Source organism: Pseudophryne corroboree, chromosome 2 (assembly GCF_028390025.1).
Source record: "Pseudophryne corroboree isolate aPseCor3 chromosome 2, aPseCor3.hap2, whole genome shotgun sequence".
In the NCBI taxonomy this organism is placed as follows: domain Eukaryota; kingdom Metazoa; phylum Chordata; class Amphibia; order Anura; family Myobatrachidae; genus Pseudophryne; species Pseudophryne corroboree.
In genome coordinates, this window is record NC_086445.1 from 709,797,117 (window position 1) to 709,941,295 (window position 144,179).

The 144,179-nt window shown below is 45.3% G+C and overlaps 2 long non-coding RNA genes across 3 annotated transcripts; one reads left to right on the top strand and one right to left on the bottom strand.

The window, feature by feature from the left end:
- Window positions 1-2,128: 2,128 nt before the first annotated feature.
- LOC135051124 (uncharacterized) lies at window positions 2,129-74,964 on the top strand. Of its 2 annotated transcripts, XR_010242052.1 has the most exons (5): window positions 2,129-2,711; window positions 42,115-42,301; window positions 66,462-66,641; window positions 70,818-71,071; window positions 74,724-74,964. It is a non-coding gene; the product is annotated as an uncharacterized LOC135051124 (long non-coding RNA). The 2 variants fall into 2 exon arrangements; XR_010242053.1 differs by lacking the exon at window positions 42,115-42,301 and having other exon boundaries at window positions 2,133-2,711.
- On the bottom strand, window positions 66,087-82,994 carry LOC135051125 (uncharacterized). The gene is made up of 4 exons (XR_010242054.1): window positions 82,886-82,994; window positions 80,899-81,045; window positions 66,424-66,543; window positions 66,087-66,174 (listed from the first exon to the last, which is right to left on the bottom strand). It is a non-coding gene; the product is annotated as an uncharacterized LOC135051125 (long non-coding RNA).
- Window positions 82,995-144,179: the final 61,185 nt, after the last annotated feature.

The following is a 144,179-nucleotide window of genomic DNA, read 5'->3' on the forward strand; positions in this document are numbered from 1 at the left end:
AGTTACTGTCGACCAATAGTGGTCGACCTAGACATTGTCGACCTAGTTACTGTCGACTTTCAATACCACACCCACGCCCAGCACAGGGCTATTCCGCCCAGCATGTCAGTAAAGCCCCCCCCCCCCCCCCCCCCCACAGAAGTGCAAAGGCATCGAACAGCGGCGATGCTTGTGCACTTTAGGAGTAGCTCCCGGCCAGCGCAGCTTTAGCGTGCTGGCCGGGAGCTACTCGTCGCCCCCCCCCCCGCATGGTCCGGCCATGCCTGCGTTGGCATGACAGCGCCCATGAAACGGCGGCCAAACGCCTCTGTTCCGCCCCTCCCACCCAGCGACCGCCTCTGCCTGTCATTCGGCTGTCTTGCATGCGCCGGCACACTGCGGCGCCGGTACATGCGCAGTTCTGACCCGATCGCTGCGCTGCGATAAACTGCAGAGTGCGATCGGGTCAGAATGACCCCCATGGCTCTACCCTTCACCTGGACGATTAGACTACTACGCCTGAATGTTCAGGTAAGTTGAAAACATTATCCATAAGTTATGTACACTATGCATTTGGTTGTAGCCATAAGATTTGTATAATTCCCTAAATGATGTGATGTACTAGAACCACTCATATATATTATTATTCTGTAATCATTTTATGTCACTAAGTGAAGCTATTCACATTCGGCTGAAATACAGTATTATTTATGCAGAACAATGTAGTTTATTTATTTATGCTTCTGTAGCTGCTCTTTTTAATGTTTTTATGCAAAAAATGGCTCAGCTCAAAAGCAACCATTTAAAAAGACAACAATTCGGCATTATAACTGTGATTGTCCAGTGAAGGCTTCATAAATTATTATAAATCTCCCTTACTTTATTAAAGAAGAAAAAAAGGAATTATTTTTTAAATAAATGCACATTTTTAGCTTTTTTACACTGATGTGACTAGGAGTTATATTTAACAAGCAGCAGGGTTTTTACCAATTTTTAGTAGTTTAGCCTGCAGGATTTAAAATTGCAGTAATATTAAATGCAATGGGCTTATTTATCAAGACTTTGCTATTTTAAATCCTGCAGGTAAAACATTGACAATCATCAGCTTTGGAAATGCGCTGCTTAGTAATTGTCCTTGTCCTAGGTGATCTTCTCAGTGCACGTTAAGAATTGGGTTACCATCTTTTTATTTTAAGAGTCTCAGACAGAATGTGTGGTTGTGGACAACATTGCAGTAGATGGACTCATATTATTTGACAAATTTTAGGCCATTATCATAAGACTCCTCCACATATCCCTTTATGTCATCTGACCTATCTACATGCACCTTTTATATGCCACCTTCTCTGCCCCCTCATGCCCTATTTAATTTTGCATCAGACCCCCCCATGTTATATGGCATATGACCCAACATATGTCAGACAGAGCCCTCTCATGTGCAAACATATGTCAAACAGACCCCACTCATACCCTTTTATATACCATCAAAGCCCCCTCATGCCCTTGCACAAACATATACTACTGTAGATAGAGCTCACTCATATTCCAGAGCCCACTCATGCCCCTTTATATTCAAGCACCTTAATGCCCCTACCTATGACAGACAGAGCACCGTCATGCGTCATGCTACACATGCTATGCCTGAGCCTACTTATGACCTTTTTATGGCAGGATGGGTACCTGTTGCCATCCCATTAGTAGTTATCCTGCCCCTTTATCTGAATAGCATGCCATAATTCATGTTTACACTATTATATTACCTCACAGTGCATACCTTTCTCTGCATTCCTTACTGTACAATCAGTGAGGAGCAGGGACGTGCAGTCAGGGGAGGCAGTGCCTCCCTTGTCATCAATGATTCAAATAATACAAAGAAGATACTTATGACACATATTCTGTGCCACAAGTATCTGCTTTAGCCTTTGTATTATGTTAATAATTTTTTACCAACTAAAAAACAGTGTCAGTGTGTTTTGGAGGCACCGCTCGTGGTGCCTCCCGCTGTCAGTGATGAAGGTCTGGAAGCGGGGGGCGGGGCCAAGCATCGGACAGTCATAACCCATTGAGAAAAAAACCTGTAAGCGGCACCTCAAGAAGTGCCGCTTTGACAGGGGCGTGCTGACAGCCCTTATCATGCAAGCACGCCCCTGTCACTGATCTCATGTGATTGGCCGATTCCGGGGGCAGCGGGGCGGGGGGAGCACTAATAATTATTATTTACATTATTTTATTATGCGCCTGCCCGTCCCCCAGTAACGCACAGCTGCTGCCAAGTGCAGTCCGACCTGAGGGGGAGGAACGGCCGCGATTCCTTCTCCTCTCACATGCAACTGCCATACCTGAGCTGCGGTGACAGAAGAGGACCTCACTGGGTGCCGGGGTGTCTGTGCTGTACTCCCCCAGTGACCCAGAGCACAGAAGCAGCAGCAGCCTCTCAGCCTCCCTGGCTCTGAGTTCCCAGTTCCCCCAGTCTGCAGCAGGCGGCTGGGGATCAGAGACAGCGGGTAGGTGGGCGTCCGGCACTTAGCACCAGACTCCGGCCGCAGCACCAGTGCCGGATTTAAAGCAGGACGTGTAGGGATCAATGTGCTCGGTACTCTACTCCCATGCCTGGGGGCTCTGCTCCATACTCTTCTAGCCCAGCCCAGGCTGCTGGCTGACTGCAGCTTCGGCAGAATTAAGATGGTGGCTGAGGGCATGATCCTCCACATCACAACAGGGGGCACTGACAGGTAAGGCACTAGCTTTTGGCCCTCTACAGTATGTTTGTGTAAGTTGTAACTGTGTGTGCACACTTTGCCCTCCCATGCCTGTTACAATGACAGCGGCTGTGATGGGGTGCTGCAGCTGGCCTGGCACCCTGGCACTTCAAGATGGCACATGGCTTCACAGAGGCCACCCTCCCTTGTCCCACTGCCCCATGTACCCCGCAAATCATGCCTGCCATGTTTATCTCCGCGCTTCCCACTTCCGTGTAATTAAACTAGACCACAACTCCAGGGAGCCTGAGAGCCTGATCACCCGCACTGAGGACACCATCTGCAACAGCGGCCTGGGTGCCACAGGGTCCTCCAGGGTGCATGTACCTTACAGTGTCGACTCGGTGATCAGGCAGCCCACCCTTAGCAATTTGTCACGGAGCATCAGCAGCCCATAGATGGAGAGGCAGCAGTGGTGGTGTCTGAGAGTGCCGGCAATCCATGTATCCTGCAGCCCCCATCCCAGCTGCTGCTGCAGGGCCAGTCCTGTATACCCACACAGTGTTCTGCAGAGTGGGCATAATTGCCCTGTGCCCATTGCCCTATCACCTATGTCTACCAGCAGGGCCACACTGGTCATCTGGCAGTCTGGTCCAGTTAAGCAGCAGATACACCTCCTGGCGATGCGCTCTGTGGGTGCGGGTTTTGTACAATTTGGCTGTGTCATGACGTCACTTTGCACAGCAACATATTTGGTAACACACTGGGTTGAGGAGCTGAGGAGTTGTGAGTGACATTACAGCTCTCCTGGTGCTGCCTTCTCCTGCTCTCCCGTCTCCCACTATTCCTCTTCTCTACCTCTCCCACTATTCCTCCTCTCTACCTCTCCCATCTCCCACTATTCCTCCTCTCTACCTCTCCCATCTCCCACTATTCCTCCTCTCTACCTCTCCCATCTCCCACTATTCCTCCTCTCTACCTCTCCCATCTCCCAGTATTCCTCCTCTCTACCTCTCCCATCTCCCACTATTCTTTCTCTCTACCTCTCCCATCTCCCAGTATTCCTCCTCTCTCCCGTCTCCACTATTCCTCCTCTCTCCTGTCTCCTCTCTACCTCTCCCATCTCCCACTATTCCTCCTCTCTACTTCTCCCATCTCCCACTTTTCCTCCTCTCTACCTCTCCCATCTCCCGCTATTTCTCCTCTCTACCTCTCCCATCTCCCACTATTCCTCCTCTCTACCTCTCCCATCTCCCACTATTCCTCCTCTCTCCCGTCTCCACTATTCCTCCTCTCTCCTGTCTCCCGCTATTCCTCCTCTCTACCTCTCCCATCTCCCACTATTCCTCCTCTCTACCTCTCCCATCTCCCGCTATTTCTCTATCGTCCTAGTGGATGCTGGGGTTCCTGAAAGGACCATGGGGAATAGCGGCTCCGCAGGAGACAGGGCACAAAAAGTAAAGCTTTTCCAGATCAGGTGGTGTGCACTGGCTCCTCCCCCTATGACCCTCCTCCAGACTCCAGTTAGATTTTTGTGCCCGGCCAAGAAGGGTGCAATTCTAGGTGGCTCTCATAAAGAGCTGCTTAGAGAAAGTTTAGCTTAGGTTTTTTATTTTACAGTGATTCCTGCTGGCAACAGGATCACTGCAACGAGGGACAGAGGGGAGAAGAAGTGAACTCACCTGCGTGCAGGATGGATTGGCTTCTTGGCTACTGGACATCAGCTCCAGAGGGACGATCACAGGTACAGCCTGGATGGTCACCGGAGCCGCGCCGCCGCCCCCCTTGCAGATGCTGAAGTAAGAAGAGGTCCAGAATCGGCGGCTGAAGACTCCTGCAGTCTTCTAAAGGTAGCGCACAGCACTGCAGCTGTGCGCCATTTTCCTCTCAGCACACTTCACACGCAGTCACTGAGGGTGCAGGGCGCTGGGGGGGGGGGCGCCCTGGGAGGCAAATGAAAACCTATTAAAAGGCTAAAAATACCTCACATATAGCCCCCAGAGGCTATATGGAGATATTTAACCCCTGCCTGTATTCACAAAATAGCGGGAGACGAGCCCGCCGAAAAAGGGGCGGGGCCTATCTCCTCAGCACACGGCGCCATTTCCTCTCACAGTTCCGCTGGTCAGGACGGCTCCCAGGTCTCTCCCCTGCACTGCACTACAGAAACAGGGTAAAACAGAGAGGGGGGGCAAATTTAATGGCAATATCTTGATATATATAAAGCAGCTATAAGGGAGCACTTATTATAAGGCTATCCCTGTCATATATAGCGCTTTTTGGTGTGTGCTGGCAGACTCTCCCTCTGTCTCCCCAAAGGGCTAGTGGGTCCTGTCTTCGTTTAGAGCATTCCCTGTGTGTCTGCTGTGTGTCGGTACGTGTGTGTCGACATGTATGAGGACGATATTGGTGTGGAGGCGGAGCAATTGCCAAATATGGGGATGTCACCTCCTAGGGGGTCGACACCAGAATGGATGCCTTTATTTGTGGAATTACGGGATAGCGTCAACTCGCTTAAGCAGTCGTTTGACGACATGAGGCGGCCGGACAATCAATTAGTGCCTGTCCAGGCGCCTCAGACACCGTCAGGGGCTGTAAAACGCCCTTTGCCTCAGTCGGTCGACACAGACCCAGACACAGGCACTGATTCCAGTGGTGACGGTGACCAATCAACCGTATTTTCCAGTAGGGCCACACGTTATATGATTTTGGCAATGAAGGAGGCGTTACATTTAGCTGATACTACAGGTACCACTAAACAGGGTATTATGTGGGGTGTGAAAAAACTACCTATAGTTTTTCCTGAATCAGAAGAATTAAATGACGTGTGTGATGAAGCGTGGGTTGCCCCTGATAAAAAGCTGATAATTTCAAAGAAATTATTGGCATTATACCCTTTCCCGCCAGAGGTTAGGGAGCGCTGGGAAACACCTCCTAGGGTGGACAAGGCGCTAACACGCTTATCAAAACAAGTGGCGTTACCTTCTCCTGAGACGGCCGCACTTAAAGATCCATCAGATAGGAGGATGGAAAATATCCAAAAAAGTATATACACACATGCAGGTGTTATACTACGACCAGCTATAGCGTCTGCCTGGATGTGCAGTGCTGGGGTAGTTTGGTCAGAGTCCCTGATTGAAAATATTGATACCCTGGACAGGGACAATATTTTACTGTCGTTAGAACAAATAAAGGATGCATTTCTTTATATGCGTGATGCACAGAGGGATATCTGCACACTGGCATCAAGGGTAAGTGCTATGTCCATTTCGGCCAGAAGAGCTTTATGGATGCGACAGTGGACAGGCGATGCGGATTCAAAACGGCATATGGAAGTTTTGCCGTATAAAGGGGAGGAGTTATTTGGAGTCGGTCTATCAGATTTGGTGGCCACGGCTACAGCCGGGAAATCCACCTTTCTACCTCAAGTCACTCCCCAACAGAAAAAGGCACCGACTTTTCAACCGCAGCCCTTTCGTTCCTTTAAAAATAAGAGAGCAAAGGGCTATTCATATCTGCCACGAGGCAGAGGTCGAGGGAAGAAACAGCAACAGTCAGCTCCTTCCCAGGAACAGAAGCCCTCCCCGGCTTCTACAAAAGCCTCAGCATGACGCTGGGGCTTCTCAAGCGGACTCGGGGACGGTGGGAGGTCGTCTCAAAAATTACAGCGCGCAGTGGGCTCACTCGCAGGTAGATCCCTGGATCTTGCAGATAATATCTCAGGGGTACAGGTTGGAATTAGAGACAGATCCACCTCGCCGTTTCCTGAAGTCTGCTTTACCAACGTCCCCTTCCGAAAGGGAGACGGTTTTGGAAGCCATTCACAAGCTGTACTCTCAGCAGGTGATAGTCAAGGTACCTCTTCTACAACAAGGGAAGGGGTATTATTCCACTCTATTTGTGGTACCGAAGCCGGATGGCTCGGTAAGGCCTATTCTAAATCTGAAGTCCTTGAACCTGTACATAAAGAAGTTCAAGTTCAAGATGGAGTCACTCAGAGCAGTGATAGCGAACCTGGAAGAAGGGGACTTTATGGTATCCTTGGACATCAAGGATGCGTATCTCCACGTTCCAATTTACCCCTCACACCAGGGGTACCTCAGGTTCGTTGTACAAAACTGTCACTATCAGTTTCAGACGCTGCCGTTTGGTTTGTCCACGGCACCTCGGATCTTTACAAAGGTAATGGCCGAGATGATGATTCTTCTTCGAAGAAAAGGCGTATTAATTATCCCATACTTGGACGATCTCCTAATAAGGGCAAGGTCCAGAGAACAGCTAGAGATGGGATTAGCAATATCTCAAGAGGTGCTAAAGCAGCACGGATGGATTCTGAATATTCCAAAATCCCAATTAATGCCGACAACTCGTCTGCTGTTCCTAGGGATGATTCTGGACACGGTTCAGAAAAAGGTTTTTCTTCCCGAGGAAAAAGCCAAGGAGTTATCCGACCTGGTCAGGAATCTCCTAAAACCAGGAAAGGTGTCTGTACATCAATGCACAAGAGTCCTGGGAAAAATGGTGGCTTCTTACGAAGCAATTCCATTCGGCAGATTCCATGCAAGAATTTTCCAAAGGGATCTGTTGGACAAATGGTCAGGGTCGCATCTTCAGATGCACCTGCGGATAACCCTGTCTCCAAGGACAAGGGTATCTCTTCTGTGGTGGTTGCAGAGGGCTCATCTATTGGAGGGCCGCAGATTCGGCATACAGGATTGGATCCTGGTGACCACGGACGCCAGCCTGAGAGGCTGGGGAGCAGTCACACAAGGAAGAAACTTCCAGGGAGTGTGGTCGAGCCTGGAAAAGTCTCTTCACATAAACATTCTGGAACTAAGAGCAATCTACAATGCTCTAAGCCAGGCGGAACCTCTGCTTCAAGGAAGACCGGTGTTGATCCAGTCGGACAACATCACGGCAGTCGCCCATGTAAACAGACAGGGCGGCACAAGAAGCAGGAGTGCAATGGCAGAAGCTGCCAGGATCCTTCGCTGGGCGGAGAATCACGTGATAGCACTGTCAGCAGTGTTCATCCCGGGAGTGGACAACTGGGAAGCAGACTTCCTCAGCAGACACGATCTTCACCCGGGAGAGTGGGGACTTCATCCAGAAGTTTTCCACATGCTAATAAACCGTTGGGAAAGACCAATGGTGGACATGATGGCGTCTCGCCTCAACAAAAAACTGGACAGGTATTGCGCCAGGTCAAGAGATCCGCAGGCAATAGCTGTGGACGCGCTGGTAACACCTTGGGTGTACCAGTCGGTGTATGTGTTTCCTCCTCTGCCTCTCATACCAAAGGTATTGAGAATCATAAGGCAAAGCGGAGTAAGAACGATACTAGTGGCTCCGGATTGGCCAAGAAGGTCTTGGTACCCGGAACTTCAAGAGATGGTCACGGACGATCCGTGGCCTCTACCTCTAAGACAGGACCTGCTTCAGCAGGGACCGTGTCTATTCCAAGACTTACCGCGGCTGCGTTTGACGGCATGGCGGTTGAACGCCAGATCCTAAAAGGAAAAGGCATTCCAGAAGAAGTCATTCCTACCTTGATTAAGGCAAGAAAGGAAGTCACCGCGAAGCATTATCACCGCATTTGGCGGAAATATGTTGCGTGGTGCGAGGATCGGAGTGCTCCGACGGAGGAATTTCAACTGGGTCGTTTCCTACATTTCCTGCAATCAGGATTGTCTATGGGTCTCAAATTGGGATCTATTAAGGTTCAAATTTCGGCCCTGTCAATATTCTTCCAAAAAGAATTGGCCTCAGTTCCTGAGGTCCAGACTTTTGTCAAGGGAGTACTGCATATACAGCCTCCTGTGGTGCCTCCGGTGGCACCGTGGGATCTAAATGTAGTTTTAGATTTCCTCAAATCCCATTGGTTTGAACCACTAAAAGATGTGGATTTGAAATATCTCACATGGAAAGTGACTATGTTACTGGCCCTGGCGTCCGCCAGGAGAGTATCTGAACTGGCGGCTTTATCTTATAAAAGCCCTTATTTAATTTTCCATTCGGATAGGGCAGAGCTGCGGACGCGTCCGCATTTTCTCCCTAAGGTGGTATCAGCGTTTCACCTGAACCAGCCTATTGTAGTGCCTGCGGCTACAAGCGACTTGGAGGACTCCAAGTTGTTGGACGTTGTCAGAGCTTTAAAAATATACATTTCAAGGACGGCTGGAGTCAGAAAATCTGACTCGCTGTTTATACTGTATGCACCCAACAAGTTGGGTGCGCCTGCTTCTAAGCAGTCGATTGCTCGTTGGATTTGTAACACAATTCAACTTGCACATTCTGTGGCAGGCCTGCCACAGCCTAAATCTGTTAAGGCCCATTCCACAAGGAAGGTGGGCTCATCTTGGGCGGCTGCCCGAGGGGTCTCGGCATTACAACTCTGCCGAGCAGCTACGTGGTCAGGGGAGAACACGTTTGTAAAATTCTACAAATTTGATACCCTGGCAAAGGAGGACCTGGAGTTCTCTCATTCGGTGCTGCAGAGTCATCCGCACTCTCCCGCCCGTTTGGGAGCTTTGGTATAATCCCCATGGTCCTTTCAGGAACCCCAGCATCCACTAGGACGATAGAGAAAATAAGAATTTACTTACCGATAATTCTATTTCTCGGAGTCCGTAGTGGATGCTGGGCGCCCATCCCAAGTGCGGATTATCTGCAATACTTGTACATAGTTATTGTTAACTAATTCGGGTTATTGTTTAGGGAGCCATCTTTCAGAGGCTCCTCTGTTATCATACTGTTAACTGTGTTTAGATCACAAGTTGTACGGTGTGATTGGTGTGGCTGGTATGAGTCTTACCCGGGATTCAAAATCCTCCCTTATTGTGTACGCTCGTCCGGGCACAGTACCTAACTGGAGTCTGGAGGAGGGTCATAGGGGGAGGAGCCAGTGCACACCACCTGATCTGGAAAAGCTTTACTTTTTGTGCCCTGTCTCCTGCGGAGCAGCTATTCCCCATGGTCCTTTCAGGAACCCCAGCATCCACTACGGACTCCGAGAAATAGAATTATCGGTAAGTAAATTCTTATTTTCTCCTCTCTACCTCTCCCATCTCCCACTATTCCTCCTCTCTACCTCTCCCACTAGTCCTCCTCTCTACCTCTTCCATCTCCCACTATTCCTCCTCTCTACCTCTCCCATCTCCCACTATTCCTCCTCTCTATCTCTCCCACTATTCCTCCTCTACCACTACCATCTCCCACTATTCCTCCTCTCTACCTCTCCCACTATTCCTCCTCTCTACCACTACCATCTCCCACTATTCCTCCTCTCTACCTCTCCCATCTCCCGCTATTTCTCCTCTCTACCTCTCCCATCTCCCACTATTCCTCCTCTCTACCTCTCCCATCTCCCACTATTCCTCCTCTCTACTTCTCCCATCTCCCACTATTCCTCCTCTATACCTCTCCCATCTCCCACTATTCCTCCTCTCTACCTCTCCCACTAGTCCTCCTCTCTACCTCTTCCATCTCCCACTATTCCTCCTCTCTACCTCTCCCATCTCCCACTATTCCTCCTCTCTATCTCTCCCACTATTCCTCCTCTACCACTACCATCTCCCACTATTCCTCCTCTCTACCACTACCATCTCCCACTATTCCTCCTCTCTACCTCTCCCATCTCCCACTATTCCTCCTCTCTCCCGTCTCCACTATTCCTCCTCTCTCCTGTCTCCCGCTATTCCTCCTCTCTACCTCTCCCATCTCCCACTATTCCTCCTCTCTACCTCTCCCATCTCCCGCTATTTCTCCTCTCTACCTCTACTATCTCCCACTATTCCTCCTCTCTACTTCTCCCATCTCCCACTATTCCTCCTCTATACCTCTCCCATCTCCCACTATTCCTCCTCTCTACCTCTCCCACTAGTCCTCCTCTCTACCTCTTCCATCTCCCACTATTCCTCCTCTCTACCTCTCCCATCTCCCACTATTCCTCCTCTCTATCTCTCCCACTATTCCTCCTCTACCACTACCATCTCCCACTATTCCTCCTCTCTACCACTACCATCTCCCACTATTCCTCCTCTCTACCTCTCCCATCTCCCACTATTCCTCCTCTCTACCTCTCCCATCTCCCACTATTCCTCCTCTCTACCTCTCCCATCTCCCAGTATTCCTCCTCTCTCCTGTCTCCACTATTCCTCCTCTCTCCTGTCTCCCGCTATTCCTCCTCTCTACCTCTACCATCTCCCACTATTCCTCCTCTCTACTTCTCCCATCTCCCACTATTCCTCCTCTATACCTCTCCCATCTCCCACTATTCCTCCTCTCTACCTCTCCCACTAGTCCTCCTCTCTACCTCTTCCATCTCCCACTATTCCTCCTCTCTACCTCTCCCATCTCCCACTATTCCTCCTCTCTATCTCTCCCACTATTCCTCCTCTACCACTACCATCTCCCACTATTCCTCCTCTCTACCACTACCATCTCCCACTATTCCTCCTCTCTACCTCTCCCATCTCCCACTATTCCTCCTCTCTACCTCTCCCATCTCCCAGTATTTATCCTCTCTACCTCTCCCATCTCCCAGTATTCCTCCTCTCTACCTTTCCCATCTCCCAGTATTCCTCCTCTCTACCTCTCCCATCTCCCACTATTCCTCCTCTCTACCTCTCCCATCTCCCACTATTCCTCCTCTCTATCTCTCCCACTATTCCTCCTCTCTACCACTATCATCTCCCACTATTCCTCCTCTCTACCACTATCATCTCCCACTATTCCTCCTCTCTACCTCTCCTATCTCCCACTATTCCTCCTCTCTACCTCTCCCATCTCCCACTATTCTTCCTCTCTATCTCTCCTATCTCCCAGTATTCCTCCTCTCTATCTCTCCCACTATTCCTCCTCTCTACCACCATCATCTCCCACTATTCCTCCTCTCTACCTCTCCTATCTCCCACTATTACTCCTCTCTACCTCTCCCATCTCCCACTATTCCTCCCCTCTATCTCTCCCGCTATTCCTCCTCTCTACCACCATCATCTCCCACTATTCCTCCTCTCTACCTCTCCATCTCCCACTATTCCTCCTCTCTAGCTCTCCCACTATTCCTCCTCTCTACCACTATCATCTCCCACTATTCCTCCTCTCTACCTCTCCTATCTCCCACTATTCCTCCTCTCTATCTCTCCCATCTCCCACTATTCCTCCTCTCTATCTCTCCCATCTCCCACTATTCTTCCTCTCTATCTCTCCTATCTCCCAGTATTCCTCCTCTCTATCTCTCCCATTTCCCGCTATTCCTCCTCTCTACCACCATCATCTCCCACTATTCCTCCTCTCTATCTCTCCCACTATTCCTCCTCTCTACCACTATCATCTCCCACTATTCCTCCTCTCTACCTCTCCCATCTCCCACTATTCCTCCTCTCTATCTCTCCCACTATTCCTCCTCTCTACCACTATCATCTCCCACTATTCCTCCTCTCTACCTCTCCCATCTCCCACTATTCTTCCTCTCTACCTCTCCTATCTCCCAGTATTCCTCCTCTTTACCTCTCCCATCTCCCAGTATTCCTCCTCTCTACCTCTCCCATCTCCCACTATTCCTCCTCTCTCCCGTCTCCACTATTCCTTCTCTCTCCTGTCTTCCGCTATTCCTTCTCTCTACTTTAATTTTACATACCAGCACTTCTATTTACTAACATCAATGACTGATTTACCCCAAATATAAGTGGGATGTGCATTTGCTATACCATTTGGCATAACAACTTTAGGAGGACATTGTGTGTTTACAGCAGACATGTGGGACCATATCCCCACTCCCCTACCTTTCCGCACCAGCAACTGAGCTTCCCCAGCTGCAGTGCCTCACCAGCCACTGACCTCACCGCACGCCACTGGTGAGGAGTGAGGTGTGCTGGGGTCAATGGCTGGTGAGGTAGTGGCCAGTATCAGAGCCAGATTTACACACATATATGATTTGGTAGTGTGATTTACCACAAAGATGACTAGAACACCACAAAGATGGTATGAATAATATAAAGATGACACTCATAAGTTATAAATATCCTCCCTGTATTACTCGAATCATAGCCAGAGTTGTAGCATGTAGCCATGGCTCCCGGAGCAAGCACACGTCACGGTGCCCCCCCCCCCTTCCCCTATATATACACACAAACACATAGCTCCTGACAGGGAAAAAAGCATTGAACACCACGGGGAAAAAAAAACACAATAGCCTCCACAAAGAAAAGCACTCTGTACCAGTTACGCTTACACATGTAACTCAGGGCCGGATTAATGTCCACAAGGGCCTGGGGCTGAAAATGATCTAGAGCATATTGTGAAAAGTTGAGGAGGTGTTGCTGATGCTGTGTGGTTGTGGCCAGTGCCATGCTAACATGTACACTCCCTACACTATAAGCCCCAATAGCTCCCAAAATATGTAAAAGCAGAAAAACAGAATTACTTTGTGAGGAAATTGGAAATATTATTTTAATTCTTGTGATTTATGGCAACAATAAGTCCATCTGGGCAATTAATCATCATCATGCCTTCATGGTAATTGGCCTATTTTTATCCGGGGCCTGGAGCTGTAGCTCCATCTGCCCCATTGTTAATCTGGCCCTGCTGCCAGGTATACAGTGCTCTGCAGCGGCATTAGGGGTACAGTGCTCCGCATTGGCGCTGGGGTGACAGTGCTGGGCAGGGCGATCAGCTGCACACATACTTGCAACCCACAATCCTTTCCGCTGTCATTATCAGTCCTGTGGGGATGAAATGTGTTCTGTGCTCCCTCTTTTTGATATTATGGGGGGATCTACTCTCTGCTGCCGGCAGATACTGTGACCCTTTTCAGAAAGTCACAGAGTATGCATTTAAAGGTTTATTCTAGCAAGAACATTTAAAAGGCAATAAGCATGTAATTAATAATAATAATAAAAATTAAGCACAAAACAGTTAAAGCACAGAATATTGTACATAATGCAAAAAAAAAAAAAAAAAAAAACAACACCCCAAATAACCTCTACAATAAATATATGAATCACTTATACAGTATACATCACGTTAGGGGTAGTACAGGTTGAGTATCCCTTATCCAAAATGCTTGGGACCAGAGGTATTTTGGATATCGGATTTTTCCGTATTTTGGAATAATTGCATAGCATAATGAGATATCATAGTGATGGGACCTAAATCTAAGCACAGAATGCATTTATGTTTCATATACACCTTATACACACAGCCTGAAGGTCATTTTAGCCAATATTTTTTATAACTTTGTGCATTAAACAAAGTGTGTGTATATTCACACAATTCATTTATATTTCATATACACCTTTTACACACAGCCTGAAGGTCATTTAATACAATATTTTTAATAACTTTGTGTATTAAACAAAGTTTGTGTACATTGAGCCATCAAAAAACAAAGGTTTCACTATCTCACTCCAAAAAGTCTGTATTTCGGAATATTCCGTATTTCGGAATATTTGGATATGGGATACTCAACCTGTAGTACCATTTTAAATAATATAGTTAAAAGTTTGCTAAAGACTGTTCTTTGTTCTGCTGTTACAAAATCCTTATTTTGTATCTACCAAAGGCAAGCACTGTAATAATTTTTTCTTCTTTTTATTAGCAGCCTTTCAGTATTACAGTCATATGCAATCCTATTCAGGTTACATGCACATACTGTTCCTTTAAAATAGACATTGAAAAGGATTGCATATGAATATGCAGTATTTTGTATTATTGCATTATGTATAATATTCTGTGATTTAACTATTATTATGTTTTAATTACATGGGGGGGGGGGGGGTGTTTAGGGTGTTTAGGCACTAGTGTTGGATTAGGATTTGGCTGCAAGAGGGGAGGGTTAGGGGTAGGGTAAGGAGAAGGGTTAGCAGATTTAGTAAAATGTGTTGAGATTCTGAGCATCCGAATGCTGCTGTCAGTATTCTGAGTGCTGCAATTTAGACTGTCAGAATTTCATGCTCAACCCCTTTAAACACATACTCTGACAAAGGAGCCAGAACAAACATGACAACAGTTATTGTCAGCCATATCTAAAGTTTTGGTATACTCCTGATTCCTTGAGACAGGTCTTCCCTCCCCTTAGAGTGGAGTGGACTAGGCAGTGCTGTAACTAGACATTTTGGTGCCCTGTGCCAAAAAGAAAATTGATGCCCCCCTCTCCATACTTAAAATAGGGCAGTGTGCACCAAAGGCGTGCGTCAAAAATATAGGGACGTGGCCAGGGCCGGTGCTAGGGTGTTCGGCGCCCTCCTGCAAACTGTACATTTTGCGCCCTCCAACAGCCGCATCATAGTCATTGGCCCAAATTTATTAAGCCTTAAAAGGTGATAATGTGGAGACGGCTAAAGAACCAGCCAATCAGCTTCCTAATTGAGATGTTACAGGCTGTGTTTGAAAAATGAGAGTTAAGAGCTGGTTGTCTGGTACTTTATCACACTTTATCCATCTCCACATAATCACTTTTAAGGCTTAAAACATTTGGGCCTATTAAAATGTGAAAAGAGTGATTGGGTGATGGGGAGAGGGTGAGAGTCAGTGTGTGACAGAGAGAGGATGACAGGAGAGAGAAGTGACATGGAGGGGGTAGCGGCAGGGAGCAGTGGGAGATGGGCATAGAGTGACGCTGGGAGAGGCAATGGATGCCAGTGAGAGGCGGAAGGTGACAATGAGAGGTAGAGAGTGACCAGCAGAGGGTGAAAAGAGAGGGTGACAGGGAGAGGGTGAGAGTTAGTAGGTGACAGGAGAGAGAGGTGACAGGGAAATGGTGAGAATCAATGGGTAACAGGAGAGATAGGTGATGGGGAGGCAGTGACGTGCAGAGAGGTGAGGCAGGAGGGCAGAGCCTTTCCTGTCATACTAACGTATAAGACAAAGGTTTGACTATACAAAGTACATGAAAAATACAAATAAGATAAGAAATATCTTTGTGTATTATTCTAAGAATTTAGACAGTGCCTCCCCTGCTTACCTTATCTGCACATCTCTGATCAAAACTCACAAATTTCCAGCAGTATATATTGCTGCACCCGTGTATAATACCCTTGAGCTCATATATTCTGTGTAAACCTTGCTCTGGTACTCAGGGGTGTTTCTACAGAGGAGGGGGCCCGTGTGCACCTCCGGGTGGGCCCCCTCCTCTGAACGGCACTGTAAACTCTGGCATTGTGCTGGAGTCTACTTTCCCTCGTCAATGCTGCGCCCGCCACTGGACTCCGGTAAGGTAAGTATTTAAATGGGTGCAATGTGTGCGGTGTGGGCCCCCCTGGACTCAGGGGCCCATGTGCACCGCACACATTGCACCCATTATAGAAACGCCAATGCTGGTACTAGCTGAGCCATTTATCTCACCACACGTCCACGTACGGGTGTCAGATTACACACACGAATATCATACCAGCCCCCCTTCCCGCCCACACGAACAGGATACTACCCCCCCTCTACAGACACACGAATAGGATACTACCCCCCTCGCTCCCCAGACACACAAATAGGATACTACCCCCCCTCCCTCCCCAGACACATGAATAGGATATTACACCCCCCCGTCCCCAGACACACAAATAGGATACTACCCCCCTCCCTCCCCAGACACATGAATAGGATATTACACCCCCCCGTCCCCAGACACACAAATAGGATACTACCCCCCTCCCTCCCCAGACACATGAATAGGATATTACACCCCCCCGTCCCCAGACACACAAATAGGATACTACCCCCCTCCCTCCCCAGACACATGAATAGGATATTACACCCCCCCCGTCCCCAGACACACAAATAGGATACTACCCCCCTCCCTCCCCAGACACATGAGTAGGATATTACACCCCCCCGTCCCCAGACACACAAATAGGATACTACACCCCTCCCTCCCCAGACACATGAATAGGATATTACACCCCCCCGTCCCCAGACACACAAATAGGATACTACACCCCTCCCTCCCCAGACACATGAATAGGATATTACACCCCCCCGTCCCCAGACACACAAATAGGATCCTACACCCCTCCCTCCCCAGACACATGAATAGGATATTACACCCCCCCGTCCCCAGACACACAAATAGGATACTACCCCCCCTCCCTCCCCAGACACATGAATAGGATATTACACCCCCCCGTCCCCAGACACACAAATAGGATACTACACCCCTCCCTCCCCAGACACATGTATAGGATATTACACCCCCCCGTCCCCAGACACACAAATAGGATACTACACCCCTCCCTCCCCAGACACATGAATAGGATGTTACACGTCCCCAGACACACAAATAGGATACTACCACACCCCCCCCAGACACATGAATAGGATATTACACCCCCCCGTCCCCAGACACACAAATAGGATACTACCCCCCTCCCTCCCCAGACACATGAATAGGATATTACACCCCCCCCGTCCCCAGACACTCAAATAGGATACTACCCCCCCCCCCAGACACATGAATAGGATATTACACCCCCCCCCGTCCCCAGACACACAAATAGGATACTACCACCCCCCCCCCCCCAGACACATGAATAGGATATTACACCCCCCCGTCCCCAGACACACAAATAGGATACTACCCCCCTCCCTCCCCAGACACATGAATAGGATATTACACCCCCCTGTCCCCACACACACAATTAGGATACTACCCCCCCTCCCTCCCCAGACACATGAATAGGATATTACACCCCCCCGTCCCCAGACACACAAATAGGATACTACCCCCCCTCCCTCCCCAGACACATGAATAGGATATTACACCCCCCCGTCCCCAGACACACAAATAGGATACTACCCCCCCCCTCCCCAGACACATGAATAGGATATTACACCCCCCCGTCCCCAGACACACAAATAGGATACTACTACCACCCCCACCCCCCCCAGACACATGAATAGGTACCCCCCCTCTGTTTATCTGCAGCAGAAGTTACCTGTCTCAGCTCTTCTGTGGCTTGTTGCTAGAGATACGGGCTGCTACAGGCTGGCTGCTCCTTTTCTCATGATGACAGCTTGCCTTGCTCCTCCAGACAGTGCACACTGCACAGTCACTTGTACATCATGTGACTTCCTGTGTCCCCTCTCTGAATCCAGCACTGACGGGAGGGGAGAGAGGGGGGCGGTGCTGAAGACTGGCGAGTCTTCGGTGAAGCAGGGGAGAGAAGAGAGGAGTTTGGGGAGGCGACGTTGCTGCCTGTGTTCCAGCAGACATGAGCAGAGAGGAGGAGCAAGGAGGAGAGAGGGTGGGAGCCTGACTCACAGGAGGAGATCACGCTGAGTGGCAGAAGAGCTTCTGTTCACATTTGCGGCGCCGTTGCCTGTCACAGTGTGACAGGTGGTGCGGCAGCCAGCAGAAACACGGCGCATCAGCAAAGTAGCAGAGTGGGGAGAGCGCCTCTCCAGAGTGGCGCCTCCCTGCTTTGCAGACCTTGCTGAGCGGGTAGCGCCGGCTCTGGACGTGGCTTTACGGGGAAGGGGTGTGACCACAGAATAGTACCAATTCACATTGCACCACACAGTAACATACGTTAGTCACATTACACCATACAGTAGCGTCCGTCGGTCACATTACATGACACAGTAGCGTCCGTCAGTCACATTACACCACACAGTAGCATCCGTCAGTCACATTACCAAGAACAGTAGTGTCCATTAGTCACATTTCACGACACAGAGCGACCGTCAGTCACATTACACGACACAGTAGCGACCGTCAGTCACACCTACACGACACAGTAGCGACCGTCAGTCACATTATACAACACAGTAGCGACCGCCAGCCACATTACATGACACAGTAGTGACCGTCAGCCACATTACACGATACAATAGCTTGTCCCATCTGCACTGACAGTCAGCTGCTGGCTTCTGTTTCCTGCAAGTGTCCCTCTCCAGACCACACACTACTGGATGCGCTGGGGGGGGGGGGGGGCCCACAGGAAGCACACTGTCTCTCCATGCTACAGGCATGGATTCTGGGCAGGAGAAGTGAGTGGGCATGGCTTCAGCTGCCCACTCACGGGGACAAGATAGCTGCAGCTAAAGAGGGGGACTAGGGAGAGGGCACACACTATCTCCATGCTACAGGCATGGTTGCTGGTGCAGGAGGGAGTGGGCGGGGCTTAGGCTGCCCACTCACTAGGACAAGATAGTTACTGTAGCTGCAGCCAGAGAGGGGGACTAAGGAGAGAGTGCACCCTATCTCCATGCTACAGGCATGGTTGCAGTGCAGGAGGAGTGAGGGCGGGACTTCGGATGCCCACTCACGGGGACAAAATAGCTGAAGCCGAAGAGGGGGCGGAGCCTGTGGATGGACAGCTGCTGCACTGCCCGGCTAGGAGCTGGGCGGCGCACCTCACCGCGGGCAGCGCTCCAGCTAGTGGCAGTGGCTATGGAGTTGTATTTTACAATAGGCAGTAGTGAAGCGGCCCTGCGGGTTGTGCTGGTGGTCCTGCGCCCACAGTGCACATGCGCTATGTGCCAGGCACCGCTGGCACACACCAAGTTACGGCCCTGGGACTAGGCCAAGGAAGCAGGGGATGGATATGCCCTCCAGGCCAGTACAGTTTTTATTTTATTTTTGAAAATACATTTTATTGATTTTTCGCAAATACGATAACAAGTATACAGAAGAAACGGCTTGGTCCAACACAGGAAGTACATGGGAAGGGGATACCATGAAGATAAATCCACAGCTGTATATAATAACCCTTCTAATCAATTATCAGACACCGTGCCCAAAGCATGGCGAGCGCAGTGAGGGTACGTGGTACACTTCTATGGTGTCCATGTCGACGTACTGACAAAAAAACAACGAAAAATGCATGTCGGTATTTTTACCTGTCGGCATTTTACATGTCGGTATTTTGACCTTGTCGGTATTTTAAATGTCGCTATTTTGTCCATGTCGGGATTTTGACCTTGTCAGGATTTTGATCATTGGTCAATTGCTGTCGGGATTTCGACCGTCAGGATTTTGATTGGAGGTATTTCATACGGGCCACATGCTGCATTGCATGTCTGGTGGCCATAAGAGAGGTAGAAGAAGTGGCCCGGCCGACTGTGTGCTTGTGAGAGTGTGTGCAGTGTGATTGGCCAGGCAGCGTCTAGGGTGCACAGTGCATTTCCTTCCTGCATGTGCTGCCATTCTGCATCATGCTCTCCTCTTCGAGCCCAGTCCTTTCCCATACTGTATATGTGGCTCTGCCTCCTCCACTCCACCAATACACAGCATGGTGCATGTGACATCACAATTGGCCATTGCAGCTCCCAGTCGACTATGTGAGCCCTGTAGGATTAACTGCCTGCCTGGCCAAATATCCGACCAAGCTACTAGCTTGGGTACCACATCATGATTCCGGTCCCTATATAAGCTGGGAAGGAAACAGCAGGCAGAGGTCACCCAATACCACACACTTTGCTGACTGCCCCTGATCCCATGTCAACTTCTCCTCCTCCAACAGGTAAGTTTCTTTGTGTGATTCTATTTTTTAATCATTCTCTATCTGTTCATGCCAAAGTCAGCCTCTCATCCCTTTTCTTACCTATGCCAGCATTCTGCCTTTTTCCTCTCACTTGTCTCTTACCACCTGTCACCCTCTCCTTGTCACCTACTGCCTCTCCCTGTCACCCTCTGCCTTTGCTCATCATCTACTCCCTCCCATTGTCACCCTCTACCTCTCTCCAGTGTCACCAACTGTATCCCCCCAGCATCACCCTCAGCCTGTCACCTATTGACTGTCACCCACTACCTCTACCCAGCATCACCCTCAGCCTGTCACCTTTTGATTTGCCCACTGCCTCTCCTCATCATCACCCACTTCATGACACCCAATGTATTTCCCTAGTGTCACCCCTGCCTGTCACCCACTGCCTCTCCCCACCATCACCTTTGGCCTGTCACCCACTGCCTGTTCCCAGTATCATCTACTGCCTCTCCCTGTCACCCTCTGCCTTTGCTCATCATCTACTCCCATTGTCACCCTCTACCCCTCCCCAGTGTCACCCACTGCATCCCACCAGCATCACCCTCAGCCTGTCACCTATTGACTGTCACCCACTACCTCTACCCAGCATCACCCTCAGCCTGTCACCTATTGATTTACCCACTGCCTCTCCCCATCATCACCCACTTCATGACACCCACTGTCTTTCACTAGTGTCACCCCTTGCCTGTTAACCACTGCCTCTCCCCACCATCACCTTTGGCCTGTCACCCACTGCCTCTCCCCAGCGTCACCCACTGCATGTTACTCAGTGCCTCTCCCTAGTGTCACCCCTTCCCATCACCCACTGCCTCTCCTCAGCCTACTGCCTCTCCCTAGCATCACACCCTGCCTGTCACCCACTGCTTCTCCCATTTGGCGGAGGGCGCAATTTACAGTTTGCAGGGAGGCACCGATCACCGTAGAACCTGGTCGGCCCTGATTGTGAGAATCACATACTGTATTCCTTTGATTGCTTTATTTTCATACCATTGATACTCATTTGAGCATGTTCTTTAGCCTTTGATTATGGTTGTAGCTACTACAAATGTAAATTTTGAAACAGTTGAATCTTTTATGTATCTGTATTTCTCTTATGTCCTAGAGGATGCTGGGGGTCCACATTAGTACCATGGGGTATAGACGGGTCCCTTGGGAGCCATGGGCACTTTAAGAGTTTAATAGTGTGGGCTGGTTCCTCCCTCTATGCCCCTCCTACCAGACTCAGTTTATAAAATGTGCCCAGTGGAGCCGGTCACAGCTAGGGGAGCTCCTAGGGGCTTTTCTAGTTTTATTATTTTTTAAGAGCTGTTAGGTACCAGCCTCCCTGCTTCGTGGGACTTAGGGGGGGAGTAGGATCCAACCCTTGAGGTTAATGGCTCCTATCTCCACTGACAGGACACTGAGCTCCTGAGAGTGTCGATCGCAAGCACCCAAGGCGACCGCTTGCTCCCACAGCACTGCCGCCCCCCCTTAACAGAGCCAGAAGATGTGGTGGTGAGTATGAGATCCTGACCATTTGAATGGTGGCACAAGGGTGGGAGCGTAGCGCTGATTCTGCGCTCCAGAGGACTCAGAGGTACAGTTGTGCGGCGCTGTGAGGGGCGCCCTGGGCCAGCACAATACCCTAACACTGGTCATCTGAGCTAACAGGGGTTAATCCCACTGTTAGCAACAAGCACACCTCAGGCCAGTATAAAATAATAAATGCGGGAAGATGCGCCATTAAAGGGGGCGGGGCTTCTCTTCAGAGTGGATCCAGCACTCACCAGCACCATTTTCTCGCTGCAGATCACACTACAGAGAGGCTGACAGGGAGCGCTGCCCTCCATTTCACTCCAGTTATCCTCTGCGGTACCGGGGTGTTATAGAAAGGGGGGGGGGGGGGGGTGTTATTCACTGTTTAATCTATTAAGGTTACTCAGTCAGTACCAGGCATTTATCATAATAACTGCCCTACTGGGGCGCTGTGTGTGCTGGCTCCTTATACTCTGTGTCTCTCTGAAGGTACTTTGGGGGAAACTGTGTCTGACATTTTCCTGTGTGTGTGTGTGTGTGTGTGTGTATGTTATATATCTCACATTACCATGTCTAGGGACTCTGTATCTTGTGCTGCAGAGTGTGTGTCTATTTCATGTACTCAGGAATGCAATATACTGTCTCAGGTTTCTGAATCCGAACCCCCATGGGTGGCTTATATTAAGGGAATGATATCCCAGGTTTCATCTAGGATAGCTCATAATGAGACTGAAACACAGGTTTGAAAAGATCTGTAGAGGTAATGTCGTATTCTGCTCCCGCTACCTCATCCAAAACCCTTGGTATATATCCTAAAAAGCGTGCTCTTGCCCAAATAATGCAAGTCGACACGGATACCGATTCTGACACAGGAGACGGTGAGGGGGATATACTGAGGGGTGAGGCATCCCTTGCTAAGGGGGTGCAACTCATGATTGAGGCTATTAGGGACATTTTACACATTACTGATAAGGTACCTGAGCAAGTAGAGGAGGCTTACTTTACTGACAATAAGAAATCCTCCCTTATATTCCCTGCATCTAAGGAATTAAACGCATTGTTTGAAAAACCCTGGGAAAACCCAGAGAAAAAATTACAGATCCCTAAAAGGGTTCTCATTTCTTTTCCTTTACCTGAGGAGGATAGGAAAAAGTGGGAAAACCCACCGGTAGTAGACGCTTCTGTTTCTTGGTTGTCTAAGAAAGTGGTTTTGCCTGTCCCTGGATCCACCACTTTAAAAGAGCCGACTGCAAGATTGAGACTATACTCAAATCTTTATACACAGCAAATGGCGTAGCATTAAGACCCACTATTGCTTGTGCATGGATTTCTAAAGCCATAGTAAAGTGGTCAGGCACTTTACTAGAGGAGTTAGATTCTATGGATAGAAGTGACATTGAATTGTTTTTACGTTACATACAGAATTCTGCAGGTTTCATGGTGGAAGCCATGAAAGACCTTGGACATCTGAACGCGAGGGCTTCTTCCATTGCTGTCTCTGCACGCAGAGGACTCTGGCTGCGCCAATGGTCTGCGGATGCAGAATCCAAGAAGAGTGTGGAGAACCTACCCTTCATAGGTCAGGCTCTGTTTGGGGAAGCGTAAGATGCGTGGATCTCCACGGCAACTGCGGGTAAGTCAACTTTTCTTCCCTCTGCTATACCACCGACTAAGAAATCATATCCTACGTCTGCAATGCTGTCCTTTTGGACCGATAAAGTTAAAAAGTCCAAATCCCCTCAACTTTCTTTAGAGGTGGTCGGGGAAAATTTAGAAAACCTGCACCCGCAGGTTCCCAGGGTCAGAAACCTGATTCGGTTTCCTCAAAATCCTCGACATGACGGTGGACCTCCCAGCCTGGAGATTGGGCAGGTGGGAGCAAGACTAAGAAATTTAAGTCATGTTTGGGCGTCCTCATGCCTGGATCCCTGGGTACAAGGTATTGTTACCCAGGGGTACAGTCTGGAGTTTCAAGAACTCCCACCTCACAGATACTTCAAATCAGGCTTGCCAGCTTCGCTGACAGAAAGTGCTATCCTATAGGAGGCCATTCAAAAATTACTAAGGTCAAATGTCATTGTCCCAGTTCCACCTCACCTGCAACACAAGGGTTATTACTCAAACCTGTTTGTGGTACCGAAACCGGACAGTTGAACCCCTACTTGAGGGAATTAGAATTCAAGATGGAGTCTCTGAGAGTGGTGATCTCAGGTCCGGAGGAGGGGTAATTCCTGGTATCTCTGGATATCAAGGATGCCTGCCTTCACATCCTGATCTGGCCGCCTCACCAGGCTTATCTCAGATTTGCGCTGCTGTACTGTCACTATCAGTTCCAAGCGCTGCGTTTGGCCTCTCCACAGCACCAAGAGTGTTCACCAAGGTAATGGCGGAGATGATGCTACTCCTCCGCAAGCAGGGTGTGAACATAATTCCTTATCTGGATGATCTACTAATAAAAGCATCTTCCAGGGAAAAGCTTTTACAGAGTATTGCTCTCTCAGCTCAGTTGCTCCAGGATCATGGATGGATCCTGAACCTTCCAAAGTCGCACTTGGAGCCGACAAGGATAATCCTCGACACAGAAGTTCAGAGGTTGTTTCTGCCAGAAGAGAAGGCGTTGGTAATACAAACAATGGTCCCTGATGTCCTGAAGCCAGCCCGGGTATCGGTTCATCAGTGCATTCGCCTTCTGGGGATGATGGTTGCCTCCTACGAGGCTCTAGAGTACGGAAGATTTCATGCACGGTCTTTCCAACTGGATCTCCTGGACAAATGGTCAGGATCTCATCTTCACATGCACCAGAGAATACGTCTGTCACTGAAAGCCAGAATATCATTCCTCTAGTGGCTGCAAACTTCTCACCTACTAGAGGGCCGCAGGTTCGGGATTCAGAATTGGATCCTCCTAACCACGGATGCAAATCTCAGAGGTTGTGGAGCAATCACCCAAGGGGAAAACTTCGAAGGAAGGTGGTCAAGTCTGGAATCCATCCTTCCGATAAACATTCTGGAACGAAGGGCCGTGTACAATGGTCTTCTATAAGTGACACATCTTCTAAAAGATCAGGCCATTCAGCTTCAGTCGGACAATGTAACGATGGTGGCTTACATAAACCGACAAGGCGGAATGAAGAGCAGAGCGGCAATATCAGAGGTAACAAGGATCATCCTCTGGGTGGAAAGGCATGCAGTGGTGCTGTCAGCAATCTTCATTCCAGGAGTGGACAACTGGGAAGCGGACTTCCTCAGCAGACACGATCTCCATCTTGGAGAGTGGGGCCTCGACTCAGAGGTGTTTACAGAGGTAACAAGTCTTTGTTTACAGAGGTGACAAGTCTTTGGGGCGTACCTCAAATAGACATGATGGCCATACAGTCAGTGTATGTGATCCCTCCACTTCCACTCATCCCAAGGATTCTCAAAATAATCGAAAGAACAAGAGTTCAGGCGATCCTCATTGCTCCGGACTGGATAAGAAGGGCTTGGTACGCGGATCTTCTGGAGTTACTGCTGGAAGATCCGAGGCCTCTTCCTCTTCGAGAGGACCTTCTGCATCAGGAGCCGTTTGCTTATCACGGCTACGTTTGACGGCATGGAGGTTGAACGCCAGATGTTAGCTCGGAATGGCATTCCGAACAAAGTTATTCCTACAATGATACAGGCTAGGAAAGGAGTAACGTCAAGACATTACCATCGGATTTGGAAAAAGTATGTGTCTTGGTGTGAATCCAAGAAGTTTCCTACGGATGAGTTTCAACTCGGACGGTTTCTCCTCTTCCTGCAAGCAGGGGTGGATGTGGACCTGTGCCTGGGCTCCATAGAAGTCCAGATTTCGACCTTGTCCATTTTATTCCAGAAACAATTGGCTGCCCTCCCTGAGGTTCAGACTTTCTTGAAAGGGGTTCTGCACATCCAACCTCCCTTTGTGCCTCCTACGGCACCTTGGGATCTTAACATGGTACTGCAGTTCCTGCAATTGGATTGGTTCGAGCCTTTACAGGAGGCTGAGGTCAAGTTTCTTACTTGGAAGACTGTCACACTGTTGGCATTGGCATCTGCTAGACGTGTGTCAGAATTGGGGGCATTGTCCTACAAACATAGAAACATAGAAACATAGAATTTGTCGGCAGATAAGAACCACTTGGCCCATCTAGTCTGCCCCTTTTTTTTTTTTTTTTTTATATTATTTTTTTTTATCACTAACCTTATTTGATCCTTATTTCTTTGTAAGGATATCCTTATGTCTATCCCATGCATGTTTAAATTGCTCTACTGTCTTAGCCTCTACCACCTCTGATGGGAGGCTATTCCACTTGTCCACTACCCTTTCTGTGAAATAATTTTTCCGCAAATTTCCCCTGAACCTCCCCCCCTCCAGTCTCAGTGCATGTCCTCGTGTCCTATTGCTTCTCTTCATTTGGAGAATGTTTCCCTCCTGGACTTTGTTAAAACCCTTCATATATTTGAAAGTTTCTATCATGTCCCCCCTTTCTCTTCTCTGCTCCAAACTATACATATTGAGATTTCTTAGTCTTTCTGGGTATGTTTTGTGATGTAGGCCATGCACCATTTTAGTTGCCCTCCTTTGTACAGTTTCTAATGTATTAATATCCTTTTGAAGATATGGCCTCCAGAACTGAATACAGTATTCTAGATGAGGCCGTACCAATGACCTATACAGTGGCATTATTACTTCTTTCTTTCTGCTGCTGATTCCTCTCCCAATGCAGCCAAGCATCTGACTAGCCTTCCTCATTGCCTTGTTACATTGCTTACCTGCCTTTAAGTCATCTGAAATAGTGACTCCTAGATCCCTTTCCTCCTCAGTAGTTTCCAGTATAGTGCCATTAATACTGTATTTAGCTTTAGGATTTTTGAGACCCAAGTGCATGATTTTGCATTTTTTGGCATTAAACTGTAATTGCCAGACTCTTGACCATTCCTCTAGTCTACCTAGATCCTCAATCATTTGTTTTACCCCACCTGGTGTGTCTACCCTGTTGCATACCTTTGTGTCATCTGCAAAAAGGCATACTTTCCCTTTAATCCCATTTGCAATGTCACCAATAAAGATATTGAAAAGCACTGGTCCAAGTACAGATCCCTGGGGTACTCCACTGGTAACATTTCCCTCCTGTGAATGCACTCCATTTACCACAACTCTCTGTTTTCTATCCTTCAACCAAGATCTTATCCATTCAATAATCCTAATATCCAATCCCAAACTTTCAAGTTTATTTAGCAGTCTGCGATGTGGAACTGTGTCAAAAGCCTTACTAAAGTCAAGATAAGCTATATCCATGGCTCCACCTTTATCCATCACTTTAGTCACACAATCAAAAAAGTCAATAAGATTTGTTTGACATGATCTTCCCCCAGTGAATCCATGCTGTTTGGGATCCAGTAAATTGCCGGATTTGAGATGATCTACAACTCTTTCTTTTAAGAGTGTTTCCATCAATTTCCCTACTACTGATGTAAGACTCACTGGTCTGTAGTTGTTTGCCTCTTCCTTGCTTCCACTTTTGTGCAGTGGGACTACGTTTGCTCTTTTCCAGTCCCCTGGAATTTCTCCTGTAGCTAATGACTACTACTTGATTTTCCATGAAGATAGAGCTGAGCTCAGGATTCGTCAGCAATTTCTTCCAAAGGTTGTGTCGGCTTTTCATATCAATCAACCTATTGTGGTGCCAGTGGCTACTGACTCCTCAATTTCCTCAAAGTCCTTGGATGTTGTACGGGCTTTGAAGATTTATGTGAAGAGAACTTCTCGTCACAGAAAGTCGGACGCTCTGTTTGTCCTTTATGATCCCAACAAGGTTGGGTGGCCTGCTTCTAAGCAGACGATTTCTCACTGGATCAGGTTTACTATCCAGCATGCTTATTCTAGGGCAGGATTGCCGTGTCTAAAATCCATTAAGGCCCACTCTACTCGTAAAGTGGGTTCTTCCTAGGCGGCTGCTCGGGGCGTCTCGGCTTTACAGCTTTGCCGAGCGGCTACTTGGTCAGGGTTGAACACGTTTGCTAAGTTCTACAAGTTCAATACTTTGGCCTCTGAGGACTTAAAGTTTGGTCAATCGGTTCTGCAGGAGCCTCCGCGCTCTCCCTCCCATAGTGGGAGCTTTGGTATATCCCCATGGTATTAATGTGGACCCCAGCATCCTCTAGGACTTAAGAGAAAATAGGATTTTAATTACCTACCGGCAAATTCTTTTCTCGGAGTCCGTAGAATATGCTGAGCGCCTGTCCAGCGCTTCGTTTTCCTGCAGTTGTTACTTAGTTCAGTACTGCCTTGTTACTTGGTTGAGTACTGCATTGTTACTTGTTTAAGTACTGTTGTTCAGCCGTTGCTGACTTGTTTCAAGCTGGTTGCTTGATTTTCTGTTGTTATGTGTGAGCTGGTGTGAATCTCACCACTATCTATGTATTTCCTTCTCTCAAAGTATGTCCGTCTCCTCGGGCACAGTTTCTAGACTGAGTCTGGTAGGAGGGGCATAGAGGGAGGAGCCAGCCCACACTATTAAACTTTTAAAGTGCCCATAGCTCCCAAGGGACCCGTCTATACCCTGGTACTAATGTGGACCCCAGCATCCTCTACGGACTACGAGAAAAGGATTTACCGGTAGGTAGTTAAAATCCTATTATAATTCACTTGAAAGGGTGACATTTGTCTAGGTGCTACTGTAATTCTCATACAATATACAGATACAATAATTAGGACGTTACGTATACGTATCACTGATTGCTCTTTATTATCTATACCTTGGGTTATCAAGTTGGGAGTTATTTATCTTCCTTGATTGGCATATGTATGCTTAAAATTTGATCTAATTCTGGTATTCTTAAGTGTTTGATCTTGGCTATTTGACATTTATTATCTCATACGTCATACCCAACCAATTTGGTGTCATTATCATTGTGACCCCAGGCACGGGACATAGAAATTACATTTTGCATTTGATGTGTGTACCATATACTGTAATCAGAAGTGTATATTGTCAACCTGCCGGTTAACTGTTAGGTGAATGCTCATGTGCAACACCATTTTATCCCACTTATGTTTTCTGTCAGTTCCTTTGTGTCTGTATCTTCTGTGGGTTTATTATCCCTTCATTTTATTCATGTGATTTATTAAAAGTTACATTTTATTACTTATCAATGGGTTTGTGCCCCACGGCAAGTGAGTACATTTTCTTTTTTATGTGTTACTTACAAAGAAGAATCTGTGTAAAACTTAATCACAGCACAAACGTATTCCAAATAAAAAAAATGAAGAAGGTACATTTGCTAAGTCCTGGTGAGAAAGGGGTAGATGTACTAAGCTTTGAAAAGAGTGGAGAAGTGAGCCAGTGTAGAAGTTGCCCCTGGAAACCAATCAGCATTGAAGAAACATTTATAATTTGCATATTATAACATTATACAGAGCAGCTGATTGGTTGCCATGGGCAACTTCTCCACTGGCTCATTTCTCCACTCTTATCGCTGCTTAGTACATCTCCCCCAAAGCCTGGTTATCAACCAGATATCTGTGACTGAAAGTACCCAACATGAAGTTCACTTTCAGATTCATTGGTCCCTTCCAGATTCTCCAAGTAATTGTACGGTGGCTTACCATCTAAAACTTTCTGGCACACTCAGGATATCTAATGTGTTCCACATCGCTCTTCTCCAACCTCTAGTTATCAATCAGTTTCCAACAAGCCATTTGTGGGGTGTACAGTTTCCACCCCTAGGGGGGGGGTGTAATGTCTCAGTGCACTGGATCCCGGTGCTTACTTACTAGGGCCAGCAGTGCTGGTCTGCAATAGCTTCAGTAGGGCAGTGGGCGGGAGTTCCTCAGCACCACTGCACTTATTCTCCATTCCACTTCAGCCTCTGCCCAGCGGCAAGTGCTTCAGGGCTGCTCTCCCCTTTCTTCCAGGTGTGCGGTTGCCGCTCCCATAGGGATGTGTGCACTGCTCAGCACTGCACTTAAAGGGGCCAGGTGTGCCAAAAAGGTGACTCCATGGGGTTTATTTACTAATATTCGTGTTTTGACCGTTTTGAAGGGTGTTTGAACTCGAATGGTATCGGGTGCATTTTACTGCAACTTTTTGAATCCTGATACGGTCATTCACTAAGCTGCCGAGTTTTGCACAATCGTTTTTTTCGATGTCGATGTGATTCGTAATATCAGGCAGTGTTTTACGGGAGTGATGAGTAAAACACTGCCTGAAAAAAACACAAGGAAACCCGGCCGGATCTGTGAGATCCGTGCAGGGCTTCATTGTGTACCTTAAAAAGTTTATTAAAGTCTTTAAAATTCTGGAAAAAATTGCGTGGGGTCCCCCCTCCTAAGCATAACCAGCCTCGGGCTCTTTGAGCCGGTCCTGGTTGAAAAAATATGGGGGGGGGAATGACAGGGGATCCCCCATATTTAATCAACCAGCACCGGGCTCTGCGCCTGGTCCTGGTTCCAAAAATACGGGGGACAAAAAGCGTAAGGGTCCCCCGTATTTCTGAAACCAGCACCGGGCTCCACTAGCTGGGGAGATAATGCCACAGCCGGGGGACACTTTGATATTGGTCCCTGCGGCCGTGCCATTAAAACCCCAACTAGTCACCCCTGGCCGGGGTACCCTGGAGGAGTGGGGACCCCTTCAATCAAGGGGTCCCCACCTCCAGCCACCCAAGGGCCAGGGGTGAAGCCCGAGGCTGTCCCCCCCATCCAAGGGCGGCGGATGGGGGGCTGATAGCCAAGTGTGAAAGTGTGAATATTGTTTTTAGTAGCAGTACTACAAGTCCCAGCAAGCCTCCCCCGCAAGCTGGTACTTGGAGAACCACAAGTACCAGCATGCGGTGGAAAACCGGGCCCGCTGGTACCTGTAGTACTACTACTAAAAAAATACCCCAATAAAAACAGGACACACACACCGTGACAGTACAACTTTATTACATACATGCACACCAACATACACACATACTTACCTATGTTCCCACGAGGCTCGGTCCTCTTCTCCATGTAGAATCCTCGGGGTACCTGTGAAAAAAATTATACTCACATAATCCAGTGAAGAATCCGGCCTTTGAATAATCCACGTACTTGGCAAAAAAATAAAACGCAAACCCGACCACGCACTGAAAGGGATCCCATGTTTACACATGGGACCCCTTTCCCCGACTGCCAGGACCCCCCCTGACTCCTGTCAAAGAGGGTCCCTTCAGCCAATCAGGGAGCGCCACGTCGTGGCACCCTCCTGATTGGCTGTGTGCTACTGTAGTGTCTGTCAGGCAGCACACGGCAGTGATACAATGTAGCGCCTATGCGCTCCATTGTAGCCAATGGTGGGAACTTTGCGGTCAGCAGTGAGGTTACTTTCGGTCAACCGCTGACCGCAAAGTTCCCACCATTGGCTACAATGGAGCGCATAGGCGCTACATTGTATCACTGCCGTGTGCTGCCTGACAGACACTACAGGAGCACACAGCCAATCAGGAGGGTGCCACGACGTGGCGCTCCCTGATTGGCTGAAGGGACCCTCTTTGACAGGAGTCAGGGGGGGTCCTGGCAGTCGGGGAAAGGGGTCCCATGTGTAAACATGGGACCCCTTTCAGTGCGTGGTCGGGTTTGCGTTTTATTTTTTTGCCAAGTACGTGGATTATTCAAAGGCCGGATTCTTCACTGGATTATGTGAGTATAATTTTTTTCACAGTTACCCCGAGGATTCTACATTTAGAAGAGGACCGAGCCTCGTGGGAACATAGGTAAGTATGTGTGTATGTTGGTGTGCATGTATGTAATAAAGTTGTACTGTCACGGTGTGTGTGTCCTGTTTTTATTGGGGTATTTTTTTAGTAGTAGTACAACAGGTACCAGCGGGCCCGGTTTTCCACCGCATGCTGGTACTTGTGGTTCTCCAAGTACCAGCTTGCGGGGGAGGCTTGCTGGGACTTGTAGTACTGCTACTAAAAACAATATTCACACTTTCACACTTGGCTATCAGCCCCCCATCTGCCGCCCTTGGATGGGGGGGACAGCCTCGGGCTTCACCCCTGGCCCTTGGGTGGCTGGAGGGGGGGGACCCCTTGATTGAAGGGGTCCCCACTCCTCCAGGGTACCCCGGCCAGGGGTGACTAGTTGGGGTTTTAATGGCATGGCCGCAGGGACCAATATCAAAGTGTCCCCCGGCTGTGGCATTATCTCACCAGCTAGTGGAGCCCGGTGCTGGTTTCAGAAATACGGGGGACCCTTACGCTTTTTGTCCCCCGTATTTTTGGAACCAGGACCAGGCGCAGAGCCCGGTGCTGGTTGATTAAATATGGGGGAACCCCTGTCATTTCCCCCCCCCCCATATTTTTTCAACCAGGACCGGCTCAAAGAGCCCGAGGCTGGTTATGCTTAGGAGGGGGGACCCCACGCAATTTTTTTCCTGATTTTACACTAAACAGACCCTTTCCCATAGATAACCATGCACAGATCTCACTGATCCGTGCATGGTTATCCAAACTCGACTGGAAAAAGCAGGTCTATTTTTTTGCTGCTTTTTTTAACGAATCGAAAAAAAACAGACCCGCACTCAGAAACTAGCACCCAAATACGAATGAATAGTGAATGGCCGTATTCTATGAAATAACAGCCGCGTTTGACCGATGGTCTATTTATTCGTATTTCGGAAGGCTGTCATTCAAACCATTACGAATAGACCCGACACTGCTGAGATTGGTGCTTAGTAAATTCCCGGATTGGGACTTAGCCAAACTCAGATTTTTAGTAAATACTGGCCCATGTTGGTGCCATATTTGAATCTCTACCTTTAATAGAATGTCCCTGAGTGCACTCCTGTTCCAGAGTATAGGCTCTAAAATCTTACTCCAGCGATAACCTTATGCTATTGTGTTCTACGTGAATACTACATTCCAGATTCCTAGATAGTTGGAAGGATTACTCTTCCAACAACTAATCACATGCGAATAATAACCCTCCTTTATTTTGGCAAACAGCTAAATCAGTGTTGAGAGGTAACATTATATCCTATGTTGCTAAATTGAATAAGGCATGTGTTGGCTCATACCTTAAACTACATCATGCTCTCTCTTCTGGCTACTCAGACTACTGCCAATCCCCTAATTTAATTAATACACAGAAATGTACTATAGCAAGAATGCACTTTAACGAATACCTCCATAACAGAGGGAATAAATATTGATACAATGTCAGTTATTGTTACCACCGATTCAGGAATAAAACTGACACTAACATTCTAAATGGCACCAGACCTTCTGCAGTAGTTCACCCTCTTAAATGCCCAGATGGCTCTCTCACTTCCTCAAACAAACAAATTGTGAATATCATGAAAGACTTTTATGCTGCCTTATATTCCTCAGAACCCCTAGACTCTGCTAATATTGAGGCATCTTCTCCCAGACGAAATTCACTTTGGTCCAATATTACTTTTCCAAAAATTACAACTGAAATGGAGAGAGACTTGATTAGCCCTATCATGCCTGATGAAGTTTCAAAAACTGTTAAATCATTGAAACGGTAAAGCTCCCGGCCCGGATGGGTTTGGAGGAAGCTTTTACAAATGAATGCTTTCTTATATTCTGGATTCCTTGGTTAGTGCCTACAACCATATATTACAGTCTGGTTTAACCCCACTGTACTTCAACGCAGCATATATTAAGATCTTGCCTATACTTGGGCGAGATTGACTTTGCCTGGATCTTATAGGCCGATATCACTTTTAGATTTAGACTACAAGATTCTGGCAAACATTCTGGCTAACAGACTTAAGGTAGCCTTACCTATATTTATTCATCTGGATCAAACCGGATTTATTTCCGGAAGACATTTGGTCCTGAATGTGAGAAAAGTTATCTCGGCCATCCAACATCTTCAAAACTCCTTTCACTCTTCCCCTCCAGGCGTGATTATGTCTCTAGACGCAGAAAAGGCCTTCAACCTTGTCCTTTGGCCCCATTTATATGCTACTATGGATTTATACTCTACTTTGGCTCATTTCGGTTTCCACCCTGTATTCATATTTTATATTAAATTGTTGTACACTAATCCTGTCTCTTGGATTATATGTAATGGACAAGTTTCTGAATATTTTCCTTTATATAGAGGTACTCGGCAAGGAAGCCCCTTGTCGCCCCTTTTATTTGCCATTGCCATAGAACCACTTGCTATTTTGCTTCATAATTCATCTGCTTTTTAGGGAATAAAAATCTCGGCACTTGAACTAAATGTCTCCCTATTTGCAGACGATATGTTACGTTTTATTACTGATCCTTTAACTTTAATCCCCACTATCATGTCATTAATTGAAAAATTTGGTAAGCAGTTTGGATAAAAAATCAACATAGAAAATCTGAAATACTACCAATAGGCAAATATTCTATGGATCTTGCTTTTTCCCCAGTCTTTTCAAACTTAAAAATTAACACCTCTCAAATAAAGTATTTAGGGGTTTACATTACCAATAAAGTAGAAAATCTATATAAGGCCAACTTTTCCCCTAACATACAGAAGGTATCAACTTTAATTACATCTTTCTCTATTAGGTAGGGAAACAGCTGTAAATACGGTGATCTTTCCAAAAATATTTTAATGCTATCCAGATGCTACCCATTGCTCTAACCAATGAAGACCTGTTAACTATTAATTCCTCTATTTCAACTTTCTTATGGAAAGGACAACGCTCTAGGATTGCGATCCCTAAACTGATGCTACCCAAGTCACAGGTAGGGTCTCAGCATTCCAGATTTTAAATCCTATTCCATAACTGTGTTTTTTAGATATGCGGGGGAATGGCTGTTGGAAAAATCCACCTACACTGATGTCGCGCTAGATCAATCGGTTTTAGCTCCCTACTCCCCATCAGCACTGTTGCACCTTAAATCTTCAGCTATTCCCGAAAGAAATATACTCTAATATTATTTTTCATGATACCTATATTAATTGGGTAAGCTTAAACAAAAAATTAAAGAGAGATTTTCGATTCTTCCCTTACCCTACCCTTGGTGCAATCCTGACTTCTCTCCCTCCCTCTATAACCCTTCTTTTCAGATCTGGAGACATAAAGGAATAGCTCTTGTAAACAAAGTTTTTGATCATGGTGGTTGTGTTCTCTCTTTTTTTGACCTTCAGCAAAAATATTGACTCCCAAATAAACATTTTTAACTCTATCTTTAGGTGAGACATTATATGCAATCACTTCTAATCCCCTCCCCCTTGATTAAAGACCCACATATCATTCTCAAACTGTTGCAATTTAGAGCCACCAAGGTGTATAAACTAAAACATATAAACCCTTCCTTGATAGAATCGAAGGTGAATCTCCCCCTGTACTCACTGTGACTCTTTACAAACTGTATTACTGATATCCCCAATTTACCATGCTCTTCTGAGGTCATTCTTGAGAGATATTGTAAATACTCTAGACATTTGCAATTGCCTACCTTCAAGAATCCCATCTTTGGTTCATACATAGGGCCTACATTTCTCCCTCCTAGCGTAAATACATGATTTCAACTGATTCTGGGAAATGTAGAAAATGTTCTATATGTAATGCTAAGTATTTTCACTGTATTTGGGAATGCTCTAAGGTTCACAGATTTTGGTCAAAGATAGTTTGTTTTCTAAATACCATACTCAGTGTGTCTTTGATACCTTTACCTGAAGCCTGTCTTCTATTTTGCTTCGACAACTGGAATTTGGGACCTCATCTTAATTTACTGGATCAAGAAATCTGCCCCTAAACTCCAAGAACTGAAATCAAGACTTCTTCAATTCCTATATTTCGACATACGTTCCATGTTATTAAATGAAGCCATGTCCATGAAATCCTTCCACAATAAATGGGACTTATATGTACGCTCCCTGGACTCTCGCCTCACAATTACATGTTTCATTGGCTTTCAGGACTGGTCCAGAGCTTTGTCCTACCTTACTATATAAGACTAATGTAGAGTACCTCGCTCCATACATTGGATACTATTCTGTGGTCCTGTTATCTCTATACCGTGCTCGTTCCTCATTGGACACTCCAATACAGCTTTGGTAACAAAACTTGAGGATGACAATTTACATGTTTATGTTAGGATTGTAAGTGACATTTTGGTACCCTATTCTCCTTATTTTTGAGGACTGCTGTTTTATGCTTCTTGTAACTAACCTATTAATATAGTATACAGGTTCCCTAGATACATGCATCTCCCCCCCCCCTCTTCTTTGTAGCTTCCCTAACCCTCTTTATCCTTCATGTGTGTGTCTCGTCGATTGTTGTAATTTTCTTTGTTTTGCTCTTTTCTCTTATATTGTATCTCTTTCACTTGATACTTGAATATGTGTATTGTATTCACTCTTTGTATTCTATTTACTTGAAAATTCAATAAAAAGTATTTAAAAAAAAGGTATATAAAGTATCAATTGTTAGGCATTAATTTTTTAGTAGATCTTGGACTTCACACATCTCTTCTGTAGTGGGAAAGGCTCAGCAGCCTTGTCAGAAAACTTATTTTGGATGTTCACAGAGTAGACTTGGTATAGTCTTTGGCAGAACTGCTGGAACGTAGGAATAAGGGAAGGCGAATATAACTGTTTCTCATACAGTAGGCTGAGACTAGATTAGATGTGGTGGTAGTTGAGATAATGGATGAAATAGAATGACTGAACTTTGGGTTCTAGGCAGGTTACAGTCTTGGGCATATGAACAACTGGAACCAGTAGAAATATGGGCCTGGACTGAGATTAGCAAAGGTTCTTGGTTTGGGCTGGTACTGGCTATACTACTTAACTGGACTGGAACCAGCTTGGAAACAGGACCTGACTGGAACTAAAAAAGGTTCTCAGACCAGACTGGAACCGGCTTGGATAAAGGACCAGTCTAGAAACAGCAAAACTTCTTGGACCGGACTGGAACCAGCTTGGATACAGGACTCGGCTGGAACTGGCTTAGATGCAGGACCAGGCTGGAATAGACAGAGCTTCTCGGACAATTCGAATCAGGGTGCAACACAGACGGTGGCAGAGACCTGATATAGACTACTAGCTGGAGTAGGTGAGAAAACACTGTAGGTAGTATAAGCAAGTTGGAGTTTGGGGATTCACAGGATTTTTGAAATATGTGCTGCACACTGAAGTCTTCACACAGATTTCTCAAGAACACAGGTACAGGATTCTGGAATGCTTACCACCAGTACTGAGGAGCCTAGGAATATGGCTGAATTAGCTACAGATGCTGGATTAGCTGAAGATAGAGTCAGCAGGACCTGGACAAGTGGGATGCTGGTGGGGAGGCCAGAGAAACAGCAGGATGTTGAGTGGGAGTAGCAGTGCGCATGGAGCCAACCTCCACAGAGAAGACCAGCATGCAAGTAAGAACGCAGCCCGTAGCTGCCGGGACCTGATAGTGTTATTGAAAGTATTCTATCCTGATTTTGTACGGAAATTGCTTCAAGACAAAATGTAAGATACTGTATGTATATATATATATATATATATATATATATATATAAAGGAGTGTGGTAAAGGGAAGCAGAATACTGATAGACAATAGTCACAGTTGTAGGAATCATTTTGTAATTTTTTTCTCATCATCCCATCATAGAGACAAGTTAAGATCTTTAGATTACACTTAAAGTGAATTTATTTTAACACTAAAATGGGGGAACAGGTCAAAGTGAGTCCTACCTCTATTATTTCTTTAATATTTCATCCAGATTTTTACATTTTTTCCTCCAAATATTGTGTTTTTTTCCTTACTGTTAATCCTTTTTATTATTTTATGATGATGTATTGCAATCTACAAAATATTCATGGGCATTTCATGTGATATAACTAGAGCAGTAGGAAGGGGTCATTTTGACAGTTCTTTATTTAAATGTACATTATTTTCTAGAATTTTATTGTATATTTTATTCAAAGATTTGAAGTTTGCTGTTATTGTATTCCATTCATTATTTAGGCAGTGTTATTTGCCTAAGTCTGAAGTCTTCAACTGTGTAGTGTCAGCTTGGTCTTTCCATTGATGAGATCTTGCATATTCTAGAGAATTTGGATGTTGAACCAGAAAGTGATGTATCCAAGTCAGATAGGGATTTTGTCCCAGAGACATGTGAGGATGAAGATTGTAATAAAACTGAGGAGTTGTCAGTGGGGGAGTATGCTAGTGCTGATCAACGTCAGTTCTCGCATCAACCATCTCAGCATGCTCAGTCAAATGCCTGGAGAATGAAGATGGTAGCAAGAGATGGCACCAAGTGGGATATTGCCCACTCATCATCATCTGGAAAGAGTGTTGGGAATGTCCTTAAGGAGCAAAAAGATCCCACTATGTATTAGAGATGAGCGCCGGAAATTTTTCGGGTTTTGTGTTTTGGTTTTGGGTTCGGTTCCGCGGCCGTGTTTTGGGTTCGACCGCGTTTTGGCAAAACCTCACCGAATTTTTTTTGTCGGATTCGGGTGTGTTTTGGATTCGGGTGTTTTTTTCAAAAAACCCTAAAAAACAGCTTAAATCATAGAATTTGGGGGTCATTTTGATCCCAAAGTATTATTAACCTCAAAAACCATAATTTACACTCATTTTCAGTCTATTCTGAATACCTCACACCTCACAATATTATTTTTAGTCCTAAAATTTGCACCGAGGTCGCTGTGTGAGTAAGATAAGCGACCCTAGTGGCCAACACAAACACCGGGCCCATCTAGGAGTGGCACTGCAGTGTCACGCAGGATGTCCCTTCCAAAAAACCCTCCCCAAACAGCACATGACGCAAAGAAAAAAAGAGGCGCAATGAGGTAGCTGACTGTGTGAGTAAGATAAGCGACCCTAGTGGCCGACACAAACACCGGGCCCATCTAGGAGTGGCACTGCAGTGTCACGCAGGATGGCCCTTCCAAAAAACCCTCCCCAAACAGCACATGACGCAAAGAAAAAAAGAGGCGCAATGAGGTAGCTGACTGTGTTGATGTGTGTTGATGTGATGTGTTGATGTTGATGTGTGTGATGGATACTAGTATACAATTATGGATGGACTGCCGAGTGCCGACACAGAGGTAGCTACAGCCGTGGACTATTGTACTGTACTGTGTCTGCTGCTAATATAGACTGGATGATAATGAGATGTAGTATGTATAAAGAAGAAAGAAAAAAAAACCACGGGTAGGTGGTATACAATTATGGACGGACTGCCGAGTGCCGACACAGAGGTAGCTACAGCCGTGGACTACCGTACTGTGTCTGCTGCTAATATAGACTGGTTGATAATGAGATGTAGTATGTATAAAGAAGAAAGAAAAAAAAAACCACGGGTAGGTGGTATACAATTATGGACGGACTGCCGAGTGCCGACACAGAGGTAGCTACAGCCGTGGACTACCGTACTGTACTGTGTCTGCTGCTAATATAGACTGGATGATAATGAGATGTAGTATGTATAAAGAAGAAAGAAAAGAAAAAACCACGGGTAGGTGGTATACAATTATGGATGGACTGCCGAGTGCCGACACAGAGGTAGCTACAGCCGTGAACTACCGTACTGTGTCTGCTGCGACTGGATGATAAATAATGATATAAAAAATATATATATATCACTACTGCAGCCGGACAGGTATATATTATATAATGACGGACCCGCTGGACACTGTCTGTCAGCAGAATGAGTTTTTTATTTTATAGAATAAAAAAACACCACACAAGTCACACGACGTGTGTTTAACTTTTACAGGAAGACATTCACAATACAATATAGAATACTATATACTGGTGGTCAGGTCACTGGTCAGTCACACTGGCAGTGGCACTCCTGCAGAAAAAAAGTGTGCACTGTTTAATTTTAATATGTACTCCTGGCTCCTGCTATAACCTAACTGCTCCCCAGTCTCCCCCACAATTAAGCTGTGTGAGCACAGTCAGATATTATACATAGATGATGCAGCAGCACACTGGGCTGAGCACAGATATGGTATGTGACTGAGTCACTGTGTATCGTTTTTTCAGGCAGAGAACGGATTATATTAAATAATATAAAACTGCACTGGTGGTCACTGGTCAGTCACTAGTATAACTAACTAATACTATCAGCAAAATTCTGCACTCTCTGTCTGAGTACTCCTCCTAAGCTCCAGTAAATGAAGTGTCACTGTCTCACTCTGTCACTAGTATAACTAACTAATACAACTATCAGCAAAATTCTGCACTCTCTGTCTGAGTACTCCTCCTAAGCTCCAGTAAATGAAGTGTCACTGTCTCACTCTCCTATCTATTTCTTCTCTAAACGGAGAGGACGCCAGCCACGTCCTCTCACTATCAATCTCAATGCACGTGTAAAATGGCGGCGACGCGCGGCTCCTTATATAGAATCCGAGTCTCGCGATAGAATCCGAGCCTCGCGAGAATCCGACAGCGTCATGATGACGTTCGGGCGCGCTCGGGTTAACCGAGCAAGGCGGGAAGATCCGAGTCGCTCGGACCCGTGTAAAAAAACATGAAGTTCGGGCGGGTTTGGATTCCGAGGAACCGAACCCGCTCATCTCTACTATGTATGCATGCCACCAAGTAGACATCATCTGCTTTTTGACCAATCAATGCGTCATGTCTTGAAGGAGCACACATAATCAAATGCTTAGAGATATTTAGAGAATTAAAGAACAATGATTGGACCATGTTACTCAAGGAGTTGGAGACAGTGATTGCCATCATGTATGCCGGGGGTCTTTGTACAAAAGGTGTCTCTGTGGATGATGTTTGGTTGCTTTCTTGGGGCTATAATTGAGGCAATAATTGATCAGAGAGATAATGTCACCCAAGCTAAACACCTGCAAAGTTCATTCTTAACTCTGAAATTTGGAAGAATTTTGTGGAAACTTAATTGTTACTGTCCAGATGAAAGTATAACTATTGATAAGCAATTGCTTTCAAGCAAAACAAGATGCAGGTTTATCCAATTTATGCCAAACAACCCTGAAAATATGGACTCAAATTATAGGACACTGCAGACATTGTAACAAAGGCAATGCCTCCTGTACCTTAGTAAGAAGGATGCCCATCCAGACAAGCAACCACTTAGGAGATTGTGTTGTTCTTCACCTCATGGAGCCATTTCTAAATTAGGTAATAGATGTGACAACAGACAACACACATCTCTTCATCTTGCCAAGAAGCTCCAAGAGAAGAGAATGTCAGTGGTGGTGAAAAATAAATAAGATTCTTTGTGAAATCTTCTAAGTACACTGCATGCTGAAATAGCAATGAAAAAAGAAGGAGAGAAGAAACCAGAAACTGTATTCTACTATAATGCCACAAAGTATGGGGTGGATGTCACTGACCAAATGACTTGTAAATGCATGTCTTCTACAGTGTCTTGAATGCGCTGAGTATACATTGCCGGCGGCTGCGATCTCGGCGGCCAGCATATTGACGCCGGGATCCCAGCTGCCAGAACGCTGGCAGGGGGGATCAGCGAAACAAAGCCCCTTGTGGGCTTGCTGCGCTTGACACACTGCAGACTCGGTGGCTCACTGCCCTCACCACAGGTTCTATTCCAACTCTATGGGTGTCGTGGACACCCACATGTAGGAATAGCCCCTGTTAGTTGTGATGCAAGCTGGCGGCATTGTGAGTGTTCAGGGTCCTGTTGTCTGTATCCTGACCGCCAGGATCCCGGGTGCCGGCAACGTACTGTAACCGCATCACTCTTGGATATGGCAGTAATCAATGCGTGGGTCATCTACAATCAAGTAACAATCAAGGAAGAAGTTCATTGTTCAGCTAAAGAATTAAATAAATTAATTACTGTAATGAGGGAGAAAGCAAGATAAAGGACCTTGGCAAGAAGAAGAGGTTGTAGGACAAGGCCAACTGAAAAGCAGAAGAACAGTCAAATTGTGTAAAGCAACAAAAACACTGATTTCTATGAGAACAGTCAAAAATACATATACTGAAAATGTGTGCACACATCACATATACAAAATGTATTTGGGAGGTTCAGATATTTAAATATATTTAAATATATTTATATTCAAACTGGCAATCTAAATATCTCACACTATCAAGTCAAAGCTTTGATTATAATATATAAATTTCAGAAAATAATGTAAACTAAAATAAAAATGTATTTAAGCTGTATTTGGAAGTTTTGAATGCAATTCTTATTGAGAGAGGGGAGTTAGAAATGACCCCTTCAGTTTGCCCAAGGAATTTCATATTCTCTGTGGTTCTAGTGTTAATAATCATACATGCAGGAGTGGGTGGGTTCTGGAACCCCCACCCCCCCCCGCTCACCGATATATCGGCGCAGCTGATCGATATTTGATTTTTGCTCTTTTTTATCTGACGGAGGAGCTCAGACAGCCTGTGTCTGCCTGATTGTAATATTAGCTGCAGCGCGCATCTCCTCTCAGACAGGCAGTTCTTCCGATGATGGAGCACTGATAGCCAATGTGTGCTTGCATGCAGGTTGGTGCCGTGAAGGTGGGGGAGGAGTGGGGTGGCTGAGCACTGTCTTCCACTCTGATGTCCCTCCAGCGCACCCCCTCTCAACCGTCTAAAGCCCTGATGGGATTCAAGGAGCCTGCCAAAGCCACTGTACATCCTGGGGCATCTGTCCGGAAAGAGAATGCGGCCTCCTCCCAGAGACCTCCAGGTAACTGCTCTCCTGGGCAACTGAGTGCAAGCTCTTCTGCCTAGTATCATTCTGCTGCTCTCTCTCTCTCTCTCCCCACGCCTGTCTCTTTCCCCATACCACTCTCTCACTTCCTCACCCTATGCCCCTCTCTACCCCATGCCCCTCTCTCTCTGTCTCCCCCTAGGCCCTTCTCTCTACGCTCTCTATCTTTTCTCCTTGCCCCTCTATGTCTCTCCCCCATGCCTCTCTCTCTCTCTCTCTCTCTCTCTCTCTCTCTGTCTCTCTCTCTCCCCATACTCCTCTCTCTTTTCCCCATGCCTCTCTCTTCCTCCTTTTCTCCCCATGCCCCACTCTCTCCATGCCCCTTTCTCTCTCTCCCTCCCCAATGTATCTTTCTGTCCTCATGTTTCTGAAACCCCCTCCCCCCCTAAAAATCCTGTGTTATCCCCTGATAAGTGTTACATGTAATTGGATTTCTGACTTGCCTGTTTTGTCACTTCACTTCATTTGCATTTGATGTACTTGTAGTTACATTAAATGATTAATGGATTGATCGATTGAAATGTGCAAGATAGGTTCCACTTTTCCATCACACCAAAAGTGTTACGCAATTATTTAAAACATTTAAAAAATCATCCAATTGGGTTGAACCATAGCTGAGGAAATGTTATTTTAACTGGCTGCAGAGGTGTTCAGGTTCACTTGAAAACCAAGAAAAAGCAAGAATATACAAAAATAGAAAGTGACCCATCTCTTGCTTTGCAGGTAGTCAGTTACATTTTTCCAATACTTTGTTGACTGACCAATTTTTTTTCTTTCTACTGGATTTATCTGTAAGGCAGATAAATTGTGCAGGGCGCTGATGCTATTATCTATTCTTAGACAACGCCATCAAGGCTATAAAATGTTATTAAAGAAGACAGCTAGTGTATAGTGCCAAGCATAGCACTCGGGATGGCACTAGGCTACAATATGTTATAGGGTGCCACAAGTTTTTTATTTGCTTATTCATTACCTCAGCAATGCTACACATGTAAACTAAGCTCAGCACCTGACAAGTCAGAGGTTTGGATAATGAATCCTGCTATCCCAGTTTTGTACTTAGCTGGCAGATATAACTGCACAATGCATGTGGTATTTCTGGAAATGTTAATATGCTGTAAGGGCAGGCCCTTCAACATTTCCAGCCACAAGAGCCTGGGGCTAGAAATGTTGGGGGACAGTATGTGTAACTGTCAGTATAGTGGAAGACATTATGTGTAGCTGGTACTGTACTGGGGGACATTATGTGTAATTGGCACTATAGTGGGTGACATTATGTGTAACTGGCACTATACTGGAGGACATTATGTGCAACTGCCACTATACTGGGGACATTATGTGTAACGGCACTATACTGGGGGCATTACTTGTATCTGCCACTATACTGGGGGACATTATGTGTAACTGGCACTATACTGGAGACATTATGTGTAACTGGGACTATACTGGGGGCATTACTTGTATCTGTCACTATACTGGGGGTATTATGTGCAACTGGCACTATACTGGGGGACATTATGTGTAACTGGCATTATACTGGGGGACATTATGTGTAACTGGCACTATACTGGGGGCATTATGTGTAACTGGCACTGTACTGGGGACATTACTTGTATCTGCCAGTATACTGGAGGACACTATGTGTAACTGGCACTATAGACATTATGTGTAATGGCACTATACTGGGGGCATTATATGTAACTGGCACTATACTGGGGCCATTACTTGTATTTGTCACTATAATTGGGGCATTATGTGTAACTGGCACTATACTGGGGGACATTATATATAACTGGCACTATACTGGGAGACATGTGTAACTGGCACTATACTGGGAGACATGTGTAACTGGCACTATACTGGGGGACATTATGTATAAGTGGCACTATACTGGGAGACATTATGTGTAACTGGCACTATACTGGGGACATTATGTGTAACTGGCACTATACTGGGGTACATTATGTATAACTGGCACTATACTGGGAGACATGTGTAACTGGCACTATACTGGGGGACATTATGTATAACTGGCACTATACTGGGAGACATTATGTGTAACTTTCACTATACTGAGGGACATTATGTGTAACTGGTACTATACTGGGAGACATTATGTGTAACTGGCACTATACTGAGGTACTTTATGTATAACTGGCACTATACTGGGAAACATTATGTGTAACTGGCACTGTACTGGGGGCATAAAAATTTAAATATTCTGAAATACAGAATAATCCATTAACCAAAATGATTCTGGTCCCAATCATTTTGAGACTTAGACATTGATAATTCAGCCTAATTGGGATTTTGAGGTTGACATGGCTGCTGTAGAGAGTACTGTATGTGATTAGCAACCAATCAATAGAACACTTTGATTCCTATCAACTCTAATTTTGCCTATAATACTGTACATTTAACCTATATAATACATATACAGGTCATTTGTCACTTTCTGTTCAGTCCTTTCTGGTGTCACACAAAATAAATAGCAATAGAAAGTGTTTCTAACTTGGAAAAATAATTCCTCTTTGTCTTTTCAAGGACTCCTGCCTTTGTGAAAGGCATTGAGAGAAACGCTAACATTATTTCCAAACATAAACAATAAATATATGTTTATTTCTTTTTGGACAAAACACCTAAATGATTGTTTTGTGTTTATAGTTTGGATATTATTCCATAGTCTACGATTACAGTGGAGATGGAGAAATAGATCAGATTGCTGTAAGGGTTATGTAAAGCACACAGAAGAGAGTTACAAATGAGTACCTGTAATTGTTTACACATTTGGCAACCTCTCTATTCCTATTAGAGCCTTGGTACATAAAGTGTTATCTGGCTCAGAATGAACTGTTAAACTTTGTGAGCATATAAATACTGATAAAAAGCATTTTGCACCATATTGTTACTGTTGAGTAGCCCTGGTTTTCCCTTTTACAGTAGCTCACTCAAACCTACCCATGCCTTCTGTAAACTCGGTCCATTAAAAAAAGGAAATGATGTACGGTACTGTAAGGAAACATCTGCATTGTGGCCAGCAAATGACAACTAGCCAATCCTGGATACTCCCATTGTACTAATTCCATGCGGGTGGCCCATAATGTGCAAATGGTTTATTTTATGAGGATCATTTAATTGTGTCTGCTTTTGGACAGTGGGGTGTAGCCATTTGCAATACCGCAAATCAATAAACAATATTTTTTCTATCTCGTAAAGCAGATGATTTTATCTAGTTTTTTTTAAGTCAGTTAAAGTTTGTTTATATTGTACTGTAGTCATGTGAGTGGACATTTCAACATTCTAGTCTTGTTAGTTGCCCACCCCCTCCAGCCCAGGAATTCATGTTTTTCAATGTAGCATAATTGATCTCTGTGAGGTGGCAGGACATGCAGGTTCCATACAGCACTCTCACAGAAGCACCAGACCTGGGGTTCAATTGTACTGTGGCAGGAGAACCTCATGCTTGTGTTCTAATCATAAAGTGGAACCAGCCCAGAGCTGTTAATCACTGGGAATGGATAAAGATTGTGAGAAGGAGGATACACTGATAGTTTTTTAAGTCATTTGCACTGTTATTTCCAGTGGTGCCATGAGGGGGGGTGGGGGGGGGGGGGGAGTGGTACTATTTACCCGGGTTCATGCCTAGTAGGGGAGGCCCAAGTCCCGTCCTCCCCCCTTTACCTGGCAGCAGCACTTGCAGCTCTTCTCTTCAGCCCAGCACATGCTGCTGTATGCTGGGCTGCAGTGCAGGGAGGCACTTAAAGTACTATGTATGGCCACACCTCCCATGATTAGGCCACACCCCCAGAAAAGTACCTAAGCCAGGCTCTCTACTGCCCTGATTATTTTTTATACAGTGCACTGTGTACGATAATGGTTATGTCTCTTAAGTCTAAATATAAAGCAATAAACCCAATCTCCACCAGCTCTGAGTCAGACATTACCTTTTATGGCAAGGAGAACTGCTGAAAATAGATTTACTCAGAGTTGGAAGCTGCAGCTTCTGTGTCTGTGTCTGTTGCCGGTCTTGCATCTGCGACTTTATGCTATTGCTGCTACAAAGCCCTTTCCTGGTGTACATCTGTGCATCCTGATGTGCAAGGACTGGGACACCCTCTGTCAGCAGCTGAGATACTGCTTAATGATTTTTGATGCATTGATCGCACAACTGAAATTTACATCTCCCCTAAGGTAAGTCCAGTTTCTCCATCTGAGTATGGCCTTCTATGTGGGTGGTTCAGCACCTCTGTATGCAACTGTTTTCAGTTACACACTCTTGACATGCCTGTGACTCCCCATAAGATGCAACATCTCGGTGTGTCTTTTCAGCCGCACTCCCTGTTACAGTATGTCTCCTTTACTGCCGACATACAAAATCGCAATGCATGTATGGTGAGAATCAGATAAATGCATAGAAAAAAATATTGCATCCAACTCTCAATCAGGCCCTGAGTCCCATAATCTCGTTACAATAATCTTACTACACAAAATACATTTGATTGGATACTTGCTTTCAGTGTACTACACAAAAGGGTATACGGATGATAGATAGACAGTGTCTGGTTAGACAGTCAATGGATAGGCACCATATGTTAGACAGACATTAGATTGACAGGATGAAAAGGTCAACAGGGTCAAAACGTCGACATTAAAATGGTCAACATAAAAAAGGTAGACACAGGTTTTTTTTTATTTTACATGTATTTGGACTATTTCATATCTTCTCTATCCATTTTTGCATAGAAATGGTTATAAACCTTGTGGTGAGCACAGCGAGCCCCGCGAGGGGATTCCTTTCTACAACTGGGGGTCCCAGATGACAAAACTATCCAAACAAACCACAAAAATGAAAAAAATAAAAATAAAATTGGTGTCTACTTTTTTGTGTCAACCATTTTCATATCGACCTTTTGACCCTGTCGACCTTTTGTACTGTCTACCTTTTTTCATGTCGACCTTTTGACCCTGTTGACCTTCTGACCCTGTCGACCTAATGTCTATCTAACATATGGTGTCTATCTATTGACTGTCTAACTAGACACTGTCTATCTATCATCCCACACAAAAGGATATAATGAAATTACAGTGCTCCTTATTTCTTTAGTAAAAGAGAATACAATGGGCCCGATTCAGACCTGATCACTGCTGTGCATTTTCGTACAGCAGGCTATCAGCTATGTGTATGCACCACAATGTGCACACGCGTCGGCTAACAACAACAGGCATCGCCGGTCAGCGACAGGCCGGTGCGAAAATTCTAATCGCACAGCCATTTGCATGCTGATTGTCAGGAGGAAGCCGTTTGTGGTTGGCAACTAACCAATTCAGGTATTCCCAAGCGTTTTCAGGGAGGGTGTGTGATGTCAGCTCCGGCCCCGGTCAGCCCATTCTGATCACACTGTAGTAGTAAGTCCTGGGCTGCGCACAGACTTCACACACTGGTAAGAACCATTCACTGGTGAGTGAGGTGCGAATGGATTTGCAGCTGTCCGCTGACTGAGAGATTTTTTAGCTGCTCGGTGTACACATACTCGCACGGTGAATATACACTCCCCCATGGGCAGCGACTATCTGATCGCAGGACTACAATTTTAGCAGCCTAGCGATCAGGTCTGAATCACCCCCAATGACTGTGTTTTAAAATAATAATACAGAACCATCATGTTATGTATATTTACTATGCAATATATCGCTGATATCATAAGACAGCAGTCTCAAAGCAGCAACTGACAATAGGATCATAAAAAAGCTGATTCAATCATCTTAATGTACTTAGAATTTAATGAGCAAATCTGCTAATTGATGGAGCTTAAGAAGTTTTCACATTCATATCATATCACATCATTTCCCACATGGGAAACAAATTATAAAAGTGACAATTTAATCATTTTGCTGTATTGCTCATGGGAAATGATCATGGTACGTGGAGAATACTGAGCTAAAGTAGTGGGCCTGGCTATGCAAACATGATGACGATTTGAGAGAGAACATTATTGCATACTGAACTTCTCTATGCTAACAAAAAACTATACATCATATAGCATAACTCAGTATACAGTATAAGTTCAGCAGAAAAGTGATACACCAAGGTGTGCATTCACAACCAAACATATACTGTAGAAAATGTATGCAACATAATATAGCTAATGCTGCAGAAAAAAATAAGGAATCTTAGGACCAAATTAAGAAGCCAAAAAGCTCAAAGTGAAGCTTTAACCATAGACACCCATGTTTATGTAAGTATACTGTATCTCTCACTGGTGAAGGCGAGAGGAAACAATATTCGTATTTACATAAAAAAATGTATTTGATCAACAGCAAAGGAAATTATGGGACTAAAGTAGCACTTTAAAAAATGCTCCTGGAAGTCAAGTAATCAATAATTTTTGTAAGGTTAAAAAGGAGCATAATAACATTATTTTACACATGCTATTTACTACAGGGGCGGAACTGCCAGAGACAATGGAGACTTTTGCCACCGGCTGCAGCACTGAAGGGGTCACTTCCTCCATTGTTCCCCGGTTGTTCCATGCCCTTCCTAGTACTATAATAGATACAGGATCTGCTGAGTGGAGGGCAGCGGAAGCAGTGTGTACAGCCCAGGGACTAATTACGGGCTGCGCTGCACTATCATGACCTAGCATGGCATCCCCGCCGCCACCACCACAACCTGCTGCACTACTGCCAGTGGTAGGGAACAGCGGCTACTTCTCACACTGCCACACACAGTGAGCCGGGCAGCGCTGTAGCTGCCCGTCTGTATGCTCCGCCCCCTCCCGCAGCCACCACCGCTAACTGCAGCACTGACAGTGGTGGGGAATAGCGGCTACTTATCGAGCCAGGCAGCGCTGTAGCTGCCCGCCTGCATGCTTTACCCCCTCCCGGCTCCCGGCCTCTACTGCTGCTGTGACCAATGGATCCCGGAAAGAAAAGAATAGCAGCGTGGTGAGCAGAGAGGCAGTGGTATGGGATGGGATGCGTGGCTGGGAAGCGGCTGCGTCCTGTACAGTAGGTTACTGTAATAGAGTGTCAAGAAACTGCACAGAACACCTGCTGCTGTCACCGCTCACAAGGTCTTTTTACTAAGCCTGGCTCTGTCTCCCCTCTCTCCTGTCCTTGTCATCCCTGTCCTGTTCCCATCCCTGTCACTTCTGTGCTGGCCCTGTCTCCCCTCTCTCCTGTTACCCCTGTCCTGTCCCAGTCACCTTTGTGCTGGCCTATCACGCCTGTCCTGTCCCTGTCACCCTGTCCTGTCGTATCCCTGCCACCTCTGTGCTGGCCCTGTCTTCCCTCTCTCCTCTCCCTGTCACCCCTGTCCTGTCCCATCACTGCCACCTCTGTGCTGGCCCTGCCTTTTCATTTCTCCTGTCACTGTCACCCCTGTCCTGAACCTGTTTCCCCTCTCTCCTGTCCCTATCATCCCTGACCTGTCTCATCCAAGTCACCTATGTGCTGACCCTGTCTCCCCTCTCTCCTCCCCCCTGTCACCCCTGTCCTGTCCCATCACTGCCACCTCTGTGCTGGTCCTGTCTCCCCTCTCTCCTGTTACCCCTGTCCTGTCCCAGTCACCTTTGTGCTGGCCTATCACGCCTGTCCTGTCCCTGTCACCCTGTCCTGTCGTATCCCTGCCACCTCTGTGCTGGCCCTGTCTCCCCTCTCTCCTCTCCCTGTCACCCCTGTCCTGTCCCATCACTGCCACCTCTGTGCTGGCCCTGCCTTTTCATTTCTCCTGTCACTGTCACCCCTGTCCTGAACCTGTTTCCCCTCTCTCCTGTCCCTATCATCCCTGACCTGTCTCATCCAAGTCACCTATGTGCTGACCCTGTCTCCCCTCTCTCCTCCCCCCTGTCACCCCTGTCCTGTCCCATCACTGCCACCTCTGTGCTGGTCCTGTCTCCCCTCTCTCCTGTTACCCCTGTCCTGTCCCAGTCACCTTTGTGCTGGCCTATCACGCCTGTCCTGTCCCTGTCACCCAGTCCTGACGTATCCTTGCCACCTCTGTGCTGGCCCTGCCTTTTCATCTCTCCCGTCACTGTCACCCCTGTCCTCAACCTGTTTCCCCTCTCTCCTGTCCCTGTCATCCCTGACATGTCCCATCCAAGTCACCTCTGTGCTGACCCTGTCTCCCCTCTCTCCTGTCACCCTTGTCCTGTCACCTGTGTGCTGGTCCGTCACACCCGTCCTGTCCCATCCCTGTCACCACTGTGCTGGCCCTGCCTCCCCTCTCTCCTATCACTGTCCCTGTCATCTCTCTCAGATGACCCTTCTGTCTGTCCCCTCTGTCCAGTCCCTGCTACCCCTGCCCTGTCCCTGTCCTGACCCTGTCACCTCTGTGCTGGCCCTGTCTCCCCTCTTTCCTCTCTCTGTCACCCCTGACCTGTCCCATCCCTGTCACCTCTGTGCTGGCTCTGTCTCCCCTCTCTCCTGTCACTGTCACCCCTGTCCTGTCCCTGTCACCTCTGTGCTGGCTCTGTCTCCCCTCTCTCCTGTCACTGTCACCCCTGTCCTGTTCCTGTCACCTCTGTGCTGCTGGCCCTGTCATCTCGCTCTGCTGACCCTTCCGTTCTGTCCCCTCTGTCCAGTCCCTGCCACTCCTGTCCCTGTCAACTCTGTCCTATCCCTGTCAACCCTCTCTCCTATCCCTTCAGTTCTGTCCTGGTACCTCTGTCCTGGTTTTGCCCATGTCATCCCTGTATTCTCCCTGTCCCCTCTGTCCTGGCCTGTCACCCATCTCTCCTGCCCTCTCTGTTCTGTCCTGGCCCTGTCATCTCTGTCCTGCACCTGTCCCCTCTATCTTAGTCTGTCCTGTTTTTTTTTTTTCCGTGGGGTGGGTGCACCAAACTCTAACTTGCCTCTGGGTGACGGGGATGAACTTACACCACTGATTTACTATACTGTTCATAAATTAAGTTCACTCCTTTGCTATTTACCCCATTCTAACCCACTTCTGTTTACCACTTAAATAACATGCATTCATTGCGGTTTATAATACAAATTCCCAGCTATTATTACTGTTCTATTCTGAAGATATAGATATATTACAATATTTGTCTAACAATATTTATCTAACGTCCTAGTGGATGCTGGGGTCTCCGTAAGGACCATGGGGAATAGATGGGCTCCGCAGGAGACATGGGCACTTTAAGAAAGAATTTAGATTCTGGTGTGCTCTGGCTCCTCCCTCTATGTCCCTCCTCCAGACCTCAGTTTGAAACTGTGCCTGGACGAGCTGGGTGCTGTTTAGTGAGCTCTCCTGAGCTTGCTGTAAGAAAGTATTTTGTTAGGTTTTTTATTTTCAGGGAGCTCTGCTGGCAACAGACTCCCTGCATTGTGGGACAGAGGGGAGAGAAGCAGCCCTACTCTCTGAAGATAGGTCCTGCTTCTTAGGATACTGGACACCATTAGCTCCAGAGGGATCTACACAGGATCTCACCCTCGTCGTCCGATCCCACAGCCGCGCCGCCGTCCCCCTCGCAGAGCCGGAAGACAGAAGCCGGGTGAGCATGAGAAGCAAGAAGACTTCGAAATCGGCGACAGAAGACTCCGGTCTTCACTGAGGTAGTGCACAGCACTGCAGCTGTGCGCCATTGCTCCCACACACACCTCACATACTCCGGTCACTGTAAGGGTGCAGGGCGCAGGGGGGGGGGGGGGGCGCCCTGGGCAGCAATTGGGACCTCTTTGGCAAAAGTTTAGCATATATACAGTTGGGCACTGTATATATGTATGAGCCTCCGCCAAAAATTGTACATTGAAGCGGGACAGAAGCCCGCCGCTGAGGGGGCGGGGCTTCTTCCTCAGCACTCACCAGCGCCATTTTTTCTCCACAGCTCTGCTGAGAGGAAGCTCCCCAGGCTCTCCCCTGCAGATACACGGTAGAAGAGGGTAAAAAGAGAGGGGGGCACATAATTAGGCGCTGAAATCAATATAAACAGCGGGTACTGGGTTAACATTAAGTTACTGTGTTATTCCTGGGTTATATAGCGCTGGGGTTTGTGCTGGCATACTCTTTCTCTCTCTGTCTCTCCAAAGGGCCTTGTGGGGGAACTGTCTTCAAAAAGAGCATTCCCTGTGTGTGTGTGTGTGTGTGTGTGTGTGTGGTGTGTCGGTACGCTTGTGTCGACATGTTTGACGAGGAAGGCTATGTGGAAACAGAGCGGGAGCAAATGAATGTGGTGTCTCCGCCGATGGCGCCGACACCTGATTGGATGGATATGTGGAAGGTTTTAAATGATAATGTTAATTCCTTGCATAAAAGGTTGGAAAAAGCTGAAGCCTTAGGACAGTCAGGGTCTCAGCCCATGCCTGATCCTATGTCGCAGAGGCCGTCAGGGTCTCAGAAGCGCCCACTATCCAAAATTGTTGACACAGATACCGACATGGATTCTGATTCCAGTGTCGATTACGATGATGCAAAGTTACAGCCAAAATTGGCTAAATCCATCCGTTATATGATTATAGCAATTAAGGATGTGTTGCACATCACAGAGGAAACCCCAGTCCCTGACAAGAGGGTTCATATGTATGGGGAAAAGAGGCAGGAGGTGACCTTTCCCCCTTCACACGAGCTAAATGAGTTATGTGAAAAGGCTTGGGAATCTCCAGATAAAAAACTGCAGATTTCCAAACGGATACTTATGGCATATCCTTTCCCGCCAACGGACAGGTTACGCTGGGAATCCTCCCCTAGGGTGGACAAAGCTTTAACACGCTTATCCAAGAAGGTAGCTCTGCCGTCACAGGATACGGCTACCCTAAAAAATGCTGCGGATAGAAAGCAAGCGGGTACCCTGAAGTCCATTTATACACATTCAGGTACCTTACTGAGGCCAGCGATCGCGTCGGCCTGGGTGTGTAGTGCTGTAGCAGCATGGACGGACACCCCATCTGAGGAACTTGATACCTTAGACAAGGATACTATATTGATGACCCTGGGGCATATAAAAGACGCTGTCCTATATATGAGAGATGCTCAAAGAGACATTAGTCTACTGGGTTCTAGAATAAATGCTATGTCGATTTCTGCCAGAAGGGTCCTGTGGACTCGGCAATGAACAGGTGATGCCGACTCAAAAAGGCACATGGAGGTTTTACCTTACAAGGGTGAGGAATTGTTTGGGGAGGGTCTCTCGGACCTGGTCTCCACAGCTACTGCTGGAAAGTCAAATTTTTTGCCATATGTTTCCTCACAACCTAAGAAAGCACCGTATTACCAAATGCAGTCCTTTCGATCACAGAAAAGCAAGAAAGTCTGAGGTGCGTCCTTTCTTGCCAGGGGCAGAGGAAAGAAGCTGCACAACACAGCTAGTTCCCAGGAACAGAAGTCCTCCCCGGCTTCCACAAAATCCACCGCATGACGCTGGGGCTCCACAGGCGGAGCTAGGCCCGGTGGGGGCGCGTCTCCAAAATTTCAGCCACAAGTGGGTTCACTCCCAGTTGGATCCCTGGGCAATAGATATTGTGTCTCAGGGATACAAGCTGGAATTCGAAGAGATGCCCCCTCACCGATACCTGAAATCGGCCCTGCCAGCTTCCCCCCTAGAGAGGGAAATAGTGTTAACTGCAATTCACAAATTGTATCTTCAATAGGTGGTGGTCAAGGTTCCCCTCCTTCAACAAGGAAGGGGTTATTATTCGACCATGTTTGTAGTACCGAAACCGGACGGTTCGGTCAGACCCATATCGAATTTAAAATCCCTGAACATATACCTGAAAAGGTTCAAGTTCAAGATGGAATCGCTCAGAGCGGTCATCGCAAGCCTGGAAGGGGGGGGTTTTATGGTGTCTCTGGACATAAAGGATGCATACCTTCATGTCCCCATTTATCCACCTCATCAGGCGTACCTCAGATTTGTGGTACAGGATTGTCATTACCAATTTCAGACGTTGCCGTTTGGCCTCTCCACGGCACCGAGAATATTTACCAAGGTAATGGCGGAAATGATGGTACTCCTGCGGAAGCTGGGGGTCACAATTATCCCATACTTGGACGATCTCCTCATAAAAGCGAGGTCAAGAGAGCAGTTGCTGATCAGCGTAGCACGTTCTCTGGAAGTGTTACGTCAACACGGCTGGATTCTAAATATTCCAAAGTCGCAGTTGATTCCTACGACTTGTCTGCCTTTCCTGGGCATGATTCTGGACACAGACCAGAAAAGGGTGTATCTTCCGATAGAGAAAGCTCAGGAACTCATGACACTGGTCAGAAACCTATTAAAACCAAAACAGGGGTCAGTGCATCACTGCACTCGAGTCCTGGGAAAAGATGGTGGCATCATACGAGGCCATTCCCTTCGGCAGGTTCCATGCGAGGACCTTTCAATGGGACTTACTGGACAAATGGTCCGGATGACATCTTCAGATGCATCGGTTAATCACCCTATCCCCCAGGGCCAGGGTGTCTCTCCTGTGGTGGCTGCAGAGTGCTCACCTTCTCGAGGGCCGCAGATTCGGCATTCAGGACTGGGTCCTGGTGACCACGGATGCAAGCCTCCGAGGGTGGGGGGCAGTCACACAGGGAAGAAATTTCCAAGGTCTGTGGTCAAGTCAGGAGACTTGCCTTCACATCAACATCCTGGAACTAAGAGCCATATACAACGCCCTACGTCAAGCGGAGACCCTGCTTCGCGACCAACCGGTTCTGATTCAGTCAGACCAACCGGTTCTGATTCAGTCGGTTTACATGAGCCACCGCTGTGGCTCATGTAAACCGACAAGGCGGCACAAGGAGCAGGTTGGCGATGGTGGAAGCCACCAGAATCCTTCGCTGGGCGTAGAGTCACGTAAGCGCACTGTCAGCAGTGTTCATCCCGGGAGTGGACAACTGGGAAGCAGACTTCCTCAGCAGGCACGACCTCCACCCGGGAGAGTGGGGACTTCATCAAGAAGTCTTCACGCAGATTACAAGTCGGTGGGAACTGCCACAGGTGGACATGATGGCATCCCGCCTCAACAAAAAGCTACAGAGGTATTGCGCCAGGTCAAGAGACCCTCAGGCGATAGCTGTGGACGCACTGGTGACACCGTGGGTGTTCCAGTCGGTCTATGTATTTCCTCCTCTTCCTCTCATACCCAAGGTGCTGAGAATCATAAGAAAAAGAGGAGTGAGAACAATTCTCATTGTTCCGGATTGGCCAAGAAGGACTTGGTATCCAGATCTGCAAGAAATGCTCACAGAGGACCCGTAGCCTCTGCCTCTAAGACAGGACTTGTTGCAACAGGGGCCCTGTCTGTTCCAAGACTTACCGCGGCTGCGTTTGACGGCATGGCGGTTGAACGCCGGATCCTAGCAGAAAAAGGCATTCTGGATGAGGTCATTCCTAGGAAGGACGTGACGGCTCAACATTATCACCGTATATGGCAAAAATATGTTGCTTGGTGTGAGGTCAGGAATGCCCCTACGGAGGAATTCCAGCTGGGCCGTTTCCTTCACTTCCTACAGTCGGGAGTGACTTTGGGCCTAAAATTGGGTTCCATTAAGGTCCAGATTTCGGCCCTATCCATTTTCTTTCAAAAAGAACTGGCTTCTCTACCTGAAGTTCAGACATTTGTAAAGGGTGTGCTGCATATTTAGCCCCCTTTTGTGCCTCCAGTGGCACCTTGGGATCTTAAGGGGGTGGTGTTGAGTTTCCTGAAATCACACTGGTTTGAACCACTCAAAACGGTGGAATTGAAATATCTCACGTGGAAGGTGGTCATGCTACTAGCCTTGGCTTCGGCTAGGCGTGTGTCAGAATTGGCGGCTTTGTCACATAAAAGCCCCTATCTGGTTTTCCATGCGGATAGAGCAGAATTGCGGACCCGCCCATAATTTCTGCTGAAAGTGGTTTCATCCTTTCATATAAACCAACCTATTGTGGTGCCTGTGGCTACTACTGACTTGGAGGATTCCGAGTTACTTGATGTGGTCAGGGCTTTGAAGGTTTATGTAGCCAGAACGGCTAGGGTCAGGAAAACAGAATCTTTGTTTATCCTGTATGCTTCCAACAAGCTTGGGGCGCCTGCTTCAAAGCAAACCATTGCTCGCTGGATCTGTAACACGATTCAGCAGGCTCATTCTGCGGCTGGATTGCCGCTGCCAAGATCAGTTAAGGCCCATTCCACTAGGAAGGTGGGCTCTTCTTGGGCGGCTGCCCGAGTGGTCTCGGCATTACAGCTGTGCCGAGCGGCTACTTGGTCGGGTTCAAACACTTTTGCAAAGTTCTATAAGTTTGATACCCTGGCTGAGGAGGACCTTGTGTTTGCTCAATCGGTGCTGCAGAGTCATCCGCACTCTCCCGCCCGTTTGGCAGCTTTGGTATAATCCCCATGGTCCTTACGGAGTCCCCAGCATCCACTAGGACGTTAGAGAAAATAAGATTTTACTTACCGGTAAATCTATTTCTCGTAGTCCGTAGTGGATGCTGGGCGCCCGTCCCAAGTGCGGGCTTCTTCTGCAATACTTGTATATAGTTATTGCTGCAATAAGGGTTATGTTATAGTTGCATCAGGGTTATACTGATGCTCTGTTATTGTTCATACTGTTAACTGGGTAAAGTTATCACAAGTTATACGGTGTGATTGGTGTGGCTGGTATGAGTCTTACCCTGGATTCCCAAAATCCTTTCCTTGTACTGTCAGCTCTTCCGGGCACAGTTTCTTTAACTGAGGTCTGGAGGAGGGACATAGAGGGAGGAGCCAGAGCACACCAGAATCCAAATTCTTTCTTAAAGTGCCCATGTCTCCTGCGGAGCCCGTCTATTCCCCATGGTCCTTACGGAGTCCCCAGCATCCACTACGGACTACGAGAAATAGATTTACCGGTAAGTAAAATCTTATTATATCTTCAATAACATAAATAAGCATTATTACACACAGTACATATACAGCGCAATACAGTTACACATGGATGATACAATACAACAGATGGTAGCTTCCAGTGTCCCCACTATTTTGCTTTATATGTGGTGCTAATCTCTGTGTCTAGTTTCTTTTACTTATTATACTGTTGTACAGTAGCTATTCTATTCATTACTCCTACTACTTCTGTTACTATAGCCATTATGTATTTTGCTGTTGTTTTATTCTCGTTATGACTAGCTTTTTTCCTCTTAACGTTTATGTTTTCTTTCGTAGCTGGCTCCGTGTTTTCCCTGATTTTAGTCTTATCTTTATTAAGTCATTGCTAACATTTCCATCTTAACAGCATTGTAGGCTCTAGGCAAAGCAATGCAATGGGCTCCTACCCACGCATTCACGGGAATAAATAAATACAGTAAAATAAAGTATAACTTACCCCCTTCTGCGGTCTCTCTACATGCTTCCATACAGTAAGTGGCTGCCAGCACTCTGATTGCTGGATTACTCCAACCATCGACCAATCAGCAAGTTAACAGCCATTTGCTGTCTGGCTGCAGGCAGGTAGAGAATGTTGTACAGCCATCCACCAATTAGCAAGCTGACAGGCCTTTGGTGTCTTGCTGCAGCCTGGGAGGCAGGAAGAGAATGCTGTCTGACTGCTCCGATAGGACATAATTCACAGTCAGAGCAGCCAGACAACATTCTCTACCTGCCCTCCACGAAGCTCTGGAGGCATCATCCCGGGAGGCAGATGTCCTTTGGCCCAGCCTACCCCTGCTCGAATGGCCCATAGAATCGTGGAGCCCTGGGCATCTGCGCAGTGTGCTTATACATTTCTCTATCGTCCTAAGTGGATGCTGGGGTTCCTGAAAGGACCATGGGGAATAGCGGCTCCGCAGGAGACAGGGCACAAAAAAGTAAAGCTTTACTAGGTCAGGTGGTGTGCACTGGCTCCTCCCCCTATGACCCTCCTCCAGACTCCAGTTAGATTTTGTGCCCGAACGAGAAGGGTGCAATCTAGGTGGCTCTCCTAAAGAGCTGCTTAGAGAAAGTTTAGTTTAGGTTTTTTTCTTTACAGTGAGTCCTGCTGGCAACAGGATCACTGCAACGTGGGACTTAGGGGGAAAGTAGTAAACTCACCTGCATGCAGAGTGGATTTGCTGCTTGGCTACTGGACACCATTAGCTCCAGAGGGATCGAACACAGGCCCAGCCGTGGAGTCCGGTCCCGGAGCCGCGCCGCCGACCCCCTTGCAGATGCTGAAGCGTGAAGAGGTCCGGAAACCGGCGGCTGAAGACTCCTCAGTCTTCATAAGGTAGCGCACAGCACTGCAGCTGTGCGCCATTTTCCTCTCAGCACACTTCACTGGGCAGTCACTGAGGGTGCAGAGCGCTGGGGGGGGGCGCTCTGAGAGGCAAATATAAACCTTATACAAGGCTAAAAATACCTCACATATAGCCCATAGGGGCTATATGGAGATATTTAACCCCTGCCTGACTGGAAAAATAGCGGGAGAAGAACCCGCCGAAAAAGGGGCGGGGCCTATCTCCTCAGCACACGGCGCCATTTTCTGTCACAGCTCCGCTGGTCAGAACGGCTCCCAGGTCTCTCCCCTGCACTGCACTACAGAAACAGGGTAAAACAGAGAGGGGGGGCACATTAATGGCTATATATATATATATATTAAAGCAGCTATAAGGGAGCACTTAATATAAGGATATCCCTTGTATATATAGCGCTTTGTGGTGTGTGCTGGCAGACTCTCCCTCTGTCTCCCCAAAAGGGCTAGTGGGTCCTGTCTTCATTAGAGCATTCCCTGTGAGTTTGCGGTGTGTGTCGGTACGTGGTGTCGACATGTATGAGGACGATATTGGTGTGGAGGCGGAGCAATTGCCAAATATGCAGATGTCACCCCCCAGGGGGTCGACACCAGAATGGATGCCTTTATTTGTGGAATTACGTGATGGTTTATCTTCCCTTAAACAGTCAGTTGAGGACATGAGGCGGCCGGACAATCAATTAATGCCTGTCCAGGCGCCTCAAACACCGTCAGGGGCTGTAAAACGCCCTTTGCCTCAGTCGGTCGACACAGACCCAGACACGGGCACTGATTCCAGTGACGACGGTAGAAATTCAAACGTATTTTCCAGTAGGGCCACACGTTATATGATTTTGGCAATGAAGGAGACGTTACATTTAGCTGATACTACAGATACCGTAAAACAGGGTATTATGTATGGTGTGAAAAAACTACAAACAGTTTTTCCTGAATCAGAAGAATTAAATGACGTGTGTGATGAAGCGTGGGTTGCTCCTGATAAAAAGTTGATAATTTCAAAAAAGTTATTGGCATTATACCCTTTCCCGCCAGAGGTTAGGGCGCGCTGGGAAACACCCCCTAAGGTGGACAAGGCGCTCACACGCTTATCCAAACAAGTGGCGTTACCCTCTCCTGAGACGGCCGCACTTAAGGATCCATCAGATAGAAAGATGGAAGTTATTCAAAAGAATATATACACACATGCAGGTGTTATACTACGACCAGCTATAGCAACTGCCTGGATGTGCAGTGCTGGAGTAGTTTGGTCAGAATCCCTGATTGAAAATATTGATACCCTAGATAGGGACAATGTTTTACTGTCGTTAGAACAAATAAAGGATGCATTTATCTATATGCGTGATGCACAGAGGGATATTTGCACACTGGCATCTCGGGTGAGTGCTATGTCCATTTCAGCCAGAAGAGCCTTATGGACACGACAGTGGACAGGCGATGCGGATTCAAAACGTCACATGGAGGTTTTGCCGTATAAAGGGGAGGAGTTATTTGGAGTTGGTCTATCAGACTTGGTGGCCACGGCTACTGCCGGGAAATCCACTTTTTTACCTCAAGTCACTCCCCAACAGAGAAAGGCACCGACCTTTCAACCGCAGCCTTTTCGCTCCTACAAAAATAAGAGAGCAAAGGGCTTGTCGTACCTGCCACGAGGCAGAGGAAGAGGGAAGAGACACCAACAGGCAGCTCCTTCCCAGGAACAGAAGCCCTCCCCGGCTCCTGCAAAAACCTCAGCATGACGCTGGGGCCTCTCAAGCGGACTCGGGGACAGTGGGGGGCCGTCTCAAAAATTACAGCGCGCAGTGGGCTCACTCGCAGGTAGACCCCTGGATCCTGCAGATAATATCTCAGGGGTACAGGTTGGAATTAGAGACGGATCCTCCTCATCGTTTCCTGAAGTCTGCCTTACCAACCGTCTCTTCCGAAAGGGAGAGGGTGTTGGAAGCCATTCACAAGCTGTACGCTCAGCAGGTGATAGTCAAAGTACCCCTATTACAACAAGGAAAGGGGTATTATTCCACTCTATTTGTGGTACCGAAGCCGGATGGCTCGGTAAGGCCTATTCTAAATCTGAAGTCCTTGAACCTCTACATAAAAAAGTTCAAGTTCAAGATGGAGTCACTCAGAGCAGTGATAGCGAACCTGGAAGAAGGGGACTTTATGGTATCCTTGGACATCAAGGATGCGTATCTACACGTTCCGATTTACCCCGCACACCAGGGGTACCTCAGGTTCATTGTTCAAAACTGTCACTATCAGTTTCAGACGCTGCCGTTCGGATTGTCCACGGCGCCTCGGGTCTTTACCAAGGTAATGGCCGAGATGATGATTCTTCTTCGAAGAAAAGGCGTATTAGTTATCCCATACTTGGACGATCTCCTAATAAGGGCAAGGTCCAGAGAACAGCTGGAGACAGCTTTAGCACTATCTCAAGAGGTGCTAAGACAACACGGGTGGATTCTGAATATTCCAAAATCCCATTTAATCCCGACAACTCGTCTGCTGTTCCTAGGAATGATTCTGGACACGGTTCAGAAAAAGGTTTTCCTTCCAGAGGAAAAAGCCAAGGAGTTATCCGATCTGGTCAGGAACCTCCTAAAACCAGGAAAAGTGTCAGTACATCAATGCACAAGAGTCCTGGGAAAAATGGTGGCTTCTTACGAAGCAATTCCATTCGGCAGATTCCATGCAAGAATATTCCAAAGGGATCTGTTGGACAAATGGTCAGGGTCGCATCTGCAGATGCACCTGCGAATAACCCTGTCACCAAAGACAAGGGTGTCACTTCTGTGGTGGTTGCAGAAGGCTCACCTATTAGAAGGCCGCAGATTCGGCATTCAGGATTGGATCCTGGTGACCACGGACGCCAGCCTGAGAGGCTGGGGAGCAGTCACACAAGGAAGAAACTTCCAGGGAGTATGGACGAGTCTGGAAAAGTCTCTTCACATAAACATTCTGGAACTAAGAGCAATCTACAATGCTCTAAGCCAGGCGGAACTTCTCCTGCAAGGAAAGCCGGTGTTGATTCAGTCGGACAACATCACGGCGGTCGCCCATGTAAACAGGCAGGGCGGCACAAGAAGCAGGAGTGCAATGGCAGAAGCTGCCAAGATTCTTCGCTGGGCGGAGAATCACGTGATAGCACTGTCAGCAGTGTTCATCCCGGGCGTGGACAACTGGGAAGCAGACTTCCTCAGCAGACACGATCTTCATCCGGGAGAGTGGGGTCTACATCCAGAAGTCTTCAACATGTTAATAGACCGTTGGGAAAGACCAATTGTAGACATGATGGCGTCTCGCCTCAACAAGAAACTGGACAAATATTGCGCCAGGTCAAGAGATCCACAGGCAATAGCTGTGGACGCACTGGTAACTCCTTGGGTGTACCAGTCAGTGTATGTGTTTCCTCCTCTGCCGCTCATACCAAAGGTATTGAAGATCATACGGCAAAGAAGAGTAAGAACAATACTAGTGGTTCCGGATTGGCCGAGAAGGACTTGGTATCCGGAACTTCAAGAGATGCTCACGGACGAACCGTGGCCTCTACCTCTGAGAAGGGACCTGCTACAGCAGGGTCCCTGTCTTTTTCAAGACTTACCGCGGCTGCGTTTGACGGCATGGCGGTTGAACGCCAGATCCTAAAAGGGAAAGGCATTCCAGAAGAAGTCATTCCTACCTTGATTAAGGCACGGAAGGAAGTCACCGTGAAACATTATCACCGCATTTGGCGAAAATATGTAGCGTGGTGCGAGGATCGGAGGGTTCCGACGGAGGAATTCCAACTGGGTCGTTTCCTACATTTCCTGCAATCAGGATTATCTATGGGTCTCAAATTGGGATCCATTAAGGTTCAAATTTCGGCCCTGTCAATATTCTTCCAAAAAGAATTGGCCTCTGTCCCTGAGGTCCAGACTTTTGTCAAGGGAGTACTGCATATACAGCCTCCTGTGGTGCCTCCGGTGGCACCGTGGGATCTAAATGTAGTTTTAGATTTCCTCAAATCCCATTGGTTTGAACCATTGAAAAAGGTGGATTTGAAATATCTCACATTGAAAGTGACTATGTTACTAGCCCTGGCCTCTGCCAGGAGAGTATCTGAATTGGCGGCTTTATCTTATAAAAGTCCTTATCTAATCTTCCATTCGGATAGGGCAGAACTGCGGACTCGTCCGCATTTTCTCCCTAAAGTGGTATCAGCATTTCATCTGAACCAACCTATTGTGGTGCCTGCGGCCACTAGCGACTTGGAGGACTCCAAGTTGTTGGACGTTGTCAGAGCCTTAAAAATATACATTGCAAGGACGGCTGGAGTCAGAAAATCTGACTCGCTGTTTATATTGTATGCACCCAACAAGTTGGGCGCACCTGCTTCTAAGCAGTCGATTGCTCGTTGGATTTGTAACACAATTCAACTTGCACATTCTGTGGCAGGCCTGCCACAGCCTAAAACTGTAAAAGCCCACTCCACAAGGAAGGTGGGCTCATCTTGGGCGGCTGCCCGAGGGGTCTCGGCATTACAACTCTGCCGAGCAGCTACGTGGTCGGGGGAGAACATGTTTGTAAAATTTTACAAATTTGATACCCTGGCAAAGGAGGACCTGGAGTTCTCTCATTCGGTGCTGCAGAGTCATCCGCACTCTCCCGCCCGTTTGGGAGCTTTGGTATAATCCCCATGGTCCTTTCAGGAACCCCAGCATCCACTTAGGACGATAGAGAAAATAAGAATTTACTTACCGATAATTCTATTTCTCGGAGTCCGTAGTGGATGCTGGGCGCCCATCCCAAGTGCGGATTATCTGCAATACTTGTACATAGTTATTGTTAACTAATTCGGGTTATTGTTAAGGAGCCATCTTTAAGAGGCCCTTTCTGTTGTCATACTGTTAACTGGGTTTAGATCACAAGTTGTACGGTGTGATTGGTGTGGCTGGTATGAGTCTTACCCGGGATTCAAAATGCCTCCCTTATTGTGTATGCTCGTCCGGGCACAGTACCTAACTGGAGTCTGGAGGAGGGTCATAGGGGGAGGAGCCAGTGCACACCACCTGACCTAGTAAAGCTTTACTTTTTTGTGCCCTGTCTCCTGCGGAGCCGCTATTCCCCATGGTCCTTTCAGGAACCCCAGCATCCACTACGGACTCCGAGAAATAGAATTATCGGTAAGTAAATTCTTATTTTTGCTAATCCTAATTACATCTCTTCTGTGTTTCTCCCTTGTTAAAGCAAATTACTACCTTTTATCTTTACCAGCTACTATTAGTTCTTTCTACATTTCCTAAACTAGCTTTCAGTTGCTTTCCTTATAGATTGTGACCTTCTTATGCAGATAGTGTAGAATCTTTCCTGGTAGTGGGGGATGCGGTCAAGATGCCGCCGGCCGGAATCCCGGCGGTCGAAATACCGACGCCGGAATCCCGACCGCCACAATCCCAACATATTCTCCCTCCGTGGGTGTCCACGACACCCATAGAGGGAGAATATAATAGTGTGCCGAGCGTAGCGAGACACTATGCCCGCAATGGGCTGCGTTCCGCTCGCCACCCCTGTCGGGATTGTGTGGTCGGGATTCCGGCGTCGGTATTTCGACCCCCGGGATTCCAGCCAGCGGCATTTAGTACTGATCCCGGTAGTGGGGAGGTATTATTTCCTGTCCATGAGCTGAAAGTTTTTCTGTTCAAATGTCCAGGATGCCTTGCAGCCACTTGTGCTCAGTGACGTAGCACACATGTGGATGAACACAGTAAATAACCATGTGCTTGACAGTGTGATTACACATATATGGAAATTTGCATTTCAAATAAACATACAGTACGAGGGTCATTTGCTGTTTGTATACTGTGCACCAATGCCCACCCATGATGACATTATGGGCAAGAGGATATGAACACCGACAAATGGGTGTTTAGTGAAGGAAAGGGAAGAGTTGGAGTTGAATCCAAACACTGCTTGGTAGAGCTGAAAACAGTGGTCTATAGACCCAGGTTTAACATATAAACAGGTTCTACAAACTTCTAACTGAATAAGCACAAAATGACCTTTCATTAATCTCAGAATCTGAGGATGATATTTTACAAAATATTTTTACATTTTAAATACTAAAAAGCCAAAGTGTATTTTTCTTTATTTACAGCAGATATCCAAACAAATTGTTCTGTCTCTTCAACTTTGCAGACTGGACTCAAACCTTTTAGCTACAGATGTATGTACTTCAGGTATTTCTGTATTATGGGGAACTAAAATAACACTAGCAATGATACCCTGCACTGAATATGACATTTTAAGATACTGTAAAACTGAGTTATAACAAGATAGATCCATATGCAATTGTGGAAGTCAAGGTCAATGAATACACACTAAACACAAGACGTGAAAATGGTGGAATACATGTATTATATTGTCATTAGAAGTGTTATACCTTCACACTAGGGCAATACATCAAAGGAATGTATCTTGACAAAGCTGGAAATTAAGAACTGCAGCCTATTGTGGGTCACAGTTCAATAACATATCAACCTCCTTCCTGTCATTCTTTTTTTCTTAAAGCAATGGGTAGAATTAGATAGGTATTAACTCCTTAATAGCATAAAAGAAAACCAAAATGCATGGTGTGATAGCAATGCAATACTGTTTCACAAAATGCACCATTATAAATATTTAAGGAATAAATAGCATAAAAGGCCAATAAGGTAATGACATAAAGAGGTTCACCTATTTTTATATAGAATCTAGCTGAAAATGATGGTCCTAAAGCAGAGTTGAACACATTGCACGACTGGTAAAAAACAAATACAGTATTCACCAGTATGCATTGCTGTATAGATCATGTGGTGTATCCTCCCCCTATCAGCACTCTAGGTGTGCTATTTGTCAGCAACATCAGCGTTAACTTGCTCCAGCTTTATTCTAGGTGCAAAAGATACATCTGAACACAGGCCTATTTCCACTTCTGTCCAACTCTGCATAACTCACAGCTGTGTTGACACACTGTCAAGTCTGGGTGTGAACACCCTATTTCAGCCTGGTTATGACTTCTCAGTTGCAAGTGAAGATGGTAGTGAAACGCATATGACAAATGAGCATACATTCAATCTACATTGACTGCAGTATGTTTCTAACACTGGCTTTACTAGGTAAAACTGCCACTGCTTATACAGTATGTACTTTTCTGAAACGAACTTTACCCTTGTATGCAAATCTTTCCTAGATAACTTGGGTTAAATATGCTTGTTATATTCTTAGCACATTGCTCCTGAAAAAATAAATTATTCTTAATACCCAGTCGGTAGCATTTCATGAGTGCAGCGCAGAGTACTTTTTGCATCTGTCTGTTTGACATCTGTTTCATTTTGTGTGTGTATACCGTTATGCTCAAAGCACATGGTATTGACTTACGCAGATAAATGCCCATTATTACTACTTAAGTCTTCCATCAATAAACAGTTTGCTGGATGAATTAAGGGAGGCAGGCAACTCCTGCAGACTAATTGTGCCTCTGTCCGTGGTGCTGAACATTTCTGTACAGAACTGTCTACATAGACATTAAAGAGGATAATTGCAAATCTTATTAGAAATCTTGTTTGGTATTGCAGGGTGCTCATAGCTTTATTACCTTAGGTTACACTTCATTAAGATCCATTTTTCATGGCTCAGCTTTACCATTCATTAACTGCTTGACCTTGTAGAGCAGAACAGAGTGATAATTCAAATAACAATATCAGTATAACACTGATTGCATAAGATGGGAATGTTAGGTAATGCAGGTGGAACATTGGCAATTGAAACAAATATACAATCTGATTTCTGTTGTAAATGACAAAGATCTCTGTAAGCTCTCGGGTGTCCTCAAATGATGACAGGTCCTATAATCAATAGTTATAAATTAAAGTGCAATTACAATATTGACAACTAATGTAGCATAATTTACCTGTTTCCTTGTTTTCTATTTTGCACTCTATCCAATAGACTGTAAAGCAGACCATGAAAATGAAAAACTTCTTTATAGATACAGAATAATGTACCAGTATTCTATTTGTGCTGTTGGTAACTGGAGAAAAAAAATGCAAGATACAGTACAGTACTTAAGAAAAATCTGTTGAATGGAAACATTATCATGACAACCTTTTCAAAATGACAATGTATACTGTAAGTCCAAACGAAAAATGAAGGAAATGCATAATAACTCAATAATTTCATAATTCTAAAGATTAATGAAATGATGTAATTAGTTATTCAGTTATTTATAGATTAACATATTCTGCAGTGCTTTACAGAGTATATTTTGTCATTCACAGAGGTCCTTGACTCAGGGGGCTTATAGTCTATATTCCCTATTAAAATCACACACACACACACACACACACACACACACACACACACACACACACACACACACACACACACACACACACACACACACACTAAGGTTAATTTTTGTCAGAAGTCAATTAACTTCTAGTACCAGTACATTCTTGGATTGTGTGAGTACACTGTGTACTGAATGAAGCCCACACAAACATAGGAATAACATACAAACCCTACATAGATCATGTTTTGCAAGTGGGAATTGAACTCAAGACCTCAGTGCTGAGAGGCAGCAAGCTAACCATTGTGCCACTGTGCTGAATTTTATTTACATGTACAAATTTTCTTTACATCAACATTGCTGTTGCCCTTATTTGTCTTTAATAGCTAACAACTGCATATATTTAGTTCTCTCTGTGCATAACATCAATGTTTTGTGAATGGTAAATATGGATTCTTAGGCCCAGATTTATCAAGGCTTGGAGAGTGATAAATTGCACTGTTATAAATCACCAACCAACCAGCGCCTTACTGTCATGTTACAGGCTGAGTTTGAACAATGACAGTTAGGGGCTAGTTGGTTGGTGCTTTAGCACTGTGCAATTTATCACTCTCCAAGGCTTGATAAATCTGGGTATTAGTACTTCCATGTGAAACTGTACAGCTGTTTTACTATTTTTCATATAATGTCTATGCTAAGCAATTGCTAGTTGTAGATGTAAATGACAGGCAGCTAAACATACATAAAATAAAACAAAGATTTTTTTTAATGAAAAGTGTTATCTTCTAGCCTGATACATATTTTCAAATGCTCATCTAAGTAAAATAAAACAGATACAATTTTTACTTAGTGTACAAGCTTATTTTTAAGATTACTGTATCCCCACATGGTTGCCAGAACTAAAAGGGTTAACTTAGGTTAATAACTTGTTATATACAAACATACAAGCTTTGAAATTCATTACAGAAAGGTTATTCTAAAAGAAATGTCTAATAATTATTATAGTTAACTAGCGGGTAACAGGCTTTGTTCCACCTCCCTCCCCATCTGCCACACAACAATAGCACAGTTTACATCTTTTAATTTCTCTGATCATTAAATTCACGTCTATGAGGTGTGAACATGGCTTGGATTTCATAATAAACTGCCAGGGAACTCATTACTTTAGAAATAATCTCTTTTCCCTAAAGAAATGGTGTAGCTGGAAATACAATGGAACCAGAAAAATCCTTCACTCTAGGACAAACGAGAATTCAATTACAATGAAAAGCTGCTTTACCGGAGATGAGGGGGGTAGCCATACTGTAAAAGCACTGGCCTGTATAGTCATTAAAAATTCTCATATATTGCTCAAGCAAGAAATATGATGTAATTTCTGTTGTACTTGAAAGGATTAATTCATGTATTTCTATACATACGCACATATACAGTATGTAATATACTGTGCATGTGTGTATAATACATAGTGTGTGTATGTGTGTGTGCTTATTTACGAATGTGCTTAATTAATAATTATTTTTCTTACATCCTAGTGGATACTGGAGTTCTGTACTTTAGTACCATGGGGGTTATAGATCGGGTCCACTGGAGCCTGGCACTTTAAAACCTTTAGTGTGTGTATGTGTGTGCTGGCTCCTCCCCTCTATGACCCTCCTACCAGACTCAGTTTAGAAAAATGTGCCCAAGGAGTCGGGTGCATTTCTCTGGAGCTCCAGAGAATTTCCTTTATTTTTTATTTTAGTTAGTTATTTTCAGGTAGCCCTGGTTGGCAACCAGGCTACCTGCTTCGTGGTACTTAGAAGGGGGACCGAACCAACCTCCTGAGGGTTAATGGTTCGTAATCCCAGCTGACAGGACACTGAGCTCCAGAGGCGCTGATCACACATCGTTAGTATGTATGCACATGCTGGCAGCTTGCCGCCACCCTCTAACAGATGCCGCAGATCAAGGTGCGGTGAGTGTTACTCCAGGGTCCCAGTTAGCAGGTCTCCAGTGCAGTTTTGGTGGCATGTCGCGCGGCGGTCATGGGCCCGCTGCGGACATAATTGGCTCCCCCGCAGTGCTCACTGTCAGACAAGGCTTTGTGTGTACTGTTATGGTTTTTACTGTGTATAACAGGGCCAGTATAAAGAATACAAACCACAGGGACCACGCATCATTGCAAGGGGCGGGGCTTCCCGGAGCGGGACCAGAGGCAGGAAGGCGCCATTTCCTGCTGCTGTGGTTCACTCAGGCTGCATGTACGCTGCTCCTCCGGGGACCCACGCTGTTACAGACTTCTGTCCTGGTACCAGGGGGTCATAGCAGGGGGTGAGCTCTCCAGCGGCAGTGCCGCTGCACTTATATCAGGTTGTACACTTACATTCACACATTGGGCTGCTGTGTTTGTGTGTTGGTCTCTGTTTCCTCAGTGTCACTCCAGGGGCTCTCTAGGGTCTGTGTGGAGGTGTTTTCAGTGGGCTGCGCTGTATTTTCAGTTGTATTAATATGTCTGTGCACATGGGGGCCAATTCAGTAAGGTTAGCAAATTCTGCTAATCAGCAGTATTTGCTAACCATTAGTATGCATGCTGGGTGCCGCCCAGCGCTGGGCAAGGCTGCCCAGTATGCTGACCGGTGCCTCCCCCCTCTGCTTCAAGCAGAAATTGCGAACAGCATCCAATTTCTGCTTGTTAGCAGAAATTAAGGATGACTCCTGCCGGCACAGCTTAGCTGCGGCTGCAGGAGTCCCGGTGCCATTTTTGCTGTTGCAGCGGCTGCGTGTGATGTCACGCAGCCGCTGGGTCTGCACCCCTGACATGCCCCCGTTCGCGCGTACCAGCCCACCATTTGGGCTGGCACGCCCCTGCAACGCTCCGTTTCCACCCAGAGAACGGAGCGTTGCCGCTGCCATCACAGCAATGATATGCGAAGACCAGGACAGATATTCAGAGAAATTAATTCCTAGAAACTTTATTCCTGAAACCCTTTCCACTTCCTCACCATTGATGAAAAGCGGATGTACATGGGTTTTCCTAGACTTTCTAAAGTTGATCACAACTTCTTTTGTATTCTTATTGTTCAACAGCAGGTTATTATGCTCTCCCCACTCAACTAGTTGTTTTACTTCCTCACAGTAGCTATCCTCTTCTCCTTTAGTAATCAACCCCACAAGTGTAGTGTCATCTGCAAATTTTACCATAAAATTTAAGTCTGAATGAGACATACAATCAAAAGTATACATACTGTAGAATATAAAAAAGGACTTAAGACACAACCCTGGGTGACTCCTACATTTAATGTCAACTCTGATGACAAAACAGAGTCCATCCTAACTGACTGTGGATGATTTGTCAAGAAGTCCAATTTCCAATATGTGTGTCATAACCAATTTGTAAAAGCTTTCTAATCAACGTAGTTGGCACAACAGTATTAAAAGTGGAACTGAAGTCCACAAATAATAGTCTAACATAGGAGCCTCTGTTCTGACAGAGAACCCTATGAAGAACCATAAGGGCCGCATCTTCAATTGACCTGTTTTGCCTATAGGTATATTGTGTCGAAGTCAAAAATATTATACACACATACATCACGTGCAAACACCACACAGAGTGGCCTCCATGCGTGTGCTTGTTTTTCCGTGCGTGCGCATACCCGCACGTTGCGTATATTGGCTCACGAAGTCCTGCGTATTAACGCGTGGTATGAGTAAATATGGTAGCATATGCATTCGCATGGAAATGTCACAAAGACATATCTGAAATTTAATCCACATAGTGCATACTTTACACATAGCCTACACGCACCACACCAGCAAGTTAAATTTGCTTCAGAGGTATAACAGCAGAGGGAGTCAACTTTACAGGATATGAGGGGACAGAATTAGGTTAGGAGGTGGTGTTTGGTATCCAGTTGTACACTATTACAAGGGCAATATTCCGATGGCAGTTTGCAGAAAGTAGCACGCTTCTGCGCATAGATATGCGCAGGAATATATTAATATCACACTGTATTTACTGTACTCTTGATATTCGGCAGGAACCCAGTGGAGGACATCCGCAAGTGCACCTGGACCAGGCATCCCCCACCTATTCAAACCGACCTATGACCCCTCATGTACTGTAAATGACCAGCCCATTGACCTATGAAAGAAGAGATTACAATTTCCTTTGTTTCATGCTTTGGACTACTGTATAAAAGCCAAGCCTCCTGGCCGGTCTCAGTCTAACTCTCTGAAGGTCATCTTTCCAAATTGACTGAGGACCGGATCCGGGTCGTGCAGGCGAACAAACGTATGTATCATTGGTTGTAGCTTTTCTCTTGTATTGTTGTATTTCTGTTGAACCCCCTTTTAAGTAAATATTTGTTGCTGTGTTGGACCACAACATAACATATAACTACTGGTGTCACATTCCATTTCTGTTAAGGGTTTAAGGTGTATTCGGCCGCACGTGTAGCTACTTTGTGCTTACAGCGTGATGGCGTGCTTACGCAATGTGTACGCATTTCATAGAGGTTTCACACACACGCTTAGAGGGTTGCAGCAGCCTGAATATTTCTGTATTTAGGTATTGCTTTTACCTGTAAGTTAAACGAACTTAACAATTGATAGGGATTGAACCCCAATGAAATACTGCCCTTTAAATTATTAAAAATAACCCTTTCAAAACACTTCATAACCAATGAAGTGAGCGCAATCGGTCGAAAATAATTCAGACCAGTTACTACAGAAGACATAGGAATGGGAACAATAGTGCTTGTTTTGAAACAACATGGGACAATGCATTGTGCCAAAGATAAATTAATTTTTTTTGTTAAAATCCCAGCTAATTGATCGGCACATACACGTAGTATCTTTCCTGGAATGCAATCCGGGCTCAGGGCCTTCTTAGAATTGGTCTTCCTAAGCATAAGCCTAACCTTAGATTCCAACAAAATCAAAGGATCGTTTGATAAGGAATCACCAATTCCCATAGTACGGGACAAATTTCCATTCTCGAACCTAGCATAGAACTTATTAAACTCAACTGCAGAAGGAATATTCGACCTATTGGCAGGTGATCCCTTGTAGTCAGTTAGGCACTTAATACCTTTCCACATAGACCTTGCATCTCCTGATTCCTTAAACTGACTTTCAATTTTTTGTGAATATGCTACCTTTGCCAAATGGATCCCCTTTTTTAAATTTACACGGGCAATTCTATACTCTGCTTTATCCTTGGATTTAAATGCCCTATCCTTAATCCTCAACAGGGAACGGACCTCACTATTCATCCATGGCTTATCATTTGGAAATATACGAACTACAGATGTGTCCACATACATGTTTGCTATATCCCACCATGTATGGCATGGTTTTTAATGCCATAGACTCAGACATTTAGCCATGCCTTGTAATTTTTCTTAATTTGCTACTTTATACATATTCTAATATGGAAAACAAAAATGTTAAAATCCATGCACTCATGAAAAACAGCTTAGCCGTGTTTTGTATATTGAGCCAAATTGAGCAAAATAGCAAAAATGTAAGAGGACACATCTATACCTTCCTTCTGGTAACACTTTCTATACAGCATTTAAGATACAATAGAGCCGAAGAGGCAATAAGATGTACATTCAAATCCACTGTTGCCTCATCCAGAAACAAATCCCAGTTAGTACATTCAAAGTGACCCTGTAAACTCAATAAAGCCCCCTCAGGCCAAACCGTTACCTCCCTAGTAACAGGTTTCTTCCTCCTTACTACTGGAAGGTACTTAGGGACCATAAAGAGTGAACAATGGTCAGACTGTCCAAGGGCCCACATTCCGAGTTGATCGCAACCAAGCAACTTTTTGCTGCTGGTGCGTTAAACTAATCTCCAACTATGGGGGAGTGTATTTTAAAAAATTCACACAAAACATTATGGTGCGGGTCATTCATTTTTAACTTACATGTTAAAAATAATCAGTACTTCACTATATACACTTTCTCCTTTTTTTCTGGGAGTTCTTTACATTTTGTGGAAGATTCAGGTTCATCAAGCAGTGAATTAAGAGGGAAATCCATTGGTTAAGGATTGAAACACTGCGTGGGAACCACTTATCAGGATTATGAACACTATTGATATATATATACATGATCGGAACTGTCAAAATATTGCAGGGAGCGCAGCACAGCAAGTATTGGAACATTTTGAACTTTTTGAGGGTGTAGGTGACCACCCCAGCTGTTGGTTGCTGAACCATTGTTGTGAAGCGCTGTCTTCGAGCTTTTTATTAAGAAATAGTTACAGGCCAACGCTATTTCTAAAAACTCAATAAACCAATAAATGTCTGGTCCCGTGTAAAGTGGATTATCAGTAATGAGTCTGCATTCAGCTAATAAACCCATTGTGTTAGGAATTACTATATATAGACTATATATACCATTGGGCACTTCACCTAATTCATGTAATTTGTTTAAGAAAGCAGTAGTTTCTAACAAATATCTAGGATGATTCATAATACAGGGCAGTATTCATAATGCAGGGCTGTTGAATCGCATCTAGATATGTGGAAATCCACTGGAACAGACTGTGGCATGCATATGATAGGACGCCCTGAGGGGCATTCAAGGGACTTATGTATCTTGGGTAATGAATATAAAATAGGCACTATCGAGTGTTCATTCATCAAAGCAGTTTTCAACTCACTGCTAATAATACCTGCATCAATTGCTACCTGTAATTTATTGCATAACAGTTTGGAAAAGCTGACCATAGGAGCCCCTCCCAGCATCCTATTCACCAAACCATCTTCCAATTGATGCTCTAGTTCCAGCTTATACGCCTGCAGCTCCTGTATTACAATCGCCCCGCCTTTTTCTGCAGGGTATATTGTGAAATCAGTGTATTGGGACAGATCTTTCAATGCCTCAAACTCATCTCTACTCAAATTATTCATGCATTTATCATCAGTTAGATTAGGTATCTAGTCACATGTTACAGTGTTATCCAACATGCGATTATAGGGTATAATTTCAGCATTACTTGACACAGAGTCAAAACCAGACTTTCTCTGTGGCTTAGAAAGTTGTAAAGGAATGTCACTCGGCTTAGTGGCATTCAGTTGTGCCTTTGGTCCCCTAAAATGCTCATGCAGTTTCAACAGCCAATTTAATTTGTATTTTTCTATTTCCCACTGCATACTGTTGAACTGGACAGTAGGCACAAATGAAAGCCCCTTGCTTAGTACCCTTGTTTCAGTTGGTGTCAAGAGGTGTGATGACAAATTAAATATTATTTCCTTTGTGGAAGTGGTGGTCTGCCCACCTTCCCTCTACAGCGTTTGTTTGCCTCTGACCACCCCTTCTTGTCCATCTCTCGATCCGCCGCAACCCCTGTGGGTGCAAACTCCTAAAGGGGAATGAGAAGCAGGTGTGAGTCTATTTGTCTCATTAACCCCATCAGAGTCACTGTTGGTCACATTTTCCTGTGATGAATCAGAGTGCCACATCTGCCTATAATTGCTTTGTCGTTGAGTATAAATGCGGTCCCTATGGCTCCCGCTTGCCCACTGATAAACTCTGTTTATCTCATAATCTGCATTGACTTTGGACAATTTCTGACTTTTAATATGTATCAGATCGCGCTTGTATGATGCAATCTGTCCATTTAGTTTCTCGAGCCAATTAGTTATAGTATCATCTTCGAATGTCTTTTTGTGCAAGGTCTCAAATGTTTCAATTCTCTCCCTAGAGACAACAAGCTCTCTAGCTGATTCCTCTATGACCAGCTAAAGCAAATCAAAGTTGCATTTATTCAATACAGCTATCCATTTTTTTGCAGAAAGTAGTATTGTACTGTACCTACCAATCGTCGAAAAATTCTTCACACAAAATTCACGTGGGATAACGCTTGTCTTTATAGTAGTCACTAAGTATAATGCCATGGTATTAATAGTCAATCTCTTTTTGTTTCAACAGGAGACACTCCTTTTACAAGTATTCCACTGGCTGTGCATCTGCATCATCATTCAAATGCTGGTCAAATAAAATGGACTCAGAAAAAGTAAATGTAGTTCTCTGAGTTAATATGGCCAAATTAACAGTCTCTGCCATGTCTGTAATCTCCACCGTGTTCAAATCCACCATGTACTATGGCCTAAAGTGTATCAGACTTAGAAACGTTGAAATAAATCCTGCTTCTGCTGAGTGTTCTACCTGAGTGCCGCCTACACAGCATGTATATTGGACTTGGCTGAGGACCCTTAGGAAGGCATTGGTGGTAATTGGACCAGTAATGGGAGTGCTGCTCTACGCTGCTTATATATATGTACAGCGTGATGGCGGCACTCCGAGATGGTCACTCAATTGCAAAAATATGCTGTTTATTTTGAAATAAACAGCATATTTTTGCAATTGAGTGACCGTCTCGGAGTGCCGCCATCACGCTGAACATATTGGAGGTTAACCCCTCACGGAGGGCACCCGAGCAAGTATAGTAAAGGCTACCACACAGGAGTGCCAGGTGACTTGGATTATATATATATATATATATATATATATACACTGCTCAAAAAAATAAAGGGAACACTAAAATAACACATCCTAGAACTGAATGAATGAAATATTCTTATTAAATACTTTGTTCTTTACATAGTTGAATGTGCTGACAACAAAATCACACCAAAATTATCAATGAAAATCAAATTTATTAACCCATGGAGGTCTGGATTTGGAGTCACCCTCAAAATTAAAGTGGAAAAACACACTACAGGCTGATCCAACTTTGATGTAATGTCCTTAAAACAAGTCAAAATGAGGCTCAGTAGTGTCTGTGGCCTCCTCGTGCCTGTATGACCTCCCTACAACGCCTGGGCATGCTCCTGATGAGGTGGCGGATGGTCTCCTGAGGGATCTCCTCCCAGTCCTGGACTAAAGCGTCCGCCAACTCCTGGACAGTCTGTGGTGCAACGTGGCATTAGTGGATGGAGCGAGACATGATGTCCCAGATGTGCTCAATTGGATTCAGGTCTGGGGAACGGGCGGGCCAGTCCATAGCATCAATGCCTTCATCTTGCAGGAACTGCTGACACATTCCTTCCACATGAGGTCTAGCATTGTCATGCATTAGGAGGAACCCAGGTCCAACCGCACCAGCATATGGTCTCACAAGGGGTCTGAGGATCTCATCTCGGTACCTAATGGCAGTCAGGCTACCTCTGGCGAGCACATGGAGGGCTGTGCGGCCCCCCCAAATAAATGCCACCCCACACCATTACTGACCCACTGCCAAACCGGTCATGCTGGAGGATGTTGCAGCCAGCAGAACGTTCTCCTTGGCATCTCCAGACTCTGTCACGTCTGTCACATGTGCTCAGTGAGAACCTGCTTTCATCTGTGAAGAGCACAGGGCACCAGTGGCGAATTTGCCAATCTTGGTGTTCGCTGGCAAATGCCAAACGTGTTGGGCTGTAAGCACAACCCTCACCTGTGGGCGTCAGGCCCTCATACCACCCTCATGGAGTCTGTTTCTGATCGTTTGAGTAGACACATGCACATTTGTGGCTTGCTGGAGGTCATTTTGCAGGGCTCTGGCAGTGCTTCTCCTGTTCCTCCTTGCACAAAGGCGGAGGTAGCGGTCCTGCTGCTGGGTTGTTGCCCTCCTACGGCCTCCTCCACGTCTCCTGATGTACTGGCCTGTCTCCTGGTAGCACCTCCATGCTCTGGACACTACGCTGACAGACACAGCAAACCTTTTTGCCACAGCTCGCATTGATGTGCCATCCTGGATGAGCTGCACTACCTGAGCCACTTGTGTGGGTTGTAGGGAGGTCATACAGGCATGTGGAGGCCACACACACACTACTGAGCCTCATTTTGACTTGTTTTAAGGACATTACATCAAAGTTGGATCAGCCTGTAGTGTGTTTTTCCACTTTAATTTTGAGGGTGACTCCAAATCCAGACCTCCATGGGTTAATAAATTTGATTTCCATTGATAATTTTTGTGTTCATTCATTCAGATCTAGGATGTGTTATTTTAGTGTTCCCTTTATTTTTTTGAGCAGTGTATATACAGTATATGTATCACTCATCTGCAACCCCCCACATAAAAATCCTGCATTTGCCCCTGATCCAATTATAAAGAAATTACGTTTTTGTTTTCAGCAGAAAAATGTATACTGCATTGGTTCACTACACACTTTCCTTTCCAAACAGGAATGACAAAGACAGTTGTGTTTTAATCAAGTCCTTTACCTTTAATCACCATTACTAACGTACAAGTTCTCTGGCATGGGATGTGTGCACAAGATTACTTTGTTAGCATATACTGTATTATATATTTTTGTATAGTAAGGTACATGAGCCACATTGCGGAAACCTTGACACTGTCCATTTTAATGAGGCACTTAATGCATTTACACAAGAGATTATTCTCTACCTCTGCACACAGTATACTCATTAGCACACATACCTTTGTCTAATTGTTTCTGTATTGCTTTCCATCTGATTGCTAATAGTTATTCCTCCCACCCTAACATTAATATTACCTTGCAAATGAAAACCTGCAGTGTAATGGATTTTTGATAGTGAACATATTCTAGTAACTCATTAAACTGGTATCATTTCCTTTTGGCTTAGTTTACTTAATTAACTTGTGAACATTTTTGAGAAGACACAATAAAGTAAAGCCTAAACATTAGAACAATTCTGTCTCACATTTCTATGACACTATCTATCAATAGACAGTGTGTTTCTATTGTATATGTGTGCTGTTACCCTGATAACTATTCATTATCTGGCACAAATAGGATAGGTGTATGAGGACACATCTTTAAGATAAAATAAAAGCTAAACAGATAACACTATCAAGGCAATTATATATCAGGTCGCGCTATTCTGATTAATAAAAAAAAAATTGAGGTGAAGGCAGAAACCGACATGGTACTATGAAATTTATTGTTCTAATATACAAATAAAAGGAATATACTGTAAATTATGTAACGTATCTTTTAAAATATATTGTTGCAGTTGATACCAAAATAACTTAAAAGTACCTTTTGGCACTAAAAAACAAAACAATAATTATACAAATATCACAATGAAGCATACTGTACTGTACACACAGTAGTGGACTCTAGGTTACTTTTACATTTTCCACACTAATTATACAAAATATAGGGGGACATTTGTCATAGCGTGGGGAGAATTATAGAACCAAATAAATAGCTTCTAATGTGATTTTGCAAACTCAGCCTGTAGCACGGCAGTTAGGTGATGATTGGTTGGTACTTTGGGGGAATGTAATAGGGTGGGAGAATCAGAAAGTGAGAGATTTTGTGAGCGTTCTCCTATTGTTGTTTTTTTAAGTGGCAATTATTTAAATGGCAAAACCAGGTTGATTTTGACATGTATCTGATTGGCAGTTAAAAAAAAATAGGAGAACTCTCCCCAAATCTCTCACTTCCTAATTCTCACACCCTATTACATTCTCCCATTTATCTCACTCCACTTTATCTCTTGTCAAACTTTGATAATTCTCCCCCATAGATTTTATTTGGCATTCAGTACAAAATTAATCAAAATTAGTTTATTTTAAACTTCACATACCAATATAATTAGGAACTCAAAAGTCCCAATGAATTAAGTGAGATTTAGGCAGATAGCCTGTGTGCATTTTTAAGCCACATGAAGAGCTTATGAAATTGAACCATTAACACAATCACCTTATTTTTAATCCATTCCCTGCAATGGAATGTGTAATTGAGTCTCACTACTTCTGATAGTCGTTGCTGATAATTCCCAGGTAAAATCTTTGGTCATAAATGCTGGCTGTAATTCTACTAATCCATTAGGACAACAGTGCCACTGCTTGTATGACAGGCATGACATCAGGGCCGGTGCAAGGTTTCTTGGCACCCTAGGCAAAACTTCAGCCTACCCCCCCCCCCCCCCCATCCCCCTACACACACAGCAATACCCTCTTTTCAGCCCCTCGGGTGAATCGGTGGTTGAGGTGTCTTATAAGTTCCATAGCCACCATCTGCATTAACTGCAACAAGGGTACCTCTCAGAGACATCCTTCATTTTGTGACAGCCAGACTTAGGGGAACCCCCCAGGATCCCTGCACACTATGCAACTATGTAAAGCTGCCTAAAGGTGGGATCAGCCCTCGTCTCTATGGATACATCTCTATGACTATGGTGTCAGGAGTCAGTGCTATCCCTGTGCAAACATCTCTATGACTGTGGCGCAAGAATCAGTGCTGTCCCCGTACATACATCTCTATGACTATGTGGCAGAGACCACTGCTGTCACTGTGCATAACTCTTTATGACTATGATAGCAGGGATTATTGTGTCCCGTGCATTTTATAGCGTAGTCATGCTGCTGTTAGTGACTGGCACGCTACTACAGATCTCCTGAAGATAATGGACCACTATGAGCCACAGGTGAAACTAAAACTTTGTGGGCCCCATTGCAACATCTTGAAAGTCCCCCCCCCCCATTGTTGTCTTTACAATGCCCCTTAGGAGAGAGAGAGGGGGGAGTGAGAGACAAAGAGGGTGTCAGGGGGAGAGAAGGAGAGAGAGGAGCGAGAGAGAGGGTGTCAGGGAGAAGGGGTTGAGAGGGGATAGAGAGATGGCATCAGAGAGACAGAGAGAAAGGAGGGAGTGCGAGCGGGAGTGAGAGAGAAAGTGTCAGGGAGGAAGGGAGAGAGAAATAGGGAAGAGAGAGTGAGTTTCAGGGAGAGAAAGAGGTAGAGACAGGGAGTCAGTGAGAGGGACAGTGTCAGGGAGAGAGAGAGAGGAAAAGAGACAGTGTCAGGGAAAGAGAGAGACAGTGTCAAGGAAAGAGAGATAGTGTCAGGGAGAGAGAGACAGTGTCAGAGAGAGTCAGGAAGAAAGTGAGGGTGAGAGGGACAGTGTTAGAAAGAGAGAGAGGCACAAGAGAGGGTGCTAGGGAGGGAGGGAGAGAGAGAGAGAAAGAGGGGAGGAGGAGCGAGCAGGAGAAACACTACCTGACTACAGCACAGGACGGGGGGGGGGAGCATAGACGGACAGACAGGGGCATAGACGAACAGACAGAGCACCATATGGGGCATGGATGGGCAGACGGGGGCATAGACAGACGGACGGACAGGGAGAGGCATAGGTGGACAGACGAATGGATGGACAGAGCACCATATGGGGGCATAGATGGATGGGGTGCGTAGACGGACAAACAGAGCACCATATGGGTCATAGACGGACAGATGGACATGGGAGGCATAAACAGACGGACGGAGCACCATATAGGGGCATAGATGGAAAAATGGACAGGGTGGGCATAGACGGATAGAGTACCACATGGGAGCATGGATGGATAGATGAACAGACGGACGGGGGGCTGGCATAGATGGATGGTGGGGGGAGCATAGATGGACACAGTACTATATGGGGGCATAGATGGATAGATGGACGTGGGGGCATAGACAAAGAACCATATGGAGGCATAGATGGATGATAGGCCGGGCATAGACGAACGGTGGGGGGGCATAGATAGATGGACAGATGGAAGTGGGGTGGCATAGACAGAACACCAGCGCATAGACGGACAGACAGACGGGACGGATGGCAGGGGAGGGGGGCTCACCGTCAGTGATTCTGTGTGGCACTGTCCAAACACGATCTGTCAGCTATGCAGCGCTATTGCTACTGCAGATACTGTATGCTTCTGGGTTCCCTCAAGCGGCGCCAGTCACACATTGAGGTTAGCTCTGCACCCTGCCTCCCACCCTCCCTTCCAGGAAGTAAACTGCCGAGTCCCGAACCCGGTGCGTGGCAGTACTAATTAAAAAAAAAAAAAAATTCCCAAAAGGGTGCAGTGGGATCAGGGCCAGATTAAGTCTTTGGGGGGGGGCCTGGAGCACTTAAGATAGGGGGGCCTCTCCCTCACGTCACAACCGCACCCCTGACTGTGCCACCTCCCCATTTGCAGGAGATTTTATATATATATATATATATATATATATATATATGCAAACAAACGATGCGGCACTCACGAACACTTGATAAGAATCACAGACACCGGCAAAGGTAACTTCAACGTTTCAATCCTTTAAGGATTTTCGTCAGGAGCAAATACAATACAAAATAAGACCAATAAACTCACCTTATATCCCCACCAAACATAAGTGACCCACGTGTGGAAAGCTGCATGCTCCGGCGCGAAGGGCCGCCCGACGAGCACTGGCGCAGAGTGGTGACGTCATCGCGCATCAGCGCGATGCACGTCAGTGTTGTCATAGAAACCCGGTCACTGTAAACAAACAGAGCATAGTAGTCCCACAGCCGTGAAGATACATACACAATCCATAAATACAGAGTCAAAAAATAATACACAGGTTACAAAAGCAATATATATATATCGTCAACCAGGTATAGCAGTTCTAAACACAAATTGACAGAGTAAATTAATATCTTAGGCATTATAGCACGATCTAGCAGTGCCGCTCAATCGACACCATGTTAATCAGACCAGAGAGATGACAGTATACTAATCGAGTAGGAGTAATCTCAATGTTATGGCAAACAGTTATATATATATAAGTGCCACTGTCAAGAAAATAACACACAACAGAATTCCTCATGGTAATATAAAACAACCACCGTGTTTTAAGAAAACGTAGAGAAGGTAATAGCATCGTTCAAACCTTTAGGGCTAATCACATTTAAGCGAAAAATCCATTCGGCCTCTCTTTTTAGCAGCAGGGCATTGCGATCACCACCCCTACGTAGCGGGGGAATGTGGTCGATCATTCTATATCTCAAGCTATTTAGTGGGTGTTTAGCCAATAGAAAATGTCGCGCCACAGGTTGTTCACTAGAGCCGCTATTAATGGCAAGGCGTATGGCAGAGCGATGTGCCCCCATCCTTTCTTTAAATATCAAGTGTTCGTGAGTGCCGCATCGTTTGTTTGCCTATATCCCCTTTATGAGGGCACCAGAACCAGATTGTTTCAAGGTGGAGTGCCGGGTACATTGCTCAGTGTATATATATATATATATATATATATATATATATATACATATATAAATAAAACCTGTACCATGTGTCTGGCACTCGCAAATGGTGACAGGATTGGTAGACCCATTAGATGCAAAGAGATGACAGGTTGCACTCAGCAGACTTGTTAATAGTTTACAAAAACGATTTTGGGCTTGTGTCCAACATTGGGCACAATATAATCCCTGACAATGGGCGCTAACCCGAACCATAGGAATATAGGACGTTTTTTAAACTATTAACAAGTCAATAGACTGCAACCTGTCACCTCTCTGTATGTATGTATGTATATATGTGTGTGTGTGTGTGTGTGTGTGTGTGTGTGTGTGTGTGTGTGTGTGTGTGTGTGTGTGTCTCTTTCCCCCTCCCAGTAACTCATCACATCCACCCCTTATATATTTAATGACACCCCACATCCATTATATATAATCCCCACCTCTTCAATATTTAATGATCACACCTCATCCCCATCTTGTAAATATTAGTTAACTGTGCTCAATTCCACTTTAGAAAATATATTTAACGTCCCGCCCCCCCCAACCACCAAGCACACACACACATAACTTTAAACACTGATCTCTGCTCAGGCAGCGTCCAGCAAACCTCCTGCTCCCCCTGACAGATACACAGTGCCGGCGTCTTCTAGTAGTCACAGGCACCGCAGGAGAAGTAGGGAGCACGCAGGCCGCGTCCCGCTGCGGGTACAGATATACTGTAGATGCAGCAGGGTATCGAGGCGATCCAACTGTTCGCTAAGCTCCGCCGTCAGCAGCAGCTGTTGCTGGGAGGCTGCTGCTGATGTTGAAGCATGAAGAGAAGTTGAACCGTCACTGTACAGCAGCTCCGGCCAGGGAACCCCATTAGAGACTGGGGCCCGGGGTACTTACCACCCCACCCCCATCTTAATATGGCTCTGAGTGGGATTGCTTGCTGGCTGGGCACCATAGCAGTTGTATCCCCTGCACCCTCTGTAGTTTTGCAGCTGCATATCCATGCCGCACAGTGCTGCAGACTTTTATCACCTGGTTCTTCCTGATACTAGAGCCCTAAGTCAACTGTGATTACTCAGGTATTATACGCTGATGAGCCATACCTGAGTCTTCTCTGAAATCCATTCCCCTATGGAGGTGTTCACTGGATGGTGTTCTCCTCCTGGTCAGAGGCGTCACCTGGACCTGGTGACATCTGGAGCACACCCTATTATCCCCCTTGTGCCGTCAGCGGGTGGAAAAGGGGGCGTGGTCTAAGTTAAAGGGGCGTGGTCTCGTTTACACTATTGATTACATACCTTCAGCAGCCTGCAGCAGCCCAGCGTCCCCGGAGATTGGGCTTCTCCTGTCACCACTTCCCCTGCTCCTCTTCTTCTGCTGTTACTGGGTTGCACGCAGGGCTCTGCTATCAGACGCTCTCTGCTGCCACTGTGCTGCTGTACTGCTTCCGCAACCTCACACTGCCCCCTTGTGCCCAACACCCCATAGGACAGCCAGCAGCACAACTGATGGGTGTCAGCACTGCCGGTGGTGAGGGTGACAAACAGCGGCGGCTGCGGCTGGCTGGACCCGCGCCGCGGCCGCTGCAAGAGCAGCTTAGGAAAAAATAATAAAACAGATTAAGTGGGAGCGTGCCGCCCTCCAGTGGCCGGCGCCCATAGGCAGCTGCCTAAAGCTGCCTAATGGTGGTGCCGGCCCTGCATGACATGTTTTGTTGCTGTCATGCAGTTTCTGTAAAAATTATTTGTATTTCTCTGACGTCCTAGTGGATGCTGGGAACTCCGTAAGGACCATGGGAATAGACGGGCTCCGCGGGAGACTGGGCACTCTAAGAAAGAATTAGTACTACTGGTGTGCACTGGCTCCTCCCTCTATGCCCCTCCTCCAGACCTCAGTTAGAATCTGTGCCCGGCTCGAGCTGGTTGCACACTAGGGGCTCTCCTGAGCTCTTAGTAAAGAAAGTAGTTATTAGGTTTTTTATATTCAGTGAGATCTGCTGGCAACAGACTCACTGCTACGAGGGACTTAGGGGAGAGAAGCGAACCTACCTGCTTGCAGCTAGCTTGAGCTTCTAGGCTACTGGACACCATTAGCTCCAGAGGGATCGAACACAGGCCCAGCCTCGGTCGTCCGGTCCCGGAGCCGCGCCGCCGTCCCCCTTGCAGAGCCAGAAGACGGAAGATTCCGAGGAGAAAATCGGCGGCTGAAGACTCCGGTCTTCATTAAGGTAGCGCACAGCACTGCAGCTGTGCGCCATTGCTCCCCATGCACACCACATACTTCAGTCACTGATGGGTGCAGGGCGCTGGGGGGGGCGCCCTGGGCTGCAATTAGATTACCTTAAAAATGGCAAAAAAACACATTATATAGTCTAATAAACTATATATGTGTAAAATTCCCCTGCCATAGTATTAATAAAAAGAGCGGGAGAAGCCCGCCGAAAAAGGGGCGGGGCTATCTCTCTCAGCACACTGGCGCCATTTCCTCTTCACAGCTCCGCTGGAAGGACGCTCCCCAGGCTCTGCCCTGCAGTTTCCAGGCTCAATAGGGTAAAAAAGAGAGGGGAGGCACTAAATTTAGGCGCAATACTGTGTATTATAGCTGCTATAGGGAAAATCACTTTGTGTAGTGTAAATCCCTGTTTATATAGCGCTGTGGTGTGTGCTGGCATACTCTCTCTCTGTCTCCCCAAAGGACTTTGTGGGGTCCTGTCCTCAGTCAGAGCATTCCCTGTGTGTGTGCGGTGTGTCGGTACGGCTGTGTCGACATGTTTGATGAGGAGGCTTATGTGGAGGCGGAGCAGGTGCCGATAAATGTGATGTCACCCCCTGCGGGGTCGACACCAGAGTGGATGGATATGTGGAAGGTATTAACCGACAGTGTCAACTCCTTACATAAAAGGTTCGATGACATAACAGCTGTGGGACAGCCGGCTTCTCAGCCAGTGCCTGCCCAGGCGTCTCAAAGGCCATCAGGGGCTCAAAAACGCCCGCTACCTCAGATGGCAGACACAGATGTCGACACGGAGTCTGACTCCAGTGTCGACGACGACGAGACTAATGTACATTCCACTAGGGCTATCCGTTGCATGATTACGGCAATGAAAAATGTGTTGCACCTTTCTGACATTAACCCAGGTACCACTAAAAAGGGTATTATGTTTGGGGAGAAAAAGCAACCAGTGGTTTTTCCCCCTTCAGATGAGTTAAATGAAGTGTGTGAAGAAGCGTGGGCATCCCCTGATAAAAAACTAGTGATTTCTAAAAAGTTACTAATGGCGTACCCTTTCCCGCCAGAGGACAGGGTACGTTGGGAGACATCCCCGAGGGTGGATAAAGCGCTCACACGCTTGTCAAAAAAGGTGGTACTACCGTCTCAGGATACGGCCGCCTTAAAGGAGCCTGCGGATAGAAAGCAGGAGGCTATCCTGAAGTCTGTATATACACACTCAGGTACGATACTGAGACCTGCTATTGCTTCAGCATGGATGTGCAGTGCTGCAGCAGCGTGGTCTGATTCCCTGTCTGATAATATTGATTCCCTTGACAGGGACACTATATTGCTAACCATAGAGCATATTAAAGACGTAGTCTTATACATGAGAGATGCACAGAGGGATATTTGCCGGCTGGCATCTAGAATAAATGCAATGTCCATTTCTGCCAGGAGAGTATTATGGACTCGGCAGTGGACAGGTGATGCGGATTCTAAAAGGCACATGGAGGTTTTGCCTTACAAGGGTGAGGAATTGTTTGGGGATGGTCTCTCGGACCTCGTTTCCACAGCGACAGCTGGGAAGTCGACATTTTTACCCCAGGTTCCCTCACAGCCAAAGAAAGCACCGTATTATCAGGTACAGTCCTTTCGGCCCCAGAAAGACAAGCGGGTTAAAGGCGCGTCCTTTCTGCCCAGAGGCAGGGGTTGAGGGAAAAAGCTGCACCATACAGCCAGTTCCCAAGAACAGAAATCCTCCCCTGCTTCTACTAAATCCACCGCATGACGCTGGGGCTCCACTGGTGGAGCCAGGTGCGGTGGGGGCCCATCTCCGGAACTTCAGCGACCGGTGGGTTCGCTCACAAGTGGATCCCTGGGTTCTTCAAGTGGTATCTCAGGGATACAAGCTGGAATTCGAGACGTCTCCCCCTCGCCGTTACCTCAAATCAGCCTTGCCAGCTACTCCCCCGGACAGGGAGGTAGTGCTGGCGGCAATTCACAAGCTATTCCTCCAGCAGGTGATAATAAAAGTTCCCCTCCTTCAACAGGGACGGGGTTACTATTCCACAATGTTTGTGGTTCCGAAACCAGACGGTTCGGTGAGACCCATTCTAAATTTAAAATCCTTGAACACTTATATAAGAAGGTTCAAGTTCAAAATGGAATCGCTCAGGGCGGTTATTGCAAGCCTGGAAGAAGGGGATTACATGGTATCACTGGACATCAAGGATGCGTACCTGCATGTCCCCATTTACCCACCTCACCAGGTGTACCTCCGTTTTGTGGTACAAGACTGCCATTACCAATTCCAGACGTTGCCGTTTGGTCTGTCCACGGCACCGAGGGTATTTACCAAGGTAATGGCCGAAATGATGATACTCCTTCGAAAGAAGGGAGTTATAATTATCCCATACTTGGACGATCTCCTTATAAAGGCGAGGTCCAGGGAACAGTTGTTGGTCGGAGTAGCACTATCTCAGGAAGTACTTCAACAGCACGGCTGGATTCTGAATATTCCAAAGTCGCAGCTGGTTCCTACGACGCGTCTGCTGTTCCTGGGTATGATTCTGGACACAGAACAGAAGAAGGTGTTTCTCCCGGAGGAGAAGGCCAAGGAGTTGTCATCTCTGGTCAGAGACCTCCTGAAACCAAAACAGGTGTCGGTGCATCACTGCACGCGAGTCCTGGGAAAGATGGTAGCTTCTTACGAGGCAATTCCATTCGGCAGGTTCCATGCAAGGATCTTTCAGTGGGATCTGTTAGACAAGTGGTCCAGATCGCATCTTCAGATGCATCAGCTGATCACCCTGTCCCCGAGGGCCAGGGTGTCTCTGCTGTGGTGGCTGCAGAGTGCTCATCTTCTAGAGGGCCGCAGATTCGGCATACAGGACTGGGTCCTGGTGACCACGGATGCAAGCCTCCGAGGTTGGGGGGCAGTCACTCAGGGAAGAAACTTCCAAGGACAATGGTCGAGTCAGGAGGCTTCCCTACACATAAATATTCTGGAACTAAGGGCCATTTACAATGCCCTAAGTCAGGCAAGACCCCTGCTTCAAAGCCAGCCGGTGCTGATTCAGTCAGACAACATCACGGCGGTCGCCCATGTAAACCGACAGGGCGGCACAAGAAGCAGGATGGCGATGGCAGAAGCCACAAGGATTCACGTGATAGCACTGTCAGCAGTGTTCATTCCGGGAGTGGACAACTGGGAAGCAGACTTCCTCATCAGGCACGACCTCCACCCGGGAGAGTGGGGACTTCATCCAGAAGTCTTCCAACTGATTGTAAACCGTTGGGAAAGGCCACAGGTGGACATGATGGCGTCCCGCCTAAACAAAAAGCTAAAAAGATATTGCGCCAGGTCAAGGGACCCTCAGGCGATAGCTGTGGACGCTCTAGTGACACCGTGGGTGTACCAGTCGGTTTATGTGTTCCCTCCTCTTCCTCTCATACCAAAGGTGCTGAGGATAATAAGAAAGAGAGGAGTAAGAACTATACTCATCGTTCCGGATTGGCCAAGAAGGACTTGGTACCCGGAACTGCAAGAAATCATCTCAGAGGACCCTTGGCCTCTGCCTCTCAGACAGGACCTGCTACAGCAGGGGCCCTGTCTGTTCCAAGACTTTCCGCGGCTGCGTTTGACGGCATGGCGGTTGAACGCCGGACCCTGATGGAAAAGGGCATTCCGGTTGAAGTCATTCCTACGCTGATAAAAGCTAGGAAAGATGTGACAGCAAAGCATTATCACCGCATATGGCGGAAATATGTTGCTTGGTGTGAGGCTATGAAGGCCCCCACAGAAGAATTTCAGCTGGGTCGATTTCTGCACTTCCTACAGTCAGGAGTGACTATGGGCCTAAAATTGGGTTCCATTAAAGTCCAGATTTCGGCCCTGTCTATTTTCTTTCAAAAAGAACTGGCTTCACTGCCTGAAGTTCAGATGTTTGTTAAGGGAGTGCTGCATATTCAGCCCCCTTTTGGGCCCCCAGTGGCACCTTGGGATCTCAATGTTGTGTTGGATTTCCTAAAATCACATTGGTTTGAGCCACTTCAGACCGTGGAATTAAAATATCTCACGTGGAAATTGGTCAAGCTTTTGACCTTGGCTTCGGCTAGGCGGGTGTCAGAATTGGCGGCTTTGTCCTGTAAAAGCCCCTATCTGATCTTCCATATGGACAGAGCAGAATTGAGGACGCGTCCCCAATTCCTCCCTAAGGTGGTATCAGCGTTTCATTTGAACCAACCTATTGTGGTGCCTGCGGCTACTCGGGACTTGGAGGCCTCCAAGTTGCTGGACGTAGTCCGGGTCCTGAAAATCTATGTTTCCAGGACGGCTAGAGTCAGAAAAACTGACTCGCTGTTTATCCTGCATGCACCCAACAAGCTGGGTGCTCCTGCTTCTAGGCAGACTATTGCTCGCTGGATCTGCTCCACGATTCAACTTGCACATTCTGCGGCTGGACTGCCGCATCCTAAATCAGTAAAGGCCCATTCCACGAGGAAGGTGGGCTCTTCTTGGGCGGCTGCCCGAGGGGTCTCGGCTTTACAACTTTGCCGAGCTGCTACCTGTTCGGGATCAAACACGTTTGCAAAATTCTACAAGTTTGATACCCTGGCTGAGGAGGACCTTGAGTTTGCTCATTCGGTGCTGCAGAGTCATCCGCACTCTCCCGCCCATTTGGGAGCTTTGGTATAATCCCCATGGTCCTTACGGAGTTCCCAGCATCCACTAGGACGTCAGAGAAAATAAGAATTTACTCACTGGTAATTCTATTTCTCGTAGTCCGTAGTGGATGCTGGGCGCCCATCCCAAGTGCGGATTGTCTGCAATACTTGTATATAGTTATTGCCTAACTAAAGGGTTATTGTTATGAGCCATCTGTTGGTGAGGCTCAGTTATTATTCATACTGTTAACTGGGTATAGTATCACGAGTTGTACGGTGTGATTGGTGTGGCTGGTATGAGTCTTACCCGGGATTCCAAATCCTTTCCTTATTGTGTCAGCTCTTCCGGGCACAGTTTCCCTAACTGAGGTCTGGAGGAGGGGCATAGAGGGAGGAGCCAGTGCACACCAGTAGTCCTAATTCTTTCTTAGAGTGCCCAGTCTCCTGCGGAGCCCGTCTATTCCCATGGTCCTTACGGAGTTCCCAGCATCCACTACGGACTACGAGAAATAGAATTACCGGTGAGTAAATTCTTATTTTCCTAACCTTGTATATGAATTATTTAATAATCAGATTTATTCATTTTTATATATATTTTTTCAGACTTTATGAAATGTGTAAAGTATTTAATTCATATGGAAAATAATCAGGGCCTTTCTTGCGGTGGGTTAGCCGTGCTGTCGCACGGGGTGCCCGCCGAGGCTCTTTTGCATGCTCCGGGTGCCCCCATCCTCTCCATCATTAGTACTCTGCTCGGGGGGTGTAGTTTTGCGAAATGATTAGTGATGAGCGGGTTCAGTTCCTCAGTATCCGAACCCCCCCGAACTTCACCCATTTTACACGGTTCCGAGGCAGACTCGGATCTTCCCGCCTTGCTCGGTTAACCCGAGCGCGCCCAAACGTCATCATCCCGCTGTCGGATTCTCGTGAGATTCGTATTCTATATAAGGAGCCGCGCGTCACCGCCATTTTCACTCGTGCATTGGATATGATAGCGAGAGGACATGCAGCATTCTCTCAGTTTCTGTGCTCAGTGTGCTGCAAATATCTGTGCTCAGTGTGCTGAAAATATCTACGTCCTCTGCCTGAAAAACGCTCCATATCTGTGCTGCATTGTAGTATATAGTAGGAGAACAGTGCAGAATTTTGCTGACCACCAGTATATATATAGCAGTACGGTACAGTAGTCCACTGCTCTACCTCTGTGTCGTCAAGTATACTATCCATCCATACCTGTGGTGCATTTTAGTTGTGCGCAGTATATAGTAGGAGGGGACAGTGCAGAATGTTGCTGTGACCACCAGTATATATATAGCAGTATGGTACAGTAGTCCACTGCTCTACCTCGGTGTCGTCAAGTATACTATGCATCCATTCCATACCTGTGCTGCATTTTAGTTGTGCGCAGTATATAGTATGAGAGGACAGTGCAGAATGTTGCTGTGACCACCAGTATATATATAGCAGTACTGTACAGTAGTCCACTGCTCTACCTCTGTGTCGTCAAGTATACTATGCATCCATACCTGTGCTGCATTTTAGTTGTGCACAGTATATAGTAGGAGGGGACAGTGCAGAATGTTGCTGTGACCACCAGTATATATATATATAGCAGTACGGTACAGTAGTCCACTGCTCTACCTCTGTGTCGTCAAGTATACTATGCATCCATTCCATACCTGTGCTGCATTTTAGTTGTGCGCAGTATATAGTAGGAGGGGACAGTACAGAATGTTGCTGTGACTACCAGTATATATTTAGCAGTACGGTACAGTAGTCCACTGCTCTACCTCTGTGTCGTCAAGTATACTATGCATCCATTCCATACCTGTGCTGCATTTTAGTTGTGCGCAGTATATAGTAGGAGGGGACAGTGCAGAATGTTGCTGTGACCACCAGTATATATATATAGCAATACGGTACAGTAGTCCACTGCTCTACCTCTGCGTCATCAAGTAAACTATGCATCCATTCCATACCTGTGCTGCATTTTAGTTGTGCGCAGTATATAGTAGGAGGGGACAGCGCAGAATGTTGCTGTGACCACCAGTATATATATAGCAGTACGGTACAGTAGTCCACTGCTCTACCTCTGTGTCGTCAAGTATACTATGCATCCATACCTGTGCTGCATTTTAGTTGTGCGCAGTATATAGTAGGAGGGGACAGTGCAGAATGTTGCTGTGACCACCAGTATATATATAGCAGTATGGTACAGTAGTCCACTGCTCTACCTCGGTGTCGTCAAGTATACTATGCATCCATTCCATACCTGTGCTGCATTTTAGTTGTGCGCAGTATATAGTATGAGAGGACAGTGCAGATTGTTGCTGTGACCATCAGTATATATGTAGCAGTACTGTACAGTAGTCCACTGCTCTACCTCTGTGTCGTCAAGTATACTATGCATCCATACCTGTGCTGCATTTTAGTTGTGCATAGTATATAGTAGGAGGGGACAGTACAGAATGTTGCTGTGACTACCAGTATATATGTAGCAGTACGGTACAGTAGTCCACTGCTCTACCTCTGTGTCGTCAAGTATACTATGCATCCATACCTGTGCTGCATTTTAGTTGTGCGCAGTATATAGTAGGAGGAGACAGTGCAGAATGTTGCTGTGACCACCAGTATATATATAGCAGTATGGTACAGTAGTCCACTGCTTTACCTCGGTGTCGTCAAGTATACTATGCATCCATTCCATACCTGTGCTGCATTTTAGTTGTGCGCAGTATATAGTAGGAGGGGACAGTGCAGAATGTTGCTGTGACCACCAGTATATATATATATAGCAATACCGTACAGTAGTCCACTGCTCTACCTCTGCGTCATCAAGTAAACTATGCATCCATTCCATACCTGTGCTGCATTTTAGTTGTGCGCAGTATATAGTAGGAGGGGACAGCGCAGAATGTTGCTGTGACCACCAGTATATATATAGCAGTACGGTACAGTAGTCCACTGCTCTACCTCTGTGTCGTCAAGTATACTGTGCATCCATACCTGTGCTGCATTTTAGTTGTGCGCAGTATATAGTAGGAGGGGACAGTGCAGAATGTTGCTGTGACCACCAGTATATATATAGCAGTATGGTACAGTGGTCCACTGCTCTACCTCGGTGTCGTCAAGTATACTATGCATCCATTCCATACCTGTGCTGCATTTTAGTTGTGCGCAGTATATAGTAGGAGAGGACAGTGCAGATTGTTGCTGTGACCATCAGTATATATGTAGCAGTACTGTACAGTAGTCCACTGCTCTACCTCTGTGTCGTCAAGTATACTATGCATCCATACCTGTGCTGCATTTTAGTTGTGCATAGTATATAGTAGGAGGGGACAGTACAGAATGTTGCTGTGACTACCAGTATATATGTAGCAGTACGGTACAGTAGTCCACTGCTCTACCTCTGTGTCGTCAAGTATACTATGCATCCATTCCATACCTGTGCTGCATTTTAGTTGTGCGCAGTATATAGTAGGAGGGGACAGTGCAGAATGTTGCTGTGACCACCAGTATATATATATAGCAATACGGTACAGTAGTCCACTGCTCTACCTCTGTGTCATCAAGTAAACTATGCATCCATTCCATACCTGTGCTGCATTTTAGTTGTGCGCAGTATATAGTAGGAGGGGACAGTGCAGAATGTTGCTGTGACCACCAGTATATATATAGCAGTATGGTACAGTAGTCCACTGCTCTACCTCGGTGTCGTCAAGTATACTATGCATCCATTCCATACCTGTGCTGCATTTTAGTTGTGCGCAGTATATAGTATGAGAGGACAGTGCAGATATGCTGCTGTGACCACCAGTATATATATAGCAGTACGGTACAGTAGTCCACTGCTCTACCTCTGTGTCGTCAAGTATACTATGCATCCATACCTGTGCTGCATTTTAGTTGTGCGCAGTATATAGTAGGAGAGGACAGTGCAGAATGTTGCTGTGACCACCAGTATATATATAGCAGTATGGTACAGTAGTCCACTGCTCTACCTCGGTGTCGTCAAGTATACTATGCATCCATTCCATACCTGTGCTGCATTTTAGTTGTGCGCAGTATATAGTATGAGAGGAGAGTGCAGATATGCTGCTGTGACCACCAGTATATATATAGCAGTACTGTACAGTAGTCCACTGCTTTACCTCTGTGTCGTCAAGTATACTATGCATCCATACCTGTGCTGCATTTTAGTTGTGCACAGTATATAGTAGGAGGGGACAGTGCAGAATGTTGCTGTGACCACCAGTATATATATATAGCAGTACGGTACAGTAGTCCACTGCTCTACCTCTGTGTCGTCAAGTATACTATGCATCCATTCCATACCTGTGCTGCATTTTAGTTGTGCGCAGTATATAGTAGGAGGGGACAGTACAGAATGTTGCTGTGACTACCAGTATATATATAGCAGTACGGTACAGTAGTCCACTGCTCTACCTCTGTGTCGTCAAGTATACTATGCATCCATTCCATACCTGTGCTGCATTTTAGTTGTGCGCAGTATATAGTAGGAGGGGACAGTGCAGAATGTTGCTGTGACCACCAGTATATATATATAGCAATACGGTACAATAGTCCACTGCTCTACCTCTGTGTCATCAAGTAAACTATGCATCCATTCCATACCTGTGCTGCATTTTAGTTGTGCGCAGTATATAGTAGGAGGGGACAGTGCAGAATGTTGCTGTGACCACCAGTATATATATAGCAGTACGGTACAGTAGTCCACTGCTCTACCTCTGTGTCGTCAAGTATACTATGCATCCATACCTGTGCTGCATTTTAGTTGTGCGCAGTATATAGTAGGAGGGGACAGTGCAGAATGTTGCTGTGACCACCAGTATATATATAGCAGTATGGTACAGTAGTCCACTGCTTTACCTCGGTGTCGTCAAGTATACTATGCATCCATTCCATACCTGTGCTGCATTTTAGTTGTGCGCAGTATATAGTATGAGAGGACAGTGCAGATTGTTGCTGTGACCACCAGTATATATGTAGCAGTACTGTACAGTAGTCCACTGCTCTACCTCTGTGTCGTCAAGTATACTATGCATCCATACCTGTGCTGCATTTTAGTTGTGCGCAGTATATAGTAGGGTGGGACAGTGCAGAATGTTGCTGTGACCACCAGTATATATATAGCAGTACGGTACAGTAGTCCACTGCTCTACCTCTGTGTCGTCAAGTATACTATGCATCCATACCTGTGCTGCATTTTAGTTGTGCGCAGTATATAGTAGGAGGGGACAGTGCAGAATGTTGCTGTGACCACCAGTATATATATAGCAGTATGGTACAGTAGTCCACTGCTTTACCTCGGTGTCGTCAAGTATACTATGCATCCATTCCATACCTGTGCTGCATTTTAGTTGTGCGCAGTATATAGTATGAGAGGACAGTGCAGATTGTTGCTGTGACCACCAGTATATATGTAGCAGTACTGTACAGTAGTCCACTGCTCTACCTCTGTGTCGTCAAGTATACTATGCATCCATACCTGTGCTGCATTTTAGTTGTGCGCAGTATATAGTAGGGTGGGACAGTGCAGAATGTTGCTGTGACCACCAGTATATATATATAGCAGTACGGTACAGTAGTCCACTGCTCTACCTCTGTGTCGTGAAGTATACTATGCATCCATTCCATACCTGTGCTGCATTTTAGTTGTGCGCAGTATATAGTAGGAGGGGACAGTACAGAATGTTGCTGTGACTACCAGTATATATATAGCAGTACGGTACAGTAGTCCACTGCTCTACCTCGGTGTCGTCAAGTATACTATGCATCCATTCCATACCTGTGCTGCATTTTAGTTGTGCGCAGTATATAGTAGGAGGGGACAGTGCAGAATGTTGCTGTGACCACCAGTATATATATATATAGCAATACGGTACAATAGTCCACTGCTCTACCTCTGTGTCATCAAGTAAACTATGCATCCATTCCATACCTGTGCTGCATTTTAGTTGTGCGCAGTATATAGTAGGAGGGGACAGTGCAGAATGTTGCTGTGACCACCAATATATATATAGCAGTACGGTACAGTAGTCCACTGCTCTACCTCTGTGTCGTCAAGTATACTATGCATCCATACCTGTGCTGCATTTTAGTTGTGCGCAGTATATAGTAGGAGGGGACAGTGCAGAATGTTGCTGTGACCACCAGTATATATATATAGCAGTAAGGTACAGTAGTCCACTGCTTTACCTCGGTGTCGTCAAGTATACTATGCATCCATTCCATACCTGTGCTGCATTTTAGTTGTGCGCTGTATATAGTAGGAGGGGACAGTGCAGAATGTTGCTGTGACCACCAGTATATATATATAGCAATACGGTACAGTAGTCCACTGCTCTACCTCTGCGTCATCAAGTAAACTATGCATCCATTCCATACCTGTGCTGCATTTTAGTTGTGCGCAGTATATAGTAGGAGGGGACAGCGCAGAATGTTGCTGTGACCACCAGTATATATATAGCAGTACGGTACAGTAGTCCACTGCTCTACCTCTGTGTCGTCAAGTATACTATGCATCCATACCTGTGCTGCATTTTAGTTGTGCGCAGTATATAGTAGGAGGGGACAGTGCAGAATGTTGCTGTGACCACCAGTATATATATAGCAGTATGGTACAGTAGTCCACTGCTCTACCTCGGTGTCGTCAAGTATACTATGCATCCATTCCATACCTGTGCTGCATTTTAGTTGTGCGCAGTATATAGTAGGAGAGGACAGTGCAGATTGTTGCTGTGACCATCAGTATATATGTAGCAGTACTGTACAGTAGTCCACTGCTCTACCTCTGTGTCGTCAAGTATACTATGCATCCATACCTGTGCTGCATTTTAGTTGTGCATAGTATATAGTAGGAGGGGACCGTACAGAATGTTGCTGTGACTACCAGTATATATGTAGCAGTACGGTACAGTAGTCCACTGCTCTACCTCTGTGTCGTCAAGTATACTATGCATCCATTCCATACCTGTGCTGCATTTTAGTTGTGCGCAGTATATAGTAGGAGGGGACAGTGCAGAATGTTGCTGTGACCACCAGTATATATATATATAGCAATACGGTACAGTAGTCCACTGCTCTACCTCTGTGTCATCAAGTAAACTATGCATCCATTCCATACCTGTGCTGCATTTTAGTTGTGCGCAGTATATAGTAGGAGGGGACAGTGCAGAATGTTGCTGTGACCACCAGTATATATGTAGCAGTATGGTACAGTAGTCCACTGCTCTACCTCGGTGTCGTCAAGTATACTATGCATCCATTCCATACCTGTGCTGCATTTTAGTTGTGCGCAGTATATAGTATGAGAGGACAGTGCAGATATGCTGCTGTGACCACCAGTATATATATAGCAGTACGGTACAGTAGTCCACTGCTCTACCTCTGTGTCGTCAAGTATACTATGCATCCATACCTGTGCTGCATTTTAGTTGTGCGCAGTATATAGTAGGAGAGGACAGTGCAGAATGTTGCTGTGACCACCAGTATATATATAGCAGTATGGTACAGTAGTCCACTGCTCTACCTCGGTGTCGTCAAGTATACTATGCATCCATTCCATACCTGTGCTGCATTTTAGTTGTGCGCAGTATATAGTATGAGAGGACAGTGCAGATATGCTGCTGTGACCACCAGTATATATATAGCAGTACTGTACAGTAGTCCACTGCTTTACCTCTGTGTCGTCAAGTATACTATGCATCCATACCTGTGCTGCATTTTAGTTGTGCACAGTATATAGTAGGAGGGGACAGTGCAGAATGTTGCTGTGACCACCAGTATATATATATAGCAGTACGGTACAGTAGTCCACTGCTCTACCTCTGTGTCGTCAAGTATACTATGCATCCATTCCATACCTGTGCTGCATTTTAGTTGTGCGCAGTATATAGTAGGAGGGGACAGTACAGAATGTTGCTGTGACTACCAGTATATATATATAGCAGTACGGTACAGTAGTCCACTGCTCTACCTCTGTGTCGTCAAGTATACTATGCATCCATTCCATACCTGTGCTGCATTTTAGTTGTGCGCAGTATATAGTAGGAGGGGACAGTGCAGAATGTTGCTGTGACCACCAGTATATATATAGCAGTACGGTACAGTAGTCCACTGCTCTACCTCTGTGTCGTCAAGTATACTATGCATCCATTCCATACCTGTGCTGCATTTTAGTTGTGCGCAGTATATGGTAGGAGGGGACAGTGCAGAATGTTGCTGTGACCACCAGTATATATATAGCAGTACGGTACAGTAGTCCACTGCTCTACCTCTTTGTCGTCAAGTATACTATGCATCCATACCTGTGCTGCATTATAGTTGTGCGCAGTATATAGTAGGAGGGGACAGTGCAGAATGTTGCTGTGACCACCAGTATATATATAGCAGTACGGTACAGTAGTCCACTGCTCTACCTCTGTGTCGTCAAGTATACTATGCATCCATTCCATACCTGTGCTGCATTTTAGTTGTGCGCAGTATATAGTAGGAGGGGACAGTACAGAATGTTGCTGTGACTACCAGTATATATATAGCAGTACGGTACAGTAGTCCACTGCTCTACCTCTGTGTCGTCAAGTATACTATGCATCCATTCCATACCTGTGCTGCATTTTAGTTGTGCGCAGTATGTAGTAGGAGGGGACAGTGCAGAATGTTGCTGTGACCACCAGTATATATATATATATAGCAATACGGCACAATAGTCCACTGCTCTACCTCTGTGTCATCAAGTAAACTATGCATCCATTCCATACCTGTGCTGCATTTTAGTTGTGCGCAGTATATAGTAGGAGGTGACAGTGCAGAATGTTGCTGTGACCACCAGTATATATGTAGCAGTACTGTACAGTAGTCCACTGCTCTACCTCTGTGTCGTCAAGTATACTATGCATCCATACCTGTGCTGCATTTTAGTTGTGCACAGTATATAGTAGGGTGGGACAGTGCAGAATGTTGCTGTGACCACCAGTATATATATATATAGCAGTACGGTACAGTAGTCCACTGCTCTACCTCTGTGTCGTGAAGTATACTATGCATCCATTCCATACCTGTGCTGCATTTTAGTTGTGCGCAGTATATAGTAGGAGGGGACAGTACAGAATGTTGCTGTGACTACCAGTATATATATAGCAGTACGGTACAGTAGTCCACTGCTCTACCTCGGTGTCGTCAAGTATACTATGCATCCATTCCATACCTGTGCTGCATTTTAGTTGTGCGCAGTATATAGTAGGAGGGGACAGTGCAGAATGTTGCTGTGACCACCAGTTTATATATATAGCAGTACGGTACAGTAGTCCACTGCTCTACCTCTGTGTCATCAAGTAAACTATGCATCCATTCCATACCTGTGCTGCATTTTAGTTGTGCGCAGTATATAGTAGGAGGGGACAGTGCAGAATGTTGCTGTGACCACCAGTATATATATAGCAGTACGGTACAGTAGTCCACTGCTCTACCTCTGTGTCGTCAAGTATACTATGCATCCATACCTGTGCTGCATTTTAGTTGTGCGCAGTATATAGTAGGAGAGGACAGTGCAGAATGTTGCTGTGACCACCAGTATATATATAGCAGTATGGTACAGTAGTCCACTGCTCTACCTCGGTGTCGTCAAGTATACTATGCATCCATTCCATACCTGTGCTGCATTTTAGTTGTGCGCAGTATATAGTATGAGAGGACAGTGCAGATATGCTGCTGTGACTACCAGTATATATATAGCAGTACTGTACAGTAGTCCACTGCTTTACCTCTGTGTCATCAAGTATACTATGCATCCATACCTGTGCTGCATTTTAGTTGTGCACAGTATATAGTAGGAGGGGACAGTGCAGAATGTTGCTGTGACCACCAGTATATATATATAGCAGTACGGTACAGTAGTCCACTGCTCTACCTCTGTGTCGTCAAGTATACTATGCATCCATTCCATTCCTGTGCTGCATTTTAGTTGTGCGCAGTATATAGTAGGAGGGGACAGTGCAGAATGTAGCTGTGACTACCAGTATATATATAGCAGTACGGTACAGTAGTCCACTGCTCTACCTCTGTGTCGTCAAGTATACTATGCATCCATTCCATACCTGTGCTGCATTTTAGTTGTGCGCAGTATATAGTATGAGAGGACAGTGCAGAATGTTGCTGTGACCACCAGTATATATATATAGCAATACGGTACAGTAGTCCACTGCTCTACCTCTGTGTCATCAAGTAAACTATGCATCCATTCCATACCTGTGCTGCATTTTAGTTGTGCGCAGTATATAGTAGGAGGGGACAGTGCAGAATGTTGCTGTGACCACCAGTATATATATATAGCAGTACGGTACAGTAGTCCACTGCTCTACCTCTGTGTCATCAAGTATACTATGCATCCATTCCATACCTGTGCTGCATTTTAGTTGTGCGCTATATATAGTAGGAGGGGACAGTGCAGAATGTTGCTGTGACCACCAGTATATATATAGCAGTACGGTACAGTAGTCCACTGCTCTACCTCTGTGTCGTCAAGTATACTATGCATCCATTCCATACCTGTGCTGCATTTTAGTTGTGCGCAGTATATAGTAGGAGGGGACAGTGCAGAATGTTGCTGTGACCACCAGTATATATATAGCAGTACGGTACAGTAGTCCACTGCTCTACCTCTGTGTCGTCAAGTATACTATGCATCCATACCTGTGCTGCATTTTAGTTGTGCGCAGTATATAGTAGGATGGGACAGTGCAGAATGTTGCTGTGACCACCAGTATATATATAGCAGTATGGTACAGTAGTCCACTGCTCTACCTCTGTGTCGTCAAGTATACTATGCATCCATTACATACCTGTGCTGCATTTTAGTTGTGCACAGTATATAGTAGGAGGGGACAGTGCAGAATGTTGCTGTGACCACCAGTATATATAGCAGTATGGTACAGTAGTCCACTGCTCTACCTCTGTGTCGTCAAGTATACTATGCATCCATTTCATACCTGTGCTGCATTTTAGTTGTGCGCAGTATATAGTAGGAGGGGACAGTACAGAATGTTGCTGTGACTACCAGTATATATATAGCAGTACGGTACAGTAGTCCACTGCTCTACCTCTGTGTCGTCAAGTATACTATGCATCCATTCCATACCTGTGCTGCATTTTAGTTGTGCGCAGTATATAGTAGGAGGGGACAGTGCAGAATGTTGCTGTGACCACCAGTATATATATATAGCAATACGGTACAGTAGTCCACTGCTCTACCTCTGTGTCATCAAGTAAACTATGCATCCATTCCATACCTGTGCTGCATTTTAGTTGTGCGCAGTATATAGTAGGAGGGGACAGTGCAGAATGTTGCTGTGACCACCAGTATATATATAGCAGTACGGTACAGTAGTCCACTGCTCTACCTCTGTGTCGTCAAGTATACTATGCAACCATTCCATACCTGTGCTGCATTTTAGTTGTGCGCAGTATATAGTATGAGAGGACAGTGCAGAATGTTGCTGTGACCACCAGTATATATATAGCAGTACTGTACAGTAGTCCACTGCTCTACCTCTGTGTCATCAAGTATACTATGCATCCATACCTGTGCTGCATTTTAGTTGTGCGCAGTATATAGTAGGAGGGGACAGTGCAGAATGTTGCTGTGACCACCAGTATATATATAGCAGTATGGTACAGTAGTCCACTGCTCTACCTCGGTGTCGTCAAGTATACTATGCATCCATTCCATACCTGTGCTGCATTTTAGTTGTGCGCAGTATATAGTATGAGAGGACAGTGCAGAATGTTGCTGTGACCACCAGTATATATATAGCAGTACTGTACAGTAGTCCACTGCTCTACCTCTGTGTCGTCAAGTATACTATGCATCCATACCTGTGCTGCATTTTAGTTGTGCACAGTATATAGTAGGAGGGGACAGTGCAGAATGTTGCTGTGACCACCAGTATATATATATAGCAGTACGGTACAGTAGTCCACTGCTCTACCTCTGTGTCGTCAAGTATACTATGCATCCATTCCATACCTGTGCTGCATTTTAGTTGTGCGCAGTATATAGTAGGAGGGGACAGTACAGAATGTTGCTGTGACTACCAGTATATATATAGCAGTACGGTACAGTAGTCCACTGCTCTACCTCTGTGTCGTCAAGTATACTATGCATCCATTCCATACCTGTGCTGCATTTTAGTTGTGCGCAGTATATAGTAGGAGGGGACAGTGCAGAATGTTGCTGTGACCACCAGTATATATATATAGCAATACGGTACAGTAGTCCACTGCTCTACCTCTGTGTCATCAAGTAAACTATGCATCCATTCCATACCTGTGCTGCATTTTAGTTGTGCGCAGTATATAGTAGGAGGGGACAGTGCAGAATGTTGCTGTGACCACCAGTATATATATAGCAGTACGGTACAGTAGTCCACTGCTCTACCTCTGTGTCGTCAAGTATACTATGCATCCATTCCATACCTGTGCTGCATTTTAGTTGTGCGCAGTATATAGTAGGAGGGGACAGTGCAGAATGTTGCTGTGACCACCAGTATATATATAGCAGTACGGTACAGTAGTCCACTGCTCTACCTCTGTGTCGTCAAGTATACTATGCATCCATACCTGTGCTGCATTTTAGTTGTGCGCAGTATATAGTAGGATGGGACAGTGCAGAATGTTGCTGTGACCACCAGTATATATATAGCAGTACGGTACAGTAGTCCACTGCTCTACCTCTGTGTCGTCAAGTATACTATGCATCCATTACATACCTGTGCTGCATTTTAGTTGTGCACAGTATATAGTAGGAGGGGACAGTGCAGAATGTTGCTGTGACCACCAGTATATATAGCAGTATGGTACAGTAGTCCACTGCTCTACCTCTGTGTCGTCAAGTATACTATGCATCCATTTCATACCTGTGCTGCATTTTAGTTGTGCGCAGTATATAGTAGGAGGGGACAGTGCAGAATGTTGCTGTGACCACCAGTATATATATAGCAGTACGGTACAGCAGTCCACTGCTCTACCTCTGTGTCGTCAAGTATACTATGCATCCATTCCATACCTGTGCTGCATTTTAGTTGTGCACAGTATATAGTAGGAGGGGACAGTGCAGAATGTTGCTGTGACCACCAGTATATATATATAGCAATACGGTACAGTAGTCCACTGCTCTACCTCTGTGTCGTCAAGTTTACTATGCATCCATTCCATACCTGTGCTGCATTTTAGTTGTGCGCAGTATATAGTAGGAGGGGACAGTGCAGAATGTTGCTGTGACCACCAGTATATATATAGCAGTACGGTACAGTAGTCCACTGCTCTACCTCTGTGTCGTCAAGTATACTATGCATCCATACCTGTGCTGCATTTTAGTTGTGCGCAGTATATAGTAGGAGGGGACAGTGCAGAATGTTGCTGTGACCACCAGTATATATATAGCAGTATGGTACAGTAGTCCACTGCTCTACCTCGGTGTCGTCAAGTATACTATGCATCCATTCCATACCTGTGCTGCATTTTAGTTGTGCGCAGTATATAGTATGAGAGGACAGTGCAGAATGTTGCTGTGACCACCAGTATACATATAGCAGTACGGTACAGTAGTCCACTGCTCTACCTCTGTGTCGTCAAGTATACTATGCATCCATACCTGTGCTGCATTTTAGTTGTGCACAGTATATAGTAGGAGGAGACAGTGCAGAATGTTGCTGTGACCACCAGTATATATATATAGCAGTACGGTACTATAGTCCACTGCTCTACCTCTGTGTCAAGTATACTATGCATCCATTCCATACCTGTGCTGCATTTTAGTTGTGCGCAGTATATAGTAGGAGGGGACAGTACAGAATGTTGCTGTGACTACCAGTATATATATAGCAGTACGGTACAGTAGTCCACTGCTCTACCTCTGTGTCGTCAAGTATACTATGCATCCATTCCATACCTGTGCTGCATTTTAGTTGTGCGCAGTATATAGTAGGAGGGGACAGTGCAGAATGTTGCTGTGACCACCAGTATATATATATAGCAATATGGTACAGTAGTCCACTTCTCTACCTCTGTGTCATCAAGTAAACTATGCATCCATTCCATACCTGTGCTGCATTTTAGTTGTGCGCAGTATATAGTAGGAGGGGACAGTGCAGAATGTTGCTGTGACCACCAGTATATATATAGCAGTACGGTACAGTAGTCCACTGCTCTACCTCTGTGTCGTCAAGTATACTATGCATCCATTCCATACCTGTGCTGCATTTTAGTTGTGCGCAGTATATAGTATGAGAGGACAGTGCAGAATGTTGCTGTGACCACCAGTATATATATAGCAGTACTGTACAGTAGTCCACTGCTCTACCTCTGTGTCGTCAAGTATACTATGCATCCATACCTGTGCTGCATTTTAGTTGTGCGCAGTATATAGTAGGAGGGGACAGTGCAGAATGTTGCTGTGACCACCAGTATATATATAGCAGTATGGTACAGTAGTCCACTGCTCTACCTCTGTGTCGTCAAGTATACTATGCATCCATTCCATACCTGTGCTGCATTTTAGTTGTGCGCAGTATAAAGTATGAGAGGACAGTGCAGAATGTTGCTGTGACCACCAGTATAAATATAGCAGTACTGTACAGTAGTCCACTGCTCTACCTCTGTGTCGTCAAGTATACTATGCATCCATACCTGTGCTGCATTTTAGTTGTGCACAGTATATAGTAGGAGGGGACAGTGCAGAATGTTGCTGTGACCACCAGTATATATATATAGCAGTACGGTACAGTAGTCCACTGCTCTACCTCTGTGTCGTCAAGTATACTATGCATCCATTCCATACCAGTGCTGCATTTTAGTTGTGCGCAGTATATAGTAGGAGGGGACAGTACAGAATGTTGCTGTGACCACCAGTATATATATAGCAGTACGGTACAGTAATCCACTGCTCTACCTCTGTGTCGTCAAGTATACTATGCATCCATTCCATACCTGTGCTGCATTTTAGTTGTGCGCAGTATATAGTAGGAGGGGATAGTGCAGAATGTTGCTGTGACCACCAGTATATATATATATAGCAATACGGTACAGTAGTCCACTGCTCTACCTCTGTGTCATCAAGTAAACTATGCATCCATTCCATACCTTTGCTGCATTTTAGTTGTGCGCAGTATATAGTAGGAGGGGACAGTGCAGAATGTTGCTGTGACCACCAGTATATATATAGCAGTACGGTACAGCAGTCCACTGCTCTACCTCTGTGTCGTCAAGTATACTATGCATCCATTCCATACCTGTGCTGCATTTTAGTTGTGCGCAGTATATAGTAGGAGGGGACAGTGCAGAATGTTGCTGTAACCACCAGTATATATATAGCAGTACGGTACAGTAGTCCACTGCTCTACCTCTGTGTCGTCAAGTATACTATGCATCCATACCTGTGCTGCATTATAGTTGTGCGCAGTATATAGTAGGAGGGGACAGTGCAGAATGTTGCTGTGACCACCAGTATATATATAGCAGTACGGTACAGTAGTCCACTGCTCTACCTCTGTGTCGTCAAGTATACTATGCATCCATTCCATACCTGTGCTGCATTTTAGTTGTGCGCAGTATATAGTAGGAGGGGACAGTGCAGAATGTTGCTGTGACCACCAGTATATATATATAGCAATACGGTACAGTAGTCCACTGCTCTACCTCTGTGTCATCAAGTAAACTATGCATCCATTCCATACCTGTGCTGCATTTTAGTTGTGCACAGTATATAGTAGGAGGGGACAGTGCAGAATGTTGCTGTGACCACCAGTATATATATATATATATAGCAATACGGTACAGTAGTCCACTGCTCTACCTCTGTGTCATCAAGTAAACTATGCATCCATTACATACCTGTGCTGCATTTTAGTTGTGCACAGTATATAGTAGGAGGGAACAGTGCAGAATGTTGCTGTGACCACCAGTATATATAGCAGTATGGTACAGTAGTCCACTGCTCTACCTCTGTGTCGTCAAGTATACTATGCATCCATTTCATACCTGTGCTGCATTTTAGTTGTGCGCAGTATATATTAGGAGGGGACAGTGCAGAATGTTGCTGTGACTACCAGTATATATATAGCAGTACGGTACAGTAGTCCACTGCTCTACCTCTGTGTCGTCAAGTATACTATGCATCCATTCCATACCTGTGCTGCATTTTAGTTGTGCACAGTATACAGTAGGAGGGGACAGTGCAGAATGTTGCTGTGACCACCAGTATATATATATAGCAATACGGTACAGTAGTCCACTGCTCTACCTCTGTATCGTCAAGTTTACTATGCATCCATTCCATACCTGTGCTGCATTTTAGTTGTGCACAGTATATAGTAGGAGGGGACAGTGCAGAATGTTGCTGTGACCACCAGTATATATATAGCAGTACGGTACAGTAGTCCACTGCTCTACCTCTTTGTCGTCAAGTATACTATGCATCCATACCTGTGCTGCATTATAGTTGTGCGCAGTATATAGTAGGAGGGGACAGTGCAGAATGTTGCTGTGACCACCAGTATATATATAGCAGTACGGTACAGTAGTCCACTGCTCTACCTCTGTGTCGTCAAGTATACTATGCATCCATTCCATACCTGTGCTGCATTTTAGTTGTGCGCAGTATATAGTAGGAGGGGACAGTGCAGAATGTTGCTGTGACCACCAGTATATATATATAGCAATACGGTACAGTAGTCCACTGTTCTACCTCTGTGTCATCAAGTAAACTATGCATCCATTCCATACCTGTGCTGCATTTTAGTTGTGCGCAGTATATAGTAGGAGGGGACAGTGCAGAATGTTGCTGTGACCACCAGTATATATATAGCAGTACGGTACAGTAGTCCACTGCTCTACCTCTGTGTCGTCAAGTATACTATGCATCCATTCCATACCTGTGCTGCATTTTAGTTGTGCGCAGTATATAGTAGGAGGGGACAGTGCAGAATGTTGCTGTGACCACCAGTATATATATAGCAGTACGGTACAGTAGTCCACTGCTCTACCTCTGTGTCGTCAAGTATACTATGCATCCATACCTGTGCTGCATTTTAGTTGTGCGCAGTATATAGTAGGATGGGACAGTGCAGAATGTTGCTGTGACCACCAGTATATATATAGCAGTACGGTACAGTAGTCCACTGCTCTACCTCTGTGTCGTCAAGTATACTATGCATCCATTACATACCTGTGCTGCATTTTAGTTGTGCACAGTATATAGTAGGAGGGGACAGTGCAGAATGTTGCTGTGACCACCAGTATATATAGCAGTATGGTACAGTAGTCCACTGCTCTACCTCTGTGTCGTCAAGTATACTATGCATCCATTTCATACCTGTGCTGCATTTTAGTTGTGCGCAGTATATAGTAGGAGGGGACAGTGCAGAATGTTGCTGTGACCACCAGTATATATATATAGCAGTACGGTACAGTAGTCCACTGCTCTACCTCTGTGTCGTCAAGTATACTATGCATCCATTCCACACCTGTGCTGCATTTTAGTTGTGCACAGTATATAGTAGGAGGGGACAGTGCAGAATGTTGCTGTGACCACCAGTATATATATATAGCAATACGGTACAGTAGTCCACTGCTCTACCTCTGTGTCGTCAAGTTTACTATGCATCCATTCCATACCTGTGCTGCATTTTAGTTGTGCGCAGTATATAGTAGGAGGGGACAGTGCAGAATGTTGCTGTGACCACCAGTATATATATAGCAGTACGGTACAGTAGTCCACTGCTCTACCTCTGTGTCGTCAAGTATACAATGCATCCATACCTGTGCTGCATTTTAGTTGTGCGCAGTATATAGTAGGAGGGGACAGTGCAGAATGTTGCTGTGACCACCAGTATATATATAGCAGTATGGTACAGTAGTCCACTGCTCTACCTCGGTGTCGTCAAGTATACTATGCATCCATTCCATACCTGTGCTGCATTTTAGTTGTGCGCAGTATATAGTATGAGAGGACAGTGCAGAATGTTGCTGTGACCACCAGTATACATATAGCAGTACGGTACAGTAGTCCACTGCTCTACCTCTGTGTCGTCAAGTATACTATGCATCCATACCTGTGCTGCATTTTAGTTGTGCACAGTATATAGTAGGAGGAGACAGTGCAGAATGTTGCTGTGACCACCAGTATATATATATAGCAGTACGGTACTATAGTCCACTGCTCTACCTCTGTGTCAAGTATACTATGCATCCATTCCATACCTGTGCTGCATTTTAGTTGTGCGCAGTATATAGTAGGAGGGGACAGTACAGAATGTTGCTGTGACTACCAGTATATATATAGCAGTACGGTACAGTAGTCCACTGCTCTACCTCTGTGTCGTCAAGTATACTATGCATCCATTCCATACCTGTGCTGCATTTTAGTTGTGCGCAGTATATAGTAGGAGGGGACAGTGCAGAATGTTGCTGTGACCACCAGTATATATATATAGCAATACGGTACAGTAGTCCACTTCTCTACCTCTGTGTCATCAAGTAAACTATGCATCCATTCCATACCTGTGCTGCATTTTAGTTGTGCGCAGTATATAGTAGGAGGGGACAGTGCAGAATGTTGCTGTGACCACCAGTATATATATAGCAGTATGGTACAGTAGTCCACTGCTCTACCTCGGTGTCGTCAAGTATACTATGCATCCATTCCATACCTGTGCTGCATTTTAGTTGTGCGCAGTATATAGTATGAGAGGACAGTGCAGATATGCTGCTGTGACCACCAGTATATATATAGCAGTACGGTACAGTAGTCCACTGCTCTACCTCTGTGTCGTCAAGTATACTATGCATCCATACCTGTGCTGCATTTTAGTTGTGCGCAGTATATAGTAGGAGAGGACAGTGCAGAATGTTGCTGTGACCACCAGTATATATATAGCAGTATGGTACAGTAGTCCACTGCTCTACCTCGGTGTCGTCAAGTATACTATGCATCCATTCCATACCTGTGCTGCATTTTAGTTGTGCGCAGTATATAGTATGAGAGGACAGTGCAGATATGCTGCTGTGACCACCAGTATATATATAGCAGTACTGTACAGTAGTCCACTGCTTTACCTCTGTGTCGTCAAGTATACTATGCATCCATACCTGTGCTGCATTTTAGTTGTGCACAGTATATAGTAGGAGGGGACAGTGCAGAATGTTGCTGTGACCACCAGTATATATATATAGCAGTACGGTACAGTAGTCCACTGCTCTACCTCTGTGTCGTCAAGTATACTATGCATCCATTCCATACCTGTGCTGCATTTTAGTTGTGCGCAGTATATAGTAGGAGGGGACAGTACAGAATGTTGCTGTGACTACCAGTATATATATATAGCAGTACGGTACAGTAGTCCACTGCTCTACCTCTGTGTCGTCAAGTATACTATGCATCCATTCCATACCTGTGCTGCATTTTAGTTGTGCGCAGTATATAGTAGGAGGGGACAGTGCAGAATGTTGTTGTGACCACCAGTATATATATAGCAGTACGGTACAGTAGTCCACTGCTCTACCTCTGTGTCGTCAAGTATACTATGCATCCATTCCATACCTGTGCTGCATTTTAGTTGTGCGCAGTATATGGTAGGAGGGGACAGTGCAGAATGTTGCTGTGACCACCAGTATATATATAGCAGTACGGTACAGTAGTCCACTGCTCTACCTCTTTGTCGTCAAGTATACTATGCATTCATACCTGTGCTGCATTATAGTTGTGCGCAGTATATAGTAGGAGGGGACAGTGCAGAATGTTGCTGTGACCACCAGTATATATATAGCAGTACGGTACAGTAGTCCACTGCTCTACCTCTGTGTCGTCAAGTATACTATGCATCCATTCCATACCTGTGCTGCATTTTAGTTGTGCGCAGTATATAGTAGGAGGGGACAGTACAGAATGTTGCTGTGACTACCAGTATATATATAGCAGTACGGTACAGTAGTCCACTGCTCTACCTCTGTGTCGTCAAGTATACTATGCATCCATTCCATACCTGTGCTGCATTTTAGTTGTGCGCAGTATATAGTAGGAGGGGACAGTGCAGAATGTTGCTGTGACCACCAGTATATATATATATAGCAATACGGCACAATAGTCCACTGCTCTACCTCTGTGTCATCAAGTAAACTATGCATCCATTCCATACCTGTGCTGCATTTTAGTTGTGCGCAGTATATAGTAGGAGGGGACAGTGCAGAATGTTGCTGTGACCACCAGTATATATGTAGCAGTACTGTACAGTAGTCCACTGCTCTACCTCTGTGTCGTCAAGTATACTATGCATCCATACCTGTGCTGCATTTTAGTTGTGCACAGTATATAGTAGGGTGGGACAGTGCAGAATGTTGCTGTGACCACCAGTATATATATATATAGCAGTACGGTACAGTAGTCCACTGCTCTACCTCTGTGTCGTGAAGTATACTATGCATCCATTCCATACCTGTGCTGCATTTTAGTTGTGCGCAGTATATAGTAGGAGGGGACAGTGCAGAATGTTGCTGTGACCACCAGTTTATATATATAGCAGTACGGTACAGTAGTCCACTGCTCTACCTCTGTGTCATCAAGTAAACTATGCATCCATTCCATACCTGTGCTGCATTTTAGTTGTGCGCAGTATATAGTAGGAGGGGACAGTGCAGAATGTTGCTGTGACCACCAGTATATATATAGCAGTACGGTACAGTAGTCCACTGCTCTACCTCTGTGTCGTCAAGTATACTATGCATCCATACCTGTGCTGCATTTTAGTTGTGCGCAGTATATAGTAGGAGAGGACAGTGCAGAATGTTGCTGTGACCACCAGTATATATATAGCAGTATGGTACAGTAGTCCACTGCTCTACCTCGGTGTCGTCAAGTATACTATGCATCCATTCCATACCTGTGCTGCATTTTAGTTGTGCGCAGTATATAGTATGAGAGGACAGTGCAGATATGCTGCTGTGACTACCAGTATATATATAGCAGTACTGTACAGTAGTCCACTGCTTTACCTCTGTGTCATCAAGTATACTATGCATCCATACCTGTGCTGCATTTTAGTTGTGCACAGTATATAGTAGGAGGGGACAGTGCAGAATGTTGCTGTGACCACCAGTATATATATATAGCAGTACGGTACAGTAGTCCACTGCTCTACCTCTGTGTCGTCAAGTATACTATGCATCCATTCCATTCCTGTGCTGCATTTTAGTTGTGCGCAGTATATAGTAGGAGGGGACAGTGCAGAATGTAGCTGTGACTACCAGTATATATATAGCAGTACGGTACAGTAGTCCACTGCTCTACCTCTGTGTCGTCAAGTATACTATGCATCCATTCCATACCTGTGCTGCATTTTAGTTGTGCGCAGTATATAGTATGAGAGGACAGTGCAGAATGTTGCTGTGACCACCAGTATATATATATAGCAATACGGTACAGTAGTCCACTGCTCTACCTCTGTGTCATCAAGTAAACTATGCATCCATTCCATACCTGTGCTGCATTTTAGTTGTGCGCAGTATATAGTAGGAGGGGACAGTGCAGAATGTTGCTGTGACCACCAGTATATATATATAGCAATACGGTACAGTAGTCCACTGCTCTACCTCTGTGTCATCAAGTATACTATGCATCCATTCCATACCTGTGCTGCATTTTAGTTGTGCGCTATATATAGTAGGAGGGGACAGTGCAGAATGTTGCTGTGACCACCAGTATATATATAGCAGTACGGTACAGTAGTCCACTGCTCTACCTCTGTGTCGTCAAGTATACTATGCATCCATTCCATACCTGTGCTGCATTTTAGTTGTGCGCAGTATATAGTAGGAGGGGACAGTGCAGAATGTTGCTGTGACCACCAGTATATATATAGCAGTACGGTACAGTAGTCCACTGCTCTACCTCTGTGTCGTCAAGTATACTATGCATCCATACCTGTGCTGCATTTTAGTTGTGCGCAGTATATAGTAGGATGGGACAGTGCAGAATGTTGCTGTGACCACCAGTATATATATAGCAGTATGGTACAGTAGTCCACTGCTCTACCTCTGTGTCGTCAAGTATACTATGCATCCATTACATACCTGTGCTGCATTTTAGTTGTGCACAGTATATAGTAGGAGGGGACAGTGCAGAATGTTGCTGTGACCACCAGTATATATAGCAGTATGGTACAGTAGTCCACTGCTCTACCTCTGTGTCGTCAAGTATACTATGCATCCATTTCATACCTGTGCTGCATTTTAGTTGTGCGCAGTATATAGTAGGAGGGGACAGTACAGAATGTTGCTGTGACTACCAGTATATATATAGCAGTACGGTACAGTAGTCCACTGCTCTACCTCTGTGTCGTCAAGTATACTATGCATCCATTCCATACCTGTGCTGCATTTTAGTTGTGCGCAGTATATAGTAGGAGGGGACAGTGCAGAATGTTGCTGTGACCACCAGTATATATATATAGCAATACGGTACAGTAGTCCACTGCTCTACCTCTGTGTCATCAAGTAAACTATGCATCCATTCCATACCTGTGCTGCATTTTAGTTGTGCGCAGTATATAGTAGGAGGGGACAGTGCAGAATGTTGCTGTGACCACCAGTATATATATAGCAGTACGGTACAGTAGTCCACTGCTCTACCTCTGTGTCGTCAAGTATACTATGCAACCATTCCATACCTGTGCTGCATTTTAGTTGTGCGCAGTATATAGTATGAGAGGACAGTGCAGAATGTTGCTGTGACCACCAGTATATATATAGCAGTACTGTACAGTAGTCCACTGCTCTACCTCTGTGTCATCAAGTATACTATGCATCCATACCTGTGCTGCATTTTAGTTGTGCGCAGTATATAGTAGGAGGGGACAGTGCAGAATGTTGCTGTGACCACCAGTATATATATAGCAGTATGGTACAGTAGTCCACTGCTCTACCTCGGTGTCGTCAAGTATACTATGCATCCATTCCATACCTGTGCTGCATTTTAGTTGTGCGCAGTATATAGTATGAGAGGACAGTGCAGAATGTTGCTGTGACCACCAGTATATATATAGCAGTACTGTACAGTAGTCCACTGCTCTACCTCTGTGTCGTCAAGTATACTATGCATCCATACCTGTGCTGCATTTTAGTTGTGCACAGTATATAGTAGGAGGGGACAGTGCAGAATGTTGCTGTGACCACCAGTATATATATATAGCAGTACGGTACAGTAGTCCACTGCTCTACCTCTGTGTCGTCAAGTATACTATGCATCCATTCCATACCTGTGCTGCATTTTAGTTGTGCGCAGTATATAGTAGGAGGGGACAGTACAGAATGTTGCTGTGACTACCAGTATATATATAGCAGTACGGTACAGTAGTCCACTGCTCTACCTCTGTGTCGTCAAGTATACTATGCATCCATTCCATACCTGTGCTGCATTTTAGTTGTGCGCAGTATATAGTAGGAGGGGACAGTGCAGAATGTTGCTGTGACCACCAGTATATATATATAGCAATACGGTACAGTAGTCCACTGCTCTACCTCTGTGTCATCAAGTAAACTATGCATCCATTCCATACCTGTGCTGCATTTTAGTTGTGCGCAGTATATAGTAGGAGGGGACAGTGCAGAATGTTGCTGTGACCACCAGTATATATATAGCAGTACGGTACAGTAGTCCACTGCTCTACCTCTGTGTCGTCAAGTATACTATGCATCCATTCCATACCTGTGCTGCATTTTAGTTGTGCGCAGTATATAGTAGGAGGGGACAGTGCAGAATGTTGCTGTGACCACCAGTATATATATAGCAGTACGGTACAGTAGTCCACTGCTCTACCTCTGTGTCGTCAAGTATACTATGCATCCATACCTGTGCTGCATTTTAGTTGTGCGCAGTATATAGTAGGATGGGACAGTGCAGAATGTTGCTGTGACCACCAGTATATATATAGCAGTACGGTACAGTAGTCCACTGCTCTACCTCTGTGTCGTCAAGTATACTATGCATCCATTACATACCTGTGCTGCATTTTAGTTGTGCACAGTATATAGTAGGAGGGGACAGTGCAGAATGTTGCTGTGACCACCAGTATATATAGCAGTATGGTACAGTAGTCCACTGCTCTACCTCTGTGTCGTCAAGTATACTATGCATCCATTTCATACCTGTGCTGCATTTTAGTTGTGCGCAGTATATAGTAGGAGGGGACAGTGCAGAATGTTGCTGTGACCACCAGTATATATATAGCAGTACGGTACAGCAGTCCACTGCTCTACCTCTGTGTCGTCAAGTATACTATGCATCCATTCCATACCTGTGCTGCATTTTAGTTGTGCACAGTATATAGTAGGAGGGGACAGTGCAGAATGTTGCTGTGACCACCAGTATATATATATAGCAATACGGTACAGTAGTCCACTGCTCTACCTCTGTGTCGTCAAGTTTACTATGCATCCATTCCATACCTGTGCTGCATTTTAGTTGTGCGCAGTATATAGTAGGAGGGGACAGTGCAGAATGTTGCTGTGACCACCAGTATATATATAGCAGTACGGTACAGTAGTCCACTGCTCTACCTCTGTGTCGTCAAGTATACTATGCATCCATACCTGTGCTGCATTTTAGTTGTGCACAGTATATAGTAGGAGGAGACAGTGCAGAATGTTGCTGTGACCACCAGTATATATATATAGCAATACGGTACAGTAGTCCACTGCTCTACCTCTGTGTCGTCAAGTATACTATGCATCCATTCCATACCTGTGCTGCATTTTAGTTGTGCGCAGTATATAGTAGGAGGGGACAGTGCAGAATGTTGTTGTGACCACCAGTATATATATAGCAGTACGGTACAGTAGTCCACTGCTCTACCTCTGTGTCGTCAAGTATACTATGCATCCATTCCATACCTGTGCTGCATTTTAGTTGTGCGCAGTATATGGTAGGAGGGGACAGTGCAGAATGTTGCTGTGACCACCAGTATATATATAGCAGTACGGTACAGTAGTCCACTGCTCTACCTCTTTGTCGTCAAGTATACTATGCATCCATACCTGTGCTGCATTATAGTTGTGCGCAGTATATAGTAGGAGGGGACAGTGCAGAATGTTGCTGTGACCACCAGTATATATATAGCAGTACGGTACAGTAGTCCACTGCTCTACCTCTGTGTCGTCAAGTATACTATGCATCCATTCCATACCTGTGCTGCATTTTAGTTGTGCGCAGTATATAGTAGGAGGGGACAGTACAGAATGTTGCTGTGACTACCAGTATATATATAGCAGTACGGTACAGTAGTCCACTGCTCTACCTCTGTGTCGTCAAGTATACTATGCATCCATTCCATACCTGTGCTGCATTTTAGTTGTGCGCAGTATATAGTAGGAGGGGACAGTGCAGAATGTTGCTGTGACCACCAGTATATATATATATAGCAATACGGCACAATAGTCCACTGCTCTACCTCTGTGTCATCAAGTAAACTATGCATCCATTCCATACCTGTGCTGCATTTTAGTTGTGCGCAGTATATAGTAGGAGGGGACAGTGCAGAATGTTGCTGTGACCACCAGTATATATGTAGCAGTACTGTACAGTAGTCCACTGCTCTACCTCTGTGTCGTCAAGTATACTATGCATCCATACCTGTGCTGCATTTTAGTTGTGCACAGTATATAGTAGGGTGGGACAGTGCAGAATGTTGCTGTGACCACCAGTATATATATATATAGCAGTACGGTACAGTAGTCCACTGCTCTACCTCTGTGTCGTGAAGTATACTATGCATCCATTCCATACCTGTGCTGCATTTTAGTTGTGCGCAGTATATAGTAGGAGGGGACAGTGCAGAATGTTGCTGTGACCACCAGTTTATATATATAGCAGTACGGTACAGTAGTCCACTGCTCTACCTCTGTGTCATCAAGTAAACTATGCATCCATTCCATACCTGTGCTGCATTTTAGTTGTGCGCAGTATATAGTAGGAGGGGACAGTGCAGAATGTTGCTGTGACCACCAGTATATATATAGCAGTACGGTACAGTAGTCCACTGCTCTACCTCTGTGTCGTCAAGTATACTATGCATCCATACCTGTGCTGCATTTTAGTTGTGCGCAGTATATAGTAGGAGAGGACAGTGCAGAATGTTGCTGTGACCACCAGTATATATATAGCAGTATGGTACAGTAGTCCACTGCTCTACCTCGGTGTCGTCAAGTATACTATGCATCCATTCCATACCTGTGCTGCATTTTAGTTGTGCGCAGTATATAGTATGAGAGGACAGTGCAGATATGCTGCTGTGACTACCAGTATATATATAGCAGTACTGTACAGTAGTCCACTGCTTTACCTCTGTGTCATCAAGTATACTATGCATCCATACCTGTGCTGCATTTTAGTTGTGCACAGTATATAGTAGGAGGGGACAGTGCAGAATGTTGCTGTGACCACCAGTATATATATATAGCAGTACGGTACAGTAGTCCACTGCTCTACCTCTGTGTCGTCAAGTATACTATGCATCCATTCCATTCCTGTGCTGCATTTTAGTTGTGCGCAGTATATAGTAGGAGGGGACAGTGCAGAATGTAGCTGTGACTACCAGTATATATATAGCAGTACGGTACAGTAGTCCACTGCTCTACCTCTGTGTCGTCAAGTATACTATGCATCCATTCCATACCTGTGCTGCATTTTAGTTGTGCGCAGTATATAGTATGAGAGGACAGTGCAGAATGTTGCTGTGACCACCAGTATATATATATAGCAATACGGTACAGTAGTCCACTGCTCTACCTCTGTGTCATCAAGTAAACTATGCATCCATTCCATACCTGTGCTGCATTTTAGTTGTGCGCAGTATATAGTAGGAGGGGACAGTGCAGAATGTTGCTGTGACCACCAGTATATATATATAGCAATACGGTACAGTAGTCCACTGCTCTACCTCTGTGTCATCAAGTATACTATGCATCCATTCCATACCTGTGCTGCATTTTAGTTGTGCGCTATATATAGTAGGAGGGGACAGTGCAGAATGTTGCTGTGACCACCAGTATATATATAGCAGTACGGTACAGTAGTCCACTGCTCTACCTCTGTGTCGTCAAGTATACTATGCATCCATTCCATACCTGTGCTGCATTTTAGTTGTGCGCAGTATATAGTAGGAGGGGACAGTGCAGAATGTTGCTGTGACCACCAGTATATATATAGCAGTACGGTACAGTAGTCCACTGCTCTACCTCTGTGTCGTCAAGTATACTATGCATCCATACCTGTGCTGCATTTTAGTTGTGCGCAGTATATAGTAGGATGGGACAGTGCAGAATGTTGCTGTGACCACCAGTATATATATAGCAGTATGGTACAGTAGTCCACTGCTCTACCTCTGTGTCGTCAAGTATACTATGCATCCATTACATACCTGTGCTGCATTTTAGTTGTGCACAGTATATAGTAGGAGGGGACAGTGCAGAATGTTGCTGTGACCACCAGTATATATAGCAGTATGGTACAGTAGTCCACTGCTCTACCTCTGTGTCGTCAAGTATACTATGCATCCATTTCATACCTGTGCTGCATTTTAGTTGTGCGCAGTATATAGTAGGAGGGGACAGTACAGAATGTTGCTGTGACTACCAGTATATATATAGCAGTACGGTACAGTAGTCCACTGCTCTACCTCTGTGTCGTCAAGTATACTATGCATCCATTCCATACCTGTGCTGCATTTTAGTTGTGCGCAGTATATAGTAGGAGGGGACAGTGCAGAATGTTGCTGTGACCACCAGTATATATATATAGCAATACGGTACAGTAGTCCACTGCTCTACCTCTGTGTCATCAAGTAAACTATGCATCCATTCCATACCTGTGCTGCATTTTAGTTGTGCGCAGTATATAGTAGGAGGGGACAGTGCAGAATGTTGCTGTGACCACCAGTATATATATAGCAGTACGGTACAGTAGTCCACTGCTCTACCTCTGTGTCGTCAAGTATACTATGCAACCATTCCATACCTGTGCTGCATTTTAGTTGTGCGCAGTATATAGTATGAGAGGACAGTGCAGAATGTTGCTGTGACCACCAGTATATATATAGCAGTACTGTACAGTAGTCCACTGCTCTACCTCTGTGTCATCAAGTATACTATGCATCCATACCTGTGCTGCATTTTAGTTGTGCGCAGTATATAGTAGGAGGGGACAGTGCAGAATGTTGCTGTGACCACCAGTATATATATAGCAGTATGGTACAGTAGTCCACTGCTCTACCTCGGTGTCGTCAAGTATACTATGCATCCATTCCATACCTGTGCTGCATTTTAGTTGTGCGCAGTATATAGTATGAGAGGACAGTGCAGAATGTTGCTGTGACCACCAGTATATATATAGCAGTACTGTACAGTAGTCCACTGCTCTACCTCTGTGTCGTCAAGTATACTATGCATCCATACCTGTGCTGCATTTTAGTTGTGCACAGTATATAGTAGGAGGGGACAGTGCAGAATGTTGCTGTGACCACCAGTATATATATATAGCAGTACGGTACAGTAGTCCACTGCTCTACCTCTGTGTCGTCAAGTATACTATGCATCCATTCCATACCTGTGCTGCATTTTAGTTGTGCGCAGTATATAGTAGGAGGGGACAGTACAGAATGTTGCTGTGACTACCAGTATATATATAGCAGTACGGTACAGTAGTCCACTGCTCTACCTCTGTGTCGTCAAGTATACTATGCATCCATTCCATACCTGTGCTGCATTTTAGTTGTGCGCAGTATATAGTAGGAGGGGACAGTGCAGAATGTTGCTGTGACCACCAGTATATATATATAGCAATACGGTACAGTAGTCCACTGCTCTACCTCTGTGTCATCAAGTAAACTATGCATCCATTCCATACCTGTGCTGCATTTTAGTTGTGCGCAGTATATAGTAGGAGGGGACAGTGCAGAATGTTGCTGTGACCACCAGTATATATATAGCAGTACGGTACAGTAGTCCACTGCTCTACCTCTGTGTCGTCAAGTATACTATGCATCCATTCCATACCTGTGCTGCATTTTAGTTGTGCGCAGTATATAGTAGGAGGGGACAGTGCAGAATGTTGCTGTGACCACCAGTATATATATAGCAGTACGGTACAGTAGTCCACTGCTCTACCTCTGTGTCGTCAAGTATACTATGCATCCATACCTGTGCTGCATTTTAGTTGTGCGCAGTATATAGTAGGATGGGACAGTGCAGAATGTTGCTGTGACCACCAGTATATATATAGCAGTACGGTACAGTAGTCCACTGCTCTACCTCTGTGTCGTCAAGTATACTATGCATCCATTACATACCTGTGCTGCATTTTAGTTGTGCACAGTATATAGTAGGAGGGGACAGTGCAGAATGTTGCTGTGACCACCAGTATATATAGCAGTATGGTACAGTAGTCCACTGCTCTACCTCTGTGTCGTCAAGTATACTATGCATCCATTTCATACCTGTGCTGCATTTTAGTTGTGCGCAGTATATAGTAGGAGGGGACAGTGCAGAATGTTGCTGTGACCACCAGTATATATATAGCAGTACGGTACAGCAGTCCACTGCTCTACCTCTGTGTCGTCAAGTATACTATGCATCCATTCCATACCTGTGCTGCATTTTAGTTGTGCACAGTATATAGTAGGAGGGGACAGTGCAGAATGTTGCTGTGACCACCAGTATATATATATAGCAATACGGTACAGTAGTCCACTGCTCTACCTCTGTGTCGTCAAGTTTACTATGCATCCATTCCATACCTGTGCTGCATTTTAGTTGTGCGCAGTATATAGTAGGAGGGGACAGTGCAGAATGTTGCTGTGACCACCAGTATATATATAGCAGTACGGTACAGTAGTCCACTGCTCTACCTCTGTGTCGTCAAGTATACTATGCATCCATACCTGTGCTGCATTTTAGTTGTGCGCAGTATATAGTAGGAGGGGACAGTGCAGAATGTTGCTGTGACCACCAGTATATATATAGCAGTATGGTACAGTAGTCCACTGCTCTACCTCGGTGTCGTCAAGTATACTATGCATCCATTCCATACCTGTGCTGCATTTTAGTTGTGCGCAGTATATAGTATGAGAGGACAGTGCAGAATGTTGCTGTGACCACCAGTATACATATAGCAGTACGGTACAGTAGTCCACTGCTCTACCTCTGTGTCGTCAAGTATACTATGCATCCATACCTGTGCTGCATTTTAGTTGTGCACAGTATATAGTAGGAGGAGACAGTGCAGAATGTTGCTGTGACCACCAGTATATATATATAGCAGTACGGTACTATAGTCCACTGCTCTACCTCTGTGTCAAGTATACTATGCATCCATTCCATACCTGTGCTGCATTTTAGTTGTGCGCAGTATATAGTAGGAGGGGACAGTACAGAATGTTGCTGTGACTACCAGTATATATATAGCAGTACGGTACAGTAGTCCACTGCTCTACCTCTGTGTCGTCAAGTATACTATGCATCCATTCCATACCTGTGCTGCATTTTAGTTGTGCGCAGTATATAGTAGGAGGGGACAGTGCAGAATGTTGCTGTGACCACCAGTATATATATATAGCAATACGGTACAGTAGTCCACTTCTCTACCTCTGTGTCATCAAGTAAACTATGCATCCATTCCATACCTGTGCTGCATTTTAGTTGTGCGCAGTATATAGTAGGAGGGGACAGTGCAGAATGTTGCTGTGACCACCAGTATATATATAGCAGTACGGTACAGTAGTCCACTGCTCTACCTCTGTGTCGTCAAGTATACTATGCATCCATTCCATACCTGTGCTGCATTTTAGTTGTGCGCAGTATATAGTATGAGAGGACAGTGCAGAATGTTGCTGTGACCACCAGTATATATATAGCAGTACTGTACAGTAGTCCACTGCTCTACCTCTGTGTCGTCAAGTATACTATGCATCCATACCTGTGCTGCATTTTAGTTGTGCGCAGTATATAGTAGGAGGGGACAGTGCAGAATGTTGCTGTGACCACCAGTATATATATAGCAGTATGGTACAGTAGTCCACTGCTCTACCTCTGTGTCGTCAAGTATACTATGCATCCATTCCATACCTGTGCTGCATTTTAGTTGTGCGCAGTATAAAGTATGAGAGGACAGTGCAGAATGTTGCTGTGACCACCAGTATAAATATAGCAGTACTGTACAGTAGTCCACTGCTCTACCTCTGTGTCGTCAAGTATACTATGCATCCATACCTGTGCTGCATTTTAGTTGTGCACAGTATATAGTAGGAGGGGACAGTGCAGAATGTTGCTGTGACCACCAGTATATATATATAGCAGTACGGTACAGTAGTCCACTGCTCTACCTCTGTGTCGTCAAGTATACTATGCATCCATTCCATACCAGTGCTGCATTTTAGTTGTGCGCAGTATATAGTAGGAGGGGACAGTACAGAATGTTGCTGTGACCACCAGTATATATATAGCAGTACGGTACAGTAATCCACTGCTCTACCTCTGTGTCGTCAAGTATACTATGCATCCATTCCATACCTGTGCTGCATTTTAGTTGTGCGCAGTATATAGTAGGAGGGGATAGTGCAGAATGTTGCTGTGACCACCAGTATATATATATATAGCAATACGGTACAGTAGTCCACTGCTCTACCTCTGTGTCATCAAGTAAACTATGCATCCATTCCATACCTTTGCTGCATTTTAGTTGTGCGCAGTATATAGTAGGAGGGGACAGTGCAGAATGTTGCTGTGACCACCAGTATATATATAGCAGTACGGTACAGCAGTCCACTGCTCTACCTCTGTGTCGTCAAGTATACTATGCATCCATTCCATACCTGTGCTGCATTTTAGTTGTGCGCAGTATATAGTAGGAGGGGACAGTGCAGAATGTTGCTGTGACCACCAGTATATATATAGCAGTACGGTACAGTAGTCCACTGCTCTACCTCTGTGTCGTCAAGTATACTATGCATCCATACCTGTGCTGCATTATAGTTGTGCGCAGTATATAGTAGGAGGGGACAGTGCAGAATGTTGCTGTGACCACCAGTATATATATAGCAGTACGGTACAGTAGTCCACTGCTCTACCTCTGTGTCGTCAAGTATACTATGCATCCATTCCATACCTGTGCTGCATTTTAGTTGTGCGCAGTATATAGTAGGAGGGGACAGTGCAGAATGTTGCTGTGACCACCAGTATATATATATAGCAATACGGTACAGTAGTCCACTGCTCTACCTCTGTGTCATCAAGTAAACTATGCATCCATTCCATACCTGTGCTGCATTTTAGTTGTGCACAGTATATAGTAGGAGGGGACAGTGCAGAATGTTGCTGTGACCACCAGTATATATATATATAGCAATACGGTACAGTAGTCCACTGCTCTACCTCTGTGTCATCAAGTAAACTATGCATCCATTACATACCTGTGCTGCATTTTAGTTGTGCACAGTATATAGTAGGAGGGAACAGTGCAGAATGTTGCTGTGACCACCAGTATATATAGCAGTATGGTACAGTAGTCCACTGCTCTACCTCTGTGTCGTCAAGTATACTATGCATCCATTTCATACCTGTGCTGCATTTTAGTTGTGCGCAGTATATATTAGGAGGGGACAGTGCAGAATGTTGCTGTGACTACCAGTATATATATAGCAGTACGGTACAGTAGTCCACTGCTCTACCTCTGTGTCGTCAAGTATACTATGCATCCATTCCATACCTGTGCTGCATTTTAGTTGTGCACAGTATACAGTAGGAGGGGACAGTGCAGAATGTTGCTGTGACCACCAGTATATATATATAGCAATACGGTACAGTAGTCCACTGCTCTACCTCTGTGTCGTCAAGTTTACTATGCATCCATTCCATACCTGTGCTGCATTTTAGTTGTGCACAGTATATAGTAGGAGGGGACAGTGCAGAATGTTGCTGTGACCACCAGTATATATATAGCAGTACGGTACAGTAGTCCACTGCTCTACCTCTTTGTCGTCAAGTATACTATGCATCCATACCTGTGCTGCATTATAGTTGTGCGCAGTATATAGTAGGAGGGGACAGTGCAGAATGTTGCTGTGACCACCAGTATATATATAGCAGTACGGTACAGTAGTCCACTGCTCTACCTCTGTGTCGTCAAGTATACTATGCATCCATTCCATACCTGTGCTGCATTTTAGTTGTGCGCAGTATATAGTAGGAGGGGACAGTGCAGAATGTTGCTGTGACCACCAGTATATATATATAGCAATACGGTACAGTAGTCCACTGCTCTACCTCTGTGTCATCAAGTAAACTATGCATCCATTCCATACCTGTGCTGCATTTTAGTTGTGCGCAGTATATAGTAGGAGGGGACAGTGCAGAATGTTGCTGTGACCACCAGTATATATATAGCAGTACGGTACAGTAGTCCACTGCTCTACCTCTGTGTCGTCAAGTATACTATGCATCCATTCCATACCTGTGCTGCATTTTAGTTGTGCGCAGTATATAGTAGGAGGGGACAGTGCAGAATGTTGCTGTGACCACCAGTATATATATAGCAGTACGGTACAGTAGTCCACTGCTCTACCTCTGTGTCGTCAAGTATACTATGCATCCATACCTGTGCTGCATTTTAGTTGTGCGCAGTATATAGTAGGATGGGACAGTGCAGAATGTTGCTGTGACCACCAGTATATATATAGCAGTACGGTACAGTAGTCCACTGCTCTACCTCTGTGTCGTCAAGTATACTATGCATCCATTACATACCTGTGCTGCATTTTAGTTGTGCACAGTATATAGTAGGAGGGGACAGTGCAGAATGTTGCTGTGACCACCAGTATATATAGCAGTATGGTACAGTAGTCCACTGCTCTACCTCTGTGTCGTCAAGTATACTATGCATCCATTTCATACCTGTGCTGCATTTTAGTTGTGCGCAGTATATAGTAGGAGGGGACAGTGCAGAATGTTGCTGTGACCACCAGTATATATATATAGCAGTACGGTACAGTAGTCCACTGCTCTACCTCTGTGTCGTCAAGTATACTATGCATCCATTCCACACCTGTGCTGCATTTTAGTTGTGCACAGTATATAGTAGGAGGGGACAGTGCAGAATGTTGCTGTGACCACCAGTATATATATATAGCAATACGGTACAGTAGTCCACTGCTCTACCTCTGTGTCGTCAAGTTTACTATGCATCCATTCCATACCTGTGCTGCATTTTAGTTGTGCGCAGTATATAGTAGGATGGGACAGTGCAGAATGTTGCTGTGACCACCAGTATATATATAGCAGTATGGTACAGTAGTCCACTGCTCTACCTCGGTGTCGTCAAGTATACTATGCATCCATTCCATACCTGTGCTGCATTTTAGTTGTGCGCAGTATATAGTATGAGAGGACAGTGCAGAATGTTGCTGTGACCACCAGTATACATATAGCAGTACGGTACAGTAGTCCACTGCTCTACCTCTGTGTCGTCAAGTATACTATGCATCCATACCTGTGCTGCATTTTAGTTGTGCACAGTATATAGTAGGAGGAGACAGTGCAGAATGTTGCTGTGACCACCAGTATATATATATAGCAGTACGGTACTATAGTCCACTGCTCTACCTCTGTGTCAAGTATACTATGCATCCATTCCATACCTGTGCTGCATTTTAGTTGTGCGCAGTATATAGTAGGAGGGGACAGTACAGAATGTTGCTGTGACTACCAGTATATATATAGCAGTACGGTACAGTAGTCCACTGCTCTACCTCTGTGTCGTCAAGTATACTATGCATCCATTCCATACCTGTGCTGCATTTTAGTTGTGCGCAGTATATAGTAGGAGGGGACAGTGCAGAATGTTGCTGTGACCACCAGTATATATATATAGCAATACGGTACAGTAGTCCACTTCTCTACCTCTGTGTCATCAAGTAAACTATGCATCCATTCCATACCTGTGCTGCATTTTAGTTGTGCGCAGTATATAGTAGGAGGGGACAGTGCAGAATGTTGCTGTGACCACCAGTATATATATAGCAGTACGGTACAGTAGTCCACTGCTCTACCTCTGTGTCGTCAAGTATACTATGCATCCATTCCATACCTGTGCTGCATTTTAGTTGTGCGCAGTATATAGTATGAGAGGACAGTGCAGAATGTTGCTGTGACCACCTGTATATATATAGCAGTACTGTACAGTAGTCCACTGCTCTACCTCTGTGTCGTCAAGTATACTATGCATCCATACCTGTGCTGCATTTTAGTTGTGCGCAGTATATAGTAGGAGGGGACAGTGCAGAATGTTGCTGTGACCACCAGTATATATATAGCAGTATGGTACAGTAGTCCACTGCTCTACCTCTGTGTCGTCAAGTATACTATGCATCCATTCCATACCTGTGCTGCATTTTAGTTGTGCGCAGTATATAGTATGAGAGGACAGTGCAGAATGTTGCTGTGACCACCAGTATATATATAGCAGTACTGTACAGTAGTCCACTGCTCTACCTCTGTGTCGTCAAGTATACTATGCATCCATACCTGTGCTGCATTTTAGTTGTGCACAGTATATAGTAGGAGGGGACAGTGCAGAATGTTGCTGTGACCACCAGTATATATATATAGCAGTACGGTACAGTAGTCCACTGCTCTACCTCTGTGTCGTCAAGTATACTATGCATCCATTCCATACCTGTGCTGCATTTTAGTTGTGCGCAGTATATAGTAGGAGGGGACAGTACAGAATGTTGCTGTGACTACCAGTATATATATAGCAGTACGGTACAGTAATCCACTGCTCTACCTCTGTGTCGTCAAGTATACTATGCATCCATTCCATACCTGTGCTGCATTTTAGTTGTGCGCAGTATATAGTAGGAGGGGATAGTGCAGAATGTTGCTGTGACCACCAGTATATATATATAGCAATACGGTACAGTAGTCCACTGCTCTACCTCTGTGTCATCAAGTAAACTATGCATCCATTCCATACCTTTGCTGCATTTTAGTTGTGCGCAGTATATAGTAGGAGGGGACAGTGCAGAATGTTGCTGTGACCACCAGTATATATATAGCAGTACGGTACAGCAGTCCACTGCTCTACCTCTGTGTCGTCAAGTATACTATGCATCCATTCCATACCTGTGCTGCATTTTAGTTGTGCGCAGTATATAGTATGAGAGGACAGTGCAGAATGTTGCTGTGACCACCAGTATACATATAGCAGTACGGTACAGTAGTCCACTGCTCTACCTCTGTGTCGTCAAGTATACTATGCATCCATACCTGTGCTGCATTTTAGTTGTGCACAGTATATAGTAGGAGGAGACAGTGCAGAATGTTGCTGTGACCACCAGTATATATATATAGCAGTACGGTACTATAGTCCACTGCTCTACCTCTGTGTCAAGTATACTATGCATCCATTTCATACCTGTGCTGCATTTTAGTTGTGCGCAGTATATAGTAGGAGGGGACAGTACAGAATGTTGCTGTGACTACCAGTATATATATAGCAGTACGGTACTATAGTCCACTGCTCTACCTCTGTGTCGTCAAGTATACTATGCATCCATTCCATACCTGTGCTGCATTTTAGTTGTGCGCAGTATATAGTAGGAGGGGACAGTACAGAATGTTGCTGTGACTACCAGTATATATATAGCAGTACGGTACAGTAATCCACTGCTCTACCTCTGTGTCGTCAAGTATACTATGCATCCATTCCATACCTGTGCTGCATTTTAGTTGTGCGCAGTATATAGTAGGAGGGGATAGTGCAGAATGTTGCTGTGACCACCAGTATATATATATATAGCAATACGGTACAGTAGTCCACTGCTCTACCTCTGTGTCATCAAGTAAACTATGCATCCATTCCATACCTTTGCTGCATTTTAGTTGTGCGCAGTATATAGTAGGAGGGGACAGTGCAGAATGTTGCTGTGACCACCAGTATATATATAGCAGTACGGTACAGCAGTCCACTGCTCTACCTCTGTGTCGTCAAGTATACTATGCATCCATTCCATACCTGTGCTGCATTTTAGTTGTGCGCAGTATATAGTATGAGAGGACAGTGCAGAATGTTGCTGTGACCACCAGTATACATATAGCAGTACGGTACAGTAGTCCACTGCTCTACCTCTGTGTCGTCAAGTATACTATGCATCCATACCTGTGCTGCATTTTAGTTGTGCACAGTATATAGTAGGAGGAGACAGTGCAGAATGTTGCTGTGACCACCAGTATATATATATAGCAGTACGGTACTATAGTCCACTGCTCTACCTCTGTGTCAAGTATACTATGCATCCATTTCATACCTGTGCTGCATTTTAGTTGTGCGCAGTATATAGTAGGAGGGGACAGTACAGAATGTTGCTGTGACTACCAGTATATATATAGCAGTACGGTACAGTAGTCCACTGCTCTACCTCTGTGTCGTCAAGTATACTATGCATCCATTCCATACCTGTGCTGCATTTTAGTTGTGCGCAGTATATAGTAGGAGGGGACAGTGCAGAATGTTGCTGTGACCACCAGTATATATATAGCAGTACGGTACAGTAGTCCACTGCTCTACCTCTGTGTCGTCAAGTATACTATGCATCCATTCCATACCTGTGCTGCATTTTAGTTGTGCGCAGTATATAGTATGAGAGGACAGTGCAGAATGTTGCTGTGACCACCAGTATATATATAGCAGTACTGTACAGTAGTCCACTGCTCTACCTCTGTGTCGTCAAGTATACTATGCATCCATACCTGTGCTGCATTTTAGTTGTGCGCAGTATATAGTAGGAGGGGACAGTGCAGAATGTTGCTGTGACCACCAGTATATATATAGCAGTATGGTACAGTAGTCCACTGCTCTACCTCTGTGTCGTCAAGTATACTATGCATCCATTCCATACCTGTGCTGCATTTTAGTTGTGCGCAGTATATAGTATGAGAGGACAGTGCAGAATGTTGCTGTGACCACCAGTATATATATAGCAGTACTGTACAGTAGTCCACTGCTCTACCTCTGTGTCGTCAAGTATACTATGCATCCATACCTGTGCTGCATTTTAGTTGTGCACAGTATATAGTAGGAGGGGACAGTGCAGAATGTTGCTGTGACCACCAGTATATATATATAGCAGTACGGTACAGTAGTCCACTGCTCTACCTCTGTGTCGTCAAGTATACTATGCATCCATTCCATACCTGTGCTGCATTTTAGTTGTGCGCAGTATATAGTAGGAGGGGACAGTACAGAATGTTGCTGTGACTACCAGTATATATATAGCAGTACGGTACAGTAATCCACTGCTCTACCTCTGTGTCGTCAAGTATACTATGCATCCATTCCATACCTGTGCTGCATTTTAGTTGTGCGCAGTATATAGTAGGAGGGGATAGTGCAGAATGTTGCTGTGACCACCAGTATATATATATAGCAATACGGTACAGTAGTCCACTGCTCTACCTCTGTGTCATCAAGTAAACTATGCATCCATTCCATACCTTTGCTGCATTTTAGTTGTGCGCAGTATATAGTAGGAGGGGACAGTGCAGAATGTTGCTGTGACCACCAGTATATATATAGCAGTACGGTACAGCAGTCCACTGCTCTACCTCTGTGTCGTCAAGTATACTATGCATCCATTCCATACCTGTGCTGCATTTTAGTTGTGCGCAGTATATAGTAGGAGGGGATAGTGCAGAATGTTGCTGTGACCACCAGTATATATATAGCAGTACGGTACAGCAGTCCACTGCTCTACCTCTGTGTCGTCAAGTATACTATGCATCCATTCCATACCTGTGCTGCATTTTAGTTGTGCGCAGTATATAGTATGAGAGGACAGTGCAGAATGTTGCTGTGACCACCAGTATACATATAGCAGTACGGTACAGTAGTCCACTGCTCTACCTCTGTGTCGTCAAGTATACTATGCATCCATACCTGTGCTGCATTTTAGTTGTGCACAGTATATAGTAGGAGGAGACAGTGCAGAATGTTGCTGTGACCACCAGTATATATATATAGCAGTACGGTACTATAGTCCACTGCTCTACCTCTGTGTCAAGTATACTATGCATCCATTTCATACCTGTGCTGCATTTTAGTTGTGCGCAGTATATAGTAGGAGGGGACAGTACAGAATGTTGCTGTGACTACCAGTATATATATAGCAGTACGGTACAGTAGTCCACTGCTCTACCTCTGTGTCGTCAAGTATACTATGCATCCATTCCAAACCTGTGCTGCATTTTAGTTGTGCGCAGTATATAGTAGGAGGGGACAGTGCAGAATGTTGCTGTGACCACCAGTATATATATATAGCAATACGGTACAGTAGTCCACTTCTCTACCTCTGTGTCATCAAGTAAACTATGCATCCATTCCATACCTGTGCTGCATTTTAGTTGTGCGCAGTATATAGTAGGAGGGGACAGTGCAGAATGTTGCTGTGACCACCAGTATATATATAGCAGTACGGTACAGTAGTCCACTGCTCTACCTCTGTGTCGTCAAGTATACTATGCATCCATTCCATACCTGTGCTGCATTTTAGTTGTGCGCAGTATATAGTATGAGAGGACAGTGCAGAATGTTGCTGTGACCACCAGTATATATATAGCAGTACTGTACAGTAGTCCACTGCTCTACCTCTGTGTCAAGTATACTATGCATCCATACCTGTGCTGCATTTAAGTTGTGCGCAGTATATAGTAGGAGGGGACAGTGCAGAATGTTGCTGTGACCACCAGTATATATATAGCAGTATGGTACAGTAGTCCACTGCTCTACCTCTGTGTCGTCAAGTATACTATGCATCCATTCCATACCTGTGCTGCATTTTAGTTGTGCGCAGTATATAGTATGAGAGGACAGTGCAGAATGTTGCTGTGACCACCAGTATATATATAGCAGTACTGTACAGTAGTCCACTGCTCTACCTCTGTGTCGTCAAGTATACTATGCATCCATACCTGTGCTGCATTTTAGTTGTGCACAGTATATAGTAGGAGGGGACAGTGCAGAATGTTGCTGTGACCACCAGTATATATATATAGCAGTACGGTACAGTAGTCCACTGCTCTACCTCTGTGTCGTCAAGTATACTATGCATCCATTCCATACCTGTGCTGCATTTTAGTTGTGCGCAGTATATAGTAGGAGGGGACAGTACAGAATGTTGCTGTGACTACCAGTATATATATAGCAGTACGGTACAGTAATCCACTGCTCTACCTCTGTGTCGTCAAGTATACTATGCATCCATTCCATACCTGTGCTGCATTTTAGTTGTGCGCAGTATATAGTAGGAGGGGATAGTGCAGAATGTTGCTGTGACCACCAGTATATATATATAGCAATACGGTACAGTAGTCCACTGCTCTACCTCTGTGTCATCAAGTAAACTATGCATCCATTCCATACCTTTGCTGCATTTTAGTTGTGCGCAGTATATAGTAGGAGGGGACAGTGCAGAATGTTGCTGTGACCACCAGTATATATATAGCAGTACGGTACAGCAGTCCACTGCTCTACCTCTGTGTCGTCAAGTATACTATGCATCCATACCTGTGCTGCATTTTAGTTGTGCACAGTATATAGTAGGAGGAGACAGTGCAGAATGTTGCTGTGACCACCAGTATATATATATAGCAGTACGGTACTATAGTCCACTGCTCTACCTCTGTGTCAAGTATACTATGCATCCATTTCATACCTGTGCTGCATTTTAGTTGTGCGCAGTATATAGTAGGAGGGGACAGTACAGAATGTTGCTGTGACTACCAGTATATATATAGCAGTACGGTACAGTAGTCCACTGCTCTACCTCTGTGTCGTCAAGTATACTATGCATCCATTCCATACCTGTGCTGCATTTTAGTTGTGCGCAGTATATAGTAGGAGGGGACAGTGCAGAATGTTGCTGTGACCACCAGTATATATATAGCAGTACGGTACAGTAGTCCACTGCTCTACCTCTGTGTCGTCAAGTATACTATGCATCCATTCCATACCTGTGCTGCATTTTAGTTGTGCGCAGTATATAGTATGAGAGGACAGTGCAGAATGTTGCTGTGACCACCAGTATATATATAGCAGTACTGTACAGTAGTCCACTGCTCTACCTCTGTGTCGTCAAGTATACTATGCATCCATACCTGTGCTGCATTTTAGTTGTGCGCAGTATATAGTAGGAGGGGACAGTGCAGAATGTTGCTGTGACCACCAGTATATATATAGCAGTATGGTACAGTAGTCCACTGCTCTACCTCTGTGTCGTCAAGTATACTATGCATCCATTCCATACCTGTGCTGCATTTTAGTTGTGCGCAGTATATAGTATGAGAGGACAGTACAGAATGTTGCTGTGACCACCAGTATATATATAGCAGTACTGTACAGTAGTCCACTGCTCTACCTCTGTGTCGTCAAGTATACTATGCATCCATACCTGTGCTGCATTTTAGTTGTGCACAGTATATAGTAGGAGGGGACAGTGCAGAATGTTGCTGTGACCACCAGTATATATATATAGCAGTACGGTACAGTAGTCCACTGCTCTACCTCTGTGTCGTCAAGTATACTATGCATCCATTCCATACCTGTGCTGCATTTTAGTTGTGCGCAGTATATAGTAGGAGGGGACAGTACAGAATGTTGCTGTGACTACCAGTATATATATAGCAGTACGGTACAGTAATCCACTGCTCTACCTCTGTGTCGTCAAGTATACTATGCATCCATTCCATACCTGTGCTGCATTTTAGTTGTGCGCAGTATATAGTAGGAGGGGATAGTGCAGAATGTTGCTGTGACCACCAGTATATATATATAGCAATACGGTACAGTAGTCCACTGCTCTACCTCTGTGTCATCAAGTAAACTATGCATCCATTCCATACCTTTGCTGCATTTTAGTTGTGCGCAGTATATAGTAGGAGGGGACAGTGCAGAATGTTGCTGTGACCACCAGTATATATATAGCAGTACGGTACAGCAGTCCACTGCTCTACCTCTGTGTCGTCAAGTATACTATGCATCCATTCCATACCTGTGCTGCATTTTAGTTGTGCGCAGTATATAGTAGGAGGGGACAGTGCAGAATGTTGCTGTGACCACCAGTATATATATAGCAGTACGGTACAGTAGTCCACTGCTCTACCTCTGTGTCGTCAAGTATACTATGCATCCATTCCATACCTGTGCTGCATTTTAGTTGTGCGCAGTATATAGTAGGAGGGGACAGTACAGAATGTTGCTGTGACTACCAGTATATATATAGCAGTACGGTACAGTAATCCACTGCTCTACCTCTGTGTCGTCAAGTATACTATGCATCCATTCCATACCTGTGCTGCATTTTAGTTGTGCGCAGTATATAGTAGGAGGGGATAGTGCAGAATGTTGCTGTGACCACCAGTATATATATAGCAGTACGGTACAGCAGTCCACTGCTCTACCTCTGTGTCGTCAAGTATACTATGCATCCATTCCATACCTGTGCTGCATTTTAGTTGTGCGCAGTATATAGTATGAGAGGACAGTGCAGAATGTTGCTGTGACCACCAGTATACATATAGCAGTACGGTACAGTAGTCCACTGCTCTACCTCTGTGTCGTCAAGTATACTATGCATCCATACCTGTGCTGCATTTTAGTTGTGCACAGTATATAGTAGGAGGAGACAGTGCAGAATGTTGCTGTGACCACCAGTATATATATATAGCAGTACGGTACTATAGTCCACTGCTCTACCTCTGTGTCAAGTATACTATGCATCCATTTCATACCTGTGCTGCATTTTAGTTGTGCGCAGTATATAGTAGGAGGGGACAGTACAGAATGTTGCTGTGACTACCAGTATATATATAGCAGTACGGTACAGTAGTCCACTGCTCTACCTCTGTGTCGTCAAGTATACTATGCATCCATTCCAAACCTGTGCTGCATTTTAGTTGTGCGCAGTATATAGTAGGAGGGGACAGTGCAGAATGTTGCTGTGACCACCAGTATATATATATAGCAATACGGTACAGTAGTCCACTTCTCTACCTCTGTGTCATCAAGTAAACTATGCATCCATTCCATACCTGTGCTGCATTTTAGTTGTGCGCAGTATATAGTAGGAGGGGACAGTGCAGAATGTTGCTGTGACCACCAGTATATATATAGCAGTACGGTACAGTAGTCCACTGCTCTACCTCTGTGTCGTCAAGTATACTATGCATCCATTCCATACCTGTGCTGCATTTTAGTTGTGCGCAGTATATAGTATGAGAGGACAGTGCAGAATGTTGCTGTGACCACCAGTATATATATAGCAGTACTGTACAGTAGTCCACTGCTCTACCTCTGTGTCGTCAAGTATACTATGCATCCATACCTGTGCTGCATTTAAGTTGTGCGCAGTATATAGTAGGAGGGGACAGTGCAGAATGTTGCTGTGACCACCAGTATATATATAGCAGTATGGTACAGTAGTCCACTGCTCTACCTCTGTGTCGTCAAGTATACTATGCATCCATTCCATACCTGTGCTGCATTTTAGTTGTGCGCAGTATATAGTATGAGAGGACAGTGCAGAATGTTGCTGTGACCACCAGTATATATATAGCAGTACTGTACAGTAGTCCACTGCTCTACCTCTGTGTCGTCAAGTATACTATGCATCCATACCTGTGCTGCATTTTAGTTGTGCACAGTATATAGTAGGAGGGGACAGTGCAGAATGTTGCTGTGACCACCAGTATATATATATATAGCAGTACGGTACAGTAGTCCACTGCTCTACCTCTGTGTCGTCAAGTATACTATGCATCCATTCCATACCTGTGCTGCATTTTAGTTGTGCGCAGTATATAGTAGGAGGGGACAGTACAGAATGTTGCTGTGACTACCAGTATATATATAGCAGTACGGTACAGTAATCCACTGCTCTACCTCTGTGTCGTCAAGTATACTATGCATCCATTCCATACCTGTGCTGCATTTTAGTTGTGCGCAGTATATAGTAGGAGGGGATAGTGCAGAATGTTGCTGTGACCACCAGTATATATATATAGCAATACGGTACAGTAGTCCACTGCTCTACCTCTGTGTCATCAAGTAAACTATGCATCCATTCCATACCTTTGCTGCATTTTAGTTGTGCGCAGTATATAGTAGGAGGGGACAGTGCAGAATGTTGCTGTGACCACCAGTATATATATAGCAGTACGGTACAGCAGTCCACTGCTCTACCTCTGTGTCGTCAAGTATACTATGCATCCATTCCATACCTGTGCTGCATTTTAGTTGTGCGCAGTATATAGTAGGAGGGGACAGTGCAGAATGTTGCTGTGACCACCAGTATATATATAGCAGTACGGTACAGTAGTCCACTGCTCTACCTCTGTGTCGTCAAGTATACTATGCATCCATACCTGTGCTGCATTATAGTTGTGCGCAGTATATAGTTGGAGGGGACAGTGCAGAATGTTGCTGTGACCACCAGTATATATATAGCAGTACGGTACAGTAGTCCACTGCTCTACCTCTGTGTCGTCAAGTATACTATGCATCCATTCCATACCTGTGCTGCATTTTAGTTGTGCGCAGTATATAGTAGGAGGGGACAGTGCAGAATGTTGCTGTGACCACCAGTATATATATATAGCAATACGGTACAGTAGTCCACTGCTCTACCTCTGTGTCATCAAGTAAACTATGCATCCATTCCATACCTGTGCTGCATTTTAGTTGTGCACAGTATATAGTAGGAGGGGACAGTGCAGAATGTTGCTGTGACCACCAGTATATATATATATATATATATATATATAGCAATACGGTACAGTAGTCCACTGCTCTACCTCTGTGTCATCAAGTAAACTATGCATTCATTACATACCTGTGCTGCATTTTAGTTGTGCACAGTATATAGTAGGAGGGGACAGTGCAGAATGTTGCTGTGACCACCAGTATATATAGTAGTATGGTACAGTAGTCCACTGCTCTACCTCTGTGTCGTCAAGTATACTATGCATCCATTTCATACCTGTGCTGCATTTTAGTTGTGCGCAGTATATATTAGGAGGGGACAGTGCAGAATGTTGCTGTGACTACCAGTATATATATAGCAGTACGGTACAGTAGTCCACTGCTCTACCTCTGTGTCGTCAAGTATACTATGCATCCATTCCATACCTGTGCTGCATTTTAGTTGTGCACAGTATACAGTAGGAGGGGACAGTGCAGAATGTTGCTGTGACCACCAGTATATATATATAGCAATACGGTACAGTAGTCCACTGCTCTACCTCTGTGTCGTCAAGTTTACTATGCATCCATTCCATACCTGTGCTGCATTTTAGTTGTGCGCAGTATATAGTAAGAGGGGACAGTGCAGAATGTTGCTGTGACCACCAGTATATATATAGCAGTACGGTACAGTAGTCCACTGCTCTACCTCTGTGTCGTCAAGTATACTATGCATCCATACCTGTGCTGCATTTTAGTTGTGCGCAGTATATAGTAGGAGGGGACAGTGCAGATTGTTGCTGTGACCACCAGTATATATATAGCAGAATGGTACAGTAGTCCACTGCTCTACCTCGGTGTCGTCAAGTATACTATGCATCCATTCCATACCTGTGCTGCATTTTAGTTGTGCGCAGTATATAGTATGAGAGGACAGTGCAGAATGTTGCTGTGACCACCAGTATATATATAGCAGTACTGTACAGTAGTCCACTGCTCTACCTCTGTGTCGTCAAGTATACTATGCATCCATACCTGTGCTGCATTTTAGTTGTGCACAGTATATAGTAGGAGGGGACAGTGCAGAATGTTGCTGTGACCACCAGTATATATATATAGCAGTACGGTACAGTAGTCCACTGCTCTACCTCTGTGTCGTCAAGTATACTATGCATCCATTCCATACCTGTGCTGCATTTTAGTTGTGCGCAGTATATAGTAGGAGGGGACAGTGGAGAATGTTGCTGTGACCACCAGTATATATATATAGCAATACGGTACAGTAGTCCACTGCTCTACCTCTGTGTCGTCAAGTATACTATGCATCCATTCCATACCTGTGCTGCATTTTAGTTGTGCGCAGTATATAGTATGAGAGGACAGTGCAGAATGTTGCTGTGACCACCAGTATATATATAGCAGTACTGTACAGTAGTCCACTGCTCTACCTCTGTGTCGTCAAGTATACTATGCATCCATACCTGTGCTGCATTTTAGTTGTGCGCAGTATATAGTAGGAGGGGACAGTGCAGAATGTTGCTGTGACCACCAGTATATATATAGCAGTATGGTACAGTAGTCCACTGCTCTACCTTGGTGTCGTCAAGTATACTATGCATCCATTCCATACCTGTGCTGCATTTTAGTTGTGCGCAGTATATAGTATGAGAGGACAGTGCAGAATGTTGCTGTGACCACCAGTATATATATAGCAGTACTGTACAGTAGTCCACTGCTCTACCTCTGTGTCGTCAAGTATACTATGCATCCATACCTGTGCTGCATTTTAGTTGTGCACAGTATATAGTAGGAGGGGACAGTGCAGAATGTTGCTGTGACCACCAGTATATATATATATATAGCAGTACGGTACAGTAGTCCACTGCTCTACCTCTGTGTCGTCAAGTATACTATGCATCCATTCCATACCTGTGCTGCATTTTAGTTGTGCGCAGTATATAGTAGGATGGGACAGTACAGAATGTTGCTGTGACTACCAGTATATATATAGCAGTACGGTACAGTAGTCCACTGCTCTACCTCTGTGTCGTCAAGTATACTATGCATCCATTCCATACCTGTGCTGCATTTTAGTTGTGCGCAGTATATAGTAGGAGGGGACAGTGCAGAATGTTGCTGTGACCACCAGTATATATATATAGCAATACGGTACAGTAGTCCACTGCTCTACCTCTGTGTCATCAAGTAAACTATGCATCCATTCCATACCTGTGCTGCATTATAGTTGTGCGCAGTATATAGTAGGAGGGGACAGTGCAGAATGTTGCTGTGACCACCAGTATATATATAGCAGTACGGTACAGTAGTCCACTGCTCTACCTCTGTGTCGTCAAGTATACTATGCATCCATTCCATACCTGTGCTGCATTTTAGTTGTGCGCAGTATATAGTAGGAGGGGACAGTGCAGAATGTTGCTGTGACCACCAGTATATATATAGCAGTATGGTACAGTAGTCCACTGCTCTACCTCTGTGTCGTCAAGTATACTATGCATCCATTCCATACCTGTGCTGCATTTTAGTTGTGCGCAGTATATAGTATGAGAGGACAGTGCAGAATGTTGCTGTGACCACCAGTATATATATAGCAGTACTGTACAGTAGTCCACTGCTCTACCTCTGTGTCGTCAAGTATACTATGCATCCATACCTGTGCTGCATTTTAGTTGTGCACAGTATATAGTAGGAGGGGACAGTGCAGAATGTTGCTGTGACCACCAGTATATATATATATAGCAGTACGGTACAGTAGTCCACTGCTCTACCTCTGTGTCGTCAAGTATACTATGCATCCATTCCATACCTGTGCTGCATTTTAGTTGTGCGCAGTATATAGTAGGAGGGGACAGTACAGAATGTTGCTGTGACTACTAGTATATATATAGCAGTACGGTACAGTAATCCACTGCTCTACCTCTGTGTCGTCAAGTATACTATGCATCCATTCCATACCTGTGCTGCATTTTAGTTGTGCGCAGTATATAGTAGGAGGGGATAGTGCAGAATGTTGCTGTGACCACCAGTATATATATATAGCAATACGGTACAGTAGTCCACTGCTCTACCTCTGTGTCATCAAGTAAACTATGCATCCATTCCATACCTTTGCTGCATTTTAGTTGTGCGCAGTATATAGTAGGAGGGGACAGTGCAGAATGTTGCTGTGACCACCAGTATATATATAGCAGTACGGTACAGCAGTCCACTGCTCTACCTCTGTGTCGTCAAGTATACTATGCATCCATTCCATACCTGTGCTGCATTTTAGTTGTGCGCAGTATATAGTAGGAGGGGACAGTGCAGAATGTTGCTGTGACCACCAGTATATATATAGCAGTACGGTACAGTAGTCCACTGCTCTACCTCTGTGTCGTCAAGTATACTATGCATCCATACCTGTGCTGCATTATAGTTGTACGCAGTATATAGTAGGAGGGGACAGTGCAGAATGTTGCTGTGACCACCAGTATATATATAGCAGTACGGTACAGTAGTCCACTGCTCTACCTCTGTGTCGTCAAGTATACTATGCATCCATTCCATACCTGTGCTGCATTTTAGTTGTGCGCAGTATATAGTATGAGAGGACAGTGCAGAATGTTGCTGTGACCACCAGTATATATATAGCAGTACTGTACAGTAGTCCACTGCTCTACCTCTGTGTCGTCAAGTATACTATGCATCCATACCTGTGCTGCATTTTAGTTGTGCACAGTATATAGTAGGAGGGGACAGTGCAGAATGTTGCTGTGACCACCAGTATATATATATATATAGCAGTACGGTACAGTAGTCCACTGCTCTACCTCTGTGTCGTCAAGTATACTATGCATCCATTCCATACCTGTGCTGCATTTTAGTTGTGCGCAGTATATAGTAGGAGGGGACAGTACAGAATGTTGCTGTGACTACCAGTATATATATAGCAGTATGGTACAGTAATCCACTGCTCTACCTCTGTGTCGTCAAGTATACTATGCATCCATTCCATACCTGTGCTGCATTTTAGTTGTGCGCAGTATATAGTAGGAGGGGATAGTGCAGAATGTTGCTGTGACCACCAGTATATATATATAGCAATACGGTACAGTAGTCCACTGCTCTACCTCTGTGTCGTCAAGTATACTATGCATCCATACCTGTGCTGCATTTTAGTTGTGCACAGTATATAGTAGGAGGGGACAGTGCAGAATGTTGCTGTGACCACCAGTATATATATATATAGCAGTACGGTACAGCAGTCCACTGCTCTACCTCTGTGTCGTCAAGTATACTATGCATCCATTCCATACCTGTGCTGCATTTTAGTTGTGCGCAGTATATAGTAGGAGGGGACAGTGCAGAATGTTGCTGTGACCACCAGTATATATATAGCAGTACGGTACAGTAGTCCACTGCTCTACCTCTGTGTCGTCAAGTATACTATGCATCCATACCTGTGCTGCATTATAGTTGTGCGCAGTATATAGTAGGAGGGGACAGTGCAGAATGTTGCTGTGACCACCAGTATATATATAGCAGTACGGTACAGTAGTCCACTGCTCTACCTCTGTGTCGTCAAGTATACTATGCATCCATTCCATACCTGTGCTGCATTTTAGTTGTGCGCAGTATATAGTAGGAGGGGACAGTGCAGAATGTTGCTGTGACCACCAGTATATATATATAGCAATACGGTACAGTAGTCCACTGCTCTACCTCTGTGTCATCAAGTAAACTATGCATCCATTCCATACCTGTGCTGCATTTTAGTTGTGCACAGTATATAGTAGGAGGGGACAGTGCAGAATGTTGCTGTGACCACCAGTATATATATATATAGCAATACGGTACAGTAGTCCACTGCTCTACCTCTGTGTCATCAAGTAAACTATGCATCCATTACATACCTGTGCTGCATTTTAGTTGTGCACAGTATATAGTAGGAGGGGACAGTGCAGAATGTTGCTGTGACCACCAGTATATATAGCAGTATGGTACAGTAGTCCACTGCTCTACCTCTGTGTCGTCAAGTATACTATGCATCCATTTCATACCTGTGCTGCATTTTAGTTGTGCGCAGTATATATTAGGAGGGGACAGTGCAGAATGTTGCTGTGACTACCAGTATATATATAGCAGTACGGTACAGTAGTCCACTGCTCTACCTCTGTGTCGTCAAGTATACTATGCATCCATTCCATACCTGTGCTGCATTTTAGTTGTGCACAGTATACAGTAGGAGGGGACAGTGCAGAATGTTGCTGTGACCACCAGTATATATATATAGCAATACGGTACAGTAGTCCACTGCTCTACCTCTGTGTCGTCAAGTTTACTATGCATCCATTCCATACCTGTGCTGCATTTTAGTTGTGCGCAGTATATAGTAAGAGGGGACAGTGCAGAATGTTGCTGTGACCACCAGTATATATATAGCAGTACGGTACAGTAGTCCACTGCTCTACCTCTGTGTCGTCAAGTATACTATGCATCCATACCTGTGCTGCATTTTAGTTGTGCGCAGTATATAGTAGGAGGGGACAGTGCAGAATGTTGCTGTGACCACCAGTATATATATAGCAGAATGGTACAGTAGTCCACTGCTCTACCTCGGTGTCGTCAAGTATACTATGCATCCATTCCATACCTGTGCTGCATTTTAGTTGTGCGCAGTATATAGTATGAGAGGACAGTGCAGAATGTTGCTGTGACCACCAGTATATATATAGCAGTACTGTACAGTAGTCCACTGCTCTACCTCTGTGTCGTCAAGTATACTATGCATCCATACCTGTGCTGCATTTTAGTTGTGCACAGTATATAGTAGGAGGGGACAGTGCAGAATGTTGCTGTGACCACCAGTATATATATATAGCAGTACGGTACAGTAGTCCACTGCTCTACCTCTGTGTCGTCAAGTATACTATGCATCCATTCCATACCTGTGCTGCATTTTAGTTGTGCGCAGTATATAGTAGGAGGGGACAGTGGAGAATGTTGCTGTGACCACCAGTATATATATATAGCAATACGGTACAGTAGTCCACTGCTCTACCTCTGTGTCATCAAGTAAACTATGCATCCATTCCATACCTTTGCTGCATTTTAGTTGTGCGCAGTATATAGTAGGAGGGGACAGTGCAGAATGTTGCTGTGACCACCAGTATATATATAGCAGTACGGTACAGCAGTCCACTGCTCTACCTCTGTGTCGTCAAGTATACTATGCATCCATTCCATACCTGTGCTGCATTTTAGTTGTGCGCAGTATATAGTAGGAGGGGACAGTGCAGAATGTTGCTGTGACCACCAGTATATATATAGCAGTACGGTACAGTAGTCCACTGCTCTACCTCTGTGTCGTCAAGTATACTATGCATCCATACCTGTGCTGCATTATAGTTGTACGCAGTATATAGTAGGAGGGGACAGTGCAGAATGTTGCTGTGACCACCAGTATATATATAGCAGTACGGTACAGTAGTCCACTGCTCTACCTCTGTGTCGTCAAGTATACTATGCATCCATTCCATACATGTGCTGCATTTTAGTTGTGCGCAGTATATAGTATGAGAGGACAGTGCAGAATGTTGCTGTGACCACCAGTATATATATAGCAGTACTGTACAGTAGTCCACTGCTCTACCTCTGTGTCGTCAAGTATACTATGCATCCATACCTGTGCTGCATTTTAGTTGTGCACAGTATATAGTAGGAGGGGACAGTGCAGAATGTTGCTGTGACCACCAGTATATATATATATATAGCAGTACGGTACAGTAGTCCACTGCTCTACCTCTGTGTCGTCAAGTATACTATGCATCCATTCCATACCTGTGCTGCATTTTAGTTGTGCGCAGTATATAGTAGGAGGGGACAGTACAGAATGTTGCTGTGACTACCAGTATATATATAGCAGTATGGTACAGTAATCCACTGCTCTACCTCTGTGTCGTCAAGTATACTATGCATCCATTCCATACCTGTGCTGCATTTTAGTTGTGCGCAGTATATAGTAGGAGGGGATAGTGCAGAATGTTGCTGTGACCACCAGTATATATATATAGCAATACGGTACAGTAGTCCACTGCTCTACCTCTGTGTCGTCAAGTATACTATGCATCCATACCTGTGCTGCATTTTAGTTGTGCACAGTATATAGTAGGAGGGGACAGTGCAGAATGTTGCTGTGACCACCAGTATATATATATATAGCAGTACGGTACAGCAGTCCACTGCTCTACCTCTGTGTCGTCAAGTATACTATGCATCCATTCCATACCTGTGCTGCATTTTAGTTGTGCGCAGTATATAGTAGGAGGGGACAGTGCAGAATGTTGCTGTGACCACCAGTATATATATAGCAGTACGGTACAGTAGTCCACTGCTCTACCTCTGTGTCGTCAAGTATACTATGCATCCATACCTGTGCTGCATTATAGTTGTGCGCAGTATATAGTAGGAGGGGACAGTGCAGAATGTTGCTGTGACCACCAGTATATATATAGCAGTACGGTACAGTAGTCCACTGCTCTACCTCTGTGTCGTCAAGTATACTATGCATCCATTCCATACCTGTGCTGCATTTTAGTTGTGCGCAGTATATAGTAGGAGGGGACAGTGCAGAATGTTGCTGTGACCACCAGTATATATATATAGCAATACGGTACAGTAGTCCACTGCTCTACCTCTGTGTCATCAAGTAAACTATGCATCCATTCCATACCTGTGCTGCATTTTAGTTGTGCACAGTATATAGTAGGAGGGGACAGTGCAGAATGTTGCTGTGACCACCAGTATATATATAGCAATACGGTACAGTAGTCCACTGCTCTACCTCTGTGTCATCAAGTAAACTATGCATCCATTACATACCTGTGCTGCATTTTAGTTGTGCACAGTATATAGTAGGAGGGGACAGTGCAGAATGTTGCTGTGACCACCAGTATATATAGCAGTATGGTACAGTAGTCCACTGCTCTACCTCTGTGTCGTCAAGTATACTATGCATCCATTTCATACCTGTGCTGCATTTTAGTTGTGCGCAGTATATATTAGGAGGGGACAGTGCAGAATGTTGCTGTGACTACCAGTATATATATAGCAGTACGGTACAGTAGTCCACTGCTCTACCTCTGTGTCGTCAAGTATACTATGCATCCATTCCATACCTGTGCTGCATTTTAGTTGTGCACAGTATACAGTAGGAGGGGACAGTGCAGAATGTTGCTGTGACCACCAGTATATATATATAGCAATACGGTACAGTAGTCCACTGCTCTACCTCTGTGTCGTCAAGTTTACTATGCATCCATTCCATACCTGTGCTGCATTTTAGTTGTGCGCAGTATATAGTAAGAGGGGACAGTGCAGAATGTTGCTGTGACCACCAGTATATATATAGCAGTACGGTACAGTAGTCCACTGCTCTACCTCTGTGTCGTCAAGTATACTATGCATCCATACCTGTGCTGCATTTTAGTTGTGCGCAGTATATAGTAGGAGGGGACAGTGCAGAATGTTGCTGTGACCACCAGTATATATATAGCAGAATGGTACAGTAGTCCACTGCTCTACCTCGGTGTCGTCAAGTATACTATGCATCCATTCCATACCTGTGCTGCATTTTAGTTGTGCGCAGTATATAGTATGAGAGGACAGTGCAGAATGTTGCTGTGACCACCAGTATATATATAGCAGTACTGTACAGTAGTCCACTGCTCTACCTCTGTGTCGTCAAGTATACTATGCATCCATACCTGTGCTGCATTTTAGTTGTGCACAGTATATAGTAGGAGGGGACAGTGCAGAATGTTGCTGTGACCACCAGTATATATATATAGCAGTACGGTACAGTAGTCCACTGCTCTACCTCTGTGTCGTCAAGTATACTATGCATCCATTCCATACCTGTGCTGCATTTTAGTTGTGCGCAGTATATAGTAGGAGGGGACAGTGCAGAATGTTGCTGTGACCACCAGTATATATATAGCAGTACGGTACAGTAGTCCACTGCTCTACCTCTGTGTCGTCAAGTATACTATGCATCCATTCCATACCTGTGCTGCATTTTAGTTGTGCGCAGTATATAGTATGAGAGGACAGTGCAGAATGTTGCTGTGACCACCAGTATGTATATAGCAGTACTGTACAGTAGTCCACTGCTCTACCTCTGTGTCGTCAAGTATACTATGCATCCATACCTGTGCTGCATTTTAGTTGTGCGCAGTATATAGTAGGAGGGGACAGTGCAGAATGTTGCTGTGACCACCAGTATATATATAGCAGTATGGTACAGTAGTCCACTGCTCTACCTTGGTGTCGTCAAGTATACTATGCATCCATTCCATACCTGTGCTGCATTTTAGTTGTGCGCAGTATATAGTATGAGAGGACAGTGCAGAATGTTGCTGTGACCACCAGTATATATATAGCAGTACTGTACAGTAGTCCACTGCTCTACCTCTGTGTCGTCAAGTATACTATGCATCCATACCTGTGCTGCATTTTAGTTGTGCACAGTATATAGTAGGAGGGGACAGTGCAGAATGTTGCTGTGACCACCAGTATATATATATATAGCAGTACGGTACAGTAGTCCACTGCTCTACCTCTGTGTCGTCAAGTATACTATGCATCCATTCCATACCTGTGCTGCATTTTAGTTGTGCGCAGTATATAGTAGGAAGGGACAGTACAGAATGTTGCTGTGACTACCAGTATATATATAGCAGTACGGTACAGTAGTCCACTGCTCTACCTCTGTGTCGTCAAGTATACTATGCATCCATTCCATACCTGTGCTGCATTTTAGTTGTGCGCAGTATATAGTAGGAGGGGACAGTGCAGAATGTTGCTGTGACCACCAGTATATATATATATAGCAATACGGTACAGTAGTCCACTGCTCTACCTCTGTGTCATCAAGTAAACTATGCATCCATTCCATACCTGTGCTGCATTTTAGTTGTGCGCAGTATATAGTAGGAGGGGACAGTGCAGAATGTTGCTGTGACCACCAGTATATATATAGCAGTACGGTACAGTAGTCCACTGCTCTACCTCTGTGTCGTCAAGTATACTATGCATCCATTCCATACCTGTGCTGCATTTTAGTTGTGCGCAGTATATAGTAGGAGGGGACAGTGCAGAATGTTGCTGTGACCACCAGTATATATATAGCAGTACGGTACAGTAGCCCACTGCTCTACCTCTGTGTCATCAAGTATACTATGCATCCATACCTGTGCTGCATTATAGTTGTGCGCAGTATATAGTAGGAGGGGACAGTGCAGAATGTTGCTATGACCACCAGTATATATATAGCAGTATGGTACAGTAGTCCACTGCTCAACCTATGTGTCGTCAAGTATACTATGCATCCATTCCATACCTGTGCTGCATTTTAGTTGTGCGCAGTATATAGTAGGAGGGGACAGTGCAGAATGTTGCTGTGACCACCAGTATATATATATAGCAATACGGTACAGTAGTCCACTGCTCTACCTCTGTGTCATCAAGTAAACTATGCATCCATTCCATACCTGTGCTGCATTTTAGTTGTGCGCAGTATATAGTAGGAGGGAACAGTGCAGAATGTTGCTGTGACCACCAGTATATATATAGCAGTACGGTACAGTAGTCCACTGCTCTACCTCTGTGTCGTCAAG